This window comes from Diadema antillarum, unplaced genomic scaffold (assembly GCF_040938485.1).
Source record: "Diadema antillarum isolate AM-2024a unplaced genomic scaffold, OU_Dant_1.0 scf00000014, whole genome shotgun sequence".
In the NCBI taxonomy this organism is placed as follows: domain Eukaryota; kingdom Metazoa; phylum Echinodermata; class Echinoidea; order Diadematoida; family Diadematidae; genus Diadema; species Diadema antillarum.
In genome coordinates, this window is record NW_027270903.1 from 5,808,820 (window position 1) to 5,927,321 (window position 118,502).

The following is a 118,502-nucleotide window of genomic DNA, read 5'->3' on the forward strand; positions in this document are numbered from 1 at the left end:
GAAATCTCGAAGTTTCAGACAATTCTAAGCGTTTCAAACATTTTCTCGCGTGCGCGTCCGTCCGCGCAATTTCGCGCGCAGAGGGCGTAACCAACATGAAAATGCAATTGTTTTGACTGATTTGGATTTCTGATACTTTGAGTAACAATATCCATTGATTTCCGATCGATTTTGACCTATAACAAAGGAATGCACTGGCGTCAAAGTTGAAATTCCGCGCGCGCGTCTTTCTGCAAATATAGTGAAAAAACATGTTTTTGTTTATGTCGCCATAGCTCTTTAAATCGTCCATTGACCCTATATTTCTATTGCATATTACAAAAGCATATGAATTGGAAATAACGTTTCAAGTACCAATATTGCCAGGAAAACTCATGACGTCATCATATCATCATCTGAAATCAAAAAAGTGGAATTAATTTTTTTGAGGTACTCTTTCTGACATTCATTTACTCGTATCTCTATTGTTTAAGCTTAATATCACCCCAAATTCAGATATGTTTTACTTTGAACATTTGCCTTTCAAGTCCATGTCATGGTTTTGAAATTTGATGACGTCATCATACTTTAAATTGTGATTAAAGGTAAAGACGCAAAATCGGACAAGTTTACGTGTTATGTCTATGGGAGGTGATTTTTTTAAAAACCATACATTGACTTGACAACGTTTAAGCACCTTTATCTCAGATGATTTTGCTTCATTTCCTCTGAAAATTAAGTATGTTGTAGCTGTGACAATAAGCTGCAGTAATCATGCATTTTATTCTTTGAAATCTCCTCATCAGGTTGACAATTTTGCAATTTAAAACTGAAAATGAGAATGGAATGCGGACGAAACGATTCCTGATTCATCTTTCACGTACATAAGTTTACGTTCCTCTAATTTTCTCGTCGAGACGTATGGCCGAGTGGTTAGAGGTGTCGTCACAGAAACGTGAGGTTGCACACGTACGGGTTCGAACCTCACAAGAGCACGAAAGAAAATAATAATTTTTTTTTCACTTTTTTTCTTCAATGGAGTACTACACCTTCGTCCATGTAGAAGTCACGTTCGCATGTAAACACACCTATACGCACACACTCACACAGTATCCCTTTGTTTATCGTTGGAGACTGCATTGCTTCGACTGCTGCAAAATATTGCAGGCTGGGCTTTTCAAGCTGATCATGGTATATTGTAACAAAATGAAATTTGTTCATATCAATTCAGTAACACAATGTAGTCGTGGTTACTTTGTGCTGATTTTATACATGTAAGAAGCTATACATTGTAAAAAAAGGTATTTGAATTGTTCCTTTAAGTCAGTCTTCTGTATTGATGATTGTTTGTCAATTAGTGGTTTTTGTGGAGTTTCAGATAATGATAAAAAGTATGTATGATAAGTGCAGCGATACTTTCTACAGTTAGTTCAAAGTTGTGTTACAGAGGTTTGATACATACATTTAGCATTGTGTTTGTGTGTCCACGTGTGTATACAGGTTGGCCATATGGCACATTCTAGACAATAAATCTTAATTAATTAGCAAACGCGATCAGCTATGGAACTGAATATGGTACTAGTGTATGATGTTCATGATTCTCATTAAACTGTGACGAGTTTAAAGAGATAGCTTAACTGTGTGTAAAAATAAAGCAATAATAAGGAAATTTTAAGGGAATTTGATAACCATGCCTATAATAATTTCATACAGGTACTAATAGCTGCCTCACATTCGTGTGTTTGATCGTCATGTCAATAGCAAACTGACAACGTACGATTAATATATTATACATTAAACAACTGTCTTTCAAATCCATATCGATGTTTTCTAGTTTGATGACGTCATCATACTTTAAATTGTGATAAAAGTAAAGACACAAAATCGGACAAGTTTACGTGTTATGTCTATGGGAGGTGATTTTTTTTAAAACCATGCATTGACTTGATAACGTTTAAGCACCTCTATCTCAGCTGATTTTGCTTCATTTCCTCTGAAATTTTAGTATGTTGTAGCTGAGACAATAAGCTGCAGTAATCATGCATTTTATTCTTTGAAATCTCCTCATCAGATTGACAATTTTGCAGTTTAAAACTGAAAATGAAAATGGAATGTGGACAAAACGATTCCTCATGTATCTTTCACATACATAAGTTTACGTTCCCCATATTTTCTCGTCGAGACGTATGGCCGAGTGGCTAAAGGCGACGTCTCAGAGACGTAAGGTTGCGGGTTGGAACCCCACAAGATCACGAAACAAAATACTTAGCTATTTTACTTTTTTTTCTTCAATTTTGTATTACATATTCGTCCATGTAGAAATCACGTACGTATATAAACGCACCTATACACACACACAGACACACACACACACACGCCATATCCCTCTTTTGTGTGTGTTGGAGACCACATTGCTTCGACTGCAGCACAATTTTGCAGGTTGACTTTGTCAAACCGATCATAGTATGTAATGACGACGACTGAGGTGTTGTACTTTGAACAATTGTCTTTCAAGACGATGTCATTGTTTTGTAATTTGATGACGTCATTACACTGAAAATTGTGATTAAAGGCAAGGTATCAAAACCAGCCGATTATAGGTTTTATGTCTGCGGGACGTATTTTTCCCAAGTTGCCAGAAATGGCATAGCGACCTCAGTCGTTACAAGGCCGCTTTTCCGTCTATAGCAATGCAATAGATGTTCACACGGCCACGTTGGTTGAGTGGGCATTGACTTTCCCCCTGTTATATCTATACATTGTTTTTTTTTTGTCTTACCATTTCCGTGGATGACCCGTGGCCGAGTGGTTACAGAAACGGTTTCGCATGTACGCTCAATATAACTTCAAGGTGCCTATATCACATTCTTTTCTTTGTCGATCACAGATGACTGTCATCTGATGACCACAAGCGTATCACCTAACTCGTCCTCAATGTGACGAGTTTTCATGTCTCGTGCATTTTGATGTTGTAAATGGTGCAATTTGATGCAGGTATTTTGCATGTTTTATCGACTTGAAACAGTCCCACTTGTTTAAGGTATCTGTACATTTTGAAGTAAATTGTTATTGAACAATTTTCCTATAAATGGTACAATTCAAATAAACTAGTAATAATTCTTACACTGATGTCATGAACGCGACCGAGCCCGAACAGGCCGAACGAGCAAGGGGGGGGGGGGGGTGTTGTGGGATTGGGTGTTCCCCTATAAATGAATTATGGAATGACGGTGTGAAACGACAAATTACTGGCAGCAATATCGGGAGAATGGTTTAACGATTACATGCGAGCGAGCGGAGCGAGCGAGCTTTAACATTTTGACATTTTACAGTCCCAAAATTGCCGTTTGTAGCCATATTCTTTTGCTTTGGAAATTAAGGGGGGAGGGGTGCGCACCGGACGCAATTGCTGGCAATTACTGGCAGCAACATCAGGTGAATGGCATAACAAAGTAAGCGAGGAGAGCGAGCTTGACAATTTTGACATTTTACAGTAAAAAAAACTACCATTTGGAGCTGTATTTTTTCGCTTTGGAAATAAAGGGGGAGGGCGCACCGGGCGCAACTGCCAGCAATTACTGGCAGCAACATCAGGAGAAAGGCATAACAATTAAATGCGAGCTAGCGGAGCGAGCGAGCTTGAATATTTTGACATTTTACAGTAAAAAAACACAACAACAACAACAAAAAAAACCCTGCCGTTTGTTGCTATATTTTTTCGCTTTGGAATTTAAGGGGGGCGCATCGGGCGCAACTTCTAGCAATTACTGGCAGCAATATCAGGAGATCATAACGATTACATGCGAGCGAGCGGAGCGAGCGAGCTTGAAAATTTTACATTTTACAGTCCAAAAGCTGGCGTTCTTAGCCGTATTTTTTCGCTTTGGAAATCAAGGGAGGGGGGCGCACCGGGCGGAACTGCTGGCAATTACTGGCAACAACATCAGCTGGTGAATTGCATAACGATTAAATGCGAGCGAGCGAAGAGAGCGAGCTTGAAAATTTTGACATTTTACAGTAGAAAAACTGCCGTTTGTAGCTATATTTTTTCGCTTTGGAAATTAAGGGGGGGGGGGGCGCACCGGGCGCAACTGCAGACAATTACTGGCAGTAACATCAGGGGAATTGCACAAAAGATTAAATGCGAGAGAACTTGAAAATTTTGACATTTGACCGTCCCAAAACTGCCGTTTGAAGCTATATCTTTTTTGCTTTCAAAATTAAAGGGGGGCGCACCGGGCGCAACTGCTGGCAATTACTGGCAGCAATATCAGGAGAATTTAAATGCGAGCGAGTGGAGCGAGCGAGCTTGAAAATTGTGACATTTTACAGTCCCAAAACTACCGTTTGTAGCTATATATATATATATATATATTATTATTATTATTTTTTTTTTGCAGTAAGGGGGGGGGGGGGGGCGCAGCGGGTGGAGCTGCCGGCAATTACTGGCAGCAACTTCAGGAGAATGGCATTACGACTAAATGCCAGCGAGCGGAGCCAGCGAGCTTGAAAATTTTGACATTTCACAGTCCAAAAACTGCCGTTTGTAGCTATACTTTTTCGCTTTGGATATTAAGAGGGGGCGGGACGCCCGGTGTGCCCCTCCCCCTAGATCCGCCACTGGTGGTCAAGGGTGTCGGTTTATGTTCATGACTGGGGTGAGGTGTGACCAGCGAGGTGGCGTCGAAGTGACCAAGCATGCATGGAGAGGATGTCCAAAATCTATCTAAATAGTAAACACTGTATAGAATACACTTGCACTAGATATGTATAAAATCAGTGCTGCCAGAACCAGTGGTGCGAATTGTTTTTGCCCACGATTTTTTTTTTTTTTTTTTTTAGGGTCTGAAGGGGGGTGCGTTCGCACCCAACGCACCCCCCCCCCCCCCTAGTGACGCCCATGAAGATGGTTTCTCCAATATGATAAGTTGCCTTAATTAGGTTCTTTTTATGTGAAATGTGCATAACGAAGCATTTTGTTTTGTTGAATCTCATCTGCCATTGTTGTTCCCACGTTCTCAGACGATCAAGATCTGTTTGAAGGGCCTGACTATCTTGTGTAGTGTGGATCTCCTTGTACATAATACAGTCGTCTGCTAATAAACGAATTGTTGAAGAAGAGTCATTAGAGATGTCATTTATATAGAGAAGAAAAAAGAGCGGTCCGAGAACAGTACCCTGTGGAACTCCGGACAAAACTGGTACTGACGTAGATGCGACACCTTCGATTATTACTTGTTGGGTTCGTTTTGTGAGGAAATTTCTGATCCATGTCAAGAGGGCACCCCGAATTCCAGTGTTGTGGACCTTATAGAGGAGTCGTTCATGGGGAACTAAGTCAAATGCTTTGCTGAAATCCATAATTATTAAGTCGACTTGCCCTTTGTTGTCTAAAATTTTGGTGAGGTCATCAATAAGAAGAGCCAACCAAAAATGCCAACTGTGTCTCGCAGGAATGCTTCTTCCGAAAACCGTGTTGGTTTTCGTTCAAGATGCCATGGTATTCGATGAAGGACATAATGTTCGTGTGTATAATGTGTTCAAGAACCTTGCACGTTATTGAGGTTAACGAAATGGGACGATAATTACTGACGTCTGAACGATTTCCCTTTTTATACAAGGGCGTAATGTTGGCTTGGAGCCAGTCTTCTGGGACATTTCCGGTAGAAAGGGATTTCTGGAAAATTGTTGTTAGGACAGGTGCTACACTGGATGCACATTCTTTCAAAACCCTAGCTGAGATTCCATCTGGGCCTGGAGATTTCTGGGCGTCCAAGTTTTTCAAGAGCTTTTCAACTCCTTCTACAGTGACTGTGATAGGTGCCATAGCTGGAGAGTCTCCACTATTTGTGGATATTGGAGGAGCATTCATGGTGTCTTCCTTTGTGAAGATAGACTGGAAGTGCTTGTTGAGTAACGAAGCTTTCTCTAAGGCTGTTGTTGCAAATCCATTTACCGTTTTTAAGGGTGCGATGCCTGAAAAGTTTTGTCGAGAGTTCTTGATGTAACGCCAGAAAGATTTTACATTTCCAAGTTCTAAACTATGCCCGATGTCTGACAGAAACTGAGACCTGGATTTGCGAATACTCCTATCTAGTTCACGGCGATATTTCCTAAATTCTGTGTTAGTAACAGTAGTCTGGAACTTTTTAGCTTTGTTGTACAAACGTTGTTTGCGTCTAATCCCTCTGATGTGGGAACGATGAATCCATGGTGCCTGAGAGCATTTCCTAGCTAGACCAGTGGGTATATGTTTCTCTATTGAAGAAGAAATTGTGTCTTTGAAACAACACCATAATTCATTCACACTGGATTGTTTGATGACATCCTCTGTGAGAGATTCACAAAATATCCTAATATCTTCGTTAATTTCATCAAAGTTACCCTTTTTGTACAGGTATACCTTTCGACGTGGGCATTTCACTTTTTGTCTAGACAGTTTCTTTGTGGTTACCGCACGATAGGAAATAATAAATTAGCAAAACATTTTAGTTGTTGTTTAATGTGAGAGACAGTGATAATAACAATATTGTTAGTTTGTGGGAAGGCAGGTTACGGTATTTACAACATACAGCTGACGGTATTTACAACATATGGCGAAATTTCGACTTTGGTGATTTCGACCATGCGATGCCACAACATTACTCAACCCTGTCCATGACTCACCAGGGTCGCAGGGAGCTCGAGGTGGACTCACTGATCACATACAGTACGTGTGTTCCGTGTATTGTGGATTGCACCCCCTTCGGAGTGATCGAACACGCGAAAATTAACCTGTGGGACTGACTGAGACGGTAAGGACGTAGAAATCTCGTCTTTTTATGTCAAATTTAGTTGTAAGGACGATAATTCGTTCTATGACATTAGCTACGACAGGCACATGTCATTACCATACTCAGTAAAGGCACTGTTTGTAATGTAGACCTATTCTAGAGGCAGCTCTGAAGCTTCTTCATGCCTCGATAGTAATATGTAGTCCCATATGTTACAAATGGTGTAGTTGGTGACATCCTCCAACACTAAACTATGCGTAGGTCCTATGCGGTACGGTATGATCTAGAAATTTACACAGGGCAGCCCTGTCGCTGTACAGCTGCTACAGAGAAAACTAGACGCGCACGCGCACGGCGTCTCTGGTCGGGCTACCAACACTATTGACCGAAAGATCGGTCTGTATCTGGTCCGTCGGGGAATGTTCCGCGGAGACTGCGTCTGGCTTCACGGATCCCCTCCGTATACAGACCGAAGTCAATGATGCCAGCTACTGTGTGGCAGTAGCGCACAGATAAAACGTTACGATAAACCAAATTACAGGCAGCTTTTTTACATTCAAACAAGTTTGACATGATATGACACATTATGCAGCAATATTTGGGGTTAATTTCTCACATTTTGCAATCGAAATACTCACAGTGACGCGGTTATAATGCAGAAATTTTATCCATATCGCAACATCGCCGTTCGCTAGCTGTAAGTCGCCATTTTGAATCTGTAAACCAATCACATGCGAGGTACTTTATTAAGTAAAAAAAACACATAGAAACTACCTCGCATGTGATTGGCTAATAGATTCATACTGTATGTTTCTGCAGTTTGAACGTGACGACGCGACGGGCTGGTTGATGTGTGTTTTGCGTTGAAAATTCGACCGAAATATTGGATTATTCATTAATCTGGTGAGTGTAGTCTATTCTTGAATAGTTGATTTAACTATTCAAGCTTAAATTTGCCGAACTAGGGCCGTGAATTAGACGCAATCGAGAAGGGTGAGGTACCTCACCCAATTTTCCATAGAGACAGTGGTTAAGAACATCCACACAGCAATGGGTACTACAACCTTCCGTCTGTCTACGGAGGACGGCGTTAATGGCAAAATACAAAAGAGTCCTCCAGACAGACGGATCTTTCTGTCTACCAACACTACAGACCTGATAGACTAGTTCTAGTTGGCAAAAATTTGTGCTGTCATTTTGATTCTGTTGTCAGAAGTGAATTTACCACAAAACTGTTCTCGTCATCAGTTGTAGTTTCAAGCGTGTTTAATTCCACTTTTATTCATTTGTCGAATTGTGTTAGTCTGAAAGAGCAGGGTCCAGGAGTTGTAGTACGTTGAAGTGAAATTGAACTTTTAGTCTGAATTGTCAATTTCTTCATATGTTAAGATGTGTAAATTTTACACACAAGTCTTTGAAATCAAGTATTTTGGCAATAGACACTCACTGGTCAAGGTCTCACTTATTGATTAGTAAAGAATAATTAAGACTCGGTTTCAACGAGTTCACGGTAAACATCATGATTAAAAACAGCTCTGCGATGTGTATAGCTGTGCAGTATGCAGATCATATGCAGAGTAGTGTGATTAGTTGATAAATGAATATATCACAAATCAATCACAATTTAAGATAAATAAGTTCACCATACAAGTGTGCACAGATTTTCAAATTGTTCATTTGTAAGCAAGTGTCAAATTTGTAAATTATTTGCCAAATTTTCTACAGTATGTATTGTCAGCTTAAATATCTGTGACTTGTAAGAATAATGTGGTGACTGGTCTTAATAATGTACCTACATGTATGTGAAATAACTACCTTATACCATGGTAAATGTTATCTGTTCTTGTCCAAAAGGAACCAGTACAGTTACATCAGCAGGTAATTGCGAGTAGCGGTAAGATGGTGTGACTCCAGGGATCTTTTGCCGTCAAAAATATTTTTCTTGAGTCAAGTATGGCTGTGAGAGAGTTTGTCGCAAAGCACCTCGAACTTCTGAATTTGGAGCGTCAGGCAGAAGTGGAGCAGACAAGGTGAGAAGTTCTTATCTGACTTCATATTAAAGGCATAATTTTACCATTTGCTGATGAAACAGAAACCCAGCAGTAGTGCTTTAAAATAGTTCTAGAATGTGAGTTAGGGATAGAAACAACCAATGTAAATATTTTGATCAGTATAGTCGATGTTAAGTATTGTTAAATACATGTATATATATATACAAAATGTCAACAATAGTTGTAATTAAAATGTTTCCAGACTAAACAGTCTGCAGTTATGGTTTAATGAGAAAACTCCTTCTATTTTAGGCTTTATTGCAAAAAAATTTATATGGTAGGATGTTTTGTGATACAACTGACCTACACATATGCATCAAAAGTGATATCTTGAACATTTTTTAAATCACTGCTCCCAAAGTTAAACAGGACCTTTAATATGTGGTGCATATACACTTGTAGTTTTAGCTGAGAATGGGGATTCAGATTGTAACTTTTTGTGAGATATTTAGAAACCACTTACGAAATATGAAACAGCATGAGATTCTAAGAGTAATAAAAGCTTGTTTGATGAAAGTAGGTTTTGAAATGGCTGAGATACCTGGTACTCAAAAAAAAAAAAGAAAGAGTACCGAGGTAAAATGAAGTGGTCATAATAAAAGATTGGTCCCACCTTTTGTATATTTTCACTTTTCTCACATAATAAAAGAACTGTTATTAACTTCCTTCTTTCAGAAGGCAAGGGGGAATAATACTACCCCAACATACATCAGTGACAAGTCAAGGAAATGTGGTTTTTTTTTCTCCAAAAGTGAATTTTGTAAAATTCTCTGTATATTTTCCTTATATTGTCCTATGCATTACTCACGTGACATTATACACTGTAGTAGTCTTCTTATCCAGCAGTGACTGAGCAGAAACTTCAAAAATTCATATCTTTTGAACAGACTGTCTGATTTTCATCAAACTCTCACTGATGTGTTCTACTAATATTGCTGCATTCACTCAATCCACAAGTCTATGAAGGTATAAACTTGTCATTTAACTATTACCTTTTTATTGCTTGTATACCATTTCCTGCCAGCTGATTGTCCTAATTCAATTGGTATTTTCTCATTGGTTTAGAATGCAATTCAAAATGATTTTATTTTTTTTTGTGTGTGTTTGTGTATTCCTAGTGAACTTCTTGGAAAACTCTCCACTCGTGAACTCGAGCGTCGGGGGATATGTCTCCTGAAACTCCACGTGGCCAGCCAGGCGACAGGCCTGTACGGGAGAGCCGTTCTGACCTTTGAACCTTTGAGGGTGCAAGGTCAAGAGGGCAAGTTGCCGGCGCACAACTTTGGATCAGGTATCGGTGAACAGTAAAGCAAAAAAAGGAGATTATACCACATTTTATGATATTAAAGAACAAGTTCACCTTCATAAACATAAGGATTGAGAGAATGCAACAATATTAGTAGAACACATCAGTGAAAGTTTGAGGAAAATTGGACAATCGATGTAAAAGTTATGAATTTTTAAAATTTTTGTGTTGGAACCACTGGATGAGGAGACTACTACAGCTTGTGAGTCATATGCGTACAACAGTATAAAGAAAATATAAAGAAAATTTAACATATTTTCACTTTTTTCACATAATAAAAAAGCACTTGACTTGGCTCTTTCTAAAGGCAGGGGGAATAATGTTACCCATAACATTTGTCGGTAACGAGTCGGGGGAATGTGAACTTTTTTCATAAGATGAAATTTTGTGAAATTCTCTTTATATTTTCCTTATATTGTTGTACGCATGTGACATCTAAGTTATTCATACACTGCAGTAGTCTTCTCATCCAGCGGTTACTGCACAAAAACTTCAAAAATTCATAACTTTTGAACGGATTGTCCGATTTTCCTCAAACTTTCAATGATGTGTTCTACTAATATTGCTACATTCTCTCAATCCTTATGTTTATGAAGGTGAACTTGTCCTTTAAAGATGTATGCAGGGTTAAAGGAGTTTGATTTGCAAACTACCCAAAGAGGCACTGCGCTCAGAGTTGCCATGTCTTCCTGATTATGCAGTAGGCTTCCTGAAAACTTCCCTACCTCTCCATGTCTAGATAAGAGAATATAGAAATCTGGGATTTTTTGCTGGAAGTGTGTTTTGCCCATTGAATTCTCAGTATCGCCAGTGCGAGGATAATTTCTGCGCACGCTGAAGAGCTCTGTCACAGATGCACTGTGGGATTTCTCGGTGCCTTTGTTTGCTTCCAGTTGTCTCACACGAGTCGCAGTTCCCATACGATTCAATGGAGTTATTTGTCTACTTTTCCGTTGTTACCCCCTTTTTCTTGGCTATACAAATTTGTAATTCAGCTTACAAGAGTTGAAAGTTTCAAAGTTTTATTGATTTGCTGTCACTAGAGTCGTGGTTCACTACTGCAAGGCTTCAATGTGCTGGTCACATGATGAAAAGCGAAGAAATCTTCAACAAAAAATACCTCTGGATAAAGAGAGGGTGTGATCTTGGTGTGCATGTGCAGCCAAAACCGGGGTAAGTTTGTCCTGTGAGCTATCCCATAATGCATCTAAAACGCTGCTCTGCGCACGGCACCTAGGTATTTGCGATACCGAGAATTGCATGATATATTTAGCAAGTATCTCCCAGATTGCTCTATGGGGTCTCCCAGACTTCAGTACATGAATGTTTGTTGAGCCCTGTGTACATGTCATGTCATGCTAAACCAATACTACATGATGATATTAAATGACTTTGATCCTATCAGTTACAGACATTCTAAAGAAGAGAGAAGTGTTTGTTTTGTAGCATGTAGGAGAGGAGAAAATGTCAATCAAAAGTTGGTCATCCTTCCCTGTTATTACGTCAATCATTTGCTGCAATTTCCCTCGTGGCGTTTGATGTTGTTTTCGCCTTAAAGGTGATATTGCGGGCGTGAGCGTCTCAAACAGTGACACGACGTCGTCCTCCCTGCTGGCATCCGGCATCGTGTCAAAGGTCACCGCCACCAGCATCGCGGTTGCATTCGAGGAGAACGTGGAGGGGCTGTCTAGGGGTCACGACATTACTTACAAACTGACCAAACTGGCCAATGATGTCACATACAGAAGACTCAAAAGGTGAGTAGAATCTGCCTTTAATATAATTTCGTAGTCATTCTTAGTTTTGCTTCAGATTGATTTTCCCTTTACTTGATTGGTTTCTGTTGTTGGAATTTATCTCTCAGCTAGGAGAAACACTCCACTAATCACAGAGTGTCTTTTACAAGCAAATTTTCTTAGTTCATCACAATCAAAGTTTGATTTTACCTTCATGAGCTTTTGCCTCCTGTTTGCAGTAAGCCCCGTCCGACTGAGTCGCTGTAAACGGAGTATTGGCAGTTTTACTGTCCAGGGGAATAGATATTGTTCCATGTTGCGATTCATTGTGTTCACACTACAGCTGGATGTTAATAGCCTCCCCCATCCAACCAATGAAATTTTTGCTGTTTCTTAACCTGTTGAGGACAGACTGATTTTGCTACAACATGCATTTCCCATAGACACTTGTCTCAGTATACTCGGGACTCGTCTTCTATGGGTTCATCAAAAAGACAGAATGTCAGCTTACTACTCAAAAATAAGATTTCATCATATATATGGCCATACATTAACTTTATGCAACGTGCCATGACAGACTTTTGTATCTTTTAATCGTGGTTGGTGATTGCCCTGGTGTATGACAGAGCTCTCCATGAGCTGGATGAATACAGGGCAGGCCCTGCAGTACGGCTCATAGAGGTTCTTTATGGAGAAGGGGAGATTGGGTCTCCCATGCGCCTCCCAGCTCCCGATGGAAACTCTGTGGGTGAGTTCAAAGGTCACTTGATGGGGGGGGGGGGGGGAGCACTCGCTTTATATCCGGTTTGTTTCACTTGAAGAAAGGAACTAGCCACTTGGTATGTGAAAAACAAGCCATTGAAAGTCAGGTTGTTGCTTCAGCCATCATAGGCAAAGCATTGCTTGATAGTAGCATTGCATAATGGGAGCATGTGTAGTGGGAATGGTTGATAGTGTTTCAACCAGTAAAGCATTCGTGTATAGTATTACCTTTGCTGTACAATTGAATCTCCATAGGTACACAGTTAATTTCCTTGCATCATTGTATACTGGTAATTGCACTGAATTTACTGCTTCCTCTTGTAGGAAGTAGTAGGGGTTGACATGGCAAGAAACCTTTAAATGCAATAGGGTTTAATAATGGCAGTATCACATGCCAGGGTGCAGCATATGTACTTGCCTGATTGCCCTGGGCAAATGACAGTCAAAGTGAGCCACGTGTTTTAGAACAGTTAGAAAAAATACTTGCCTGAATTTGGCAAGCTAAAGGTTTTGAAGCCACCTTTTTTCACTCCCCCCCCCCCTTCAAACTCATGAAGTCAACCTTACAAAAGCCAAAGATAATGACTGCGTAGTGATGCAATAATGCAACACCAACGCTCGATGAAACCAAGTTTGTTACTACAATGTGTTTTTTAATTGTGTGAATCAACGTGTGCTGTTTATTCAAATGATTGTGTTTTATCAAGCCCTTGACTTACAAGTGATTTTTTAAAATCATTTTCTAATATTTTTGGACTCTCTTTTCAGGCAAGTAAAACTAATGATCGGGCTAGTGTTCTGCAACAATTTGAGAATCAGATTCAATCTGCATTCTGATGATGCAAGAGGTGAAAACAAAAAGTTATGTGGCATACTGCATAATGCTACACTGCACTGCGGAATAAACTGTCTTTTACTTCTTAAAATGTTTACCCCTGCCCCCAGAGTCTGAAGGACTGAAGTATTTCAATCAGAAGCTTAATGAGAGTCAGAGAGAGGCCGTGACCTTTGCCCTGGGTCAGCGAGAGGTCGCCGTTATCCACGGCCCACCGGGCACAGGCAAGACGACGACCGTGGTTGAAGTCATTCTGCAGGCTGTCCAACAGGGCATGAAGGTAGTGATGTTGTTAGAGAAACTTGGCTTAGAAAGCCTGGACATCATACAGATGCTTGGCATCTATGGCAGATAACAGGTTGGCCAAGTTTCCAAAGGCTCAGATTGTTTGGTAGAAAGCAGGTTTTCACAACTGAAATAAACTCCAACCCTCTGCCCCCACCACCAGCATCCCCCCCCCCCCCCCCCCGATTTGTTTAGATCCCATTTAATAGAATGTTCTTATTGTGCGTCCACACTTGGGAAAGGTTCTAATTCCGCAATGCTGCATGTATTTCTGAGACTGTAGATACATGTCTGTTGTTGACTCCAGCAAAACTCTACCAACAGGCAAACAACTAATGCTCTGTACTCTGGGAGATGACTGTAAAAGTGGAGATTTTGGTTGTGTGGAAATGTTTGCACATTTTTTGCATCATGAGACTAGCTCGAAAATATGAATGCGGGAGTAGTCTGCCTGTTACTTGCTGTTCTTATATGTTTTGATTCAGGAGAGTCAAAAACATGAAATTCAACATACCTGGCCGAGCGCGAAAACTTTCTTGTGCATAATTTGCTACCTTTACAGTACCCAAACAATGTTATCACTATATCAGTCATGTGTGCAATACAATACACTGTGACATATAGGTGCAGATAGTAAGTATATTCCATTCATGTGAAAGAATAAATGTGGCATTCCATTCCCATTAACACAAAGCCCCTCCCCCAGAAAACAAAACAAAACAAAACAAAACAAAACAAAACAAAACAAAACAAAACAAAACATGTGTTATTGGACACACACACACACACACACACACAAATCACATGTTACTCTCACCCAGAATTTTTTTTTTCTTGTGTTTAATATGTTGCTTAAATCCTTTTAACTGTTCTTTGCTTTTAAATCCTTTCTATTGAGTATTGGTAAGAACTGTTCTTGTATTGGTTATGTTGCTCTAAATTTTGACACCAGGTTTTAGCCTGTGCACCGTCCAACGTCGCCGTTGACAACCTGGTGGAGAGACTGGCTGCCTCGCCGTCCTGCCGGCCGGTCCGGCTCGGTCATCCAGCCCGCCTGCTGCCCACCATCCAGCGGTTCGCACTGGACGCTGTTCTGGCCACCAGCGACGGAGCGCCCATCGTCAGGGACATCCGACGGGACATTGATGGCGCATTGGTGGGCTTGGAATTATTGTAGGAGATCTTCTACTTTCTCTCTCGTACCTCTTGTACTTTCTGCCTCCTTCTCTTAAGACTTACCTCTAGACTTACACACACATGAACACGCACAGCATCGAAGGCTGTCATGGGTTTGACTGATTTTAAGAGCGGTGTTCATGTGATTTTCAAAACTAGGTCCTGCTTGTCTACAATGATTAATATACGATCAATGAGCAGATGTGAGTACTTCAGTGGAGATGCAGCACACTCAATATTTGCAATGGTGTAACATGCATGAGGTGCAACCGAATACATTTTCCATGACATTGGAGTACGAGACAATGCACTGCATCTTCACTAATGTCACAAACTTACAATCTGTGCATTATTTGGTTTATAAAATGGTTCTATGAATGATTTCTCATTCACTGTTTTTGGTAAATACCAGTCGGCTGCATGGAAAACTTGCTCAAAAGCCAAAATGTCTGAAGAAATGTTGCAAACACACTATAAACCCATGAACGTAGAAATTGTCAACAGTAAATTTGTGGTGTGAGCATCACTTTTTATCTCCTTGTCTAAAAATTCTTCCCCAGAGCCAGATGCGCAAGACAAGGGACAAGGATGAGAGGCATCGTCTCCGTGACGACCTGAGGTTCCTCCGGAAGGACCTCAAGTCACGGGAGCAGCGTGCGATCTGCGACATCCTCACCGCGGCTGACGTCGTGCTGGCGACAAACACGAGTGCCTCAGCCTCCGGTCCCCTTGGTGCTCTGGACCAAGGCCACTTTGATCTGGTGGTCATCGATGAATGCGCACAGGTACCTGCTGTATACAGCTTTAAAAAGAATTCCGCCCCCGAGAGAAAACCCATGTTAAAGATCCTGTGTATAGCAGCCATCTTTTTTGTTTGCCCTTGAGTAGCAGCTGTTAGCAGGTTTGACAATATCTGGCGTGTTTTTCTTCTTTTTCCTGTTCAGTACAGTCCACCTCTGGTGTATCATCATACTGTTGGCAGGCTTGGTGTAAATAACTACATTTTCTATATGTGCAGCTAAATAACACTCCATTCCCATCTAGCTGAGTTGAATATCATGCACCACCTGCTTTAACCCATTTAGGACCAACTGATTTTGCTGCAACACGCATTTCCCATAGACATTTGCCTGAGCAAACTCGAGACTCATCCTAAATGGGTTAATTGAGCAAAAATAGTACAGTTGAAGGCATCTTGGGGCAGAGCAATGTGTATCTGGGAAGAATATCCTTTGATAGCCAACAGTTCGTGCATATGGAATATAGATCTAGTGAGAATGACCACAGTCAGCTGTTGCTTAAGAAGGGCATATAATATCTTGGGATGTGACAATGAGTGAGTAGACAATACAAGACAGTCATGTTGAGCTCATTAAGTCTGCACACAATCAAATTCAAAAGAATTTGCCAATTTGAGAGTGAAACAGGAACTCTTGCCTTTTAAACACATTGCCAATTTGAGATTCAGTCATAAATTTAGCAGTTAAGAAGTCATTAGAGATTTCTGCTACTAAAATAAACAGTCATTGCTCAAATAAGAAAATCGTTATATTTTATTCATTTATTCATTTTTTTTTTGTATTATTTTCTTTTTTTAACTTTTGATGAAACAGTAGCAATGAATGGTATATAATAATACACATAGCACGAAACCACAGAATGTGGTTGCTGGGACTTCATGGATTTAAAAGGTTATACTGTAAGTATTCAGAACCAGATATCACAAGATCTGATGGATTAAGTATCTGTCGTCACTTTGCCTTGTTGCAGTCGTTGGAGGCAGCCTGTTGGATTCCTCTCCTCAACTCTCCCAGGTGTCTACTGGCCGGGGACCATCGCCAGCTCCCAGCCACCATCATGTCGCAGAAGTTAGTACTGGATGCTATTAACCACACCCCTTTCATACCCGATTCTTAGCTTCTTTTAAACTCGTTCAAAGCGTGCATAAACAGACGGTGCTTTAGAGAAAATAAAAATTCATATCATAGTATATTTTTCCATGTGGGGATGTTGGGAATATTGTGAACACAAAATAATTGCCTATTGACAGTTTTGATGTGTTTGCAGTGTGTGATAGATTTTTGGGTGAAAATTCACCAGATGTTTTATGAACATTTGATATTAAAGCTGCACCTGGTTTAGTTTAATGATTTCAAAGATGATTGTATACATTCCGAAAATATGTGATTGCTTTAAATTTGCAAGGCAGTTACTGAAAAGGTCCAAGACAAACATTGTTTCAATATCAGGTAGATTTGAGTGAAGTTCATACTCTGGAAAAAAACTGTGACTGCTGTGTGGATACTTCAGTGTCTGAAAAATTATACAGTTTCTTATCTTTAGGTCAATCCACATTAGAACTTGTGCAAGTCATGCTTTGTCTCTTCAATTATTGTGTGAATTCTCCTCTCACAAGGGCGGCGGAAGAGGGCTTGGCAACATCACTGATGGAGCGCATCATTGATCTCCATGGTAACCGCGTGGTGCGGATGTTGACCACGCAGTATCGGATGAACGACAGCATCATGCAGTGGTCATCTGACCAACTCTACGACGGGAAGCTAGAATCACACGAGACTGTGGCTGGCCACCTCTTAAAGTATGACACTAAGTTCTCGGATCATTTTTAGGGATGGGGGTGGGGCTTGTATTAGTTTTCTTACCAGACATAACATATATAAAATTGACACTTACAACCCATTAGCATTGAGCATTACCTACGTTACTGAGGGACTGACGGATGCTGCAACTAAACTAAACTGGCAGTGGTGATTGATTATAAAGAAAGCTCAAAATGTAGAGTTCTTGCTGTGTGTTAATATGGCCCTGAAATTTTGATAATGAAGAAAAATGTTGTGTAAAATCAACTGGCATGCTTTGAAAATATAATTTTCTTGTGTGTGTGTGTGTGTGTGTGTTTGTTTGTGTGTTTGTGTGTCTACATTACACAAATTATCATGCTTATTTGTTGTTGAACATCTTCCATGAAATGTTTCACCTAGAAGTCATACGAGGGTACAAGTATTTTTCACAGTATCACATAGAATTTATGAAAACTTGAAATTTGGGAAAACAGAACCGGTATCAACATCCTCAATTTCTTAGCACTCAGATGCTCTGAAGATCCTGTGTAATCTGGTAATGATTCATGTTGCTGGGTGTGGCTTCTCCTCTTCCTGTCTTACCATCTTTGCCCCCATCTATCTCTCTCTCTCTCTCTTTCCAGAGATCTTCCCGGTGTGGAGGAGAATGAGAACACCAACCTGGCGCTCCTCCTCATCGACACGGCGGGATGCGACATCACAGAGCTGGAGCTGGAGGAGGAGGTTTCCAAGGGTAACGAAGGTGAGAGCCAGTAGTGATTATGCCTCCATGGCTATAGTCAGTGGTGGTGATGATGATGATAATTATATTGATGATGGTTGTGGTGGTAGTGGTGTTGGTAGTAGTTACGATAATCATGATGACGATGATGATGGTGATGATGATCATGATGGAGATGATAGTGATGGTGACGGTGACGGTGATGATGGCCATGATGGTGGTGTCGGTAATAGTGATGATGGTGATGATGGTGATGGTTGTGATGATGTTGATGGTGATGATGGTGATGATGGTGATGGTGGTGATGATGATGATGGTGGTGATGATGACGATGATGATAATGGTGATGATGGTGATGATGGTGATGATGGTGATGATGGTGATGATGGTGATGGTGGTGATGGTGGTGATGATGATGAATATGCTGATGCTGATGTTGCTGAAAAAAGTGATGTTACTGATGATAGAATGACTCCAACGAGTATTCGTAGCGATGACGATGGTGATGGCGTTGATGCTGATGATGTTGATGAAAAGAAAATATGGCATTACGGATGATGATTACAATGACTCCACTTACCACTCGTAATAATGATGGAGGTTGTGAGGATGAGGGTGTTGATGGAGGAGATGATGGTGACAGTATTGTTGATGATGGTCAAGGTGGTAGTAGCGGCTACAGTGATGGTGATGATGATGATGATGCTGATGATGGTGATGATGATGATGATGATGATGATGGTGATGGTGATGCTGATGATGATGGTGATGATGATGATGATGATGGTGATGGTGATGATGGTGATGATGATGGTGATGATGATGGTGATGATGGTAATGATGATGATGATGGTGATGATGATGATGATGCTGATGATGGTGATGGTGGTGATGATGATGATGGTGATGATGATGGTGATGATGGTGATGATGATGATGGTGATGATGATGATGATGATGATGATGGTGATGATGATGATGGTGATGATGGTGATGGTGGTGATGATGATGAATATGCTGATGCTGATGTTGCTGAAAAAAGTGATGTTACTGATGATAGAATGACTCCAACGAGTATTCGTAGCGATGACGATGGTGATGGCGTTGATGCTGATGATGTTGATGAAAAGAAAATATGGCATTACTGATGATGATTACAATGACTCCACTTACCACTCGTAATAATGATGGTGGTTGTGAGGATGAGGGTGTTGATGGAGGAGATGGTGATGGTGGTGACAGTATTGTTGATGATGGTCAAGGTGGTAGTAGCGGCTACAGTGATGGTGATGATGATGATGATGCTGATGATGGTGATGATGATGATGATGATGATGATGATGGTGATGGTGATGCTGATGATGATGGTGATGATGATGATGATGATGGTGATGGTGATGATGGTGATGATGATGGTGATGATGATGGTGATGATGGTAATGATGATGATGATGGTGATGATGATGATGATGCTGATGATGGTGATGGTGGTGATGATGATGATGGTGATGATGATGATGGTGATGATGGTGATGATGCTGATGATGCTGATGATGGTGATGGTGGTGATGATGATGATGGTGATGGTGATGATGATGATGGTGATGATGATGATGATGATGATGATGATGGTAATGATGATGGTGATGGTGATGATGGTGATGATGATGATGATGATGGTGATGATGGTGATGGTGATGATGATGATGATGGTGATGATGCTGATGATGATGGTGATGGTGATGCTGATGATGATGGTGATGATGGTAATGATGATGATGATGGTGATGATGATGATGATGCTGATGATGGTGATGGTGGTGATGATGATGATGGTGATGATGATGATGATGATGGTGATGATGATGATGATGATGATGGTAATGATGATGGTGATGATGGTGATGATGATGATGGTAATGATGATGATGATGATGATGAAGATGATGGTAATGATGATGGTGATGGTGATGATGGTGATGATGATGATGGTGATGATGGTAATGATGATGATGATGGTGATGATGATGATGATGCTGATGGTGGTGGTGGTGATGATGATGATGGTGATGATGATGATGATGATGGTGATGATGATGATGATGATGATGATGGTAATGATGATGGTGATGGTGATGGTGATGATGATGATGATGATGATGGTGATGATGATGGTGATGATGATGGTGATGATGATGGTGATGATGATGGTGATGATGATGGTAATGATGATGATGATGATGATGATGATGATGATGGTGATGATGATGATGGTGATGATGCTGGTGAAAAAAAAGTGACTTCACTGATGATGTTCAGAATGACTCCAATTACTGTTAGTATTTATGATGATAAAAAAGGGACAATGCAAATGATGTTTAGAATGGCTCTGGTGATCACTCATAGTGACAATGACGGGGTCTTGAGGAGGATGGCATTGATAGGATAAGATAGTGATGATGGTGGTGATGGTAATAATATATGTGCTTTTGGGAAATGAAAATGACAATGAGGTAAGATGAACATGATGCCTATGATGATTATTCCAGCAGATTATTAGGAATGTGATTATGGTAAAACATAATATTTTTGAGACATGAAATTTTCGTGAATTGGAGCCGACGGCCTTTTTTGCCGCATGAAAATTTAGCAAGTTGCTTCAAACATTCAGTGCATATAATGTAGTCAAGAACATTTACATGCATTTTAATTGCGTGAATCTTGGCTCCTCCAAAATTTTTCAATATTAAGATGCAAACAAGCATTCCCCTGTTTTTACAATAGATATGCATATGTCCCTTCTTTGTTTATTTCATTAATATTAGATATTTTTTGTTTCAGGGGAAGCTGATCTGGTGGCTCACCACGTTGACAACCTCATCTCCAGTGGACTCACACCTGCACAGGTCTGCGTCATCGCGCCGTACAACCTGCAGGTGGACCTCCTGCGGCTGAGGTTGTCGGCCAAGTACCCCGGCCTGGAGATCAAGTCTGTGGACGGCTTCCAGGGCCGAGAGAAGGAGGCCGTCGTCATCTCACTGGTTCGCTCCAACGACAGAGGTGAGTGGGGTATACTGAATATGCCATATATTTAGCGAGTCTAAATTTTCACAAATCGGAACTTCCTGACGATTTTGCGAGTGGTTAAATTCGCGATTGTGGAGTCCTGTCCCAAATGGAGAAATGTATACAAGTACGTCATATTCATAGCGTGATCAGAGTCAATTTCGCTTGTCTTAGATTTTGCAAATAGCCCGTGACTCGCGAATTTCGCGAAAAAACCCCCCTGTGAAATATTTTGCGTATACAGTATCTCTCCAGCAAAACACCCCTGGCCCTGTTGCTTTATAAAAGATGCAATCAAACTTAAGTCAGAATCTCACACATAACTCTGATATCAGCCAATTAGTTTTGAGTATTCAGAGACTTACGTTTGATTTTCTGACTTATGTTTGATGTTTTGACTTATGATTGATTTTCCCATGTTTGATCTCAACTTTTATACAACAGGGCCTATCATGTAAATGAGAAGGGGGCAAACAGGTGCGACAGAAATGAATCTAGATATTTCACAAGCATGGTACAAGTGCTGTATCAAAAGTCTTTTTGTTTCTTGTGCAGGTGCGCTGTTGATGTGATGTTTACTTTGTTTTCAGAAGAAACAGAATGTGCTGTTGTTGTTGTTGTTGTTTTTTCCAAAAGATGTATGGATGGATGAAGGGATGGATAGATTGTTGACTCTAACAAGAATTGGCTAGACAGAGTTATTTTATTACAAAAGCCAGGGGTAAAGATGGTTGAATGTTGAGTGATGACGGAGAAGCTACTTTTAATGCATGGGATAGGTGAATAGATTGTCAATAGATACGTGAATGGATTCCTGGAAAACTGGATTAATTGCTTGATTGATTGATTGATAAATGGATGAATAGGTAGAGGGATGGATGAATAGGTAAGTAGATTGATAGATAGATAGATAGATAGATAGATAGGAAGACAAAGATAGGAAGAGATAGTGATAGAGATAAGAAGAGAGAGAGGAGAGGGATATAGGAAGAGATTGATAAATAGAGAGATAGGAAAAGAGAGAGATAGAGAAAGAGATAGTAAGAGAGAGATGGAAAGAGAGAGAGAGATAGAGAAAGATGGGGAGAGAGATAGAGAGAGAGAGAGAGAGGGATATAGTAAGAGAGATAAGAAGGGAGAGACAGAGATATAGGTGAGATGAATGCAGAAGTAGGAAGAGAGATATCAATATTTAAAGTGAAATAAGTGAAAAAGAGAGAGATAGGGAGAGATAAGCTTGTGCAGATGTAGAAAGAGACAGAAGACAAAATATGTGACCCTGCACCACAAAACCAACAAAAAGTTGCCAGACATGAATCTTTAGTTAAGAGCAGACTCTGAAAGAGCAGATTTTAAGCTTTAAAATGATATAAAACTCAATTCAAATGGACTCTCCTAACCTATCCTAATATTGGAAAGAAAGCGCACACTCTGGAAAGTGTGAACTGAGAAAAGAGACTCTCAAGTACAGGGTCTCTTCAAGCGCTTAATCTTTGCAAAGCCGTGCTAGCTGTGCCATGAACGGAACAAAAAAGAGGATGATAAACATTGGAGCAACAACAATGCAGGGATTATCAGATTAAGCTGAAATTGAGCATGCTTTATTAACACATTATGTAGTTAATTAGTGCCAACTTTCTATGCAGTAACATCATTCTTTCTAAAGTTATTAGAGTTGAAAGTGAAGAGTATGGACAGGGCTTTTAAGAAATGAAAAAAACTATGAGAAACACCTAATCACAACTATTCCACCAAAAAAGTGTTTGAGAAAAACTGCTAAAAACATATTTTATGATCCTAAACTTTAGCATAACATAGAAAAAGACTTGCTAGTTCAGAAAATATGAAAAACTAAAGATTGGCTGGGTTGACCCATTTTACCTTTTATCAGTCCTAACACAAAATCAGTGCATGTGACTTTTTGTTGGTTTTGTGATGCTCGGTCACATTTGACAAATATATATTTGGATGCAAGGTGAAAAGAATGGAAGAGCAGCTTCTAATCTTTCCTCCCTTTCCAGGTGAGGTGGGCTTCCTGACAGAAGACCGGCGCATCAACGTCGCCATCACGCGGGCGCGACGCCACCTGGCCGTCGTCTGCGACTCGGAGACCGTGGGCAAGCACGCCTTCCTTCGTAGTCTCCTTGACTACATGACGGAGCATGGGGAGGTGCGGACGGCGTTCGAGTACGAGGAAGGTGAAGACTGAAATTCCTTTTTCTCATCAGCTAGTGTCACTGTAGGCTTTAGGGTGTGTAACTGGGTGATCAATTAAAGTTGAATATCACTGCAGTTTGATATTGCATGTGTGCAATGTGAAGCTGTAGCTTTCACTACTACAATATTTTTATTGTTACTACTACTACTACTACTACTACTACTACACTTTAACTACTACTACTACTACTAGTAGTACTACTACTACTACTACTACTACTACTTCTACTACTACTACTTCTACTACTACTTCTACTACTACTACTACTACTATTACTACTACTACTACTACTACTACTACTACTAGTAGCTACTACTACTACTGCTGCTACTACTACTACTACTACTACTACTACTACTACTACTGCTACTACTACTACTACTACGACTACTACTACTACCTCTACTACTAACAACTATCCCTACCTTTACTACTAATACTACGACTACCATGATCCCTAATGTTACTACTGCAAGTGCTTTCATTATTATTACGACTACTTGCTGCTGCCGCCACTGATACTATTACTGCTACTTCAACTTCAACTACCACTGCTATTGATAATCTTATGACTACAACATCCATTTATCCCATCATTGATTTTACCACAATACACCCACAAACACTGATAACACTGTTTATTGTACCAGTAGCACTGTTAGTAAGTTCAGGACTCACGTGTTTGAAAAAAAAAACCCCACAGCAACATCAACAACAACAGAGAAAGTCTGATCTCATAGAGCTACTGTGAGTTCATGTAGTGCATGAAATATGATCATATGTTGCTATAGCAACCACTATGTTCTCAGCTCTTTGAGAAGAAAAAAGTTGATATGGGGCAAACTTTTCGCCTCTCCACACAGTCCTGGAGTCGGGCTCCAGCGCCCCTCGGCCCGACCATCTTGTCTTCAAGTCCAAGAGGCCCGCCTCTTCCCCCTCCTCCTCAAAGTCGGCCGGAGCGAGGCCCAAGGACTACAGGGGAGGTCAGCAGAGGCAGAGGCAAGAGAAGGGCAAAGGTCAAAGTTCAGTGGATCCAGCTCAAAGGTCAGGGGACCACACTCTCTTGCATGGTTGGAAATCATGTGAAGCTGGAATTTATTGATTCAGAGAGAAATACATTATATGAATACTGAAATGTTGTTCAGTTGTAACAGTAACCACCTCAACCCAATTTTCTTGGGGAAAAAAGTAAAAAAAAAATGAAAGACATTATAATTGTTCATATATTCTATTTTAATGTTAAGAATACTTCCTGAAGGAAATAAGCAAATGATTAATTGGCGAAGATATCAAATGAGCAAAATTTATATGGCAATAAAATAGTTGTATTTTTGAAGAAAAAACAATGTTTTTCTCCAGGCATTTAAGCGTTTTGAGCAAACTCATGAGGGATCAGTTTTCTTCAGGGCAGATAGTCTCAAGGAAATTCAGAAAGTTGTGAGCAAGATTCATGGTTTTAAAAAGCAATGCTATGAATCAATTTGTGTATGATTGCCAAGAAAACAAGATGTATTATTGAAAGCACTCCTTGTGTGAATGTAATAACTAAGCAGCTATGACAAGTCACACTCCTGCCTATGTGATGGTACAACGTTCTTGAAGAAAATTAAAGTTATTCAAGATCATTATTACAGTTTATATAATGAAAAAATATGTACAGATAATGATTCAAATCTGAATTCTGGGGCACATTTACCAGCAGCGTGAATAATATCTTTCTATATTTGTTGCTTGTTTGTTTCTTTTGCCTGTATTTGAATAGTTTTAATGTAGAAACGGATAGATCTATTTGTATCAATATGAACTTTTGATATTAAAGCTACTGCAAAAAAAAAGAGAAAGTAATTGAATGTAATGGTTTTCATAATATTTGTAAACACATTCCCTATTAATGATAGGCAACAAATGCAGTAGATCATTGAAGAGATTTTCTTTTTCTTTTTTGATGATGACCCCAATTTAAAAAGACTGAGATTAGCATTTACTGTATATGCCATATATTTCTTTGGTGCTGTGTGCAAATTTAACAAGCAAAGATATTTGCTCTGATCCTGACATGAATGCGACGTGCACGTGGACATTTTTCTTTCCTTACTGTACTCTGCAATTGCGATTTTAAGCACTGGCAAAATTTCCAGGAAGTTCCGATTCACAGATAAATTAGACTCTCTACATATGTGGCATATACAGAATTTGTTTTTCACGTTCGATCTCTTCATTTCCAGGAGTAAAGAAGATGCTACTTTCAGGAATGAGGTGAAGAGAAGACTGGCGGAGTTTAGGAAGGAAACGGCAGAACGGATCGTCTCCTTCCCGACTTCGCTGAATTCCCATCAGAGATTTGTCGTCCATGAAGTAAGTTTCAATGCTGATAACGAGTTCTGGTATACCCCTGTAGGACCTGTCTGGATCATGCTCCCACATCAATTAAGTGACAGGAATTTGTATAATTTCATTATATGTTAAGATATATAAAACATTATAACAGCCACTCTTTTCGCCTCCCGTTGGTGGCTACTATAGACAGGTTTGACTGTATATCATCACCTCAACACCAAAATCACCATCTCCATTCAAACTCTCAAAATATTGTTTTTTAATATTGTTCCTGTTGATTTGCCGCTCTTTTATTATCTACCTACAAATAACTTTGTGCTTTATCTGATCTGACTCTTGACATCCAGCTTGCAGAGGGCCTTGGACTCTTTCATGTCAGTACGGGGGTGGCTGCAGACCGGCACATTGTTGTCACCAAGGAAAAGGGGGAGCTTCCTGCACAGCCAGAGAGAGTCCCATCCCAAGCAGGTGATCTGCCACCCCCGAGCAGTAATGGATGTGCCGACACAAACCTGACTGTGGACCTGGATGTTGATGTGGAGGAATTTGTTACAGAGGTTCGGACAGAGAATGTGATGGAGAATTTATCGGATGAAGACAAAGAGAACGAGGAATGTGAGGAAGTGGCGGCAGAGGAGCGTTTGAAGGAGGCTAGCGTGGAGAAAGCCGAGATGGAAGGAACGAAGGAAAATGTCAGAGAGGGTGCAAAGGAAGGGTCAGACAAACCAGACTCTGATTTGCGAAAATGCCAGTATTGCCCCAAGAAACTTCCCCCGGGAAATCTGCTTCTGCACGAGATCAGGTGTGAGAAGATCCGCGAGGAGAAGGAGCGGCAGAACTCCGCGACCGCCGGCGGGCGTCGCCGTCGCAACCGGGCGGAGACGAAGGCCAAACAGAAGCACTCCCTCGAAGATGCGAAGGAGGAGGAGGACTTTGATGCACTGGTGGCACTGGCCGTGGAGCGGGACAACCGCTGCAACTTTGTGCGCTGCCGTGAGAAGATCGCCCTCACAGGGCAGGGGTGCCCGCACTGCGCCAAGCGCTACTGTTTTCGTCACCACGTGCCCGAAGTGCACGGCTGCGAAGAGGCGGCGCGCGCCCACGTCAGGCACCAGACGCTGAAGGCAGGCGTAGTGACCAATGGCAGCGGGGGACCACGGGAGAAGCGCGTGGACCCTGCACACCGGGCCAACTTGCAGAAGAAGATGGAGCGTCGCCTGGGACAGCTTGGGGAACAGCGACAGAGAAAGCAGAAGAAAAAGTAGTTCCTTGCTTATGCAATCATTTACAATTAAAACCATCATCTCTTGTAGTGTACTGACAGAGACTCCAACCCAAAGCACCTTCTAATCTGGAGATTCTCCCGCCTGAAACCCCTAGCAAACGGGAGACTCCAAGTTGATGTGTGCGAAGCGCGAAATTCCTAGGGTTCTAGATGCTCTCTGGAGCTATCTAAGGCTTATTTTTTTCAACATACAATAGCAATAAGTAAGAAATTTTTTTCCAACGGGAGACACAGAGCCAGGGCGGGAGAAATTAAATCTCAAGCGGGAGAACGGGAGATTTTGCAAAAATGGGTTTTTGGCGGGAGATCTCCCGTCGAAAACGGGAGAGTTGGAGTCTCTGTACTGATAGGAAATAATTGTTCAAGTATCACATATTCGTACAATCCTCATTAAAGTTGAAGAAACTTCTAGTTCCTGTCTTTCATGTTAGTGATATCAATAATACAAGAGCTATATTTTCAACGAATTCTCAACTCAAATCACACGTAATGTGTTCTGGGATATGATGCCATCAGTTTAAGTTATTGAATATGATTGGCTTTTAGTGAATCTTGTCAACCGACCTCCCAACCATTCTGAACTTAGAGGAAAGAATCTGAATTTTGACCATTCCCAGCTCTTGTTTCATTAGGATTTTCATATTTTTCTTTACATTGTACTCCTGTTATAATTAATATGGTTATAATAAAATTCCGATTACAACGAAGTAAAAATTTGGGCCGCAACGTTATCCACTCTGTGATTCATTATTGTTTATTTGTTTGGTTATAACGAAATTTCAATATAATGAAAGAAAACTGCCAGTCCCGAGGACTTTGTTATAATGGGAGTCCACTGTACTACTTACTCCTATAGGAACTGCTCTTTTTTGCTTAATTTTGAGCCAAATTGTCCCTACTTTTCAGTTAAAGATTTGGAAGTCTGTGTCAATGAGCTATGTGTTGTTCTGTTAATTAAGTCTCAACTCAAGTCAAGTCATGTTTAGTAAATTGCCTGTTAACCCTGACTGAGTGACCCTCATAACATTTAACCCTTTCTGTGCCAGGGACTTTTGACAGTGTGTACAATACTATGGGATTTTCTGTGGAAATTGGCACTCAAAAGACACAGAGGATTGAGGAAACCAGTGGCAGTTACACGAATGCACTATGTGTCCATCTTATTTGGCAGTGAGAGAGTTAGTACAATGTATAACTAATCCCTCATCATGTATAGCCTTAGGGCCATTTACAATGACTTGGTAGCTAGGGGTAATTTTGACATTGTAATCACAACAGTGTATGTCATTGCTCTAGGATTTCAGCTTAACCCCTCGAGGACAAGCCCCGAGTACATGTATACTCGGACAAGCGTCTATGGGAAATGTGTGTTGTAGCAAAATCAAACCGTCCTCAATGGGTTTCATTGTTGCTGTACCAGTCGAGGGCGAGTGAGGAAAGAATCAAGTGCAGACCAACCCTGTAGACAGAACTTACATTACTGTACTGTAAAACATGATATATTCGCGCCACGAAATTTTCGCGAATTGGAGCCGACGGCTTTTTACGTGGCATGAAATTTTCGCGAATTGCCACTGGTGTTCAATGCATATACCGTAGTGTAGACAAGAAATTTGGCATGCATTTTAATTTCGCGAATCTTGGCGCTCGCGAAATTAACGAAATTAAAATGCACGCGAACATTCCTCGTTTTACAGTACTCTGTGGTGACTGAAATATAAACAGATGATGGTAAGGTAGGGAGCCTTCAACACAGTTTAATAGTCAACACCTGTGCTTCCATGTGGAGAGTTTCCCCATGGCCAGATCCAAGTATGGCTGGTAACAGAGATAAAAAGATCTTTAGAGGAAATACTTTGTGCAATAGTTTGTCATATCAGATAATGTAAAGTGAGAAATATTTGCAGAATGAAACTTTTGCGAATTCCCACTGGCATCCAATGCATTAGAGTGTAGACGAGAACTTTCGTGTCCATTTTACTTTCGGGATTCTTGGCTCTTGTGAAATTCGCGAAATCAAAATGCATCAATTTTTGTGTAATTTCTATTCGTAGCATCCTCCTGCCTTTACCATTTTTGTTCAGCTCATATTTTATAAGTATGCATGGTGAAAAGAAACTACCATCATAATGACATATCTTCCTTTGACAGAGTGGCTAGTGATATGCAATGAAATATGAGTCAATTGTCTTCCTATCTGTGAGGCAGATCCAGTTTGGCACATACAATGTACATTTGTACTTCAAATATTTTGGAGTGGCGGCATCGAACATCCAGTAAAGGAGATAAGATGGTTGTGACTCCATTCTCTTGAACCTCCATGGTTAAAGACTGTCCTACCACGGGTCTCGCCCCTGTGAGTAAAGTGGACCAGCCCAAACCAAAGATACTGAAATAAATCTGGGAGAAAAAATATTAAACAGACCATACAAGTCTGGTAAAAACTAATTATTTGTGGCTGATGAGGGTGAATCCTTCTGCAAAATAAACCTCATCACAGAGACTGGACTTGCTTTTTTTTAATTTAGGGGGACTACATTTGTGTTGGTGTCGATTCAGAAAACGTGAAATTTTGAGTGATGAAGTCATGGAATCTCTCTTGAGGGCCTCTGAGTGGAATTTGAACAGAAAAAATGTCCTTGTAATTTTTTTTTTTTTAACTTGAGTGAAATCATTTATTTTGGTCTACTTAGATTTGAAATGGGAAAGACACTGAATCTATTGTGTATTATTTTTATAATAATTGTTGGTTTTATTTTTTAGCATGTGTGTCTATTAAAGGAGAATTATTTGCAGATGTGAGACCTGCAGAGATTGTATGAGAAGCAAGCAGAAGTCGATACGTGAAACCCATCAAGCCACCATTGAGAGCCACGACCCAGTGAGAGGTCTAAAAATTGTCAGACATGACAAGTTATCAGTCTCTTTAGGTTTTGATTGGCTGAGAAGCTCTGGTCACTGACTGTTAACTATGGTGATTGTCAGAGACAGACAACTTTCCTAAAACGATGCCCTGACCAAATTCCTTTGAATGACTAAATATTACAACCAGCATTTGGTAGCAAAACTCACTATCATTTAGCACAGTGCCATCCAAGCAAGCTCATGTATACATGTTCTGCACTCACTGTCAATGGGTGAATCGAGCGATTTTGTTAGTGGAAATGACTTTAATACTGGATTATTCAACGAGAGAATTTGTCAAGAGCAGTGAGTGGGTTTTGCTTTCTCCTGGTCATGACTAATCGTCATAATCATTACCAGTAGATCTTGAAAGGCATTCATGTTGACTTGGCCTCAGCTCTCATTGGCTCTTTGCTCATGACTGTACGTGCTACCAACAGCACGAGTGTCCTTGAAAGAAGACTACCTCTAATGTTACCCACAAGATTCGGGCTGTGTTAAATTTAGTGCAATCTGTGTTATGTACATTGTGTCTGTGTGTAGGACAATTGCCCAAGTTGACAAAGCAGACATAGGTATGTATGGAGTTTCCATGTACAATGGAACTTTGTTATAAAAGAGGTCAGATATAACACACCCTCTCCCCCCCCCCCCCCCCCATATAATGAGGCAATTTTGCAGGTCCCAGATCTTTATATTACTTTGTTTTTGTATCTTGATACATGTATAATGAGAAACATGATAGAAACCTGTGAGAAACAGGGATATTGTCAAGGCTTTTGGGTCCTTATATTGTTATGGCTCCCCTATGTATGTTTTGTCCCCTCCAGATGTGGTGCTTTTAAAATTGAGGGATCCTGTCTTTGTAAAAGTGCAGTAAGAGCGCCCTCTTCTGGGCTAGTGTGAGAATTATGTTGTCATTAAAGTGCAATTCTGCTTCTATAACTCGAGTTCACTTTCTTTGAAATGTGCATTTCTATACCAGTGGAGAGATTTCAGCAAAGAAGAGTCATATTTCATGTTTCCATTGTTTCCAGTACAGCTGTGGTATTTAAAACAAAAATACAAAACAAAAAACAAAAAACAAAAAACAAAAAACAAAAAACAAGAAAATCATTTACTAAAGTGCACTCCCATTGTAACGAACACAGTTATGACGAAATTCCGGTTACAACGAAGTAAAAATTCAGGCCGCAACAATATCCGCTCTATGTATTTCTATTGATTATTTGTTCGGTGATAACGAAATTTCGATATAACGAAAGAAAACTACCGGTCTCAAGGACTTCGTTACAATGGGAGTCCACTGTATTATGTTGCTTAGATTGTAAGACAATATTAAGTCAATTTTTTTTTTTGTACTAACAATATTCCAATGAAGCAATACATGTACAGTGTACTCACACTCAATCAACAATACACACACTCCTTAATAAAGCACAGGAGAGAAAACGAAAATTCTGCACATCATCTTTTGTGAAAATCTTTCAGTTGAGCTTGTTGTATTTGACATCTGTATAATATCTCCATAATTCCACAATGGCATATATCACATTCATGGATATGATAAAAAAAAAACAAAAGAAAAACATTGAAATTACAGTAAGCCTCACGTAAGTCCTCATGCACGGAACCCGAGACGTGAATGTTGAAATATAATGCAGAACTCAAGAAAGTAACATTTTTTGTACTAAGAGAAAAGAAAAATTCTCGACATATGATAATTGCAGTGGCTTCGAAGATTGCTTGACTTTTTGTAATTTCAATTTACATGAGGATTTCTTAATAACATCGATCAGTCATTTCCTTTAAACTTTTAAATATTTCCATCGAATTTATATTAACAGAAGAATAATCCAACAAAATTCTGTCACATTCAGCTCTGATCCTTTTGGAATGATATTTGATTTCTGAAGAGTTTTGACGACTACAAACAAAGAACTTTCCAGCTGAGACACCAGTACCAACACGATTGATATCCAATGCTTTAGGTGACCTTTCACACTAGTGTCAAAATCACAGACATTCAAAGAATCCTAGAAAATTGCAACTAAGTGAAAAGGCTAAAAAGAAAGGAATTTAACTGTTTCTTTAAAAAAAAAAATGAAGAAAATTTTGTATAAATTGAACAGCCCCATCATATTACTCAAAAAGTCATGAACATATTTTGGGATTCACATTTTTTTTTTGTGTTATGAGCTGTGTTACTGTGATGCTTTAAATTAGCCTTGAGAGTTTACTTGTATCTCCAATAAGCATGAAACACTAGGAAATTCTTTTTCTTAAAGCTGCATAAATCTTGAGACCAGCTCTTAAACTGTTTTTCTTTGAGTATATGTGTTAAGTTTTCGAAATGATGTGAGCCAAATAATGCAAATAATGTATCAATGAAATATCTACTCACACCAAAATCAGGACAGCAGTAATAATGGCAGCTCTATCACACTTCAATATGGGCTACAGTTGTAGGTATTCCTCATTCACTAACATCTCCACCTCTCTATCCATTCAACAAAATAGATAGGATAACCTGAATCACTGGACTACAAATAGAGCACCAAAATGTGATAGCATAACCATTCATTGATATGGAAACTGGTTCTAAACAACCTCACTAACTCACATACTGTAAAAGTGGATATTTTCGTATGACCAATTTTTCGTGCTCGGCCGGGTAAGAAGAGTTTCGCGTGTTTTTAATTCCGCGGTATCAAGACATCAACCAATGGAACATATGGCAAGCAAAAATATTCATGTGCTTTTACTAATAGCACTAGTTTCTGGTTGCGCCAGACACGTGAAAATTTCAACACCGCGAAAAATTCCACTTTTACAGTATCTGTGAACACAACGCTTGCTAACCATGCTCAAAACCCAGTTCCAACCCACTGCCTGAAACCTTGTGCAAGCTTATTTTGTACGGAACCAGCACTCAACGACACTGTGACAGTATTACTTTGGTGCTCTATTATGAAATAAGCATGCAACAGAGAATTACAAGAAGATCTTCACAAACTTTCAAAAAAAAAATAGGAAAAAAAATAACAAGGAACATTTCTCCTACTCACTCTCAACATGATACATATAAGACAGCTTAATACAACCGTAATATTTACAAGAGATTGAATATTCTATCCTGTACACTACTGTAAGAACAAAAGGGGGGGTCAGTTTCATTTCCTCGGTGGACCGTTCATCAGTGGGCGTGGCTCCATCATTGGTCCCATCCCTGGCCCCATCGGTCTCATTACTGGTGAAAGAATAAAAACAAGAGAAAAAAAAATATGCCTGCATAATATCATAGCAAAGATTCATCATTAAAAACACAGACAATCAACAACTGGCACACCCCCCCCCCCCCCTATTTTCTAGCATGGTTACAACTGGTTATTGGTTATGAGGTAAAATGGGCGGTCCTACAGAAATTGTTACAGCAGGATTTTCCTTTGAAAAATTTCTCTGACCTGAGATCAAACATGCTACTACAGCCAGTCATATTACAAGTGTACTTAACATATTAGGAAGACGTAAACTGCGAGTATGTGCTGCAAGAACATCTTTGTATCACAGAGACAAGGTGCTTGCTGTACAGTATAACATTGATATATTCCTGAAAATTATAGTGTTTTGTGTGTGTGTATTTGAAGATCTATCACAAGTGTTGGCATTTTGTTGTCATTATAATCATCATAATTTACTGTAGGTATCATTCTTGCAATCATAATGGTTCTGCACAATAATCTTCAACATCATCAATAACTATTAAATCAATGTCATCACATCTCATTTATGCAATAATCCTTCCACATGAATTACACTTATTCATAGCTATGTAGGCAATAAATTAAAAAACATGTTACAAAGCACACACAAGAATATTATTTTTTTTATGTGTGTTGTACAAGCAAGGAGATGATGACAAAACAAACAGAAAAAAAAGAAAAAAAAATCATGTGGGGCATCTTTGGAAGATTTGTATACACATGTAATTACTAAAGTTACAAGGTGTTCACATATTCTACAACTACAGATGACTAAACTTACATGGCTGCATGCCCGGTCTTGGTTGGCCCATAACAAAGCCAGGTGGGCCCCTTGGGCTTGGATGGGGCGGTCTCATCAGGCCCGGCCTGGGAGGCATGGGCCCACCAGGAGGGAAGCCAGGGCCCGGGTTGTATGAACTTGGTGGTGGTACTCTGGTTCCAGATCCAGGGGGCCCGGGGGGTCCTGACCCGGGTGCCCCTGGCGGACCGTTGGCCCCCGAGAATGGGTTGTGTGTGATCTTTCCGGCTTGGAATGCAGCAGCTGTGCACACAATATGTGAAAGAAGGTTTGCAATCAATATCAACAGAAGAAATGACATGGGTTTGTGTTTAAATTCCCTCTGGTCATTACAGTTTAATATAGAGTGTGGAAAGATTAGGCACTTTGTTATCAACTCAAAAAACTGCGAAGTTATGAAGGTTTACAAGGACTTGTGTGTCTTTGATTAGACATTTGTTTTAAATAGTAGAAGCACATAATCAGTTAAAGGACCAAGAAATCAAAAACAAGACAAACACAAAAAGAGAATTTGAGGTGATCAAGACAGTTTATCATCTTCTTTCCATGTTATGTTTTGCCTTCTTACTTTTGTCTTTCTTTGTTTTCTTATTTGTGTCTTTATCACAGGTTTACATACATTTTCTTGATATTACATTGAACTGAATCGAAGTTTCAGCTGTCACCCAATGTGTGTATTTATAAGCAATTAGCCTTTAATTACAAAAACAAAACAATCATTTTAAATTATTTTTGTATTTGTAGCCATGGCCTGTACGTGTTCTATTAAATGTTTGATGTGCAAAATTACAGTGGAAACTGGATACAAAAAGATGTGATATAACAAAATACATGTACCTGATATAAAAAAACCCAACTAATTTCTCGAGTCCCAATGAGTTTATTTCCTTTGTTTTGTACTGTTTATTGACTACTGATAAATCAAAATATATAATATAAAGAGCCATTTGTCTTGGTCCCAAGGATCTTGCTATCCTTAATTTCCACTGTATCGCATCGTTTTGTGCCTTCATGCTGTTTACATTGTGTATGACATGCAATTCGACCTTTGGGCTTAGGGGGAGGTAAAGGGTATTCCCCTAGCAAGGAGAATGAGGTCCAGCTTACTGGTTTTGTCTATGAGTGACTGTGCCTGCTCCTCCATCCACTTCTGGTAGTATATCCTCACATTCTCCTTGTGTTTTCGTCCATTGCAGTGTGTTTTCCTCACAGAGGGCTGCATGAAATAACACCATTGAGAACATTTCACAAATACCGTGCTACAAGCTCACATGTACCTACTTGCCTTGGACAGCTACAACTAACTGTTTGGCAAGTGTGAAAATGATACAACACACTCCCATTATAACGAACATGGTTATAAAAGAATTCTTGTTGCACCAAAGTAGAAGTCAACTTTGCATTAGTCAACCTCGCATACAGTGTACAGTGTATGTTGAATAATCACTGAAGTCACAAGTCTTTTCATATCCTCTTCTCTATATTCTTCTGATTTTAATCCCTCAGAAGTCAAATTTTCTCCAAGTCAAAGCTATTTTTGTCAGTCTAAATAGATTTGACTTTTAATGGCTAGGTTGACTGTATAAATTCAGGTTCCAAAATCGTGATCCATGTGTACAGTATCTTTATATACATTGTACTTTACTCTTGAGCTTTAACAAAATTATAAAGAAAGAAAACCCTCGGTTCAAAGGAATTCATTATACCAGGAGTGCAGTGTATACTTTTTCCTCTTTTGTAATCCTCTACTTTTATCAAGTTAAAAGTTGTACAAGCAAGATGCTAGCATAAAGCACCATTGAATAGGCAAAAGAGAGAGAGAAAAAAAAGAAGAAGGAAAAAAACAAAACAAAAACAGAAGTATATTATCTCAAGTGCTGTCAACAATATATTGAACATTTAGGTAGCTACAGAATGTACACAGACACACATTTGAGTATTTACTTGTAATGCTTAAAAAAAAAAAAAGTGAAATACACATCTTCATTCGTCTATCTTAATGTTACATAGATTTTCCTACTACAGTGTAAACTAACTGTCGATCATGGTGATATTTATCAATTTCTACTTTCTTTCAAGTTTGAAGGACTTTCATGAGCATGTTAATTCAAAGAAACATAACTTGCATGGGGAAAAACAAAAAATGAGGTTCTAAAGGGACTGTACAGTACTGGTTGAGGTGGGGATTCAGGTCTATAACATTCCTAAGTGAGATAATGAAAAACCTCTTATGAAATATGAAAGAGCATGTAATTTTAAGAAGGATTCAACATTTATTTGATAAAAATTGGTTTTCAAATGGCTGAGATATCCAAAAAAGTGATGATAATAAAAGGTGACAGGCCACGCCTTTTATTAGAATCTCTTTGTTTCACCTTGCTTGTGGATATCTCGGCCATTTCAAAACCGATTTTCATCAAATAAACGTGTGATACCTCTTAGAATTGCATGCTCTTTGACATCTCATAGAGTGGTTTCTGAATATCTCGCACAATGTTAAAAGCTAGATCCTCACCTCGACCAGAACTGAACAGTCCCTTGAAATTTACAAATATCATGCTACTGTCAACCTTGCTTGTCACTCTGAAGGCTCAAAACCACACTCCTTGTATCATACTCACCGAATCATGAGTTAGGTAGGTATCACAGTAGTCACAATAGTACCTGTAGCAGATAAAAATAGCTTCAGTCAATTCCAATGTCTTCACAACTTTAATAAATCATAGAGTAAATGTCCCAACAGTTTGTGGCCAGTCGCCTGCATATTTGGTAATACGAACGTTGAACACAGCAACACAATCTATACATGTATAGCAAACATTCACTAACACTCCGCTACATGTAATCTATAAAAATCAACCGATGACGAAACAGGGATTGCAGGTGTGGCGGTGTTACTGTTGTCTTTTTCATGTTTTTGTATTTTTTCTATCATAACATCCACTTCTGGAAAAAAAATGGTGGCCCACATCGGCTTGCGAAAGTTCTGTTCTATTGTAATGTGAGGACATTATTGATGTATTCAAAATCCATAAACATCAGGAAAATGACACACAAAAAAATCCAGTTTCTTATAATCTTAACCGCTTGTTCCTTAACTGTGATGTTAAAAAGTACTGAAAATGAAAATTTGGATGTGAGATGTCATCATTTATTAGGTGAGAATATTTCACTTTGGTTGGAAATTAGCGTTTAAAATAGAAATTAGACATTCTACCAAATCAAATGGCATGGGCATGTACATGTATGCTCCCCTGTCAGAGCTACCAAGTCTCACGCATTCTGAGTGAGACTCAAGCATTTAGGGGTCGTCTCACAATCTCACGCATGGCACCCATTTTTCTGCATCGGGCAAAGTCTGCCATTTGGGCCCATAAATAGCTAAAAGGGATTAAAGTCATAGTTACAATTGAAGGTACATTTTCCTTTTGTCTTTCAAAATAACTAAAAAATAGTCAATTGTAAGTATGCACCTGATCGCACCATTAAGAGCTAAAAATTGAAAAAGCTCCCTACCGTGGGAGGCCACGGGGAGAGGGGGAACCCCTCCTACACCCTCGCTTGCGCGCACATTCGCTCGCCGAGATGCCGAGTCATGAAAATCTCACTCATAAAAATTTTTTGAACTTGGCATCCCTGCCCTGTAGACCGTAGTGGCCGCGAACTGGGCTGGGGCATTTACTCAAGAGTGTTTTTTTTTTTTTTTTTTTTTGAAGCATTAAACATCACAATTGATTGTCACACCACACTCAAACAAACAAAAACATCAACAACAACAACAACAACAACAAAATTAAACATATAAAACGACAGGTGCGGTGAGTCTTCCATCTTTCACCTTTTGCATTGTACTGGCATAGACTAACATTGTTAGATAGCACACATATTCCATGGCATCCGGCCCGGCATGACACACAAGCGTACAAATTTTGTATTATAATTTATATTCCTGACCCTGTAACTAGCCCGACCAGACGCTGTAGTAGTACGCTGTCTCGCGCTTAGTACAAAAATAGGGGAGAGCGGGGAGAAGTGGGACATTATTTCAAGTTCGCCGATTTTCTTCTTATATCTTTTTATAGAAGAGATTATTACATTTCCTGTTGGGCTTGCATGAAGGTTCATATGGTAGGTTACATAAAGAGCTATAAGCTGGGGGTAGCACTGTTCTCAATTTTCTGCAGTTAATGAAAAGAAAAAAACTTATTTTGGGGGAGAAGTTGACCCACCCGTGGGTGAAGTGGGACAACGGCAAGGGAGAAATGGGACTGTGGGGGTAAAGTGTGACATCCTAGATGGTCTATAGAAATGTCAAAGTTGGAAGGCATAATGAAACATTGGTAATGAAAACAGTCAAACATGCTTTAAAATGATCTTTACTTCAACAAAACAAGTTTGAACAACATGTTTGAAAATCTGAACTGCTTTACATGTAATGCTATTATGAGGGACAAATGGGACACGTTGTCCCAACTGTCCCTCACATGACATATACATAAATATGTACGACTGCTCAGTAACCATGCAGGCATTTGTCAAAAACAAGTTATATTAGTTGCATATTAATAAGGCTCACCACCAGCTTCAATTGTGCCCTTGAAATCATGAACACAAAGACAACAGGTTAATTAACTTGATTTTAAAAAAACATTATATTTTGGGGAAAATTTTCAATAGCAATTTATACATACTTAGAATTTGCCGAACTGCATGGCTTTCTTAGTGTGATGTATGGTTGCTAGGGGCTTATTGTAGATATAAGCCAATCGCTGATTTGTTGAACAGTTTTTGATTCAGAGAACGTGTCCCACTTGACCCGCGTCCCAACTCACCCCGCTCTCCCCTACTAGGTCTAGTCTAGAACTATATCACAGCGAATGGGCTGTGAATAGTTATGGCCCTACATGAATACAAATTTGTGGGACAACGTTGGCAGTTCGCTCCAACGAGATCCTCAATTGGGCGAGTATTAATCCAACTTTCCTTCTTGGCTCTTCGGAAATAAATATGGTAGGTATGCAGTTAAGACTTCTTATACGTATAAATGTACTTACTTCGGCATTTTGAGTGAAATGAGTGAGAAAGGTAAAGGCCCGTCGACAACAATTCGTTTAACCCACGTCCACGATCGTATCCGTATCGTACGCACGGCGTTCGCGTTTTGCACGGCACCGCACGCGCACCGTCACCGCAAGCATGCATGTACGCAATACGTACAAAGCATAGCAGCGTTTTCTGATTAGGCGCATTTTTAGTCGCTATAAGAAATTATGCAGTAGCACATGATCAAATCATTCCTTTGAGAAAACAAAAAACAAAAAAAGAAGAAAAAAAAAAGAAAAAAAACAACAACAAAACAAGTATTTTTTGATATCACAAAAAGAGTAAATATTCAAGTTTTATGCTTATGAAATGCACAGACTTTGGCAGAGTGCACATACACACGCACTATGTGCCATACAGAACGTTTACTGTTAGCTAAAACAACATTTACAATTCTCGATCACTATACAATTGCTCATTTAATTACTACAGTACTAGTAGTAGTGAGAATTGTTAATGTTGTTTTGTCTCCTTTGTTTGGTAGTTTTGAAAAACGTGGCTCTTTTGTATGCTTGTTAAAATGTTTTGTTTATCATACTTCCTTTGCATTTAATTCTAAAGCTAATCTATAATTACATGGCTTGATTGTGCTTGTGTTTTAATCAGACATTTTAAAGTTTATTTTCATACGACCCTATTCTTTCATTTTTATGGTTGCTGTAATACTTTATTAGAACAATGCCCTACCTGCCTGTTTGAATGCTTTATATGGTGTTCATTGTTTTAGGTAGGCCTATTGTTTTTAGGTCCTACTGCTGAAACTTAATGTTGCAATATATCTCAACATGGAGCTCTGTATGTTTTAAAACAGGAACTCTATACGCTCCTGACTCTGAACCAAATTATATGTTACCTTGTGTATTTCTTTTTCCCAAGACCAAACAAATAGTAACAAGTAATAGATAATGAATAGGCCTAATTGAATACATACATACATACATACATCAATAAATAATAAAACCTAAAGGAATTATTAAGTAAATTACTAATAGCAGAGGCGGATCCAGGAATTCTGGAAAGGGGAGACGATTTTACAAAATTAAAGGGGGGGGGTGCATGTGCCCCTTGTTTTGTTCTTTTTATTTGGTCTTTTGTTTTAACAAAAATAAGAGGGGTGCACGATAGATAAGTGAAATAAATGAAATGATATAGATAATAAGATTAATGTATGTATAATTGAATAAATGAATAATAAATTCTTTTATAAGCAAATGAATAAGTAGGGGCCTGAATATCTAATTAATAAGTAATATTAATAAGTAGATAAATATACAAATAAATAAATAAGTGAAAAAGAAGCCTGAAAAATATTTTTTTTAAAAAGACAAGTTTTGTTGACTCATTTTGAAAGCCTCTTCAACCCAGCTGAGAGAGAGTGGGGAGGGGGGTGCAGGAATTTTCACCAGGTTAATGAAAATGAGAGACGCAAAGATTTTACAGACGTACATTTGTAGGCCTACAATGCCCTACACATACATGTACATTTTTGTTGCTCTAGTTGACACTTACCTTAGGTTGGTAAGTGACATAGTAAAAAGAACTTTTAGTGAGGTTTGTTTGTGTATTTTCTTGTTTGTTTGTTTGTTTGTTTGTTAAGTGAGTTAGGTAGTTAGGCGAAAAATCTCTTTGATGATAGTACATTGTATTGTAACTGGAAGCGACAACCATTGCATGCAAAGAGATGCTGGTTTATGAGTCTAGCAGACGGCGCCAAATCAAACATGGCGCTTTCCTCGTCGCTTCGAGAAATTCTCATTCTGAGGGGAGAATCACACCGATGGAAAGATTTAACGATCAATGCTGGTAATTTCAGCTCTTAGATATGCCGATAATGCCATGAAGGGTTTCACTACTATTACTGAATCGAGAGAATATCTTGAAAACCATAATTTCTTTGGGTCATTCTCTTCATATCACATGTGCGTTGCTGGGTCCAATCAATGTTTTGTAGTCCCACGTACTAAGAAAAGTTGACCGTGCACCGTGTCGAATGATTTTAGACAGACTGTGCTCTACTGAAGGCATTGAAGCTGCAGTCAGTGCACAGCCCACAGTGCAGTGTAGATTCTAAATATAGAATTCTAACGTTAGAGGTCTTTGGTCTGACGTTAGATATCTAAATTCAAATTTAAAGGGACTGTACAGTACTGGTTGACATGAGGATTCAGCCAGTGCAGTAGTAACGTTTTGAAATCCCTCTAATAAGCTCTATGAAATACTAACTTAGAATCTAACGTTAGTCGTTAGATCTAGATCTTGTTTCTACATGTAATTTTAATGCAGTTAATAAAGAGCATACAATTCTGACTAATCAATTCGAACTCGAAGGGGAATCAAGGGTTTATTTAAATTTGATGGGAATTGGTTTTGAAATGACTGACTAAAATGCTGACGATATCTAAAAAACGAGGAAAAATAAAGCGATCCTAATGAAAGTTGTGGCCTGTCAATTTTATTAACCTTGTTAGTAATGCCAATGGGTAGGTCTATCGCTTTTTGGGATATCTCGGCCAATTCAAGGCCAATTTTCATCAAATAAATGTTGAATCCTTCTTGAATTTGAAATTACATGCTCTTTCATAATAAGAGGTTTCTCATTGAGTTATTATCTCACCAAAAAATGTTATAAAGCTGTTGGCTGTATACAGATGTGGTACAGTATAACCGGACGCCATTGTGATTCTGGGCGCATTGTATGTGTAATAATGACATTCTAATTTCTACACGCATGGGACTTTGCAGACATGATAACCTAGGCCCTACTACTGTACTAATCAAGGCGCAGATGCAGGCACTTCTGTATGAGACAGGAGAAAGGCTACAGGCTGTTGATTCAAAACACAAATGTTGCCTAACTCTTCATTCAATGAGTATTAAAAAAAATGAAGAGAAAATTCGAAACTTTTTCATTGTTGTTGATAGTGCTGACCTGTGTGAAGTAGAATAGAACTTGGACTAGATGTGTTATGTTGATGTAAGGAGGTTTATTTTTATTTTATTATTCATTACCACAATTGCACAACATGCACAAGAAGGTCATGCTTTGATCACAGTATTGATACTGGAGTTTACAGTAGCCAGTCATAGTAGATAGTTTCCTCTTGAAGAAAAGATTGTTGGAGATCAAAGAGAGAGCAGAGAGAGAGAGAGAGTGTGTGAGAGTGAGTGTAGTTTCATTAATGTATGAATTTGTTAGATGATGACCCTCTGTTCCATGTTTGGGCCAACTTGGGGTTAACCTGCTCGAAACTTTCCTCAAACTAGTTGGTGAATTTCAAACATTGTCAAATATGCAAAAACAGAAGTAAAAAGAATTGTGTTAAGCAAACTCATGGAATCCTTCAAAAAGCAAAAAAGTAAAGTAAAACAAGTATTCTTGCGGATATTCGTTTTAAATAATTCGCTTATTGCTTGTATTTTGTTTTGTTTTGTTTTGTTTTTCAAAATCAACTCAATAGGCGGCTCCCAAGGTGTCCTTCAGGATGTCAATGTCGCTGAAAGTGCCGGCGGCTTCGCCTTCAAGGACAGCAACAAGGTCAACAGTGTCACCGCCAACAGGTTCATCTACTGGTGAGTTCGAGAGGCGGATGCCCCAGTCAGTTACTGAGTACTGTATGTACACCAAAAAGGAAATCGAAGCAAAAGTGATTGCAACAGACTCGTTGCTGAGCTGTGTACGCAGGTGTTTCAGTTGTATGAGTCTATGAGTGCATTCAAATGCTATTTTCAAATCATGCTTGAGTGAGCCTGGTCATGCCGTGAAATGAGACTAAAGTTTACATCTCTGCTATACTGAAGTGAGTCGGGGAGCATGCTATGGTGGACCACCTTAGTTTCTTCTGTGGTAGAATGACAACTACAGTGTAAATATTCAAAGGAATGCAATCAGGTATAAAATATATAAAACAATACTGGTGCCGGTCCCATAATCCCAGACCAATAAAAGTCACTGTTAGGCTGACACTTTTCATGGAAATGCTGAATTTACTGGTCCAACATGACTGCTAAAAAAATAGCATTGTAGGGGCCAGTTAAAAAAAGAAAATAGAACCAGTAGATTTCAGATTTAGACTGGTAAAAAAGGAAAAAACTGTGTATCTAATGGTCCAACAGGGACAGGGTGGCTCAGTAGAAAAAAAAAATTGTTAGTGTGCAGCCTTGTAAATAGAATATGCTAATTTGCCCTGAAATTTTGAGGCCATTATTGAGGTGTCCAGCATGAGTCATGCTTTTTACCAAGGACACACTTGCTGATCAGAGCTACACTGTAGATGGTGCCACCTCGGCACTGGACGGTCTGGCTAGCTGGCTTCAGCATGGTATGCTCTGTCATGGTGTGTGATTTGAGACTAATTGTAGGCCATGATAGACCCCTTGCCTGCAAGGAAATTGTATGGGTGCTTAGAACCAACGCTGCACTCTGGCACTGGTCTGATCGTCCCTGGCCAGTAAAAATCTCTGTCAGTCCAGTAAATTTTTCAGGAATGGACCAGTAAAAAATGGAAAAAACTGGGTACGTACTGGTCTGACTTATCTGTCGGACCAGTAGAAAAAATGGGTTAGTGTGCAGCCCTGTTAGAACTGAAAAATGTTGCGTTTTGTAATGAGTTCTTACTGGATTTTTTTTTCCACTTCACTTATTTGGAATAGATATTTGTTTTGATTAGGGAAATCTTTACCCTTTATAATGTAGGAATTACTTTATTGAAATTTGTTTATTTTGTTCAGTGATAACATGTTTTTGAATCCTTGACAAAAGGGTGATTTGCCAAAATGGTTGAAAAGCAAAACACCATAAGATTACATACATGTATGTGACTTGTTCTTTTCTTCGCATCCAAACAGGTGCACGTCTCAAAACCGTGTGGAGCTGGTAGAGTGCTCCCTCAATCACAATCTCCATGGCAACGCCCTGCGGCTGAACTTCCAGGGATCCCCCATCATCCCCCGGGTGTCCATCCATGAGACCCACGCTCACATCGTCGTGCTCGTGGCCACGTTCACCACCGTCCACCGCCTTGCCTTTCCACACCCAAACAAGCTCACCAAGTTGGTATGTTTCATTTCGAACCCAAATCTTGAACGTCTCAGTGCTGAAGCGATATCGATTATATGTCGATATAATACAATTTTGTAAAGCATGTCTTCATCATTACAGAATGATGCAAATCATTATCTCTTTAACATAAAGCAATTGCTGTATCCCCCCCCCCCCCCCCCCGCTCCAAACGATTTACTGTATATGCCATATATTTCGCGAGTCTAAATTTTCGCGAATCGGGAATTCCTGACGATTTCGCCAAGTGGTTAAATTCGCGATCGTGGAGTCCTGCACAGAACGGAGAAATGTACACGCGTATGTTACATCCACATCGGGATCAGTTAATATTTTCGCGTGTTTTTAATTTCGCGAATAGCACCCAAACCTCACAAAATATTCGGCGTATACAGTAATACCATGTTGGTGGGGGAGGTACATACTGGTTTTATGCCATGCCATTCTGTGCATATATTTGCCTTCTCAAGACTCATTCCTGGGCCATTCCGTATATATCTGTGACTAATATTTCATGGAAAGGTTCTTGGGTGTTACTGTGTGATTTGAGACCTACAGTGTGTCTTGCTCCTTTGAGCTTTAAATGAGGCGAGATATGCTTTGTTTGCATTACATTGCTAGGCTTATTTTAGGTTGACCTTACTGAAAATGACTTCGGAAAAGGCAAAAATGATTTCTCGTAATGATGGAGCAAATGAGTGCAGGAAAAGAAAAATGTATTTCTTTCAGACGTGTATTAAAAATCTTTGATAATATTTCTCTTGAGGAATTCCTTAAATTGTTGTGTAAAAACCTACGCGTGTAGTCTCATCACCAGAGGTAAAATTGAATATCAGGGACTTTTCAAGCCTCGGCATAGCATTGGAAAACATAAGACTAAAGCCCGCCGCACACTACACGATTTTGCCCCGATTCACCGGTCTTAAGACCTTAAGACTAGAAGTATGACGTCACATTCTTGCCAGTTTCCAGTCGTACGACTGGGTCTTAACGCCAGTCGTAGAGATTTGACATGTTGAATTTCTACGACTGGTCGTAGGCTTTCAGCCATTCACAATGCAGTAAAATGCAAGCGCACGCAGTGCGCACTGCGCGCGCTTTACAGTCGGGTCGTATAGTGTGCGGTGTCTGGTCGTACGACTGGTCTTAAGACCCAGCTTGGCTTAAGACTTTAAGACCAGTCTGATCGTGTAGTGTGCGGTGGCCTTAAGACTACTGTTTTTACATCACCCGATATCATTTCCCATTTATCCCCCTTCCTGTCCTGTTCATTAAATTTGCAATATATCCTCTACCCTTTATATATTCCATGGCACAAATAGAAATTTAAACAGATGAATACCAATGAGACAAAAAGGTCAAATTGCCTGTAATTCTGGGGTAACACAGCAAAAAACTGTAGTATAGTTGAACTCCTGGTTCCAGAAAGAATTGAGTATATGAATATAAGAACGACCCAAGTCCATGGAAGACCATTTCGAGTAAACTAAAAAAAACATATCTTTTTTATTTGTCCAATAATATTCTATTTAACTGTGATGGGAAGGCAACATTGCATATACAAATTAGAACATATTATTATGACAATTAACATTTACATTAATTGTGGAGAGGCCATTTTGTGTGGTGGACTTGGGTCGTTCTTTGATTCATATGCATGATATTCTGCTATAGAGATGAGAGAAGGATGAGAGAGGGTGCTATTATATGAATGTAAGAATGACCCAAGTCCTTCATTCTTACATATATAAGATTTAACTCATTCATTTCAGGCACTTCCGGGGGTAATTAGGATTTATCATTTATACACAAGATGAGTCCATGCATAAGCTACAATTTCCCATGTCAAACTGAATTTGGCCAAAAATTGGACTTGGGTCGTTCTTATATTCAGGTATTCAATTCTTGTTCTCACTACCCTGTAGGAGTCAAGGCAGCATGGGACCCCCGATCTCCCGTCACTCTTCGCTGAGGCGTCCGTGACCGACTTCCGCGACCCTTCCAACATCCATGAAATCGCACAGTCCGGGTCGCAGCCGCACGAGTTCCAGGCGTGCGGGTCGTGGCTGACCGCGGAGGGGGAGGCTTGGTTTGCCCTGGCCGCCCGCAGCGGCAGTCTGGTCCTGGTGAAGATGGCTCCACTTGGTTTGAGAGGTGGGAAGTCTAGCCAAGATATTTGCCTAGCTGCTTTTTTTTCCCCCCTTCCATAGCTTAGTTTTGCTCCGTTAGAAATCAAACTATAGATTATCACCAAAGACGCAGAAATTGTTTAGATGGAATTGAATTGAACTAAGTGATGTATTGATACTAAAGAAGCAGTGGATGTTTGTAAGCATACAACCACAGGACTGATGATTTTAAGTTCTTCCTGAAGGACTGCCTAATGGTTTACTCTAGTTGCGATTCTTTGGCTGTAAGTATACATAAACGATCGGTTTGCATGGTGAAGTCTGTCCAGAACTCTTGTGCTACAAGTCATACTTGGTATTTGATGGATTCAAATCTAAGAATTGCTGGGGTGTTCAAGCCCATGAGCATCAAAGGGCAATGGTAAAAATACAAGTTCAGAACTCTTACTCTCGACACCCACAGGAATTACCGCCCAGCATGAGGTGAGGGAATCTTCCATTATGGAAAGACTTTGGACCGGACTGGTGCCCAGTGCCATCAGGTAAGCCAAGCTGTGACCAAAAAAAAAAAAAAAAAAAATGGAAACAACTACAGCAACAGCAGCAGCAGCAACAACAACAATGACAACAACAACAACAACAACAACAACAGCTGCAGCAGCAGCAGCAACAACAACAACAACAACAACAACAACAACAACAACAACAACAACAACAGCAACAACAGCAACAACAACAACAACAACCCTCCACCAAAAGAAACAAATTCACAAAACCAAACACACAAACACACACACACACACACACACAAATAAAAACCCGCAAAATGATAAAATATCTTTGGAATTATTTGGAACAGGTTGTCATGTTGTATTTAATGGTAAATTCAGAGTAAAGTAGATTCATGTCTGGAAGAATGCAACATCTGTAGTGCTGTCTTTATCTTCAATATTTGCCACGGCATTGTCACATTTCAATATTTGTTTCTTGTTTGTTTTTCTTTTAACAAAGTATTTTGGTATAAAATCTTATTCCTTTGTCTAGGAGGGGCCAGGACGCTGTGTATCTGGCCCAAAGTGTGGCCGTCCGTCCCCTTGGCCAGGACCTCATGGCCTTCTGTGTGTGTCGGGACCACAAGCTGAGGATATGGTCCTGCAAGGTATGTGTCTTAACCCACTGGATACGTCATATTCTTTTATTTCTGTATTCCTACCTTCCTGGAAGTGTTCCATGGCATTTGCCAATGACAATTGCTCCCATGAAATTTTGCACGCTAAACCAAACATAAATTCTACCCACAAACATAACCCTAATCCTAATCCTCACATCAAACTAAATAAAATGTAAAACCCTATCACAACCCTAAAGCCTAACCCTAAGTCCTTGGAAATAATAAGACCGGAGCGGTGGTGGCTCAGTGGATTCCGTCCCTGGTTCAAGTCCCGTGGCTGCAACAGTTGTGCGAGCAGCAAAGCTAAAGTGCTTCTTCATTGCCTACACATGTAAGTCCTTCAGTGTGAATTTTATAGACCTGGTAGTGTTGGAAGAGAAGGTTGGCCTGATGGAATTGATGGTAATTTGCTGCCAACCGGGGTACACTCGAAAACCACGAATAGCGCCAGCCTGCAAGAATAGAATTGGCCGTCAGCAAATATGTGCTTCAAACTGTGAGCCCATTGGCTACGTTCGACTCCTGTCAAGATTCTTTGGCTGTATGTGTAGCTACATAGAGATTAGTGATAAAAATGTTTACATTTCATTACAGGGATTTATGAATATAATATCCCAGTCAGCCAGACTTCCCATTACATGGTATCCTCAGGCTACCAGGTCTATGAGCCATCTGTCAGTGGAGTGGTCACAAAAAAAAACAAACAAATGAATTTGAAAATTAAACCTATACCATCTTCTTCGTTTCCATTTTTACACATGACCATGTAGACTCTGACCTGTCTGTTGACCTCCGACCTGACCAGTTTCCTCCCCGAGGGTCTGGGGGGCGGCGAGGACCAGCCGATCCTGAGGCATGAGGTGCGGCTGGTTCAGGGTTCAAGCTCCCACAGCCTCACCCTGGGCGTCTTCTTAGCGGTAGCCGACCTCTCCCTGGTGAGTGAAACCAAGATAAAAATGTTGGATTGATGCCAGGGCTCAACATTAGCAGTATCCTGGGGCCAGCCGGGACCACTAAAAATTAATGCCATGTCTACCAAATTGTCAAAAGGCTATTTGTTGGTGGCCTGATTTGACAGCTATATATTGTTTATGTTTCCTTTTATTTTTAGGGACTACATTTCTTTTTCCGGCCAAAAGATTTTCAATTTCATAGATTTTTGTAGCCCTGAAAGGATCATTAGAGAGAAAAAAAAAAGTGTTGAGCTCTGGACACACAGTCAGTACATAAAAATTCCAACTATTACTTCTTCTTTTTTGCAGTATTTTGTAATGTATTTACCCCAAAAACTGCAAGTTCCATAGAAAATACTGTTTTTTTTCCCAAAATTGTATACTACACACATATGTATTTCAGGAAAGGTAGAAATACCATTTTAAAAAATAGAAATATGTAAAATATCCCTTGGCTAAGATTCAATCCACATATACTGTAAAAGTGGACATTTGTGCGTGAGTAAGTCTGTACCTGGCTGAATGAGATGAATTTTTAGACTTATCAGTTGTTCATTTTCCTGCCCAGTTTCTTATTTTGGAGCAGCAGTGGCAAGATGGCCAGTACCGCCTGCACCATGTGACCACCCTCCACGATGTCAAAGGTCAGACCTTGGTGGACTTCACTCTGACCGCATCGCACCTCCTCGCCATGTGGGTGCTGCCGGATGGAGGCACGGTTGTCAAGGCAACGTGCTACTCAGAGTGAGTGCCAGTGGGTGGTAGGGCCTTTGTGTGCCCAGTAGAGTCCTGTATTATACTTTGAGGTATTATTGGTGCAGCAAAATGACTATCGACTTGGCGACAAAATCCATGAAAATATATCTACCAGAAATTTAATGGCGTATACAGTAAATACTATGTGTGCATGTAAGATTCCATATATTATAATTATTATTATATCACGTAATACGACCTCAAAGTGTGTACATCTATTAAAGAATGGGTAGCGAGAATCTTGCGATCTCATTGGTCGGGAGCTATGTGTTAATTTTGTGCTGGCCGCACGCTGAGTCACAGTGGTAAGCATGTTATTGCGCACTTGTAGCAATAGTACGCGCACTTGTAACAAAGGTTCGCGCACTAAGCAAGCGTTCGCGCACTCAGTATGAGACGCCTATTGGCTAAAACAATCATGCATCAGTTTTTACGGGATGCATGGTTCTGAAGAAAAACCATGCGTCCAGTAAAAACTGATGCATGGTTTTCGGGCTCTCATCTATGGCAAGCCAAAAGGAAATGCGTCCAGTAAATTTGTCATTGGGTAACACGATAGAAAAATGGGTTTTTGGCAAGAAAATTACCCATTCTATAAAACAGATGACACACATGTCTTTTCGTGCATCAGTCAGAATATAGTGTGCATGCGGTAACTATGGAATTAAGCCTAAACCCACGAGGCGAAGCCTCGTGGGTTAAGCATTCCATAGTTACCTTATGCACACAATTCCCGTATCCGGGCAATTACCCCGAGAGGGCAATTACCCCCCGGCTAAATACTGGTTAGTGGTAAGCTTAGAGTAACGATTAGGGTTAGGGTTAGGGTTAGGGTTAGGAGTTTGGGTTAGGGATAGGATTAGGTTCAGGATTAGGATTAGGATTAGGGCCAGGGGAAGGGTGCGGGGTAATTGCCCAGGGGGTAATTGCCCTAGACCCCACAATTCCGCCTGACGCTCTCAGACCTGTGCGTCATTTGTTCACTATCGCACATTGATGTTTTACGAAGTTCTTTGTCTGTGTATACATATGTGTGTGTGCCACTGTGTAAGGAATTAATTCAGATTAATTGCTAGCCTCTTTGAAAGACCCACTTACTGCTGTGTGAGCAGAGGGTCTTCACACGAGACTAGTCAGTGCGCCAGGGAGAGGCAAGCCCTCGTAGAAACACCTTTAGAAACCTGTCAGCATTTCGTGTCCTGGTTTTTTGAATAATTAAAAATTGCTCCCAGCGTTACCAACCAGCATTTAACAACATTATGATGGATATATGGAGTATAGTGGTCACCGCTTTAAAATGATCGGGAGGGGTCAGGGACAACTTTTTCTCCCATTCAAATGGATGAGCATTGTATTTGTATCAGTCAGAGAGACCGTCTGAACTCTTCAGTTAAGACAATGCACCTGTTGGACTTCTCTCCAGGCTCATGAAAATGCTCTCATTTGCAGATCACAAGTGATTGCTCATGCTCACACATCTGTTTCTGCCTCATTAAATAGTGTATGGGCCTTGGAAAAAGGCTAATTAGCTGCTAAACTGCACCAATGAGTCCACCTTTTTTTCTCTCTATGGTCATTTCAGACCTGGTCAAGAAGGATGGCAGCCCACATACCTGGAGAATGACCAGCTGACGGACATCCAGGTCTCCTCGTCCCTTGACCCCAGGGTAAGTCCACTCTGTAACATTCTGTGTGTCAAGAAAGTGTTCTTTTTATAGTACACAGGGTTGCACACTAACCCACTTTTTCTACTGGTCCAACCTGTCTGTCAGACCAGTAGGTGCCCAGTTTTTTCATCTTTTTACTGGTCCATTCCTGAAAAAGTTACTGGTCTGATAGTGATTTTTACTGGTCAGGGACCGTCGGACCAGTGCCAGTGTGCAGCGTTGTTGTACAGAAGGAATTGTATTGTCCATCACATATGCCTGTAACAACTTGAAGGAATAGATACATTTTATTTAGAATTGACATTGTGAAATATTTTTTGAAAAATGTATTGCCCTTGTGTAATACAGTATGTGCCATATTCCAATTTCTGTCCCAAATATGTTTTTGCAATCTGAATGTTCATTTGGTTGCTTTGATTTTAGTGTTTTTATTTGGTGTTTATTTGGTTTTATTGCTGTATGTCAGTTTGTTTTTTAGTCTTCAGTATACAGAGGTTTAGCCTGGCATTGATACAATTTGGTAGAGAGGGGTGTCATGGGTGAAGTGTCGTGCTTTATAAAAACAAGTGCTATGGCAGGGCTTGAACTTTCAACCTTCCTAGAATGAGAGAGTTTTTAAACAATCCACTAGGCCACACCCTGCACATGCTGGCTCAAGGTCTGGTATAGAGGATTATGTACATCACCCCTCCATTTTCCGTCTTCTTGCAGGAGGCGTACCTCGACCACATCTTCAAGCCTGGCAGGTTCTCAGTTCAAACCATCCTCAAGGCTCTACATGTAAGTATGAGCACACACACACACACACACACACACACACACACACACACACACACACACACACACACAAATATGAATGTGTACCCAAACACTAAAGTTTCTTGACAACTAACCAGTTCTAGTGCAGATTTTTCACCACTCTTTTTTTCTTTTTGTGACTTTTTAGAGGTGATTCTCTTTGATGATTGTCCTGTAAATTTTAAGATGATAAATTGTCCTATTTTCCTCAAAAGTATTAATTTATCTTGTCTCCTTTGTTGCTATATTTGCTTTGAGGTAACATGCTCTTCAATGCATAAAAGACTACTGTAAGCCGCATTCTGTATATGTAGCGAGTTGAAATTTTTTCATGAATTGGGACTTCCCATAAATTTCACCAGTGGTCAAAATTGCGATCAGGGAGTAATGAATGACAGAATGTCCCCTTGCGTGTCACATCCATGTCAAGACCAGAGTTCATATTTCCAATAGCACTCGACTTGCAAACTGTGTGAAAAAAAAACAGACCTTGTAAAATATGTGGTGTATACTCTGGTCCGTAGTAAATCATCCTGTAGCTTTTAATTTATTTGTTCTCGGTCGCAGACGTACAGCCGCTCGACGGGTACAGATGTTGGAAGCTTGATGGACGTGGACTTCCCGGACCCTGCCGTACTCCGGCAGGATGCCTCCATCGTCGTGGAAACGGAGATCCAGCAGCGGGTTGGTGGAGGGGAGGTCTCCCAGGGGGAGTACAGACAGCTGGTGGAACAGAGCATGACCAGGTTCCTGGACTGCTGTGTAGAGTACCATCAGGTATAGTTGAAGAGTTTGATAGCTTAATGTGTTAACTCTTTCCCTGGAGGAGTATAGGCAGATTGTGGAACAGGGCATGACCAGATTAGATTCCTGGACTGCTGTGTAGAGTACCACTAGGTACAGTTGAAGAGTTTTATAGCAAAACGAGTTAACTCCGTTCATGTCAATTTTAGATATTTAGAATCAAACCTGGTGAGAAACTGAGAAAACAGGAAATATTGGATATTTTTCAATCACGACTTCAAGAATTACTATTCCTTGTTATGCAACGAGTGAGGTATCTAGGAAAGGTTTTATTTTGCTTTGTTTGCTGATGGACTTACCTTGAAATGTTTGAAAATGGCACATAAACTATTATGCAGTCAAACCAATGACATATAGGTATGCTGATGATATTATTGTGAGATTTTATTTTAGATTTCTCAAAAATGAAGGCTTTTGGCCGAGATGCCAACCCTCCCTGATTCATCAGGAGACTTCCTGAAAACTTAAATATTTCTTCATTTTAGGATAAGCAAAATAAATATAATAATCTTCCTAATTTTGGAATTACATTGTATATTTTTGCCATTCAGATGCATATAACACATAAGTATCTCCCTGAATGCACTTTTTGATCTCCCCGATTTTGAAGGATGAGTGTCGGCAGCCATGCCATGCTGTGATACTTGCGAAACCTTAGTGAAGAGTCTACATCTGTTTCATCTTTCCCCTTCGCTCCCTGCTAGGCACAGGTGCATCACAGACGTTATGGAATTTCATGGGGTAGGGACAATCTAGTACAATGTATGTCTTTTATGCCTTGCATACTTCACTGAAGTGTAATATCTATCATGTTTGTATCTGTATTTCCTTGCACCCATATATCCATTAGTGTGCACTTCTCCATTTCCTCATACATGTACACTGTCTTTCCATTTTCCTTGCTCCGTGTAACAGGTTGCAAATAAACCGCTGGGGCTCTTCCTGGACACAAACACGAGCATGCCTTGCCTCATCAAAAAGGTATCCAAGTCTACTGACTGTCTGTGTAGCTAAGGTTGTGGTGATATGTTAGGATGTTTGGACACAGGAAATGAATGCAAATGAAACAAATGGGAGGAAAGATATATTTGTGCTGATGATAGTAAACGAAAGATATGGAATTTAAGCATCACATCAACATTTCAAAATACATTTTCACTTTATACAGTTATCCTCAGTTCCATCATATTAGTATCTGTACAAGTATCTTTGGGATGGGTAATTGATAATAATGGCTTCTTTTACATTTTTTTTTTTTTTTGCACAGTGTGATAGCGGAGAAGTATAAGAATACTTACATGGAAAGGAAGGTATAAAGTCAAATGAGCATTCTCTATTCAATTGACTAAAGGATTGGTGAGCAAAATGCAAAGGTTAATTTTTGCCAGTAATATATCTCAAAATAATGATGATATTTGTTATCATGTGCCCCCCTTCCTCCTCCTCCTCCTCCTCCTCCTCCTCCTCCTCCTCCTCCTTTTCCTCCTTTTCCTCCTCCTCCTTCTCCTTGTCTTCATTTCAACAAAATCATTCATCAGATATTCCTCTTTTTATCCAAACAGAATCTGGTGTCTTTGCTCCAGCCTGCTGGAATTATTGAAGATCTGTACCTTGGGGGCAGGAGCAACTTTAGTTTTGAGGAGCTTGACATTGTTATGGAGGATCAGGGTGAGAAATTAAACGTCCTTCCCCCCCCCCCCCCCCCCACCAGTTTTTCACAATGGTGTGGTCAGACTGGCAAAAGATCAAGAAGTTCAACATCACGAAGTCTTCGCGATGTTTTATCATGCGGTCACACTGGCAGCCAAACGTGGATCAAGAAGTTCGGTTCATTGGTACGCGCGTGCAAGAAAGAAGAATGTGCGCGCCGTCTGATGGCTAGTGATTGTGACGAAACAGGGCACATCTGTACATGACAATGGCCTCACGCTTTGGAGACACGAGATCTTAAAAGATCGCGAACTTAATCTTCTTGGTCTTTTGCCAGTCTGACCATGCCTACTGAGAGTTTTTATGAAGTGTCCCCCACTGAAAACACTTTGAAGCAGAGTGGTGGGGCTTAAAAGTTTAGATCATGCTTGAATACAGCTCATAATTGTGCAAGACAGTCTTCAGTAGTCGTGTGAAGATTGAGAGTCGAGTTATGACTCAAGATGCTTGTCAAGAGTCAAGTAAAAGCTCTATAGTCCAGTCATGATGCCGGGGTCGAGAGTCGAGTCAAGAGTCAAGTCAGAACTCCAGAGTCAGGTCATGGTTCAAGAATGCTAGTCACAATTGAGAATCAATTCAGGAATCAACCAGGTCATGGTAGCATTCAAGAATTTAGACAAGATTCAAAATTTTACCTGCATATGAAAGGGAAAACTGGTTTCAAGAGTCACTGAATATTTCTTCGTAAAGTATTCAGTCTAGTCAAGAGTCAATATTTATGCATTGAGTGGAAATTTAGGAGTCTAGCCGTGGGTCAAGTCAGAAACAAAATCAAGAATGAATTGATATTTGAGAGTCAAGGAAAGACACAAGAGTTTCATTGAATTTAAGGTATTATTTTTGAGTGAAGATTCAAGAAGCAGTAAGGCAATTCTGTGAAATCAGAACCACTTTCATATTATCAGCTCTGATATCCCATGTAGTGCAGACACACACACATACACACACAAAAGATTTCTATTATCATCAAATTTTTGTTCGTGTATTCCTGGATTTGTCCCATCCCCAGACCCTACCCTGTTGCAGGACATCCAGGCTTTACAGACGTGCCTCAGACTTCTGGTCTCGGCGGTCCCTGCTGCCGAGATGGTGCGGTTCCAGGACCAACTCCTGCAGCTGGAGAGGCCCGTAGACCTAGCCCAGGAACTTGTAGGGAAGATCCTGACCCAACAAGGGTGAATGCTACACTCTCTGTCTGATTCTCTTTCCTTTCTTTCATACATTTCTTCTTTCTTTCTTTCCCTCTCCTTTTATCTTTCATTCTTTATTTCTTTCATTCTTTCTTCTCCACTCCTCTTGTCTTTCTTCATTCCTTTCTTACTAATTTGTGCTTCTTTCCCTTCATGTTCTTCATTCTTGGTCATCTCTACTTAATCGTTGAGTTAATTCTGGTTCATTGCACTCATTCAAAACTCAAAGAAAACCTACAGACTGTCAGTAACTACATTACTCTTGCACAGTTTCATGTAGTTTAACATGAATTATTGCTGATGTGTAATCGTAATGGTTATATACAACCTGTTATTTGCTATTACTGTTATCATTATCATTTTTATCAGTATTATGATCATCATCATAACTATATCATCATTATGATCATCCATTGTTGCTGTCATTCATTGTCATCTCAGCCATTATCATTGTTATTGCTAATCGTGATGATGACTGCAATTGATGTATACCGCAGGATGGCGAGTCAGGATTTCAGGGAGAAGATCACCCAGACCCTGGCCCAGATCTCTGATCCAGTCCAGGTCTTGAGAGCGATTCTTACCTTTCTGGATGTCGCCGAGGGAAGCCCAGAGGATCTTCTCTTTGACATTGGTAAGAAAAAACACTTTGAGGGGTAACTCAACCCGCTTTTCCTAAATTTCTTGTGGAGAAAGTAACAATGACAACTTAAACTTTGTTTCTTATTCGCAAGATGCTACATAATTGCTGGCCTGATTGCCAGGGGCAAGTGAAAACCAAACTTGGACAAGTGTTTGTATAGCAAGAAAAAATGTTTGCCCGAATTAGGCAAGCAAATACTTGTGAAGCCACCTATTTTCACTCCCCTCCCCCCATAACCAACAAAGTCAACTACCCAGAAGCCCAAAGATAATGACTGTTTAGTGATGCAAACTATACTTTCATTTTAGCAACTTTTCAAATACTTGAAACAATGCAATGAAACACCAACAATTGATCGAACCAAGTTTGTTACTTCATTGTGTATCAGTATGAGAATCAACATGTGCTGTTCATTCAAATGATGCTGTTTTATCAAGCCCTTGACTTTACAAGTATTTTCATGCCTCCGCCAACGAAGTGGCCGGAGGCATTATGTTTTCGGGTCGTCCGTCCGTGCATCCGTCCGTCCGTATGTCCGTCCGTCCGTACGTCCCGTTTTGTTTTTGTCGATATCTCAAGAACCGTGTGGTGGTTTTACATCAAACTTGGTATGAGGGTATACCCTTGGGGGATAATACTTTGTGTGGATTTTAGGGTCACAGGGTCAAAGGTCAAAGGTCACAGGTTATTTTGTGAAAAAAGGTTGAAATTTCATGTTTTTCTCCATATCGCAAATGGTTCAAGGTATCTTCATGGAACTTAGTATATATGCATGTACCGATGGGCAGTGATTATCTAGGGAAGTTAGGGGTCATGGGTCAAAGGTCATGGGTCAAAGGTCAAGGTCAACTCCTCAAAATATCACTACTTTCCTTATATTTATGCAATGCCTGAAGGATTTTTTTTAAAACTTGATGTATGCATGTATAGCCCAATATATATTCTGTGGGAAGTTCTTGCCAAAAGGTCAAAAGGTCAAAGGTCAAGTGAAAGGGCTAAGTTGCACTTCTTCCTCCATATCTCAAAAGTAACTCAAGGTATTATCATGAAACTTACATATTTATGCATTTTCTACCTAACAGTGATTCTCTTTGGAACTGTGAGGTCAAAGGTCAAAGGCCAGGTTTAGATAATACTATTTTACCATTTGATACTGAAATTATACTTTTTCTCAATACCTTGAAAATTACTCAATGCATAAACTTATAAAAGGGTCAAAAGTCAAGTAAAAATCATCAGTTCCCCCAAAATACCTGCACTCTTGATGTTTTAATCATTCATCCAATTGAACCTAGTTCTAGGAAAGTGAACATTCAGCACATTTGTGGCAAACCTGTCATTTTAATATTTTACCAATTGTGTGAAACTGTCATCACACATTGTCAAGACATTGTACTATAGACCTATTAGGAGAACCATGCATTATTGCGGAGGCATACACCAGTCGCCGTAGCGACATTTCTAGTTTTTTTATGATTTTCTTTAACTTTAAAGATGGCCCTTCCCTTTTGCATTCCATCCCAAATAGCATAGAACATGATATATTCCACCAGAATGACAAGACTATTGTAAATCTATAACATTTCTGTGATATTTAAAGGTTGTTGGCCGTTAAAATTCAAATAATGCACCAAACGCTCACCGTAACGTATTCTATGTACTAGGCACAGCTGCATACATTAATCCTCCTGTGGTTGTAGTATGGTACTTATACTTCGAATAACAGATATGCATGTTAAAGCTGTCAGAAAAGAAGAATTCACTAGCTTCTCTTACTTTGTTATCAATGGCAAATAACAACACACCACTTACATGAACTACATGTACAACTAAGTGCATCACACAGGTCTGCAAAACTAGACTAGTATTTAGATTTGTAATTTTTGCAAAGTTCGCAAAAATTATTCTAATCTTAAACGGTCAATTTAACTAAACAAATAAAGACCCTCTTGACTTCAAAATTTACAGGAGGTTTCCAAATAGTGTTTTCTTCAATACCTAAGTGTTCTTACCAATTTTTCAAAAATTTGCATGGAAAAGGGATTGGCTGTCTTTAAAGTTCATGCTCGGGCAGTTGTTATGCAATCATTTGGAAAAAAGAAAATGGTTATGCAGCACCCTGTTTTTAGCTCAAATGAAAAAAAAGAAGAAAGAATTTGTGTGTATTTTGCTGGATATGACAAAAACGTCAGCAAACTTTTGACCAACATTTCATGTTTGTGTTTTGAGTTTGGCCATATTTAAGACCTTCAGAACACTCAAATTTCTTCAAACTAATGATTCTTCCTTGAGTTGTTTTATGGTGACTTTTGACATGCATTTGAATGTAAAGGTTTGCATTGAATATGCATTGAATGCCAGTGGCAATTTGCAAAGAATTTCATGCTGCAAAAATTGGCTGTCAAATTCAATTGGCAAAAATTTCATGCTGTGAAAATATCTTGCTTTACAGAACTCTTTTTCTCATCAAGTCAGTGTAAACTGCAATAAAGTTTTATGCCCACTTTTGCAGACGATCTCAGAGAGGGGATGGGCCCCGCCCACCACACCCTTGGGAGTGGCCTGTCTGCGGTGTGCCTGGCAGCAAGCGTGGCCAAGCTCTCCCAGCTGCGGCTGGAGCTCCTGCAGTCGCTGCTCGTTCTGGAATGCCTGGTGCCCAGACTGGGCTCACAGGTCAGTGCAAAGTTGTGTGCACAGTCAGCTGGGTACCCGCTGCAGGCAATGTGGAGATGGGGTCACACACCACTCTAAAATCTGATTTACTCAGTGAAAATTGAGGGGGTTGCTATGTCTTCGACTATTTCTTTTTAAAGATTTCTGTTGCATAACTGTTCAGCACTTTTCAAATCCTACTGTACAGTGTTTATTCTATTCTTGTAATGACAAACTGCTATGTAACTTAATTAAGTGAATGTCATCCAAAAAGTACCCCTAAACAGTGGCGGATCCAGAGGAGGGCGCACCCGGCGCACGCCCCCCCCCTTTATTTTTCGTGAAAAACAAAAGAAATAAAAAGAAAAAATGAAATGAAACCCGGTAGTGCCACCAGAAATATTAGTCACGCCCCCCCCCCCCCCCCCCCCCCTTTACAGAATTCCTGGATCCGCCCCTGCTAAAGCAATGTCATGGTTCATGTTGGGTGTTGGGTAAGTTGCGTGCAGTTATACCTCAGGTTGTGTTAATATTTCTCAGTTTTACATACCTAGTTACCTTAATGTGACTGGCTGAATAAGAGATGTGTACATACTCACTTCTGTCATGCTCCTAATTAGAAATTCCCCTGTGATAAAAATGAATCCAATGACTGGTGTAGATGCAGATTCTAGAGTGGGAGAAGAAATCTCTTGCCTGTAACGCCTACCACTCTCTATCCCATCTCTAGCTGCCGTGGGCCACGGAGCGTACAGAGACTCTAGTGTGTGAAGTGATACCTGAGACCTGCAACATTCTGCAGGCCTACCACTCTCTGGTGTGGGCATCCACCTGTTCATCGTGCCCAGCTCAGAACAAGATAGTGTGAGTCCCTTCTGCTGTATATGCCAAATATTTCGCACATTGTAGTTAGGGGCCAGAGCATATCCTCAAAGAGAGCTATCCTCGAGATTACTGGTCCAGTTTACCTTTGGGAGCAGCAATTTTAAAAATGTTCAAGATATCACATTTGATGCGTATGTGTAGTTCTGTTGTATCACAAAACATCCTATCATATAAAATTTTCGCAGTAAAGCCTAAAGTATAAGGAAATATCAGTATTTTTCTTGATAAACCATAACTGTAGACGGTTTAGTCTGGAAACATTTTTATTCTAACTATTGTTCTTATTTTGTGTATGTAACAATACTTAACATCGATAATACGGATTCAAATTTTTACAGTGGTTGTTTCTATCCCTAACTCACTTTCTAGAATGTATTTTAAAGCACTAATGCTGTTTTTTTTGTTTCATCTGCAAATGGTAAATTATGCCTTTAAGGATCACCGTCAGAATGTAACTATTAGTAATTAGCTTGTTAGCCATTACTCCTGTTATTTCTTTTGTTCTCCAGTGAATTCCATTTGAGGCAGATGGCAGTGCTGGAACTCTCGTCTCATGGTCCCTCTGGGCTGATTGGCCAGTCGCACCCCTCAGCCGTGCAGTCGACCGGTCCAGCTTCCCCTACCCTGGTTGAGCTCTTCCTGCAGGGCATTGGTGGAATGTGCGTCCGTTCCATTCTGGCCAAGAGGGGTAGCCGGAGACAGGAGGGACTGCAGAACTGGGGGAAATTGTACCCAGCTGCCTTGAGGGCTGTCACCCAACTGATGTATCCTTTTTGTGTGCAACTTAAACCTCTCTGTGACAGGGACTGTGGACAGTGTGTACAGTACTATGGGGGTTTGTATGCCTATCAGCACACACAGCACACAATTGAAGACCTGAATATAAGAATGACCCAAGTCCAATTTTTGGCCAAATTCAGTTTGACATGGGAAATTGTAGCTTATGCATGGACTCATCTTGTGTATAAATGATAAATCCTAATTACCTCCGGAAGTGTCTGAAATAAATGAGTTAAATCTTATATGAATGTAAGAATGAAGGTCTTGGGTCAGTCTTACATTCATATTATAGCGCCCTCTCTCGTCCTTCTCTCATCTCTATAGCAGAATATCATGTGTATGGATCAAAGAACGACCCAAGTCCATATGATTCAAAGAACGACCTAAGTCCATCACACAAAATGGCCTCTCCACAATTAATGCAAACGTTAATTGTCATAATAATATATGTTCTAATTTGTATATACAATGTTGCCTTCCCATCACAGTTACAGTTTCTGTAAATGGAATATTATTGGACAAGTAAAAAAGATATGAAGTTTTTTAAAGTTTACTCGAAATGGTCTTCCATGGACTTGGGTCGTTCTTATATTCAGATACTCAAATAGCAAAGAGGTTTTCAATGTTTTTTTCCAAGTGGTAAATGAATCAATGCATTTTTTTCTTAACCAAAAGTCATGAGAGGTTGATTAACAATGCTGTTCTAGAAGGTGCAATGTACATATATGTAATTCTGGGTATACCTCCCTTTTCTTTTCCCTCTGATTTTTGGCATATTTGATCGAAATGCGAATGAAGTAATCTGTAGGCAAGAAATTGTAAACTCCCATGTCTAGATAAGGAGAAAAATTAGGCGTAATCCAAACTAGATTTGTGCTGGCCCTAGTCAAGGACAGACAAGGTCAAAGGCGAGTTACCTCATTTCTGAGTTATCTTTTAAGCTACCCAGCTGATCATTTCTCCCATAACATGGACAGTTGTCCCGGCATTTGAGATGTCTATTGCATGCATTGCTTCTCAGCAATTCCATTCTGAATGTTGACAATTATAGTCTTGATATCTTTGTCTCTTGTGGACATTTACTTTTTCATTGTTCCTCTGTAACACAAGCTTTCCGTAACTTTAAAGGGATGGTATACACAGATCTCACAACCATACTGAATTTGGAGGAAAGAATCTGAATTTTGACCATTCCCAGCTCTTATTTCAACAGGAGTTTCCTATTTTTCTGGATAATTGTACTGTACACATGGAAAGTGATCTTTCCTTCCTTAATTTTGAGCCAAGTCATCCCTATTTTCAGTCAGAATGGTCGGGAGGTCTGTTCATTTTTTTTTTTTTACCACCAGTTCTTTAGGATGCATTGTGCATTATGTCAAGGAAAAAAACTGAAACTTCGTGTGCAGCGCTGTTTACATTTTCTTGACCTCAGGCCTCTCAAACAGCTGGCCAATCAGTGCTAACTTCCTGTTCCCAGAATTCCTGATGACCAAGTGTCAGTACACCCAGCTCCAGGTATGATTCAAATTCAGTGGTTTTGCTTGCATTTTTCACTATGCAAAAGATTGCAAAGTCTTCTCAAAGTTTGCTTGTCCGTTCACGCTGGCAACAGGGGGGAATTGTACCCAGCTGCAGTGAGAGCTGTTACCCAACTCATGTATCATTTTTGTGTAACTAAACCTGTTCCATACTGAATTCTAAAATCCCCATAGACTTAATACATAGACCACAGGTTCCCGTATGGAACGGGTTAACCCCTCATCCAACAACAATGAAGGGATTATCAGATTAAGCTGAAGTTGAGCATGCTTCATCAACATATTCTGGTCATAATTACAGCCAACTTTCAAAGTAGTAGCCTTATCTTTTCAAAAGTTATGAGAGTGGAAAATGAAGAATGTGCACTCAAAATGTGAATTGTCACAAGTGCTATGGTACAAGATTTCTTACAAGATGGAGGGCGAGGGTGAAAACCAAGACATTTGTTTTTATACAAGACGCGTGACGTTGTGGGGTGTGATCCACACCAGCTCTTTAATTTAGTGTGGAAATGGCAACCATATTTCTCTGACAGGTGAATACTTTTACATTCTAGTGTGGCACAGTATCATTGGTCGTATGAGAAAGTGATCGATTGAAGCTGTTGACAGCAGTAACTTGAGTGACTGAATGCATGCTTGTGATTGGTTGAGTGTATGGTAAAGGCATGTGTATTGTGACATCAAAGGCCCACAATGGTGCAAACAGTATGAGGTTATTATGAGCCTAACATGGTAGTTGGTGTAATTGGTGTCCAAAATTGTTCGAAAGAAATTGCAAAGCTCAACAACGGCAGCAGCCAGTGGTACTCTGATAACTGTGTGTCATGTGACGAGCAATTGACCAATCGAATGGCTAGAATGTTTTTAGGTGTTGTGTGAGTCAAATTAGCAATGTGATAAGAATGTGTTGGCATCGTATGATGATGTTTTGCTCCCTCCTGTCTGCCAGGGATACGTGCGGTTGCTGTCGCCATGGTGCGAGTGGAACGCCGCCTCGCGCCAGTTCCTGCTGGGCCACTCCTACCTGAACACCGGCGAGTCGGTCAAGGCGGTCAGCTGCTTCCAGCAGGCTGCCCAGCGGGTCGGGGCAGAAGACTTCCTGATCCGCCTCCTCCGCACCACCGACCTCCAGGGGGAGAAACTTGAGACACTCTACCACTTGAAGGTAAGGTCAAAGGTTAGAGGTCACAGGTGAGGGTCAGAGGATGCAAGTCTTCCCGATTCGTCAACAATGTGTCCACAATTTTACCCTGAATGAGAGTAACCTGGTATTAGGATAGACTGAGAAGGCCCATAAATTTTGAAATTTGGAGTTGTTTTCAGAGGGCCTGTCAATTTTGAAATGCAGTAGGGTTTTTAAAATGTTTACAGAACGCTACACTCAATTCCATTCACCTGTTCTCTTGGTGCTAGAATAGAGCTCAACTGATTGTTTTATGTGTCCCGTCTGTGGCTAGCAAAATACTAGTAAGATATTGGCTGAGAGTGAAATGTGATCAGGCATTCATTTTGCCAAAAGAGCAGAAAATCCAACATGCTGATTGTTCCTCCTTACTGGGCATACTAACAGTCAGCCGCAGATTTCTACAGATAGAGTGTACACCATGGAGGGCAGAAAGTTTGATGCTGTAGTTAAGTACAGTTGTTCATGTTAATCATTATCAACCAATTAGAAGCCATGTTATATATATATTTTAATAAAACAAATAGCACATCATGCAATGGCGCAGCAGTTGGCATTACACACTATCAATAAATGTTGAGAGCACTGAACAGACTCTTGTGTTGCAAAATATTGGAAGATCTTTCTATGTGCAGAACCTCTGCTGCAGTGCTCTAGGTGATTTGCTAAACTTAGTTGATTTCAAATCTGCTGTGGTTCAAAGGTCATCGGACTACTGGAGCAGTTTGAACTGAGGGAGCTCGTCATCTCGCTGGCCAAGACGGCGCTGAGTGCTGCGGAGCAGGGAGATCCAAATGTGGTGAGTGGAGGAGCTGTGTTTGGATCACTGTCTTATTTACTGTGTATGATTGTGTGTGAAGGGACATGTAAACTATCATCCTGTTGCTGGGTGCGATGATGTTGCAATAATGCACATTTTCCGAAGACACCTCCATGATCATACTCAGGACATGTCTTGGATGGGTTACAGTCTGTATGTTCTGGGCCCTTGCCTCCACTGTCTTTCGTACCAAGTCAATTGCATTTGCTGTCACACACCTAACCATGATGACGATGATGACTATGATGATGATGATGATGATGATAATAATGATGCTGATGATGCAGATGATGCTGTGGTACTAGAGGTAGTGTACCTTTATGACTACTACTGCTTTTCTAAAGACAGTTAATGTTAGTACTTGTCTGTTGATACCAAGACCAAAAATTGTTTCTTTTTTTCTTCCCATCTACGTGAACCCAGCCCACTCTTTGGTCCAAGATCTTCAAGTATCACCTTGAGCTGGGCCACAATGATGAGGCCTACTCTGCCATGACCTCCAACCCTGACCCTGAAAGGTGAGAGTGTTCTACTGCTCTTATTTCAATACAGTCAACCTTGCCTAAGTTGAATCTACAATTTATTTGGACTTATGAAAGATTAAAATCAATAGAATATAAAGAGAAATGAACTTGAAAAGACCTTCAACTTAGGTGATTATTTGACTTTAATATGCCAGGTTAACTTAACCCTAACCAGGCCGGGCTTTTTTGGGTGTTCTGTGGCCGGGGAGGGGTTGATTCAAACCCCCCCCCCCCCCCCCCCCCCCCCCCCCCCCCCCCCCCCCCGAGATCTCGGCCATCGATCGCGCAATCGCCATGAAATTTGGCACGTGCATTACCTGTGACGTATTCTACCAAGCTATACAAAGAGAAATGGAAATTTTCGTCATAATAATTAATTATGCTAATATATGCATAAAATCATACATTTTGCTCTAAATCGGAAATTAAAGCTCCTAGAATCCTAATTTTTGATGAAAACATTCTTTGTAGCATTCCTAACAATGCACTTCAAAAAAAATTTGGTATCAAAATCAATTTCTTATGTATTTTATTGTTTTATGAATTTCTTATTTATTTCCTTCTTTTTTCGACCTTTTGTTTCATCATTTTTTTTCGCAAAATTTATGACAGAACCTATTTCAAACATAATTATGCTAAAATTAATTAGTTTCAACCTATGAAAGTGAAAATAATATCTTTATGAATAAGAAGAGAAAACTCCATTTGCATAGACTTTATACACAAAATCACGTTTTTGAGCCATTTTCGGTCTGACAGGCATGTATGAAACGTCATGCAGCATCGTAACGGTATGCGCGATTTTCGCGAAAATGGTGTCAAAAGATGCGCGAGACTTGAAAGTAAAATGTCAGCGAACGGCGCAGTCAAAAAATTTCGCGCGGCGGAGTAGTTGCAAAAAATGTCGAAGGGGGGGGGTTGATTCAACCCCCCCCCCCCCCCCCCCCCCCCCGGCCTTTTTAGGGTTAAACAAGGTTGAATTTACAGTCTTTTGAGATGCCACATTAGTGAAATTTAGCCACCATTTAATGTGTCATTGTCTTGCATGGTGTTACGATGTAGAGCTTATCGTTGCAAAGTATTTGACTACGCAAATATGATGTAGCATTTTCAATAAATAGACAAAATATGTTTGAGGTATGGGACTAGGTGCATTTTGTTCATGCAGTACTGTGGATTTACGTATTTGTGTGGATGCTACTTTTCTCTTGCTAGGAATAATTTTTTTTAGACAGAAATCAAAACTCGCTTGTTGCGATCTTGACTGGATTATGGCAGCTAAGTTTTTGAAGAAGAGAGATACAGATTTATTCTAAAAGGTAGCAGTGCCTCGTTTGAAGAACAAGTGGTATTTACACTGGTAAAGGGTTTGTGTGTTTGTCTCCTGTTGTACAAATCTGCGTATTTGCTTGTTATACGGCAGGCGTCGTGACTGTCTGCGGCAGTTTGTCGTCGTGCTCTGCGATCGGAAACAGATGAAGCAGCTCTGCCAGTATCCTTACATCGACCTACATGACGAGGTGAAGTGATCCTTCTTTGCTCTCCCCTCACCCCCCATCTATCATACCCGACTCTGGAGTAATCACCCCCTGGGCAATTACCCCAGACCCTTCCCCTGACTCTTCCCCTAATCCTAATCCCGTCCCCTGACCCTTCCTCTAATGCTAATCCCGAACCGAATCTTAACCCTAACCCTACCCCAAACTCTATGCGCTAACCTTACCACTAGCCAGTATTTAGTGGGTGGGGTGGGGGGTAATTGCCTCGATACGATCATACCCATTCCCAGTAGGAAAGTTGTGAACTGTGAACAGAGAGGGCGCTATTACACGCCAGAGAGGGTACAGAATTCTGGTAACGCCTCGCTGCTCGTCAAGTGACGAGTCTCATGATTTCCTCGCAGTTCCTGACACAGTCTTGTCAGCATTGCCGTCAAACAAAATCTCAAGAGAGTCATGGAAAGTCATGGCATCTACGATATACCAGTAATTGTGAAGTATGTAGAGAGATATTGACTACATATACGTAAATGCTTCCTTCTAATGCCATGCAAAAACGTGTATTACTTGCTTTACTTGCATACATTCTTACATTCAGATAGAACTGTACACTATTTTATTGCACCCAAAAGACATCCACTGCACTAAAAACAAGAGTAATGGATGAGAAGATGTGGTAATTATTCCCCAACTTACCCCCCTCCCCGACTGATAAATGGAAGAGAAATTCAAAGAAGACAAAATGCAGAAAGTCAGTTGGGGCAGTGACATCATCGCCTTCCTGTTGAATCGTACCAGCAATGATAATGATACAACAATAAAATCTGTTAATAAAGTGCAGAACTCGTTTACAGTGAACTTCAAGTGATGGCTTCTATTTAGATGTTATCATAGACTTTCTGTAAATTATTGCTATTTGTTTTTGTGTTGGATTGATTTTCCAGATCGTCAGCATCATCGAGTCGAGAGCCCGATCCGTGGATCTGCTCGCCATCGACTATTACGGCTTGCTATTTGCCTTTCACACCATCAGGGGAAACTACAGACAAGGTGGGAAGACGTGTGATTTTCAAGAGAGTTGTGCACCCATCTCATTGTGTAGTTTTGTTTTTGGGAAGGGAGACCTTCTGCCGTCTTCCGTTCCTCCTCTTCCTCCTCATCCTCTCTCCATCCTCCATCTCCTCACCTTATTCTCTTCCTTCCTCTCTTACTCCTCTTCTTCCTCCACCTCCTCCACTTCATCCTCCACTTCCTCTTCCTCCTCCTCCTCTTCCTCCTCCTCTTCCTCCTCCTCCTCCTCCTCCTCCTCCTCCTCTTCCTCCTCCTCCTCTTCCTCCTCCTCCTCCTCCTCCTCCGTACATTCGTTGTATTCTTAGTTTTGCAGGAGGTTCCCTGAAAAGTTATCAGTTTTATGATAAACTTGGACCTGGTGCATAACATTTTAGATCAAACGTAAGTCAGAAATTCAAACATAAGTCTTTGAATACTCAATTCTGATGGGCTGATACCTGACCTGTGTTTGATGGCACCTTTTTATGCAACAGGACCCAGTTATTTCATGTTGGATCTAGGGAGTTGGGCAACTTTTATTAGTCCCATCCCCTTCATTCTGTGTAGTCATCTCCTCTCCTATCCCCATCCATGTTCTTGCTACAGCTGGGAGTGTGATGTATGAGCAGGCCACCCGTCTGGCTCAGGAAGTGCTAGGCGTGGAGAGTCTGAAGAGGCAGGCGAACTGCTACCTGGCCGCCATGAACTCGCTCCGTCTCCTGCACCCCGAAAACGCTTGGATCATTCGCCTTGCAAGTAATGAAGCTCAGGGAATTGTAAGTAGCATGGCTATATTCAGATGGAAGCTTTAACAGTTCTCCCCCACCCAAATCCCTAACAACAATAAAATGAAAAAATGAATTTACACAATTTCTATTTGTTCATATCGGGATGACTAATGAGTGTCAATTTGTGTTATGATGGGAAGATAGAAATAAGAAGAAAATTTTGTGTATGTGGTATGAAAGTGATAAATGGTCAAAGGTCGAATAAAAAGTCACTCTATGTTTACCCACAGTGTACTGTAAAAGTGGATGTTTTCGCGCGGCTAATTTTTCGCATTTTTTCATTCCGCGAAATCAAGACACCAACTACTGGAACATATGGCAAGCAAAAATATTCACGTGCTTTTATTTTTGCGCTAGTTTTGAGTTGCGCTAAATGCGCAAAAATTTCAACACCACGAAAATTTCCACTTTTACAGTATCCAAATTAGCACTTTACCAGTTCCCTCCACCCCACTTCCCTACAACAACTATGTAAACAAATACGTTAAACCGATTCTGTTTATTCGTCTAGGGAGGACGGACGGTATGAATTTGTGATATGATTTGAAGAGAGGGTGAAAATGAAAAGACAATCATCTATGTTGAATGAAAGTGATGAAAGGTCAAAGGTCGAAGAAAACATCACTCTACATGTATGTTTACCCACAGTGTATGTCTTTTCCAGCCACTACTTTTCCTTCAGAAAATTGTTCAAACTCCATGTATCTTTCAAGCTAGAAACAGTGTCCTTCTTTGTTTGTTTTTTCCTTAACTGTTTGCATGGTCATACTCTGTGCATACTGGCAACTATGTATGTGCTTTACTGTAAAACACGATAATTTCGCGGCATGAAATTTTCGCGAATTGGAGCCGATGGCCATTTTCGCGACATGAAATTTTTGCGAATTGCTGACAGGGTGCTAGGATACTACTAGTACTGTTTGTTTTACAACTTTATCGATAGGTCTACTATTGATTTAGGTTACTCAGTACACTCGTAGTAGTAGCTGTACAATACAAGTCAGCGAACCGTACAGTGTACGGTGTACTGCATCGTATCGGCTTTCCGCATCATGTAATGTGTATGCAGACAAAAAATTTCGCGTGCATTTTAATTTCGCGAATTTTGGCTCTCGCGAAATTCGCGAAATTAGAATGCACGCGAACATTCCTCGTTTTACAGTATTTATATATGAGTATAATCCTGGAAGACTGGTGTTTGTTCCCATCTCTGCTGCAGAAAACTGAAGACATGATGGGGGCTTCTCCCAAGAGAGACTATGAGGGCACCGCTCTGGATGAACCAGGTAGACTTTTGAAGTCAATCTCTTGTTGCTTTGATGCTTTCAGATTTCCTTATCTTAACTTGAAAAGCACTGGGGAGAGTGCAGACCTCCTCCCTGCAGCTTGTTACGCGTGCTAAAAATTTCCCAATTTCCCAACCTCCAGCAGTGCATAGGCTTTGAATAGTGCGTGCATCGGTATGGAAACCTCAAATATACGCAGCTTAAACTCCCGAGTTCCTTGACCCTATTTGCCAAAAGATTTTTAAAATCCTTCAAAACTTCATGGAAATTCCCGGATCACTACCAAAATTTAATCTTCTGTTCCTTGTGTCATTACCAGCTGTAAGTTTCATCCAAATTTGTTGGGAACTTTTTGAGTTATTTTGCAAACAGGCAGACAAATAAAGCAACGGTGAAAAAAAAAATGTAACTTCCGTGGTAGAGGTGATGAATGTAGCTGCAAAGCATGGCAGATGTAATACATGTGTGATAGATGACTGCACATTTCAGTATAGCAGAAATACCAACTAATGCTGTCTTTGCAGTGTTTTGTACCTTTTCTCCAAAAGTAATGCTGGTATCAGAGAAAATGCTGCTTTTTCCCCAAAAAGTGTATTGCTACACCTGTCAATTGGAAAAATAAAGTTAAAATGCTGTTTTTCTACCAAAAGTACAACTTTTCAGCCCTTGGAGCACTGCCCTGCTGTTTACAAGCTTAAACTTTCTAATGTTGTTAAAAGTTAATGGTATTTTAATATACGAGTGAGACATGCGTGATGTAACAGGTATCTTTACACCTCTGAAGAGGTCCATTCTAATGTAAAGTGTTTTAGTTGATAGGTTTTTTTTTAAAGGACAACATTGTTGCTCAGTTGGTAGTGTGTCTGCCTCCAAATCAGTTGACTCAGGTTTGTTGTGTGTAATCACGCTGTCCCAAAGGCAAATACACTCAGTCCCTGGGATAGGACATTAAAGAGGAGGGCCCATGAGTGAGAGAATCACAATTAGTGCACGTAAAAGATTCCATTTCATTCATTCATCACAAGGAGCAGCGTGCCGCTAACCTGCTGAAGTGGTCCGTTTGACATACCAACTCCAGAAAAAGGGGGAATGATGCCGACCCCTCATGGTTCGCCCAAGATCGCTAGTAATAGCCAGCAAGTGTATCAATCAGAATGTGCCATGCAAAGAAAAAGATATCTGTTTGTTTTTAGTGTGCATCTATCCTAGCATTGCCACACAAATTGAATTCATAAGTGTGCAATACTTTACGCAGATATACGTATGTATTTGGTTCATCACACACTTGTGTGTGGTCGTCCTCTTTGTTTCTTCGTTTCAGCCCCGAGGCGGAAAGTCGACGTGCTGGAGCTGAGCGACCTGGAGAGAGAGTACCAGTTGACGGCAGCGAGGCTCAAGCTGGCCAATCACCAGCCGGACATGGCACATGTGACCGGTACGACGACATCTGATGCGACGAATCCATTTCCATTTGCCACAAGTCTTGATGACTGGAGAGAGATTGAAACCTGATAAGAAGTCTACATAGAAACGTTGCTCGTGTAGTTTCGGGGAAAGAAATCAACAAAAAGACAGTGATGATAAGAATCTGTAAAATATATCATGAGGTCCATTTATACTGAAAAAAAAAAATTTAAAAAAAATATGACTTTGTGAACTTTTACAGCAGTAAATGAATCCCAGGATGCTGTTGGCTATACGGAGCTTGTGTGAAATGGGCCACTTGGAAGTGACTGTTTAGTGAACACTTCTCATCTCCGATATATTTATTCTGAGTCGCGCCAAACTCAGAGATTCCAGCTATTACGTTATGTATGGTGTTTGTACTGTTTTGTTTTTGGGTTGCATTTTTTTTGCCAAAAATGCTGCGTTTTCAAGAAAAAAATGATTCACTGTTCTTACCAAATTGTATTACTATGCTCATCTGATGCAGGATAGGTAAAACATACTATTTTTTTCCACCAAAGATACGCCTTTTTAATCCTCAGAATTCTGCAGGGCTGTCTCAAAGGTTGGCATTTGTGTAATCTTTACCGTATATCATCTCCTCATGATACAGTCCCATTAATATTCATTTGCATCTGTGTGTGGTTGTTTAACTTTTCTGTTTCTGCGTGTCTGACCAGGTGCCATGATGTCACCAGAGGAGACCGTCAGTTTTCTCGTCCAGAGTGGACTCTACGACACGGCAGTGGACGTGTGTAAGACGTTCCGACTCCCGCTGACCCCGGTCTTCGAGGGGCTGTCCCACCGGTGCGTGAAGCTCTCGCGCAACGGCGCCACCAGCGAGACGTGGAGGTGGCTCGCCGCAAATGACGTGGGGTCGCTGAATCTGGGACGGGAGCCCACGTAAGTGAAGTCGGTCAGTGTGATGAAAGTAAAGATGCTGGGGTTTGGACCCATAGTGTACCAGGGTGAAACCAGAGTGTGTCAAAATGGTTATCGGATGATTACCACTCTAATCAAGTTTTTTATGTTTTCTGGATTGGAAACGCCTCTAAGGGATCGCATAGTTTTGCTTGAGATGGGGCTTCAGGTTTCAAACTTTTTTTTTGTGAGACAATGAGAAACATCTTATGGACTGTAAAGGAGCGGGTGATTCTAAGAGGAATTCAAAGGTTATTTGATGAAAGTTGGTTTTCAAATGGCTGAGATATCTTTTATTTACCTTTTATTACCTTTTATTAGCATCCCTTTGTTTTACTTTGTTTTTGGATATCTCGGCCATTTCAAGACTGATTTTTCATAAAGTAGACTTTGAATTCCTCTTAGAATTGTATGTTTTCTAACATTTCACAAGTGGTTTCTTAGTATCATGCAAAAAGTTAAAAACTCAAACCTCATCTCAACCAATACCATACCATCCCTTTAAAGGGATCGTATAGTTTTGGTTGAGACCTGATTTTAGGTTTCCAACATTTTTTGGTGAGATAATGAGAAACCTCTTATGAAATATGAAAGAGCATGTAATTCCATGAGGAATTCAACGTTTATTTGATCAAAATTTGTTTTGGAATGGCTGAGATATCCCAAACAAAACGATCCTAATAAAGGGTGGGGCCTACCTTTTGTTAGCATCCCTTTGTTGTACTTTGTTTCTGGATTTCTCAGCCATTTCAAGATGGATTTTCATAAAGTAGATGTAGAAATCCTCTGAGAAATGCACATTTCATAAGTGGTTTCTCAGTATCTCGCAAAAAGTTGAAAACTCAATCCTCATCTCAACCAATGCTATACCATCCCTTTAATTCAAATACATGTACTCCATATATATACCGATATTCCTCTTCGTAATGCATTTGCTGTGTCATACTGGTTATTGGGTAACTATGACTTTTCCAATTTCTTTTTTTTTGTAGAGCTGCAGAGCTTGTGTGGCACCTGCTGCAGCTGTACCTGGAACGTCACGACACCGTCGGCAACCACGTCCACTACCAGACGGTCATCAAGAAGGTCCTTTCCCTTGGATTCCAGCTGCCCCAGTGGCTGGTCAACTCCTACAAGGTCTGTTGGCTGAGACATTAACAATTTTAACTGTGTCTTTTGTTTTCTGATGTTCCATCCTAATTTGTTGAAAGTGTGCTGTCATTGTCTCAACCATTCTCATGGTCAGGTATACGTCAATTCCGGTACAGTTGGGGGGCATTTCATGGAACATTTTGGTCGGATATTTTTCTGACAAGCTGTTACAAGCTACAGAAATCCTTGCATTTGATTGGCTGAGAGCATATTTATGCGACAACTTTGTCGGACAAATGCTTCATGATACGCCCCAGGACTGAAAACAAAGAGCTCGCCTGTATCGTATATGTGCAGAGCTGGAGTGTGAATTGCTGTGCATGCATAGCATACAGTGTACAAATGTACATGATGATACAGATGGCATGGCGGGAGAAGTCAAAATCCTCAATCAACAAGTCTTTTACATAATTTATCAAGAACATTTCTTGAGGCTATCAGAAATGCTAAGATGGACCATATCTGACAGTTTCACTGAATTTCAAAGCAGATTATGGAACAAAAGTAGATAATTTTGTCTCAAAAATATGCCAATCGTGCAATGATCAGGTTTGTTTTTACTCCAGCTGCCGCTAAGTGGGTTGAAAGGGAAACAAAAATATCTTAACTTAGTGCTAAGTTTGATGTCAGCCGCATTAAAACTTAATAAGTACATCATCACAATTGCTTGCGGATGTTGTGTTAGACACATAGGTATTCTTATCAGATTCCATTCACTTGTGTTTGTCAGGCATTCTTACTGCCATTACGCCCTCTCTGTTTTAAATTTTTCTTCCGATCAGAAACTTGATCCTGGAAACCTCCTCCTGCTCTACATTTCCTTCGACCTTCTGGAAGAGGCGGGGAACCTGGCCATAGAGTTCATCGACGCTCTCCTCGGGAAAGGGGAGGAGTACTTTGGTCTTAAGGTACGACCCGGTTGGGGGTGACATGATCTGAGAGCATCACAGCTAAATATGAAAATAAAAAGTAAGGCAGAGAGAGAGAATGTGAAATTAGTTGACATCCAGCCTTGTGGAAGGTGAAATATCAGACCACATAGAGTCATGGGCTTCTTTTCAGAGAATGGCAGCTACAGAGACTGGTAGAGAGCCTTTGTTGCTTGCCCTACAGGCCAGGGCAAAGCGTAAAGTTTTGACCTGACCTGCCTGACCTTGTTAAAAAAAAATAAAATGCCTTCTTCAAACAGTACAATAAACTGTATAAGCTGATACTCCCGCAAGGGATTAATTTTCGCTGTCACTGATACTCTCATATCAAGTGATTTGTTATTGTGACAGCTTTCACCTACCTGTGAAGCATGTGGAACTTTGGAATTCCAGAACTTTCATGTTTTGCGTCAGATTGTGGTGCACCTTCAGCCATTCTCTTCTGCCAATTCTACCCAGTTCAATTAAGTCAAGCTGATGTTGAAATTTGCATGGTGTCGCAAGTTAATCTCCCCGCCTGCAATCGTGCTACATGTTTTTTTTTTTCTATGTCCGTATTTTGTGGATTCAGGACCCCCTCAGGTCTACTGCGCCCAGTGTGTGGATGCCGTACCAACAGATGGACCACTTGTTGACAGCGCTCAAAGAGACCAAGAACAAACCAGAACTCATCCAAGTAAGTCTCTTTCTTTACTCTCTCATTCATTCTCTCTCACTGTATTCCACATTCCTCTCTTGATGAAACTGTGTCTCCGTGCCTCTACCTTTCTACAGGGTTACCAGCCCATGAGGGAAATCAGGGAAAATGATTTTACTTTTTTTTTCAGTCAGGGAAAAGTCAGGGAATTTCATAAAAATGCCTCAAATCAGGGAAAAGTCAGGGAATTTTGATTGGCCCCCAAATCGAAAGTAGCCAGTAAGACTCTGTTGTAATTTGTTGCATATCAGAACAACATCCTTAGGATGAAACTGGATGAACATTGGATGTGAAACTGGAAATGAGTTGAAATAGTGTTGTCATGGAAATTTGATACGTCATCAGGGAAAAATCAGGGAAAAATTTGGGAATTTTGTTTTCTTGAAATGCTGGGAACCCTGTCCTAATACTGGACAGTGCACTCCCGTTAAAACAAACATGGTTATAACAAAATTCCGGTTACAACGGTTACAAACAAATTTAGGCTGTATCATCATCCCCTCTATGTATTTTTATTGTTTACTTGTTCGGTTATAACAAAATTTCGATATAACGAAAGAAAACTGCTAGTCCCAAGGACTTCATCATAACGGGGGTCCACTGTATACACCTTGTATTTTATAGCCAGTCTAATTTTTTGGGAGTCGGGACTTTCTGACAATTTCGCGAGTGGTTAAATTCACGATATTGGAGTTTAGCACTGAACAGAGAAATAAATGCGTGCATGTCAGATTTATCGTCAATATTTGCATGTGTTTTTAAATTCGTAAATAGCACCACCCTTGCAAAATTTGTGAAAATAAAAACCTCACGAAATATTCAGCGTATACATTAGTTTGCTGTACGTTTCTAGTATCTGTCTCTACATCTCTTTTTACGTTTTTCTCTCTCTCTGTCTCATGTCTATCTACTTTCCAGAGATTGATTTTCTTTGTACCAGTACCCTTGTTGCTGTCCTGCCTCAATTCTGTCTTTCATATCAATGGAGACTGTGCTTGTTGTGTTTTTGTGTGTGAAAGAAATTGATTCATTGTGATAAAAGGCAAGAAATGTGTATATAAAGCACATGGCTGAGGGAAATTATCAGCATGAACAAGAAGAAAAAAAAGTCTTTATTTGAGTAGGTGGAATATGAGGTAAGGCAGAATTCAATCACAGTCTGAGCTCATGGTTTCTAAGTACAATCAGGAAGTTGATTCAAAAGGTTCAGGATGTCAAACTAAAAGGTTTGCTCTCTGTGGGGTTTTGGTGATTATGTCAAGAGGATTGAGAAGAGAACTGAAGGAGAGCAGTGGATGAGATTCTGGTCCAGGTTGCCATGGAATACGTACTTGGTGGACCACTGGAGTTGCGTAACGACTGTTTGCTCGTATTTAAATGCACCGAGATGTGGAATGTACTTGGCTACAGCAGGGCTCAACACTATCTTCTTTTTCTCTAGTGGTGAGCTCAGGCCTTTAAAGTCTTTAAATCTCACATTTTGGTGACCCAAATAAACAGAGATGTAATGATCCATTTTGAGTCATAAAGTGGCAAATTGGGCCACCAAATGATAGCCTTTTTGGAAATTTGGTAGCCTGACATCCATTTCTAAAGGCCCAAGACCACTGGGCTATTGCTCTTGTTGAGCTCTGTACACATGACTTTCTTCAACTGCATATTAGAATAGACTTTTTTATCATTCCTTATGATCTGCATTTGCTACATGAGTCTTTTTTCCCCATTTTCTCTTTTTTTTTGTTTTGCCACCACCATAGCTCCACACCATTCTGCACTCAAGGCTGAGTGAATACCTGCGACAAGTGGACTCGGTCTCCAAGGAGATGACGGACATAGCTGTGAGGAAATATCGCAGCACAGTCTCGTAGAGGGCCAGACTCCCAGTGTAAAAGACTGCGGCGGCGTAGTCAGTGTCTGCTTTTTCATCTATCCAGCAAGTTGTAGCCATTACAGTAAAGGAAGCAAGAAAATGTTTTTTTTCTGTGGATATTTACTGCGAGAGGTCCCTATCCGAGGCAGTTTTGTGCAAAGAATGAGTAGGCTCTTGGACACATGTGAATAATCAACGAGTTCATTTTTCATCCTACAAAGAAACGTGTACGGAGCAGACACAGGAGCAGAAAGCCGAGTTTACGGGCTCAGTAGAGCTCTGCTCTACCAGCTTGAAAACTGAGAACTGTATGCAAGTACTTTTTGAGACATACATATATACTGTGTCTTTCTCTTCTTCAAAGTTACAAGCATTTGAATTTCACTGAAATTGGTCTAGCTCATAAAAAAGGGAATGATCGTCTCAACATTTTCCACTGTGACAGTATGCCCAGTACACGTAATTCGCAGTGTTGTAACTTGTCAAAACCCAATACAGTCACATAATTATACACACACGCATACACACACGCCTACACAGATGCAGCTGTACACTGTATGTGAGATCGATTACATCCCATCATTAAAGTATTAATCTACAAATAATGGCTGCTGCTGATCGGATGTGTGTTCTACATAGTGTGTAGTAACAAAAAATTAGGATTATAATTTATTGATGCTTTAAAGTTTCTGGTCAAACAGTCTAAACTCTTTGTTAGAATTTCAGAGGGATAATTTCTGGACAGCTGTCACTTTTTATGACATTTCAGAAGACTTTAAAAAGTTTTCTTAAAGCATACCAGGTATGATTTGGTTTAAGTTAAAACAAATGATATAAAATACAGCACGTTGACTGTCTTGTACTTGTATCACAGGCTTAAAAAAACACAAAAACAAAACATGTCGTGTTGTGTACGTGAAGACACAGGAACATGCCACTTCAAATGTGAGTATCTGGTACATATATTTTTAACCTTGCATCAGGATGCATATTATTTCTCCCTTTTGTCATGTGTGCCAGATCTGTGGGAATAATGACCTCCATTGTATAATATTTTGAAAAGCCGGAGATGATTTGATCATCTGTTTGTCCAAGACATTGAGAATGTTTTCTGCGAGACCAGTAATGACATAGCACAGATGCATTGCTGAGTAGTGCCTTTATTATCTACAGTCGTGATATCCAATGGTTTATTACGCTAACAGTCTTTATGGCTTAACTCATTCATTGCCGTTTGCTCCGTTTCTGTACGCAATGTTTTTGGCATCTTGAGGTAAATGTTGTCAGAGGGCTACTGTAAAACGAGGAATGTTCGTGTGCATTTTAATTGTGCGAGTGCCAAGATTCGCGAAATTAAAATGCACACGAAAATTCTTGTCTACACTATATGCATTGATGCCAGTGGCAGTTTCGCGAAAATGTCATGCCGCAAAAGTCGACTCCAATTCGCAAAAAATTCATGCCGCGAATATATCGTGTTTTACAGTAATTGTCAAATCCCTGCCGAGAGGCCTGGTGCCTGCTAGTCAGAATCACCATAAGATAATGGGTGCAGTTTGTTACTCTGAAATTCCATAATTCTGAAAATGATATAAGGTTATTATTCCAAAGGTTTGTACCCCCCCTCAAAAAAAAACCCCAAAACAACAATAACAACAACAACAAAACAAAACAAACGAGGCTTGTTATTCGTAAGATTCTTTAATCTGAAAACAGTTAAGGTTTATAATTCTTAAAATTTTTTTCATTTTCAGCTCAGAGATTTGTAAGTCCATTTTCGGATTAATGACGTCCCTTGCCTTATGAACAATTAACTTTTTTTTCATGATTGGATTAACATACCATCAGAATAACAAAGGATATTCAATTTTTTTGATTAATTCCCCTTTATGATAACAAATCTTATATCATTTTCAGATTAACGAACCTTCAGAATAATGACTCATGGGAATAATGCTAAAAATATCCATTTTAATGAACCCTGTTATCATTTTTTGATGAGTGATTATCTGGGTAAATAGAATAATTGTGTTCAGATTAGCAAACTTTTATTTCAGGTTATCAAATCTTCAGAATAACAAAAAATCACAGGAAATGTCTTGTTATAAGTGTTAGAAAAGTGCAGTAACCTTTCAAGCTGGCCAAGAAAAGGAAATAGAATGACATATACAAGCACAAAGATGTAAAGGAAGAGATATTTCAATCATGTATTTGGTTTATCCATAGTTGAATTGGCAATTTTTGCTTCAATATTTGGGTACTTAATTTCAAGCGTTAAAAATCTGTTAACCTACAGATATGTCAGCTTATGCAGAAGTCAAAAAGTCAAGTTAAAGGAAACTTTGGGGCTTTTTCATTTGCATATTTACTGACATGACGTGTTAATTTTCATGTGAAGTCGACTTTCAAAAAAAGTTTACTGTATCTTCAGATAAAATTTAGAGGGGACATTCATTTTATCTCTTTAGCACAGCCAAACTATTTTGCAATTTGAATGGATATACAGTGGACTCCCATTATAATGATGTCCTTGGAAACGATAGTTTTCTTTCATTGTATCGAAATGTTACTGTATAACCCAACAAATAAACAATATAAGACATAATGCGGATAACGTTGCCGCCTGAATTTTTACTTCGTTGTAAGCAGAATTTCTTTATAACCATGTTTGTTATAATGGGAGTGCACTGTGCTATGTATTTAGGTATTTGTTTGCCTAAGGGTTAGTTAAGCCCAATGCCCACTGTGCGACCTGAGCCTGCGAGCTGGTGCCAGCTGTATGGGGCGCCAAGTGTCGCATGAGTATTTCATTTGGAAATGACATTTTGTAACAAGTGAACATTTCGTTGACGAAATGATCATTTTGTAACAAAATGACTGATTTAGGCCATGCGACACTTGGCGCCCCATACACCTTGCACCAGCTCGCAAGCTCGGGTCGCACAGTGGGCATTTGGCTTAAGAGAGGGAGTTTACCAATGAAGATTTGCTGCAAGTGCTGACAGACTTGTAGTAGTCCAGTCAGTTTCCTTCAACTAGGGTAAAGAATAATAAAAAACCATTGAATGTATTAAAGTGCCATGTTTGTGGAATGGGGTCCAAATGCAGACATGTACACATGTATATTGTATTGTACATTTTGAGGATACTTTTTTTTTTAAACCAGAAATAAATGCACCAAAATGATGGTGCCTTCTGAAAAATGAGACAAGCATTGAAACCTGCCGCATGGTTCAAAGTGTTTAGGAGGGTATTGTGATAGTTTCAGTCAAAACTCCCTCTAATACACATTGAAATAAATACATAAGTACATTGTAGTCATATCGACACTTGAATGCATTTGGATGAATATGTATGCAGATAAGATACATGTTGATAAACTGAATACATACATATTCATAAATTGAAGACATACATATTCATAAATTGAAGACCTACATATTCATAAATTGAAGACATACATTTTCATGAATTGAAGATACATGTATATATTATTCATAAATTGAAGACATGCATATTCATGAATTAAAGACAAACATATTCCTGAAATAAAGACATACATATTCATAAACTGAATTCCAAGCAGACAGTCTTACGATGTATATGAAATTTATTTCATTTTTTTTTTTCTGCCGTGTGGAAGTACACTTGTAATCGAAAAGCCCTGAAGGGGAAGAGTATAGGGAAAAGTGGAAATGCCTAAGGCCCGCAGCACACAACACGACCTGTAGTCATACGTCGACCTGCGACCATGTCAGTCCAGGGCCCCATTTCATAAAAAAGTTGATATGATAGCAACTCTTGCTAGAATGACAATTGTCATAGTAACGACAAGAATCCAGCTTCCTGATTGGCTGTTGCTATCGGAAGTTGTCATTCCAGCAAGAGTTGCTATCCTATCATCTTTTATGAAATGGGACCCTGGTCATGAGCTTTAATTAATAGGACCTGCAACGTCTGCCTCCCACGCACTTTACCACACGGTGGTGCATGCTCAGCTACACGTAGCTAGCTATAATTACGCATGACCACCAAAAATATTGCAACACGCTAAAACCTTAGGCCAGCTCTTGCGACATTGTCCTACAACTTGCATGGCACTTCATTTTTTTTTTTGATGACGTCAAACCGCCAGTCGGAAGGTCATACGACCTCAATTCGTGTAGTGTGCGACGGGCTTTACATATACATGCACAAAGTTTATATAAGATGTTGTTTTATGTTACTTTCTCCGGAATCACAAATGAAGTTCCAAAACCCCTTCCGATATTAAAATACATGTGATACAAAAGTACGGTAAATGTAGTCCAATCAAAGACATGAAGGCATACATAATTATCATAAGGCTCTCTCAATATGCAATGTGAATACACAAGAATACATGTACTTATGAACGGAAGATAATCATGTGAAATGCCTTAAATTAAATTGAATTCAATTCACTTCTTTTATGTTGATGGCGTAGAAGCAAGGAGTAGTTAGTATAAAAGCAACAACCACGGCTCCAACTGTTAAAATACCCAGGAGAATTTTGGTACTCAACCATAAAGTGGGATAGATGACCGGGATATACAATGCATGTACAGTACACCTAATTTTTCCTACGTGTTCGGATATATAACGAGAGTCCGGATACAACGAGAAAAAATACCCGGGACCGCGAATCTCGTTATAAGGGGATTCCACTGTATTTGAGAATCTCCGTAACCGAATTAGTGTTTCTTCCGGGTTTATTCACTTGGGGGGAAATATGGGGGCGTAATATTTTCTAGTGCTACTTCCGGGGTAAAAAAAGAAAAAGAACAAAAAAGGAGGTGGGGGCTGCTGGCTCCCAAGTTGCGCCGGCCCTGGGCCTGCAGAAAACTGTAATCTTCACGGGTCAGACTGTACCATCCATGAAAAAGTTCTCCCTGTTAGATTTCGAAGTCTCTCGTCGTACGGCCTGTAGAACGAACGCAGTTTCTGCAACACATTCGCGCTCACGTCGGGGTGTGCGCGTCCCTTGTTGGCACCCAGCGTCTTCTGCTTCGAATTGACCAGACCGTAGAACCCTTTCTCCTCGTCGTAGTAAAGCAAGTCCCTCGTGAAGAACGACGGGATGTTAAGAAAGGTCTCGATGTCCTTGAGGTGCGGCAGCGGATCCCGCGAGAATTCGTCGCCATCGACGATGAGAATCTGCTGCCTGGAGAAGACCTTGTACCACTCCTCTAGATGGACCGAGTACATGCCAGTAATGACGAGCGCGTTGGCAGCGTTCACTCGGCCTTCCTTGTCAAGTACCGACCGCTCGAAGGTATCCTCAATGATGTAGGTGTAGTTGTGGTGAGGGTAGTGTGGAAAGTTCCCGCCCGTGGTGCTGTTCCGGTGCAGAGTGTCCGGAAAGTGGTCGACAGTCTCAAGATAGTCCGACACGGCGCGCACTACGGGGTCGCGTAGAATCAGCAGGAGTTTGATGGACGGGGACAAATCTCGCGCCACGGCGGCCGGGATACCGTCTCCGACGAAGTAGGCCGGGGACTTCTCGACAGTAAGCTGGTAGCGCGACGTGACAGGCATCTTATTGTGATACCAGTCGATGCCTTGATCCTGATTGAGATCCCAGTAGTGCAGTTCGTCCGGGGTCGTACGCTTGATTGCCGGGTGGTGGCCCAGAAAGAACATCAGCGCCCCGGTTCCGCCCTTTTTCGCTCCGATGACAATCAGCCGCGGCAGTCGTTTCTTGCATTGAAGCTCCTCTTGAAGTTCTTTACTGGCTGAGTGACATGGGATATACGGGAAAAATCGTGCTTGGCCGTCTTTACCGCGCTCTTCGGCAACAGCATCTGCGATATGATTTTGTCCTACAGCGCGCATGCGTGAAAAGTTTCGATCGACTCCGTTATTAGTGTCAGGAGGTAGAATTTTCCGCGAGTCTTCGTCGTGCCCTTCACTGCGCATGCGCGGTGGGTTCCGTCTGTCCACGTCATTTGTCGCGCGCAAAGTAGCTTCCGAGATTTCTTCGTGCAGTTCGTTTCTGTCGTGCCTTCTCGCTAATTCCGCTGCTGTGATTGAGAAGTGTTCCTGAGATATGCGTCTCTCCTTTTCCGTCAGCTTGTGGACAATTTCCCGCCAAGGCGCCGACGCGTAGTCTGAGCCCAGTAGGAGAAGAACGAAGATGAAAAGGAAAGATATCGTGAGAATTTTCCGACCTGACGTCATCATGTATTCCAGTGTGACGTAGCACAAATTACGAAGTGATGACGTTACAGTCCCTTGTTCTTGCCTAGGGTGGAACCAGGACCAGGTACGCTCATATTTTTACACTCGGACCAGGTGCAGCTGTTTAAGAACCAGCTCCCGTGACGATTAATAGCTGTGACATCTCACCTGGGTATCATCTCTTCCTGAAAAGAAAAAGACAATCATTAATTTCAATATCAATGTCAATATTGTAGGCTCTACAGATCATCTTTATGAGGGATAAGAATAGGTATATATTGAATTGCATTAAACTAACAATTATTGTCAAAATATATTATTTCATCTGAGGGGGAACGTATCCAACCTGACTGTAGATTCACTCCAAGCGATTTCAAAGCCAGACAAAAGGTACATACAGTGTAGTTATATTATGGGCTAAGGCAGAAATTAACTCGACAGACATTGAATGTGGATTGACAATCAGCCATCTCAATCGCTGTTAATATATCTTTCTTTTCTTTTTTTTTTTGGGGGGGGGGGGGGTGGGGATCGAGGTAGGAGAGTAATTTGCTTTAAAAAAAAAGAAAAGAAAAGAAGAGATACAAACACCCGAACACAAGAGATAGGGCTTCAGCAACCGGCGCCGCAAAGTGACATCAATTGCAGCTAAGGTGGGGCTATAGTATAGACATAAAATGCAGTCTCTGTGTATTACCAGGGACATATCCCGCCGAGATTGCGTCTGCATGGCTTTACGAAATGTCTCTCCTATAAAGGATAATCTTCAAAGTAAAACAGAAAAAAAAGGAAAAAATGTTATAAAACTCCTTCGGACAGATCGATTTTTATGTCTAGAATTAGCCCCGCCTTTATGACCAGGAAGGGGGCATTCCAGACGATTTATGTAATTTTGCACTATGTAGGATTGTAGGACACCGTTTAATTTATAAATTTATGGAATTTATTGTTGTCCTTGAGCACACAAACCAACTCCCTGAGAAATCCAAACATATTACACTTAACAAGGATGATGATACGGGAGGCTGACATACTGTAGTAATGTGACAATAATTCCATCACAATATCACTTGCTTGAAAGCTTCACGTGTGTAGATTTATGCACGATTTCTACTTCTATAAACACCCAATCGTGCATTATTCTGGTGAGGGTACTATGCCAACATCCTCGATCACTGTGATCTGTTATAAATTTTGAAAACTTATTTTATTTCTTATTCCAATCATTATGAATACTGTAGTTTGTACTCGGTATATAACCGATTTATACAGTGCGTATATCAAAAGTAATCCAATACATTATTTTGGATGGATACTATTTAATGATTATCAGCAATGGAGAGCGCAATGTTGGCTGTGCGGAAATTGAAACTCTTCCTCTTTCCATTGATACCTAATTGTGTCGACAAATATCATGCATGACTGAGCACATGAACCTTAAAGACAACAACGACAAATTGCCCCTTTTTCCAAGTTTGAGTGTGATCATGAAGGAATGAATGTCTCACTGAATGGAGGAGATCTATGAAAGTGGTCAATTATCAGGCCAGTCTGCTCGACTGCGGGATTTGTGTTGTTCTATCCTTTTATAACCCCTAACCTTCACCATGGCCACGTATCGATAACCTGGTCACTCCCGCAAAGACTTACTCATTATCTATTTTTTCTCTCTTCATTTATTCAAGACATGGTTTGTCGCTGCGAGCTAAGAGTTGAATATGAACAGAGAAAAAATGGACTCCGTGGGTTGACCTTGTGGGAGCTCGTGACCAAATTATCGGACAGGTGATCATGTTAAATGCTTTTCGTAAAGGCTGGCCGATTGATTTGGCAACTTTCATTGACAGATCTCATCCATTCAGCGAGACATTTCATTTCTTCATGATAACACTTAAACTTGGAAAAAGTGCAATTTGTCATTGTGCTCGGTCTTGCATGACATTTGTCAATATTTTTTATCAATTGAAAGAAGAAGAAAAGACTGTTCTTCTTTCCTCACAGTGTGCTCTCAATAGTTGACAGTTATCAATGATTTTAAAACAGTAACCCTCCGATGTTGAATTCTTCTTTTTAATATACTCACTGTAGATATTGAAATGCAGAGGTGTGAAAATCGTTCGGAGGTCAAAGTATAAAAGCCTTCCCATACCGGGCTCAGGCCGCTCATGCCCCTCGCCCCTTCAAGAACTCGATCGGGCGAGGAGTGGGGTGGCTGGCCAGGCTTTAAATTCGAGAATCACAGAAACGAACTTGAAGGAGGTTCAAGAGAATGGAGTCACAACCGTCTTATTTCCTTCGCTAGATGTTCGATGTCGCCAGTCGAAAATATTTGAAGTATGTGTCAAACTGGATCTGCCGCGCAGATTGGAAGACAATTGACTCGTGTCTCACTGCATAATCACCAGCCACTTTCCATAGAAGTATTATGTCTTTGTGATGGTAATTACTTGTCGCCATCCCTACACTTATAAATGATAGGTGATATAATGGTAAAAGACATGGGGATGCGCAAATAGAAATTGGGGGAAAAATGAAATGAAAATGAAAATTAGACTGGGCATATGCTCGGGCACAAATTTGATATATCTATCAATAAAGAATTATACTTGAGGATTATTCCATATCAGTTTTATTTGGGGGAATCAAATGGAAAAGTGATAAAACCGCCTTTCCAGTATGGCACAGTTTTCATCACTTTCACATGATACAGCTCTGATTTACACTTTTGCACAAATTTCTGGACGGGATTGACTTTTGTTTTATATGCTTTATCATAAAGTGAAATCTAATTTCATTAAAAAAAATAATAAACACGCAAAATACAGTCAACATTATGTTAACAGTAGGCGTTTTCACATCAGCCCGATAAAAATCCAAGCTCGAGAAATTTTTCGCGATTGCGAGTTAGCGCGCTATTTCATTTCTTATTCACATCAGCCCGAAGAGAATCAGCCCGATTTTTTGTCGAGCTAATTCGACAGCTGAGTATGTGCAAACAGCATAAGTAATGCGTGTGCCCTCTGAAAAATTCCTCATGATTTGTGTGCAGTTTGCCTCGATCGATCGGGTCACACACGCTAGGCATAATGGGATGCATCGCGCTAATTTCTCGAGTCGTTTTCACAGCGCGCTACTATCCCGCTATTTCAGAAATTTCCCGAGTTGGACTCGAGACATTTTCTCGATCAGAGCGATACAATTAGCGCGCTATATTGTGTTCACATTATCAAATAGCGCGCTATTTCGCTATCGGGAAAATTTCCCAAGTCAGAAAATAGCGCGCTATTTCGAAACATCGGGCTGATGTGAAAACGCCTACTGATTGCTCATCAAGACGGTGGCATCGAACATCGATCATCAAAGGCACAAAATATGCACTTGTGGAATTCTTTTGTACAAACTGACTACTCTTTGAATAATACAGCCAGTTGGAACCCCAGCTATGAAACCTGATCCTTGCAGTAACGAATTGCGTACAGCTTTTTTATCTCCGAATTTAAGGACACAAACAGGCAAAGAGTGTGGAGTCGACTTTTAGCGATGGGCAAGCGCCGTGATACACTTTTGATTATTCGCTCACCGGTGTTATCCGTTGTGTTCGAATGTACGCTTTGTATACTTTTTAGAGTGGGCAGCCAGTGAGTCGGACAAGCCATGCATCACCATCACGCTCCCTGGTCTTAAAGGCCCGAACTCACGAAGGTGGTACAATCTTGTCCATGGTTTAAACCATGGACAAGACTATATGGCGCCAAATGTCGCACGAAATAATCATTTCGTTAAGAAATCAGCCATTTCGTCGCGACGAAATGTGGTTATTTCGTTACAAAATGATAATTTCGTTGACGAAATGATCATTTCGTCGACGAAATGTTGTCACTTCCTTACGAAATGACTGATTTCGTAACGAAATAGGCCGTGTGACACTTCGCGCCCCATACAGCTCGCACCAGCTCGCAGGCTATGATCGCACAGTGGCCATTTGGCTTTATACGTTAGTATTTTGAACATCAGAAAAATAGATATAAATACTAAACTGGATACAGAGTTTCAGAATTTTTCAATACAGTTTCAATGTTTCAATATTCATTACAAACCATAATGAATGAAACACGGCAGGTATTGCATGATTTGGCGCTCAAGCAAAGCAGGACAACAACAACAACAAAAGGCATGCATAAATAACAGGTAAAATTGTTAAGCAGTGGTATTGTATTGGAATTACATCGCTAAATTGTTGGAAGATTGAAGCCTGCTTTTATGTCCTTATCCTTGTCCAGTGTATTCTGCTTGGGGTTGGTCGAGTTGGCCCTACAACCAGCTTCAGTTCCTTTGCTCAAGGACCGCAGTAAATCCCACATGCATGACATGTTCATGGCACTGTCGATTTTATGCCCTTCAGGAGGTGAAATCTGTATAAATCGTCTGGATTGTCTATTTTTTAAATGGGGGCACTGTGGTAGTGTGGATTAGGATTTTGGACAAGATTTGTTTGTTTGATAATTTGTTTTCCCATATTTAGTTCCCATTCCAGCCAGATGTAAATGTGTACCTTTTTAAGAGCTATGATGATAGGACCTAACAATGGCTTGGTCCTCAAAATTAGAGTAGCGGTATCACTACAAACAACAATCCCCATTCTATACTGTTGTTCACGTTAATAATGATGATGATGATGATGATGATGATGATGACGATGATGATAATAATAATGATAATATTAACGTCTTATTCATCCAGCGTAGCCTCTTCAGTGTTGTCACGCTCTACCAGAGGGCCATGCCATTACTAGTACCCCAGCCATTATGCCAGCATTGCCATCAGGTACCCATTTACACACCTGGGTCAAGAGGGACATAGTGGGTAAAAACATCTTGTCGACAGGCGTGGTCGAAGGACGTTAAGCATTTGGCGGGAATCGATCTCGGGTACTCCGATAGGGAGTCGAGAGTCATTATATCCAATTTGCCACAGCGCCCCCACAATGTTCTGTGGGAATATGCCTTTTAACGTGTTTAAGCAGATGGAACGGCCACGATGGTGGCTTTGAACGATGGTTACAATTTGCGTTTGTAAACCCAAGTTTAATGGAGTCATAACCGTCGCATTTCCTTGGCTAGATGTTCGATGCCGACACTCAAAAATATTCGAAGCCATTGTGCCAAACTGGATCTGCCTCGCAGTGAGATGGGAAGACAATTGACTCATGTCTCATTGCATAATTACCAGCCACCATCTAGGGAAGATATGTCTTTGTGATGGTAATTACTTTTTGCCATCCCTACTTAAAGAAAAAAAAAAGATATAGGCCTAATGGTAAAAAAAACACAAGGATGCGCAAAAAGAAATTGCGCCAAAAAAATAAAATAAAATGATGAGATAAAAATGAAAATTACTCGACTGGGCATGCCCCGACAATAATCTGATATATCTATCAACAAAGAATATTTTACTTGAAGATGATTCCATATCAGTTTCATTTGTGGGAATTAAATGGAAAGAGTGATAAAACCGGATTTCCAGAATGGTTCAGTTTCCAAACACTTTCACATGAAACCGCTCTGATTTACTCGTTTGCACAAATTTCTGCACGGGATGGACCTTGTTTTATATAATTATGCTTTATCATTCAGGGAGATGTCATTCATTTAATAAATCAACATGCAAAATATAGCCAACATAATGTTAGCGTTTAAAATGAATCTTCAGATTGATCAGCAAGACGGCGGCAATCAAACATCGATTATCAAAGGCACAAAATAAAATGCACCTGTTGAATTATTTTGTACATCAGTAGAAAACTAACAGTTACGTAAATAATAATTACAGCCAGTTGGAACTCCAACTCTTAAACCTCCTTGGTAACTCATTTGTTTGTGCTGGGAGTTGTAGTCGGGGAAAATGCCCATTCTCGTAAAGATACCAAAATCGCCATGTTGATCTACTTGTACTAAATACAGACAACGAATCGAGATTGCCCCGTCCGAAAATTTGTGTATGAATAGGAACGTATACTAGGTCTTTCCGTGTTTGAACAAGAGTCTCCTCGAAGGCCCTCGTCTAACACTGATGATAACAATGGAGCTAATCTTTTAGTGTTAGTTTTACAGAAGACAGTGAGGATCTCTATAGAATCCCACAGCTAGTGAGAAACAACAAATTGGGAGCTGGAGTTCCAGTTTGTTATATTTTTCTTCAGACGGCTGTCAGGTTTGTATGGCTGCCCAAAGGAATTCATCAGGTCATGCTCGTGTGCCTGTGATGTTCGATGTTTGAAGCCGCCATCTTAATACGGAGCAAAATAGACTGCGTTCATCATGTATTCAAATTTATGGATGCTTAATTCCAGGGAACATAAAGACGAGTTATTCCATTAACCTGCTCTTCTTAAATAAAATTCATATTGCTGGAATCAGTTTGCATAATATTACTGGCTGCTATCATAATAGGCGTTTTCACATCAGCCCGATGTGTCGAAATAGCGCGCTATTTTCTGACTTGGGAAATTAACCCGATTACCAAATAGCGCGCTATTTTCTGACTTGGGAAATTAACCCGATTACCAAATAGCGCGCTATTTGATAATATGAACACATATTAGCGCGCTAATTGTATCCCGGCGCTCTGATCGAGAAAATTTCTCGAGTCCAACTCGGGAAATTTCTGAAATAGCGGGATAATTTGCGAACCAGCGCGCTATTTGATAATGTGAAAACGCCTCAAGAAATTAGCGCGATGCATCCCATCATGCCTAGTGTGTGTGACCCGAAAGCGCACGCTCTATTGGTATACCCGACACTGTTTGCGCATGCTGAGCTGTCGAATTAGCTCGAAAAATTTTTGGGCTAATTCTCTTCGGGCTGATGTGAATAGGAAATGAAATATCGTGCTAATTTGCGATCGCGAAAAATATCTTGAGCTTGGATTTTTATCGGGCTGATGTGAAAACGCCTAATGTTGGACAAGCCTCGGACAATCTTTCAGGTTTAAAAACAACCTTTGTTTAAAAGGTATGCATAGAATTTGAACATGTTACGAAAACCGCCTATCTGAAGATTCATTTTTGACCTCTAAGAAAGATATCGGGTATTATATCTTACTTGCTTATTAATTTGAAATATGGGAATTTCACTTACTACTAGTATGGAAAAAAAAAACAATAGTCAATCCCGTCCAAATAGTCCTATGTGCAAACGTGTAAATCAGAGGTGAATATTGCGAAAGTCACTGAAAGTGTTTGAAGCTGTATAAGTTCTGGAAAGCAAATCTTATCACTTTTCCGCCTAATCTCGACAAATAAAACTGATACTGTATAATGTTTGAGCATAGTTCTTTCAAGATTGACTTATCAGGTAATTAGTGCCCGGATATGCCCAATCGATTAATTTTGATTTAATTTCATCAATTTTTGAGCATTCCCGTGTCTATATATCGCTATAATTATGTCGCTCATCTTCTATAAGAAATCGTACACGTGTATGGTTTAAAAGTAGGCCTAATCACCGATTGCCATCATAATGACATAGGGCCTAATCATCTTTTGACAGTGGCTGTTTTACGTGTTTAATTGTTATGCAATGTGACATGAATCAATCATAGACAGGTTCCGTAATGTATTTAGATTTTATGTATGCTTTGTTCCCAAAAGCCCTTGAAAATCACAAAGCTTGCCAGAGGCTTAATTGCCCGACCTCGCAACAACTAAGCGAATTCCTGCCAATGGAACTTAATGGGAGGGAGCAGTTGAATGAAAAATACTTCGTTATTAGGCTGTTGGAAAAGAAATATTCATGAATAGTAATATGTAACATAAACGATCTATTGTTTTCGTATCTATCAAGCAGATCCAGTTTGGCACATGCTTCAATATTTTTGAGTGGCGGCATCGAACATGGGTTCAAAGGAAATATAAGACCGGGTATCGCGCCTTCAATCTGTTGCGCCTCCTTGGCTATAATCACTGGTCTACCTATCATGTATAGGCACGACAATCTATATTGAGTGAAATTTATCTTCAGTGGTTAATTAGTCGTTGTTCACACTGTGTATCACAGTGAATCACACTGAATTCTGTTGTAAGAAATAATACATGATTTGAAATTGAAGGGGTCGGTGCAATATAGTGCTAACCTACACTTTTGTCAAAATTGAGTTACATGCATTTTCATAATCCTTATCCTTCACTCTAACCTCCGTGAAAATATCATTTGAATTCGACCAATAAGATGGTAAAAAATGCATGCATTTATGTTTTATTAATGTACAATGTATGGACTTTCCAAACATTCAACAGCGATTATCTCAAAATGACTATTGTGTGGGCCGGTTAGCACTATAATGCTCCGTCCCCTTCAATTATATAACACCTTTGCAGTGTGTATGCGACAGCGCACCAGCGTAAAGCGCTCGGTGAACACTCTCGAGATCTCAGATTGTTTCTAAGTTTATAAAACATCAAATGACAAGGATCTATTTTAGTTGTTATATAAAACAAATATTGAATGTTTTTTTCATTCATGCAAAGGACAGTTCAATATTTAATTCGGAGAAAGATAAAATTATTGATCCACTCGACTCGGCTGCGCCTTGTTGAATGGATCATGTCATCTTTCTCTTCATGAAATATTCTCTCCATTTGATGAGTCGGTTAAAAGATGATAGCATACCAAAGAATTGGAAAGTACTGACAGGATCTCGAATACGTGCCGACTGAAAAGTAGACGGAATCACAATATGGCGAGATTGGCACCTTAGAAAGAAATCTTCATCTTCATGTAGACTGAAGAAACCTGTTGATCCTTGACACGGAAAAAGAAATTATTTCTTGAAAATTAGATGGTGAAACTCTGCGAGGTTATGATAAAGGAATAGGTTACTTACCCGTACCATTATCAATTCGATATCATCTGCTCCATACGACGTCACAAGAGATAGTTACCACGATTTCCTGCTTAATTCATGCAGTTGTCTCAAATATTTCAGTATACAGAAATCCCCGGATGTTTGGATGTTACCCACAGTCAATTAATCATCGACCAGACGTACTTCGAAAGGGTGACCTTGTCGCGCCATCCGCGTGTCTACTTCACTGTCCTACATCGCCTAGCTGGCCCAGAAATTCAGACTTAAATTTCAGTAAAAGTGACTGCACCAGTGCAGTCACCAGCTGCGGATCAAAGATGCGTCTTGAATGTTCATGGAAAACAAGTACACAGCTACCAAGTCGTCGACACGCTTGGAATGGCTGGTAGCTAGCTGCTCTTCCGGCGAATATAATAGGACCCGGACCTGGGCATAAGGCTGCGTTCACATAGAAGTATTCGGTATTCGGTATTCGGTATTCGGTATTCGGTATTCGGTATTCGGTATTCGGTATTCGGTATTCGCTATTCGCTATTCGAGCACCGAATACACCATCACCCGCACCGTCAACTCACCATCCCATGTGGTGGGGATTTCTTGCTCCTACATCGCAGCAAATCTTATTAACAATTTCTAAACTGCATCAATATGTCAGTCTACATGCTTATTTTTGCTAACGGGCAAATCCAAACCAAAATTGTCATTATTTCATAAACGAGAGACGGTATACGCTGCAAGAAAATCGAACAAGCTCGATTCCCACTTTGCTATACTTTTCGCAGGTATTCGGTACTTTCGAATAGTGCCCTCTTAGGCTGCGTTCACATAGAAGTATACTATTCGGGTATTCGGGCTCGTTTTTCGAGGGCACGCGAATAGCTTGAATCGAACGATAGGATTTCCTCACACCGGTTCACATAAGAGGGCACTATTCGAAAGTACCGAATAGCTGCGAAAAGTATAGCAAAGTGGGAATCGAGCTTGTTCGATTTTCTTGCAGCGTATACCGTCTCTCGTTTGTGAAATAATGACACTTTTGGTCTGGATTTGCCCTTTAGCAAAACTAAGCATGTAGACTGACATTCTGATGCAGTTTAGAAATTGTTAATAAGATTTGCTGGGATGTAGGAGGAAGAAATCCTCACTGCATGGGATGGTGAGTTGACGGTGCGGGTGGCGGTGTATTCGGTGCCCGAATACCGAATACCGAATAGCGAATAGCGAATAGCGAATAGCGAATACTTCTATGTGAACGCAGCCTTATGTGAACCGGTGTGAGGAAATCCTATCGTTCGATTCAAGCTATTCGCGTACCCTCGAAAAACGAGCCCGAATACCCGAATAGTATACTTCTATGTGAACGCAGCCTAAGGATGATAGGTATACTAATATTGACTTCCCCCAGAACTCTGAGGGAGCGTAAGCGTGAAGTACAAGTGTGTGAACTTTTGGCCACGGTCTGTCGCATCCGAAGTTAGGGATTGAGTCTCTTTGGTCGAGCTATGCATATATGAGAGAGCAGTTGTCCTGGCTCAGGATTTTTTGTCCTCTTCTTCCTCTCTTTCTGTTCTAGCGAGTGCGCCAGGTTAAGCAGCTCGAAGTATCCACTGTGTGTGTGTGTGCGTCTGTGTGTGTGTGTGTGTGTGTGTGTGTGTATATAACAGGGGCCCGTTGCATAAAACTTGCCATTGAATTTCAATGGTAACTACCGTCAAAATTAGGCGTCACAGCCAATCAGCATCAAGGATTATAAAATTTACCGCTAATTTGAAGACTTACCGCTAGAAAGGAGCGGTAAGTCCAGCGGTAAGGGTTTTATGCAACGGGCCCTTGTCTATGCAAAATACATTACAATACAAAATGATAGGTACTTAATCACGTTCTTTATACAACGAGTTAACATGTATCACAGCGTTTCACAAAATAAAAGCATCAAATCTATATTAGAGGGATAGGGAAAAGTAATAAATCATAGATCATGATCGATCAACTATTATTGAAAAGGATCATCTTCAAGGTCTTTTTAAACCCTGCTAGAGATTGTGACTCCCGGATACTTTGGGGAACTGATTCCACAGCGTGGTGCAGCAGCGTGTAAGGAGGATTTGTCTGTTATCCGAGTAAGAGTCATGGTGGGCTGGGTTGGGTCTTCTGCGCGAGGATTTCTAGACCTCGGCTCGCTGTCTCACACGGTGTGATGTTTTCCCTCTTTTCGACGCATTAGTGTGTAACTCAACAAACATCATACATTGTCTGTGAATGAAAGTGTGAATAATAGTATTTGTGCTGGGTAAAACAGGCTCCACTAACGGGTTCCAGAACTGCAAATACCATCACCCTCCGGCCGGCATTCTTTTCTCTTTGTTATGCTTTGCAATAGATAGAAGACTTGCAAGATTCGATGCCTTTCCTGTCGGGAATCCAAATAAACGAAATTACTTTCTTTCAGTCCTGCAATTTTCAATGGTTACGTTTTTTTTTTCTTTCTTTCTTCCTTTCTTTCTTCTTTTTTTTTCACGTTCCAGTTCACGTTCCGCTCTCATGTCCTTATCCACGAAGACCCAGTGCCGTTTATATACGGCACTGGAAAGGCCATTTGTTTTAGCCACATACTGTACAAATTAGACGTGTGCCATCACAAAGTTCCTTTCCTCGATTGACAAGGTTTCTGTTTATTTTTTTTTTCATTTGTTTTTCAGCAGTCACTTGTTGTTTATTAACAGAAGCTACACTCACCTAACACTGGCGTAGCCAGGGGGGGGGGGGGGGGGGGCGATGGGGGCGGTCGCCCCCCCCCCCCCCCCCTAAGATTTGGACCGGGGATTTGGAAGGCGGAAAAAAAAATGCGTGTATACTGTATGCATGCACATGAAGCGGGTCTCCTTTGCAACCTTTCATCAAATAAGTATTTTTTTTTAAATATTTCACTCAAAGTGTGCACCAGATCGTTGAATTTCAATTCAAAATATGCAAAATCTCTCGTGCTTGGGAGGGGGTATCCCCCTCACAAACCCTCCCCCTCTGTGCCTCTTTCCCTAGCTAAGTACACTTTTTAGATTTACAAAAAAATCTGAATAATTCTGAGTGCACAAGACCTATCACTTATATTCCGAAAACTGAAGGTTCCCTCATGTATAAGGGGAATTTCCCCTTTTAATCGACCCTTTCCTTCCTCAGCCCCTCCCCCATCAGTTTTTTTGTTTTTTGTGGTGATTTCCCAAATGTTGATTCCATCAAATATGCGTATACGAAATACCTCAATTTCAACCTTAAAAAGATAAAAGCTCCATCGGAAGGGAAGGGTGGAGATAACACTCGCCCACGCCTTCTCCCTGCTCGCTCCCCCCCCCCTCCACCCCCCCCCCCCCCCGCCATGCAAAGAAGTAGACTGTGGCTATACCCAGATCGCTTTATTTCAATTCTAAAAACGCAAAAGCTCCGCGAGCGGGAGGGGGAATCCCCCTTCCCCTAAGCTCTATCTCACTAGACTTTATACATACGCACAGATGGTGCACATTCGGAATAAGAGCTAAATTCCGTGATTTTAACACTTCGATGAAAAAGTATTGCACCAAAAATTTGCACCAGATCGCTGAATTTCAGGTCTGAAAACGCAAAATCACCTTCGTGTGGAAGGGGATATGCCCCTATCTACACCCTCATGTTTTTTTTTTCCGTTTGATTGCTGAACAGACAGCGTTCATAATATTAAGTGTAAGAATTAATACAAGAAGACTAGTGTATTTAAATTATACCATTTTATAGGCAAATTGTTCAATAATAATCTACACTAAAATATACTGCAACCTTAAACAAGTGGGACTGTTTCAACTCGTTAAAACACTCAAATACATGCATCAAATTGCACCATTTGCAACATCAAAATGCAAAAAGTTCTCACCGTGGGAGGGGGACACCCCCTCCCACACCCTCCCCTACCCCCTCGCTCGCTCCGCTCGCTCGGGTTCAGTCGGGGTCATGATATTCAGTGAAAAGTACTATTAAAGGTAGGGAATCCCATTTGCATGCCTTAAATGAAGAGTTGTGTAAATACAGTGGTAAGTTGAAGAGAGTATCATTTTAGAAACTCCCATAAAGTATTGAAAGTGGAAGGTAACATTTAGTACACTTTTTTGACCGTTAGATTTTGAATTGAATTTTTTTCGGGGCTCACCGTAAATTCCAGTACATTACTAGGCTACCTTTGCAGACCCATGCACTGCATGTGTGTCCATCATGTATATTTTGTGGAGAAAGTTCATCAAAAACTTACAAACATTTCAGTATACATTCTTGCCACACACTCTATATGTTATTACATCATTAATACAAGAAGTGTATCTAAATTATACCATTTTGTAGGCAAACTGTTCAATAATAATCTACACTAAAATATACTGCTACCTTAAACAAGTGGGAATGTTTCACGTCGATAAAACGCGCAAAAACATGCATCAAATCGCACCATTTGCAAAATCAAAATGCAAAAAGTTCTTACCGTGGGAGGGGGGACACCCCCCCCCCCCTCCCACACCCTCCCCTCCCCCTCGCTCGCTCCGCTCGCTCGGGTTCAGTCGCGTTCATGATATTCAGTGAACAGAATTAATACAAGAAGTTTATTTAGATTATACCATTTTATAGGCAAATTGTTCAATAATAATTTACACTAAAATATACTGCAACCTTAAACAAGTGGGACTGTTTCACGTCGATAAAACGCGCAAAAACATGCATCAAATCGCACCATTTGCAACATCAAAATGCAAAAAGTTCTTACCGTAGGAGGGGGACACCCCCCTCCCACACCCTCCCCTACCCCCTCGCTCGCTCCGCTTGCTCGGGTTCAGTCGCGTTCATGATATTCAGTAAAAAGAATTAATACAAGAAGTGTAAATAAATGATACCATTTTATAGGCAAATTGTTCAATAATAATCTACATCAAAATAAACTGCTACCATAAACAAGTGGGACTGTTTCACGTCGATAAAACGCGCAAAAACATGCATCAAATTGCACCATTTACAACATCCAAATGCAAAAAGTTCTTACGGTAGGGGGGGACACCCCCCTCCCACACCCTCCCCCCCCCCCCCCCCCCCCTCGCTCGCTCGGGTTCGGTCGCCTCGCTCCCTCGCAGACTAACCGCCCCCCCCCCCCCCTAAGATGAAATCCTGGCTACGCCGTTGTCACCTAAAGGATAAACACCACCATTGCATACATGTGAATTGGGCAATATCATTAGAACACATCAGTGCAAATTTGAGGAAAATCGGACAAAAGTTATGAATTTTCAAAGTATCTGCGCAGTCACTGCTAAATAAGAAGACTATATAATACCGTATAAAGTGTGTGGGGGCGCTGTGGCATAGTGGATAAGACTCCCGACTCCCAAACGGAGGACCGTGAGTTCGAATCCCGCCCAGTGCTTACATCCTTGGACAAGATGTTTTTACCCACAATGTCCCTCTCGACCCATGAGGGTGTATAAATGGGTACCTGGCAACGCTAGGGTAATAATGATAGCAGGGCCCTCTGGTAGAGCAGTGGCAACACTGAAGAGGCTACCCTGGGTAAATAAGACCTTATTATTATTATTATTATTATTATTATTATTATATCACATGCGTAAAACGATTTAAGGGAAACTACTGAAGAGAATTTCACAAGATTGTTTGTTTGTTTTTTGTTGAAAAAGAAGTACACATTTCCTGGACTTGTCCCTGACGTGCGTTAAGGATAATTATTCCCATGCCTTCTGACAGAGCCAAGTCAAATGTTCTTTTATCATGCAAAAAAAAAGTGAGTACACGTTGAATTTTCTTTATCATTTTCTTTATATCGTTCTGCACAATATGTGACATCACAAGCTGTATAGTAATCTCCTCATCCTGCGGTGAGCGAGCAGAAACTTCAAAAATTCATAACGATCGGATTGTTCGGTTTTCCTCAAACTCTCACTGACGTGTTCTACTAAAATTGTTGCATTCACTCAATTCACATGCCTATGACGGTGAAATTGTCCTTTATAATCGTACACACGTGAAAGGTCTCCCAAATCCAAATACAGGTTGACTCCGGGCCTATTGATGCTCTTTTTTTTCTGTACGTATCCAAATCACTTTATACTTTAATGTGAAAGTATCCGTCATATGTTTTATAAGATTTTGTCTTAATTTTTTTTCTGCCCCTTGTTAAGCCCCACCTCTCACAAAAAGCCATCCATATCATCTTTATTTATATTCCACCTGTGACGTCATCCTCCTGCAACACTTTAACTATAGAATAGAAAGTACCTGCACTTATACAACAACAACAACAAAATTTTTAATGCAAATGTTTCTGACAATTTTTATTTTAACATAGCAATCAATAGTGAGGCACATCATGGAGCTAACGCGTATGTGTGTTGTATCGGATTGCCCCCCCCCCACACCCAAAAGAGAGAGAGAGAGAGAGAGAGAGAGAGAGAGAGAGAGAGAGTAATTACAACGGAATCCTCCGCAAAGATAACTTAAAAAGTCATGAATCAATCCAAATACAATTGCAGGGTATGGAACTTTACAATTATTACCCACATCTCACAGAAAACCCCATCCATTTGCTTCAGTGGTCAAAGAGAAAGGGGAATTTTTGTAGAGCATGTCAGAAATCTCCTCTCTCCAAATTCTGTCTGTGTACACACATTAATATGCAGTTCCAAGATCATCCAAATACTAAGCTTCGAAGAATAAGACCCATGGCATGCTTTACAACAATCTACATTTTTTTTAAGGTTTTATGTAAAATATAGGCAGGATGACACCCTGAAATAGCATTCAGAGAGTTTGATCATATTAGAAGTTATCAATGCGAAATCCATTTTTTTTTTTTTGGGGGGGGGGGGGGGGGGAGGGGGGCATAGTACTGTACATATTCCATGGTCACATTGAATGTATCTATAACTGTTCAGCTCAAGCCGTGTTAAATGTGAGAGGACGATGATTTCACAGCTGAAACATGAATAAAGATGATCAATACTAATATCAAAATCACAGTCTTTGTGAACAGATCACCCAGCACCGCCCCGAGCTCATACATGCTCATAACTATAAATATTGTCGCACAGTGATAAAGGGATTAGCCATGTCTCAATGATCCCAGAAATTTTAGTTTACATGGACAATGAAGAGAGAAAAAGCGAGAAGTCAAAACATTATGAACTTTATTGATTCGTAAATTCTCAAGAAAAAAAAATGTATGTTGCTAACGTACGGCCTAGATATGAAGATTCTAAAAATTTGAGCTTTCAAACATTTTTAATGTAGGCCTAAGTCCATCATCAGATAAAAGCAAAATAAATCCTTTCCATAGAGTGATGCTTCAGTCGTATCATTACAGGAATATTCTTGAAGTTATGATAAGGAATGTCCATACTGCCTTATTATTTCCCTTGTTTTTTACGAGCTTTTTTCGTCTAGAATACTACAGTATTTAAGAAAGGTCTATAGGTGCCTGAAAATTTGTGTATGTTATGATTAAACTTTTGGTATTTGCAAGATGATACATTTCTGGAGTTCTGTTCTATTATTGATAGTATTATTTGACCAACACGTGGACTACGAACTACTTACAACACGCACACACACACACACACACACACACACACACACGCATATGTATATATATATATATATATATATATATATATATATATATATTATATATTACACTTTGAACAGAAAAAAAAGGGGGAATAAGCCTTTAAAATTTAGTATTTTATTCAAAAGATCAAAATATGCCACATTCAAAAGATAGCCAACATACATGAGCATTCGTGCACATCATGGAAAAATATGGAGTTTCTAAGAAATCTGAATTTTCTTTCGATCTGCGTATTAGGACGAGAACAGAATTCCATTTTGCTGATGACTCCAATCTGTTTTTTACACATAGAGATCCTTATACTCTCGTTAATACAATGAATGAATAACTTAAATCTGTGCAATCTTGGATATACCCCAATAAATTATCACTTGATATCGATAAAACTCATTGTATGCTTTTTAGCAACAGTCTTAACACGCTTCCCCTTCACATTAAGTCTAGTGAAACTGAATTAAATCAAGTTAATTGTTAAATATTTAGGGCTCTTTATTGATAGTGATTTATCTTGGAAAACCCACGTTAGACATCTAAGTAATATTCTTTCTAAAAATACGGGTGTTCTTAATAAATTCAAGAGTGTCTCTCCTAGTCAAATTTTGCTTCATCTTTATCCTGCTTTGATTACTCCGTACCTTTTTGTGTTACTCTTGTGCGGGGCAATGCAACTAGAATTTAATCTTCTCGATGTACTGTTCCGTATTAAAAAATGAGAAATATTAACCATGTCAGATACTTGTCCAACAGGAATAACTTATTCGTAAAAAACAAAATACTGAAAACATCAGATCTGTTCAATTATGACGTCGGCATATTCATGTACCAAATTTCTATCAAGGAGTTACCTAATGTTTTTACTCGAATGTTCAGGAAAAACAATAATTTGTTCTACCCATTCTAACCATGTTCTACTCCGGAAACGAATGACAGCTCGGACACAATAATGGTTCACATTTTAGTATTGTGGTTTTTTTTTTCCTTTTTTTAAAATCACATAGGCATACCCCGCTTCTATCCGTTTTCTGTTTCTCTTTCACAAACACTGATTACTCGGGACTTACAGCCAAATAAGCTAGCTTTCATGTAGGTCCCATCATACTTCTCTTTGTTCAACCCCATTTCGATTTCGACCAGTTATTACATTGCTGTGTTATTACCATGTATATTGTTTGTTTTGCACTTTGTTGACAAGGCAAAAGAACTTGCATCATTACTTCTGATATAATATTGATAAATGAGAAGTATGAAACTAAATGAAAAAAAAAACATGATTACAAAATTTGAATTTTTTTTCCTGACGACAAGTGTTCAAAACAAAATCTAGTATTTCATGGTTGAATTCGGGTTGATAAACAGATTCTAATTCAATGAAGACATAAAAGTGAACTCTTTATTGTCTCCAAATTTGGTCTTAATTTTCTTTTAAAATCGATCTGTGTATTAGGAGGAGAAGGGAATAACATGATTAAAGATATGAATTCTTTCGAAAAGACCAGTATTCTTAAAAAAAGAGAAAATATCTCTGATATTTCATGGTTGAATAAGCCAGTTCGTACACTGTAAAAACATCGGTGTTAGATTTAACACCGCGGGTGTTAAATCTAACACCGATCAAACTTCAATAAAGGACCACACCCACAGGTGTTAAAAATGCACTGTGATGGTGTTGAAAAGTGTTCACCTGACACTTCGTGGTGTTAATTTGACAATGTACCTGGTGTTATTTTGACACTGTACTGGTGTTAATTCAAAAATGACACCACATGGTGTTGATTTGATATTTTCTGGTGTTAATATCAATGGTTTAACACCCGTCCAGCTTCAATAAGGGACCACACCAGCTGGTGTTACTTTGGTGTAAATTTATTTTCACATTTTTTCAAAAATCTAGTATTTTAATGTAAAATTCTTGATCGTCTTGTTTAAATTAAAAATCAACAAGAAGTGCAGTTACTAAGAAACTCTTCAAAAAACAGTTTAAAATTTGGAAATGACACCCGTAGGTGTTAATTTAACACCATAAATGAGCACCGAAAATTTAACACCAGCTCGGTGTTCACTTTTTAACACCGGACTTTTTGCAGTGTAGTTCCACTTTGCGCATGAGCAGAAAAAGGTCATTTGTACCAAGAGGCACGTTGGTTTTTAAATTCACTGAGATAAGCATCTGTCATAATTATAATGATTATTCATGTCATCCTTGTAAATGTTGCTTGCCAGTACATCCACCTGACAGCAAACCTGGTATTTGGCAATATGAATAAAACAGTCTTTTAATGCATTCAAAGCAAAACAATGAAATGGATGCTTCCCCGTTGATTGATTGACGGACCATTGTGGTCACCTGGTCTATGCAAGTTCATTTATTATTTGAACACGAATTCCATGAATTGTTACGTCTGGTAAACTTCCAGGTACGAATAATGTCTCTTTGAAAACGATTAAAGTGCCTAACCAACTGAGAAAAAAGAAAGGTCATTTGTACCAACGTGCCCATGAGCTAATTACGAACTGGCTTATTTGGGCTGAAAAACAGCTTGTAATTCAGTGAATTTCGTCTTGGCGCTGGAGCGGCGCAAACTATTATGACTTCAAAGCGGAGAGGAGTCTTTATAGACATCCCATTGTATTGTGATCCTCTAAAAACCCAAACATGATTGTGTTTGCATGAATTACGGAGCGTTATCGGACCATGTGTAACACCTCCTTGTCAAAACGTGAGGATGTAAACCACCTCACTGGTTGCGATGAGTAGCGTACGTGATGGCAATACAGTATCATTGGTGCAATGAGGGTTTGTTTTTCATCATGTTCAATAGTTTCAGAAGCTAGAAGCCCCACACGGGGAAACAGGTTCTTTATTTGGGGGATCTGTGTTACGTAATGAGTGGTCTCGCCAAAGCAGAGTGTGAGACAGAAAAAAAAAAGTAATTAACCATTTTTCTTTTCCAACGGCTTTTGATGATGATTTTCTTTTGAGAAAATGAAAAGATTAAAAATGATAAACCTCCTATATGATATACAAGAGCATATAATTCTAAGACGAATCGGAATTTATTTGATAAAAATTGGGTTTGAAATGGCTGAGCTATCCAAATCAAACCAATCCTAATAAAAGGTGGGACCCACCTTCATTAGGATCGTTTTGCTTTACTTATTTTATTTATCATAGCCATTTTAAAACCCATTTCCTCAAATATACTTTGAATTCCTCTTAGAATGCTATGCTTTTTGATTTCTTTTTTTTTTTGGAAAAGTTGCTTAAGTATTTCGCAAAAAGATAAAAACTGAATTCTCACCTCAACCAATATTGTACCATCTTTTCTTATCCGCTCAGTTCAAATTTCTCGATTCCTATAAAAATATCACAATTAAAACAAAATTACATTATCTCTCCACTGTTGCAGGTCCATGGTTTAACACGCAAAGCTCTGATCTTTTTTTAATTATTTTTTTCAACGCGGGAAATGTATTCAGGATTCCATGTCAAAAACGTAATGTCGAAGGCTTTGATAAAGACAGCTCAAGTAGAGCAAAGTGGAGCAAACTATAGCAAAATATAATCACATAATAGGCATAGAGATAACATACGAAAAGTTTTGATCGCAAAGCGGATTTATCGCCATTTTCGATATAAATATAGACTCTGTATATACAAGTTGGTCAATCGTCCAACAAAGCAAAATGAAACCTCTCCGATGATATATCGACCTGTTGTCCAACAGGGAGCAATTAATAACACATTATGATTTAACACATGATTCCACGTTTGATTATCATTTCCTTTTTTGCAGCGTGATCGACTGTTTAATATCAAATATTTATCTGATTTCACCTGAATGGTCCAGTGAACTCGTTTTTCGATCACACTTTGTATATATATATATATATATATATATATATGATATATATATATATATATATATATATATATGATATATATATATATATATATATATATGATATATAAATATATATATATATATATATATATATATATATATATATATATATAATATATATAGTGACAGCAATGGACTTAACCAGAACATGGCGGGGCAGTGCAAGGACAGTTAAATATATTGGCAGCAAAACTTGCAGAAAGACGTGGCTGATGTTGGGTTGCACCTCGTTAATCAAGCTTTCGGGGCGAATCGCACAAGACCGCACTCAGCAGTAATACAATTCTGAAGAAGGGAATTTCGCCCGAAAGCTTAATTAAAGGGGTGTAACCCAACATCAGCCACGTCTCTCTACAAGTTTTGCTGCCAATATAAATGGGATGCACGACTATAGATAACAAAGAAACGTGATTGATTAAGAATATTTTCGTCTTTTTTATATATATTGCGCTTTATTCGAACAATAATTGACAATTTGCAGGATATACATAAGAGGGAAACGGAATACCAAAATAGAGCTACAAGCGAAGATGCAAAATGACTTAAAAGAGTCGATGAATGAAAGGCAAGTGATGTCATCGAAAAAAAAAAGTACACAATGAATTTCTTCGCAAATTATTTCACGGTCCGCAGGCGGTTGTATCAACGGAATGGCCGTGGAGTGGTTCGGGGGTTACCCTGCCCAATAAACGCTACCAATTTTCTTATCGATCGTCACACATCTATTACACAAAATGTCGATCTTATCTGCTTATTGTACACCTCCTTTTGTGTGTTTTATATCAAGTATTCTTTCTGATTTATTATTCACAAATGTTTTCATATCGATTTTCATAGTGAGGGCCGACTTTATTAGAGAAATATGGACATTTCGATTCGTTTTGCTGGCCCTTATTACCAAAATGAGTTGATAAAAAAAAGAACAGAAATAAAGCATTTTCTGGTACCACTTCCGGGGTTAATAATAATAATAATAATAATAGCTGCTTATATAGCGCATAATATTCCTGGAATCTCTATGCGCTTTACACAAATGGGTAGAGTACCATAAACTACAACTTACATAATTTTAACAAAACAATATAATTAAACATACAAAATACAACTTATCATAATCATTTAATAACAAAACAAATATGTTTTTAAGGACTTGAGGAAAGTGTGAGTACATGTGATGGCCCTAAGTTGACTCGGTAATTTGTTCCAGAGTACAGGTGCTGCTAACTGAAAAGCCCGATCCCCATATGAACATGTTTTGGTTGCTGGTATAACTAATAAATTCTGGCTAGAAGATCGTAGATTTCTTTGTGGAATATATTCAATGATCATGTCAGACAAATATGTTGGGGACTTATTTATCAATGTTTTATGACATAATGCAAGGATCTTAAACATGATTCTCTTATCTACAGGCAACCAATGCAAGTGTGACAACAAGGGTGTTATGGGATCTCTTCCTTTTGCTCGCATCACAAGTCGGGCGGCGCAATTTTGAACAATTTGGAGTTTTCTTATGTCTTTTTCGGGCAGGCCAAATAGAAGGGAATTACAAAAATCAATTCTAGAAGAAACAAATGCATGGATTAACTTTTCAGTAGTTTTTTCGCACAAATAATGTCGTATTTTCCCTATTCTCTTTAATGCACACATTGCAGATTGAGTCATAATTTTAACATGTTCTTTCAATTGAAGGTGTTGATCCATGTGTACACCCAAGTTGCGTGCTTTGGTTGTTTCATGTACATCCAGTCCATCCACTACAATACATGCTGGTGAAGACGCAGGATTAAATCTCGACGAGAAGTGAATTAGTTCAGTCTTCTGTGGATTGATTTTCAAACAGTTTTTGTGAGTCCATGAAAGAACATCAGCAAGACAGTCATTGATCCTGCTTATGGCACTCTGTAGATGTTGTGGTCTGAAAGTTAGATACATTTGGGTATCGTCAGCGTACAACATTGTCTCTAGACCATGAGATTTGATAATTGCTGTTATTGGAGAGCTGTATAATGTATAGAGCAACGGTCCGATAATCGAGCCCTGAGGCACCCCACACTTATCATCGATTGGTTGGGACAGAGAATCGTTAACCTTCACAACATGTGAACGTTGGGAAAGGTACGATGACATCCAATTCAGTACAGTCCCATCGATGCCATACAGATATTTTAAACGGTTCAGCAAGGTCTTGTGATCAATTAAGTCAAATGCTGCACTGAAATCTAACAGGACCAGCAAGACTTCATTTTTTTCATCCAAAGAAACCAGAATGTCATTCTGAACTTTGAGCAGAGCAGTTTCCACACTGTTGTGTGACTTGTAGGCTGCCTGAAACGGGTTGTGCAGATTGTTTGCCGATAGGTATTCCTGTATTTGTTGAACTGCAGCTTTCTCAATTAACTTCCTTATGAAACAGAGGTTTGCAATTGGACGATAGTTAGACAATTCGTCTGCAGAAACATCATTTTTCTTGCGAAGTGGTGTCACAACTGCCTTCTTGAGTGACAAGGGGAAAATCCAAAATTAAGACTAGTGTTAATAGTCGTTGTCAAGAATGGTAGTAACACTTGGGCACACTTCTTGATCACCGTGGTTGGCATAGGATCTAAAGAGGAGGATGTTGCAGATGATGATGACTTGATCAACTTCATAACACCATCCTCGTCTAAACGTTCAAATTCAGTCAGGGACGAATGACATACTTCATTGAGTTGTACCAAATCATGATCACCTCCTTGTGTTTTCTTCACTTCAAGCGTAAGTTTGGAAATCTTGTGGTGGAAAAAATTGGCAAATTCATTGGCTAATGATTCTGCACATGTGTGCTTTGGCAGGACGTTTGATTTCACTGTAGTTAACGTTTCCACCGTCTGATATAACTTTCGTGTATCACAAAAGTCTATCTTATCGCGGAAATAGGATGACTCAGTGTCAGCTAATTTATGGTAATACTGTTTACATTCTGCCCTGTAAATCTGCCGATCAATCTCAGTTTTGGACTTTAGCATACGCCGTTCACAGCGGCGCCTCTGTTGTTTTGCGAGACGGAGGGAGTCATTGTAATAAGGAGCATTTGGACGAAGAACAACATGCCTGTCTTTCATTGGTGCATGCTTATCCAACACACTTTTCAGAGATGTGTTATAAAGATGAACTAAGAGATCAATGTCATTCGGTAATTCCCCCTTGATTTCTGTTGACAGATCCTGCTGAAATATATTGTAGTCAATGTTTTTCAAGTTGCGGGAACGAACATGTTTCCTGACCTCTCGAGGTCGACCAAGACGTAAGGTACAGGTAACCGCTGCATGATCTGAAGGTAAATGAAAGTGGTTCTCAAGCCCTTCAACGATGTTAACATCTAGGCCAGATATAATGAGGTCAAGCGCATGGCCTGACGAATGGGTTGGAAAAGTCACATGGTTCTTGAGGCTGAAAAGATCTAGGACCTCATTGAATGCAGAACTATCCTGATTATCTTTAACATCCATATGGAAATTGAAGTCTCCAACCAAAACTATCTTTTGTGAAGCTCTATGTAGGCTCTGAAGGAAAGATGTGAACTCATCAAGAAAATCAGCAGGTCTGCTTCTCACCCTCTTCCGGCTGTAAGGACGACGGTATATCACCAGCAAGCGGATGGTGTGAGAGGGGGAGTTTGATGATGAGATGGAAACATCCATGTATTCAAATGAGTGTGTTTGGCTGCGGTCGTTGAACTTGAGATCGAATCCCAGATGTACGAGGATGCCAACACCGCCACCAGTAGTACTTGTTCGAGGAACGTGATGAAACTCATAGTTTGGAAGTGTCTGACTGATATTTGCGAGAGTACAATCATCACGAAAGGAATCTGTTAACCACGTCTCAGTTAGTGCATAGATATCTATTTTCTCATTGATCACAAAATCACATATTGCCGTAGCACGTCCTCTAGCTTTCATGGATCTGGCATTCCATACCGCTAGTTTCACTGTTTGCTTATCCTTGTAAGCTAAGGGAGTTCTAGTGAGGATTTTGATATTGCCAGGCGTTCGCCTGATATCTTTCATTCTGTAGAACCGTATGTGTTCCATTATTGGCAACCTATCTGTAATAACAACCTGGATACGGTGTGTTCGCTTTCTAATACCACCACGCTTGCCGCGATGTGATAAAGGTTTATTGTTGATGCCCAGAGCTTTTACATTCTTCCAGGTATCTTCAGAAAGTTTCTTATTTGCAGCAGGACTAGGTTTTAACTTCAAAAGTTGATCCACCGAGTACTGGATTCTTTTTCCTACATTTGGGCCAGGGTTTGGTTGGATATCACCACAAACCAGGAGCTGAGTCCGAAAGGTGGCTGTTGAGTTTGGATAGTAATGTATACCATGTCCCACAAACTTAATGTGACATCTATCCATCCTTGATAATGATATGTATCTTCGCCCGCCATAGCTGTGTGAACAGCTGGTACACAGCAGACTTGAAGAGTCAAGGTTTGCAAGTGATAGCAAAAGGAGGGGAAGGATTAACCTCAACCCAACCATTGTAGCACTGGTGGTCCTATTCAAGTTCAACTGGGCAATGAATTGATGTGTGCTCACCCAACCATTGTAGCACTGGTGGTCCTATTCAAGTTCAGCTGGGCAATGAACTGATGTGTGCTCACTTATCTGAACCCAGACAAAGGGCTGCCAAGCAAAGAAAAAAAGCCTCAAACTTCTTTGCCAAGACTGATATCGCCTGAAAACCAGAAAGAACAATAACAAAACAAAAACAAACTACAAAACAAAAACGAAATACAACTAGCAACAAAAACTGTTTCACTCTACATCTTCGGCCAAAGTGGGGGGGGGGGGGGGGAGTAGGATCCTATATCTTTAAAAAAAAAGTGTATCAGATGAAAATCGGTTTGGGAATGGTGAGACATCCAAAAACAAAGTAAATCAAAGCGATCCTTATAAAAGGTGGGTCCCACCTTTTATTAGGGTTGCTCTTTTGTGGATATCTCAGCTATTTTAAAACCAATATTCGTCAGAAACGTTCAATCCCTGTTGAATTACACGCTCTTTCATATTTCATCAGAGGTTTCTCATTATCTTACCAGAAAAATGTTAGAAACCTGGAGTTACTCTGTAAAAAAATCGAGTTAAATATTCACTCTAAAAGGAGTGAATACAAAAAAAGAGTGAATTTAGAGGGAAATTGGAGTGAATTTTTAGTGAAAATTTTCATTTTCACTCATTTTGGAGTGACCTCAGGGATCACTCGAAGATTTTGGAGTGATCCCTGACGTCACTCTCAAACGGGTGAAAATGAACATTTTCACTCGAAATTCACTCCAATTTCACTCTAAATTCACTCTTTTGTGTATTCACTCCTTCAAGAGTGAAAATTTTCACTCGGTTTTTTTTAGAGAGTATACGTCTCAACCAAAACTATACAATCCCTTAAATATCATTACTTTTCTTTATAAGTGTGGCATACAAGCCTCGGAAAACACACATTTTTCATTCTTATAATATGTAGAAAGAATGGATTATCATCATTACAAAAAAGACACTTCTTATCATTTTCAGTGAATTATGGAGATACTACCTATAAACGAATGTTTTCTTTCATGAATATAATGTTTGAATATCAGTGATTTTTACCATTAGCACTGAGCGCTGAGGACAATTCATATACAAATTTTCCACTCATTCTCTGTGTTCGATTCCATGTTCGTCAAAATCAAGACTATCCAATCATATTCTGCGCGGCAATTGAATTGGTTCCACTTGTCATGGACTAGGGCTTTTACTGTCAAATATATCCCCTCTTTCCCTGACCCTAAATGTGGAATTCCCTTAACAACAATGTCAAAGAAGGTTTATGTTATCTGTTTATTTACATTTTTCTTCAAATGAAATATTTCGTTTTCTTTTTCAGAAAAATCGGAGAATAAACTATACTTTGGTAAGCCCCAGTTTCAAGAAATTGTCTGTTTCTGAATGAACTCGTTTATTTGCTCAAAACACAATCTTTTCTCTATACCTTGATGAACCCGTGTATCTCTAGCATTTTATGCATTGGTTTAGACCCTTTAATTCATCGTCCTTTGTTTTTTTCTCCATTTGGTCTTGGTTTTTTTTTTTCAAAGGAAATTTTACGAGTTCGTTATTTCACTATGTTACTCCTATTCTGATGCAAAGAATGAATAATAACGGGGGGGGGGGGGAGTCTCAGCTTAGGACATGGATCTCTAAGTCATTTTAAAGATCGGTACACGGTGAAAACAGCTTTTGTAACAAGTATTAATGTAAGCCTATCATGATAAAAAAAAGATTCACTTGGTATATGAACAGCTCACGATTGTTTAGGAAAGAGAAAATGCTTTACAAACAAGTTAAAGTTTTTCAAAACTGCCATGAAAATACTTGGGAGATAATACAAATAATCACTAGGCTTCTGAGTGTAATTGCAATACTTAAAAATACAAATGGGATAACACTGAGTGTGACTATTCAAAATATTTCGTAGTAAGCCGAGTTAATTCCATTATTGTTAATTTTAGATATTTGCGATTAAAGTCGGTAAAAAAGACAATGAATATAATGAGACAATATGGGATACTGTGACGGAGAACCGTGATGTGCCTTGGTGAAACCAGGGTGGGGTGTAATAAAAGTGTCCATTGGAGACATGAGAGTTGGAGTTGGCAAACATGGCGTGAACAGTTGCAGTCATTCGGTGCTAATCCAAGAATGTTTTGTCGATGTATGACAGATGTTATGTCGGTGCTGACGGGTGTTCTGTTGGTGCATGACAGATACTTTTCATAATCACTTCAAGGGCATAATTTTTCATGGAACGACCCTGCTGGAAAGAACACAGTGTTACACAGTGTGTGAGATACCTGGCTACGTCCCACAGTCTAAACACATTGTGGACACAGTTTGAATCTCTTCATATACTGTTTAAGTCGAGCGTTTTAACAGAGTGAACGCGTTGTGATTCGTCAATTCAAAGTGTGGAACAGAGCGTAACTTTGTGAACACTCTGTTGTGAAAACCACATCACAGTGTGAAATCATTTTCACACTGTTGAAGTTCGAGTGTTTTTACAGAGCCGACTCTGTGAACACCGTTGGGAACACACTGTGGGACACACTGTATTCTTACCACTAGTTTCAATTTCTTTTCTACCGAGCGATGGACATATTTTGAAATGTTTATAAACTTGTCCTTAATCCGTTTTGTAATTACACTCTTCATTGGCAAACATTTTTTTTTCTTCTGGTATCAATCTCGTTAAGAACACATCTCTCTCTAAAAGCATTTGCATGAATTTTTAGGTGAACCAAATCCAAATAACATAGCTTTCACTCCTATGTATAACGTGAAGACTTTTTTAAGCGAATAAAAAAGATCAAATCAAATAAAAACCTTTGCCATTGTAAATTATTCTACGTGAAATATACTTGTAAATGATTGGGGTGCTGTTCGTTATTCCGAAAGTTCGTTATTCCGAAGGTTCGTTATTCAGAAGATTCGTTGTTCAGAAGGTTCGTTAATACCGTATTCCTTTATCCATGAGAAACAAATAAGAACAGTATTATGGGTGTACATTATGGGGGAAAATCGTTTAAACGCCTGTTGACCCCTACGCGTATTTCCGTATGAATAGTATATTCACTTTCACTGTACAGAGTCTGGACTAAAATCCAAGCTAAAACACCTATCGTTTCCCGACCCCGACTCCGTACCATTATTATAACGAAAATACGAAATTCATGTTGAGGTATGTTTGAAGAGAGGGCTACGACGTCCTCACTCGAAACGCTGTCCACATCATCTCCATGAGGTATGGGGAAATATCAGCAATTGCGAGAAAATGATGCATTATTGCCAACATCTTTTTCTTGTCGTTCACGACAAATTTGGGGTAGTTGATACGCAAGAATAAACTGATTGGTGTTAATTTCACACGCAGTTTTTGGAGGCATATTCCAACAAAAACATCTTCCCAGGGAAAGAGGGGCGTCTGGACGGCAGTTTGATAAACAGCTTCCACCAGATCACTGGATAGCACGTAGATGTGACCGTTCAGATAAGGAGGATACGTTTGGTTGGGGTAATACTCTTCCGAAAGGTACCATTTACTTTCGCGACTGCTGGCATTCCGCACAACGGGAGTATCAATCATGACTTCGCCTGCCGAAAAGTTCACGGCCGGTTGCCTATGAAGCAGTCTTAATACCCGCTTCTGATGTAGCATGACGTCATCGTCCAGTTTCATGACAAAGTTGGCGTGGCGACAAAATTTGCTGGCCCACTTGAACGCCGCGACAGTCTTGCGTGATAGATTGTGGTAGCTGTCTATGAAGTTTTCCTGGACGATGTCCCCATAACGGTAGGCCTCGTCATCAATGACCACCTGCCCAGAGACGTCCGTGACTCCGAGAATGAAGAGAGTCTTTGTTTCTCCTCGTTTCTCGACGGACCAAGACGAGTTTCTCCCGTAGGTGCGGCGTATCAGCTGGCGTCGCTCATGGTTCCCGGGTGACGATGTAACCAGAATTAGGAGGAAAATATTAGCCCGTCCTTTGTTCCTCATACAGGTGTCTGTAGGGTTGTGAAAATATTGGTAATTGTGGTCGTCGATTGGTTCTTTCAGGTAGAGACCGTTGTCGTGCGTTCTGTTCCTCGGTCGAAATCGGGTCCTTGGGGTGACAGGAACCACAGCTTTCAACACAACTCTGTCGCGATGGCTGTTTTGATCCGAGATAAGAGTACACCATAAGACGAACATCAAAGCGACAAGACAGGCAGCCATGAAGTAAAGGCGTTGATGACTCGGAATGAGACATAAATGGCCTTGTTTGTACAAGATATTCATACTGACTGCGTGATCTCCGTGTCTCTGAAATGTGAAGAAATTGGAATTAAGTGCAATTGTTGGTCTTCTACTTCTTCTTCTTCTCCTCCTCCTCCTTTTAGTGTAGGCAAATGAGTAGGTAATACCTGTTCCAGCTTCGAAAAAAAAATCCCAAACGGTGTCTGTCTTTTTTTTTCAAAAGCCTTTGCTCATTCTTACCCCGCCGCCAAGTCTTCAAACAGTGTGAGGTGGATCTTTCGCACTTTTGGGGCAAAATGCAGATTGAATTGCTTCGCGTTGAATAGATTTTATTTGTTTTACGTGGCTACCGAAGGGAGCCTGCAATGAGGCCCTCTTATCAAAAGTAAGCTACCACGAGGCCTCTTGATGGAAAACCCGGCAAGTAGCACCAGAAATAACAAAGGGGAAAGACGCACTAAAAGTGCGCTGTACAATGGTATGCTTAGAATCCATTAAGAAAGACGCATCGTCAACATTCACATCCCTACGTTCGAATCCTTCAACATTTTTTCAAGACACCTGCACAGGGTTTTGTCTGTTTTATTTTTACATATGAAAAATTAAATGAAATTAAAGAAAATTGAATGAAATGAAATTCAAATTTTGTTTTCATTTCTAATAAAATATACAAAGTAACATTTACAAAGTAAACATTTACATAATGATCTTACTACTGAAAATTTTACTGCCCGTGGTTTAGACAATGTACCTGCAATTATCCTGAAGTCTATAAGAAACCGCTCACTTATATCTTTAATCTGTCGATGCTCCAAAACAAGGTTCCGTTGACTAAGAAACGGTCTCGCGCCACGCCCACATACAAAATTATACAGATGAATGTACAGGGCCCTGTTTTATGAAGAGTTATGACTGTGTAGCTGATTTCTATTGTAAGTCTATGGCAGCCGGTGAGGTGTGTGGTACGGAAATTTATAGTCGATTATATCTTTTGATTAAACGGGGCCCAGGCCAAAGATCACAGGTGAACATTTTTACACAATCAGTTTTACGAGGGATAGCAAGAAATCATGGAAAAAACTTAGATTCAATCAACTTATATTTAATGAAATTTATTATTGTACAGATATCTTCAAGAGAAAGTACTACTGACAGTGCATCAATTAGGATCATTATTTCACATTCAAACACTAAAATAATGACGGCCTAAGTTTACAATTGTTACGAAATAATGATACAATTATTACTAAGAATCAAGTGGATTTTTGTTCTATTATTTGAGGGAATGTGTCATAAACATTCCGTGAAAAGCTGCAGAAAATACAATATAGAGCAATAAGAGTGGTGGTGTGAGTTGACTGAAAATTTCCAAGTAAAGCCTTATTGCAGTTGACCCAAACAAGTTGCAATGACAATATTAACTGACTTGTAGACGGACGTGATAAACACTTATGTATTATGTATTGTAAATGGAAGCATGCGCTCACCTATAAACAAATTATTCGTATGATAATAGACAATTATTGTTTCCAGAAAACAACTCTTTAGTTAGATATACCCAAAACCAAACATCAATTTAAAAACGCAGTTTTCACATCGTGTTACACTTTAATATGCAACAGTTTACCAAGAGATCTGAAACAAAATGCTTCTTTGGTTGCATTCAAGTGTGTAATGGCTATATTATATACAAATATATTACAAGATAATCATGATTAGGCCTACAGTTTTATGTTTTTGTTACGACGAGTTATCACGAGTAATCTCGATTTACATGAAGGGCTTTATACCCGAGATATAAAGAGTGCCTCCTCCTGTTACTGGGAAATCCTGGCGATTTTCACAATTTCACACCATAAATAGTACATAAATCGACAGCTCCATTTTTAGATTTGTGGAATTAATTGTGGTCCTTGAGCAGAAAGACGAATACTCTGAAACATCCTAAAACAAAATGAATAAGGAATCATAAATGCATTAGTACAGGTTCAATGTAAGAATGCATAAGACATTAAGGGGTCTCACAATGCATCTTTCTAATTCCATTACGATACCGCTAATTGCTTATACTACAAGGTTAGCTGTGACAATTTATACATGCTTTCTTCCTTTGCACTTCTTCCTTGAGCCCCAGGTATTCATGCGTTCTTATCGTGAAGCTGCTACGTCATCATCCTTGGCTATTGTGATTTGTTGTAACTTGCATTTTTGAAAACACTCTTATTCCTAATCCCGGTAAATTTGATGCGTTTTGAAACTCTGCACCCGATATAACAACTTTATTATTATTCAAATGTTAAAGTCTGAAAGTCTGAAAGAGAGAGAAAACATGTCCTGCGCATGTGCAGATTTCCTCATATTTCCGTCTGAATTTGCACGGTCGGACGGGCTCTGGGTCATTTTTGTTTTTTCCCGTCAGCTGAAACTCACACCGTCGAGAGCTTCTTGAGGCCGGTAGCGCGGCAGTCCACGCATCGCGAGTTGGCTATTAGGCTGCGTTCACATAGAAGTGTTCGCTATTCGCTATTCGCTATTCGCTATTCGCTATTCGCTATTCGCTATTCGAGCACCGAATACACCGTCACCCGCACCGTCAACTCACCATCCCATGTAGTGAGGATTTCTTCCTCCTACATCGCAGCAAATCTTATTAACAATTTCTAAACTGCATCAGAATGTCAGTCTACATGCTTATTTTTGCTAACGGGCAAATCCAGACCAAAATTGTCATTATTTCATAAACGAGAGACGGTATACGCTGCAAGAAAATCGAACAAGCTCGATTCCCACTTTGCTATACTTTTCGCAGGTATTCGGTACTTTCGAATAGTGCCCTCTTATGTGAACCGGTGTGAGGAAATCCTATCGTTCGATTCAAGCTATTCGCGTGTCCTCGAAAAACGAGCCCGAATACCCGAATAGTATACTTCTATGTGAACGCAGCCTTACCGCTGCCTCCTGCCTCGCATTACTATGACGCCATCAACGACGACATACTGGTATGCTCTCTCATTGGCTGTACAGTGTGGAAAGCAGGATGAAGCCAGTCCAGGCAGTGGTCTAAATCCACGGAGGTGAATTAATCTCCCTAAGTAATCTAAAGCCTCTTTGCGAGAGAGATCAACGGAGAACGAACAAACGCAATTGTCGTCTTCAAAGTCGCAAATCTGAAGCTTCCTTAAATGCCAGAGAAAGAAGGTGCTACAGTCTCGAACAGGTGATGCTGGTTATAATGATGATGATGGTGAAGATGCCGATAATAATAATGATAATGATAATAATAATAATAATAATAATAATAATAATAATAATAATAATAATGATAATAACAATAATAATAGTTATAATAAAAATTATGATGATGATAATAATAACAATAAAATTAAAAATAGTAATGATAAAAGTAATACTGATAATTATAATGACAATAATAATAATAATGATAATAATAATAATAATATAATAATAATAAAAGAATATTCTTTATCCAGGGTAGACTCTTCAGTGTTGCTACTGCTCTACCAGAACGGTCCCGGCTGTTTACAACCAGTTCGTCATTACCTGTCCAGTTGGTCCACTTTCAGATGGGCTATGCCCATTTCGTCTAATACCCATGGTTTATTATATACACACACAAAAAAAAAAAAAAAAAAAAAATCCAAGGAGTCAAAATTGCAATTAGACCATTTGGTCATTAGACGAAATGATAATTATCCAAATTGGACATTAGACCAAGTGAGGATTAGTCCAAACGGGCATTAGACGAAATTCATAGTAGACCAAATGAGTTTGGCCGTAGTGGTGTTATAGACGAAGTGTGAAGTAGACACTCTGACATTAGACCGAGTGGCAATAAAGCGTTATACGCTCGTGCAGAACGAATTCATGAATACATTACTTTGCATACATAATGAATATTCATGACATAAGCAGCCAAACATGCATACAGGTAACATAGTTCTCTCCCACGACCAAATAAAAACGAGAAAACAATTTCAGAAGTATAACATAACGGATAGTGATGTTACTCTGTAAAGAAATGTCTGTATGTCTTTCTTTGTACATGACTACAGAAAGTTTATTGCATGCATGTGTATTTCACAGTATCCCAGTAAATCACTATCATTCGTACGGATCAATCGATAACATAGTGAGTATATACTTATTGTTACTCTATAATAGTACATGTATGACCATATGATATTATTTGTTTTTTTTTTATTGCTTGCTGTTTTGTTTTCCCTGCAAATACAGTTTTTGATTTGAAAAGCTGCAAAGGATTATTTCTGTGATATTAATGTGACTAACAAAAGACAAGGCGAGGGAACATGCAAGTGATACTGAGTCGAGGGAAAGGTGCATTCCATTGTCTTTTGTTGAACATATCAGTACTTTAGCAATGATTGAAAGATGAGGTCACAACAGTACGACAGTAATTTATTGGTTTGGAAGGATTTTTGTGGGCGTATCCAAGTAATCTGAAGAAAAATAGAACGAAAACTAGAAAAGCACTCTGAGAGCGCAGACCACCGCCAAGCAGCTACTTTCCACCGAAGATCTTGCTCTTCCCAAAGAGATTTTTCTCCTCTCCACCACTGGGGGAAAGCCCTTTGGGCTCTTCCATAGAGATCAGTGATTTTCACCCATAGGTATACACTCTAAAAAATCGCCCGATTTCACAATACAGAAGCCTTCGTTACGTCATAAACCCTCAGCTGCGCGGCGCACCTCGCCATAACAGAAAATGAAGCACGCACTTTAGTGCGAGTATGCAAACCTAAAAAATGCGCAGCTTCAACTCCCAAGTGCATTGACCCTACCTGCCAAGACATCAAAAATCCTTCATAAATTCCCCCAAAATTGTCGGATCACTACCAAATTTAATCATCTGTTACTTGTGTCATTCTCAACCTTTCTTGTAAGTTTCAAATCCGTTCACTACTTTTTGAGTTATTTTGCACACGGACAAACAAACCAACAAAATAACGGTAACGAAAACATAACCTCCCCTGTTGGCGGAGGTAATTAGTTTAAAACATATGGAATCCCTTATGAAACATACAGACGGACATACAGTGTGGTTTCATATGGAAATGTCCTAATTTCACGTAGTTGCCATGTGAAATTTGGGACATTTCCACATAAACCACACTGTGTGAACGTATGTTTGTTCCATAAGGGATGTTTCTAGATATTCGTTTCAACGCAAAAATGATGTTGAGGGTATTATAAATCAACACAAACCTATAATCCTGCTCCCCTTATCTTTGACAGTGTGTTGTCAGTGTCGATTACACACAAAAACCCCTAGAGTTCTACTCCCTGTTCAAAGTCACTTCCACATAACGGATTCAGCATTGGCTTTGGTACGGAGAATCAAGATGAGACCAATATTTGAAGAAAGGATAAAAGCTTGTCAGAAACTCGGTGTCATCAAAGCAAATAATTTGTGTATGATTATATTCCTTTACACAGCATACGCCAAAGGGCATGCTGTGAGTATTGATAGTAGACAGTAAGGGATCCAGGAATTCTGTCAAGGGGAGGCGCCTTTACAAAATTAAAGTGTGTGTGTGTGTGGGGGGGGGGGGGGGGGGGCTGTTTCCCTTTTCTCCTGTTATTTCTTTTATTTTAACAAAAAATAAAGAGGGGGCGCGAATTCGGGGCGCCCCCTCTGAACCCGCCACTGGACAGCAATTTCAAATCAGTGAAAACAAAATTAATATGCCCCATCGCTTATACGCAATAGGCCCTATGAAAACGTAGGCCTGTATACTACTCAGTACTTGGTTCCAATACGCTTTGAATAACAATTAGAGAGGCAGGCACTAGGTACGTACGCTCCTTCTGAAGATACACGTAGCCCCCCCCCCCCCCCCCCCCCCAGTTTTTTTGTCAAAACAAAGAATGATCATTTGCTCTTCGGTGATTCCGTGTGTAATCCTGAACCCCTTGAAATCAATTAAATTGATCGTCTACTCAATACATCGCACACAACAATACAATTGCAAAAATTGACCTCGCGCCGTCTGAATTTGCACGGTCGGACGGGCTCTGGGTCATTTTTCCCCCATCGGCTGAAACTCACACCGCCGAGACCTTCTTGAGGCCGGTAGCGCGGCAGTCCACGCATCACGAGTCGGCTATTACCGCTGCCTCCTGCCCAGTGCTCCTGCCTCGCATTCCTACGACGCCATCAACGACGACATACTGGTATGCTCTCGCTCATTGGCTGTTAAACAGTACTGCGTGGAAAGCAGGACGAAGCCAGTCCAGGAAGCGATATTTTTTTCCCAGTATGGGAAAGGCATTTATTTGTCTTGGTGACTTGGATAGAGAATAACTATCAAGTCTTTGACTTTTTTACTCTCTCTAGCCTTAAGCCTGAAGGAATAAACCGTTACAAACTTAATATACTTTAGAAATTGATTAAGAGCAAAAATGAAACATGATGTTGAGCAAGACCCCGAATGGGAGTCGAACCACGGACCTTCTGATTATCAGTCTAAGCTCTAACACACCGTGTCAAAGCGAGGTAAAGCCGAGGCCTGTGGTCATTGTTCTTACGATGTATGCGAACACAATTTGTCTGAATAGGTTGAGTCCCCATAGTCTTAGGTTTCAGACCTGGTTTATTTTTTTGTCAGTAGACTACCGTAGACTTTACACGCACTAGTGACTTTCCCACACTCGAAATAAAAATATAGCGTCCAGGAAGTGGTCTAAATCCACGGAGGTGAACTCATCTCCCTAAGTTATCTAAAGCCTCTTTGCAAGAGAGATCAACGGAGAACGAACAAACGCAATCGTCGTCTTCAAAGTCGCAAATCTGAAGCTTCCTTAAATGCCAGAGAAAGAAGGTGCTACAGTCTCGAACAGGTGATGGTGGTTATAATGATGATGATGGTGAAGATGCCGATAATAATAATGATAATGATAATAATAATAATAATAATAATAATAATAATAATAATAA

The 118,502-nt window shown here is 39.9% G+C and overlaps 5 protein-coding genes across 5 annotated transcripts; 2 read left to right on the forward strand and 3 right to left on the reverse strand.

The window, feature by feature from the left end:
• The first annotated feature begins 8,653 nt into the window (after nucleotides 1-8,653).
• Nucleotides 8,654-27,113, forward strand: LOC139723060 (DNA-binding protein SMUBP-2-like). Its single transcript, XM_071634337.1, has 15 exons — nucleotides 8,654-8,782; nucleotides 9,922-10,094; nucleotides 11,668-11,866; nucleotides 12,472-12,589; nucleotides 13,555-13,722; nucleotides 14,680-14,883; nucleotides 15,464-15,688; nucleotides 16,674-16,771; nucleotides 17,320-17,502; nucleotides 18,130-18,248; nucleotides 21,069-21,287; nucleotides 23,315-23,491; nucleotides 24,375-24,555; nucleotides 25,737-25,866; nucleotides 26,196-27,113. Exons 1-15 carry the CDS (start codon nucleotides 8,706-8,708, stop codon nucleotides 27,111-27,113), a joined length of 3,189 nt encoding a protein of 1,062 aa, XP_071490438.1. The 5' UTR covers nucleotides 8,654-8,705.
• Nucleotides 27,114-33,102: 5,989 nt separating this feature from the next.
• On the reverse strand, nucleotides 33,103-39,234 carry LOC139723072 (uncharacterized). The gene is made up of 5 exons (XM_071634348.1): nucleotides 39,154-39,234; nucleotides 36,721-36,763; nucleotides 35,207-35,315; nucleotides 34,082-34,342; nucleotides 33,103-33,287 (listed from the first exon to the last, which is right to left on the reverse strand). Exons 1-5 carry the CDS (start codon nucleotides 39,159-39,161, stop codon nucleotides 33,211-33,213), a joined length of 498 nt encoding a protein of 165 aa, XP_071490449.1. The 5' UTR covers nucleotides 39,162-39,234; the 3' UTR covers nucleotides 33,103-33,210.
• Nucleotides 39,235-40,893: 1,659 nt separating this feature from the next.
• LOC139722231 (nuclear pore complex protein Nup160-like) lies at nucleotides 40,894-76,100 on the forward strand. The gene is made up of 32 exons (XM_071633545.1): nucleotides 40,894-41,005; nucleotides 42,661-42,772; nucleotides 44,048-44,255; nucleotides 46,184-46,412; nucleotides 46,851-46,929; nucleotides 47,432-47,546; nucleotides 48,329-48,493; nucleotides 49,080-49,255; nucleotides 50,850-50,934; nucleotides 51,646-51,714; nucleotides 52,300-52,509; nucleotides 53,452-53,517; nucleotides 54,099-54,204; nucleotides 55,256-55,421; nucleotides 55,934-56,070; nucleotides 58,592-58,752; nucleotides 59,462-59,595; nucleotides 60,126-60,380; nucleotides 61,842-61,911; nucleotides 62,887-63,102; nucleotides 63,824-63,919; nucleotides 64,364-64,458; nucleotides 65,888-65,984; nucleotides 66,908-67,013; nucleotides 67,620-67,789; nucleotides 69,021-69,087; nucleotides 70,409-70,522; nucleotides 71,214-71,436; nucleotides 72,447-72,591; nucleotides 73,389-73,514; nucleotides 74,107-74,211; nucleotides 75,990-76,100. The coding sequence occupies exons 1-32, from the start codon at nucleotides 40,894-40,896 to the stop codon at nucleotides 76,098-76,100; spliced, it is 4,326 nt and encodes a 1,441-aa protein (XP_071489646.1).
• Nucleotides 76,101-80,974: 4,874 nt separating this feature from the next.
• On the reverse strand, nucleotides 80,975-82,300 carry LOC139722243 (heparan sulfate glucosamine 3-O-sulfotransferase 1-like). Its single transcript, XM_071633556.1, has one exon. The coding sequence runs from the start codon at nucleotides 82,298-82,300 to the stop codon at nucleotides 80,975-80,977; it is 1,326 nt and encodes a 441-aa protein (XP_071489657.1).
• A 28,188-nt stretch (nucleotides 82,301-110,488) lies between these two features.
• LOC139722255 (beta-1,3-galactosyltransferase 5-like) lies at nucleotides 110,489-111,505 on the reverse strand. Its single transcript, XM_071633567.1, has one exon. The coding sequence runs from the start codon at nucleotides 111,503-111,505 to the stop codon at nucleotides 110,489-110,491; it is 1,017 nt and encodes a 338-aa protein (XP_071489668.1).
• Nucleotides 111,506-118,502: the final 6,997 nt, after the last annotated feature.

What these genes read in the sequence shown, in the direction of transcription:
- LOC139722243 (XM_071633556.1), bottom strand. Translation starts at nt 82,300, where the DNA reads ATGACGTCAGGTCGGAAAATTCTCACGATATCTTTCCTTTTCATCTTC.
- LOC139722255 (XM_071633567.1), bottom strand. Translation starts at nt 111,505, where the DNA reads ATGGCTGCCTGTCTTGTCGCTTTGATGTTCGTCTTATGGTGTACTCTT.
- LOC139723060 (XM_071634337.1), top strand. Translation starts at nt 8,706, where the DNA reads ATGGCTGTGAGAGAGTTTGTCGCAAAGCACCTCGAACTTCTGAATTTG. An exon ending in GGCGCACAACTTTGGATCAG is followed by an intron (nt 10,095 to 11,667) that starts GTATCGGTGAAC and finishes TTCGCCTTAAAG; the next exon opens with GTGATATTGCGGGCGTGAGC. An exon ending in CAGCTCCCGATGGAAACTCT is followed by an intron (nt 12,590 to 13,554) that starts GTGGGTGAGTTC and finishes CTGCCCCCAGAG; the next exon opens with TCTGAAGGACTGAAGTATTT.
- LOC139722231 (XM_071633545.1), top strand. Translation starts at nt 40,894, where the DNA reads ATGAGTCTAGCAGACGGCGCCAAATCAAACATGGCGCTTTCCTCGTCG. An exon ending in CCTCGTCCCTTGACCCCAGG is followed by an intron (nt 50,935 to 51,645) that starts GTAAGTCCACTC and finishes GTCTTCTTGCAG; the next exon opens with GAGGCGTACCTCGACCACAT. An exon ending in AGCAGGGAGATCCAAATGTG is followed by an intron (nt 63,920 to 64,363) that starts GTGAGTGGAGGA and finishes ACGTGAACCCAG; the next exon opens with CCCACTCTTTGGTCCAAGAT.
- LOC139723072 (XM_071634348.1), bottom strand. An exon ending in CCTACCTAACTCATGATTCG is followed by an intron (nt 35,316 to 36,720) that starts GTGAGTATGATA and finishes TATTTCATGCAG; the next exon opens with CCCTCTGTGAGGAAAACACA. An exon ending in GTCACTCATAGACAAAACCA is followed by an intron (nt 34,343 to 35,206) that starts GTAAGCTGGACC and finishes TTGTGTGCACAG; the next exon opens with CTGCTGCATTCCAAGCCGGA.